The 144,179-nt window shown below is 42.3% G+C and overlaps 4 protein-coding genes across 9 annotated transcripts; 2 read left to right on the forward strand and 2 right to left on the reverse strand.

Moving 5' to 3' along the window:
- The first annotated feature begins 7,585 nt into the window (after positions 1 to 7,585).
- ECA3 (endoplasmic reticulum-type calcium-transporting ATPase 3) lies at positions 7,586 to 101,302 on the forward strand. Of its 6 annotated transcripts, XM_078585795.1 has the most exons (34): positions 7,587 to 7,715; positions 7,802 to 7,852; positions 7,929 to 7,962; positions 8,737 to 8,754; positions 10,295 to 10,431; positions 10,871 to 10,945; positions 11,895 to 11,940; positions 12,812 to 12,871; positions 12,960 to 13,040; positions 14,094 to 14,179; positions 16,578 to 16,679; positions 16,990 to 17,043; positions 31,553 to 31,654; positions 32,703 to 32,761; positions 36,641 to 36,785; positions 38,041 to 38,148; positions 38,225 to 38,377; positions 38,462 to 38,566; positions 52,276 to 52,472; positions 54,086 to 54,197; positions 56,652 to 56,750; positions 56,822 to 56,967; positions 59,034 to 59,091; positions 64,901 to 64,993; positions 65,126 to 65,176; positions 65,284 to 65,415; positions 66,475 to 66,576; positions 67,770 to 67,824; positions 72,683 to 72,768; positions 93,498 to 93,646; positions 100,031 to 100,136; positions 100,213 to 100,266; positions 100,706 to 100,757; positions 101,091 to 101,302. In XM_078585795.1, exons 1-34 carry the CDS (start codon positions 7,683 to 7,685, stop codon positions 101,156 to 101,158), a joined length of 3,009 nt encoding a protein of 1,002 aa, XP_078441921.1. In that variant the 5' UTR covers positions 7,587 to 7,682; the 3' UTR covers positions 101,159 to 101,302. The 6 variants fall into 6 exon arrangements, 2 of the variants coding, with proteins under 2 accessions (XP_078441922.1, XP_078441921.1); XR_013583662.1 differs by lacking the exons at positions 100,031 to 100,136; positions 100,213 to 100,266; positions 100,706 to 100,757; positions 101,091 to 101,302 and adding exons at positions 92,531 to 92,644; positions 92,738 to 92,829 and having other exon boundaries at positions 7,586 to 7,715; positions 93,498 to 93,615; XR_013583663.1 differs by lacking the exons at positions 100,031 to 100,136; positions 100,213 to 100,266; positions 100,706 to 100,757; positions 101,091 to 101,302 and adding exons at positions 92,531 to 92,603; positions 92,687 to 92,829 and having other exon boundaries at positions 7,586 to 7,715; positions 93,498 to 93,615.
- Positions 101,303 to 103,791: 2,489 nt separating this feature from the next.
- Positions 103,792 to 107,033, forward strand: LOC144712021 (alpha/beta-Hydrolases superfamily protein). Its single transcript, XM_078586197.1, has 2 exons — positions 103,792 to 104,262; positions 105,858 to 107,033. Exons 1-2 carry the CDS (start codon positions 103,892 to 103,894, stop codon positions 106,774 to 106,776), a joined length of 1,290 nt encoding a protein of 429 aa, XP_078442323.1. The 5' UTR covers positions 103,792 to 103,891; the 3' UTR covers positions 106,777 to 107,033.
- Positions 107,034 to 121,155: 14,122 nt separating this feature from the next.
- LOC144712154 (thymocyte nuclear-like protein) lies at positions 121,156 to 122,009 on the reverse strand. Its single transcript, XM_078586343.1, has one exon. It carries the CDS (start codon positions 121,783 to 121,785, stop codon positions 121,318 to 121,320), a length of 468 nt encoding a protein of 155 aa, XP_078442469.1. The 5' UTR covers positions 121,786 to 122,009; the 3' UTR covers positions 121,156 to 121,317.
- A 19,023-nt stretch (positions 122,010 to 141,032) lies between these two features.
- Positions 141,033 to 144,032, reverse strand: LOC144712441 (1-aminocyclopropane-1-carboxylate synthase 3-like). Its single transcript, XM_078586713.1, has 5 exons — positions 143,627 to 144,032; positions 143,409 to 143,540; positions 143,038 to 143,198; positions 142,208 to 142,726; positions 141,033 to 141,804 (listed from the first exon to the last, which is right to left on the reverse strand). The coding sequence occupies exons 1-5, from the start codon at positions 143,885 to 143,887 to the stop codon at positions 141,405 to 141,407; spliced, it is 1,473 nt and encodes a 490-aa protein (XP_078442839.1). The 5' UTR covers positions 143,888 to 144,032; the 3' UTR covers positions 141,033 to 141,404.
- Between the last annotated feature and the right edge of the window lie 147 nt (positions 144,033 to 144,179).

Here is a 144,179-nt window from a genome sequence, read left to right on the forward strand (position 1 = left end):
TCTAGTTCCCCATGGACAGCATCATGTTCTGAAATGTCCAATTGCCGGATCTAATGTGTAATGATGCCTACTAGTTCAATATAATGTCCATGCATCAATTATGAGACAGACATGTTCAAGGTTAGTAAATTCATATGCAGACATCATCTTCAGTTGAACATATGATGTATTCAATGTCTACTTTGCTACTCTCTGAAGCTCGTAATATGTATATCAATGAGTGCAAATAAGTTGGATCACTAGACACATTCCTAGATGTTTCTGAGACTCTATAAGAGGTCCTCAACGCATATGAATCCCCCAAGGTCCATTTTATTTATCTCGTATGTAATCATTTCTAAAAGAAACATGCAGCATCAGGTTTATTTCTAATATATTGAGTATTATTTCTAATGTTTGGATCATCATGCAGCAGGTTGGGCACTAATTTTTATTGTCAAATCCCCCTTAATGTGACATGTATTATGTGACGAGACTTTTTGAGATGCTTCTATAAGAAATATGTGCTTTTCTTCTTAGTCAACTTAAAGACGCCATTGCATCATGGGTTGATCTCGTAATGGAACTTACTTTCATACTCATGATGTCTATTCTTAATGAAATTCTCAATGAGCTGGAAATTATATAAAATGTATCTTTTAAGGATTCTGGTGAAAACAAAAATATTTATAATTTTCCTTGTGAGCAAAGAGCAATGGTCCAATCCACAACGACGAAGTATCAAATAAGTAAAATTTGTATTTATTGAAGGAACTAAATCTAATTTAACAAAATACGATTAGTTAAGTAATTCAAACTAATTTTGGGAATGTAATAACATAATAATCCTATTTAACTTAATATATTAAATTGTTTATAGAATATTTAAAGGAATTTAATACGATTATTTGAATACTTTAGCGGAGACTTTGTAGCCTGGGTTGATGATTGACAACAATGGATATGAGTGGAGTGAAGTATATAACACACACAACCATTGATTGTGATGGAGATGACGACATCTATGCCTTGATAAGAGGTGTTGGGTTGAGTAATGATGATTTTTACAATAATGGTGCGACATAGATGGCAACTGACATGTGGCAACAAGTAGCAGAGTTGGAGGTTACTTGTTTGACAGTGAAAACCTAAAATAATAGTGACCACAACCTACTAAAAAGGACACAGAGGTGAATAAAAAAAGATAAAGATCGCACCGAGGTGAATAAAAAAAAGATAAACCTCGTCGTCTCATGCCCAATGGTCTTAATGTCACTGCTTCATGCTTTGCTCTTTGAGGGCAAGAATGGACCTAAACGAGATTTTGAATGAGGAAATTACTTAGACGACTATGATTAGGTTCGGGTACCTCTTTTACAAGGATTGGGGGCTCTATTTATAGACACATACGGTTCATATACAGAGGAGGTAAAACTTAATCTACCCTTAAAATTTTGAGCCCAAAACACCTTCAAGATCTTTAGATGGCATCCTTGAAAGTGGAGCAATCTAAACCATATGATTTTCTCTCTTTTGAGTTTCTCTTCTCTCCTATTTGTGTGGCACAAAATTCTAAGAGTGAGAAAATCAACAAATTCATTTGAATAAATTCATATTTATATTTTTATGACTTATAAAATTGTTTTCTTTACAAATTTAACGTCTGAAAATTCCATAAAAATATTTTCTTAAGAAAAAATTATGCTATAAAATTATTTTAAAATACCATAAAATATAGAAAAAGTTGAACTTCATTGTTAGAATGTAATACATAATTTGAAGACTTAATATCATGGATTTGTTCCACTTTTATTCTTAGAACGAACATATAAAATATATGAAATTACTAAAAAAAATCATGCTATTTGTGGTTATCAATACTCCATCACCTTGAACTTTGGTGCATTGTGCCTACTTCTCATTGTGGAGCCCATATCTCCTTTAGCCGAGACAATGATTTAATTCATCTTCTTCCTTGAGTCAATCTCTTAGCTAAGGCAAAAGATTCCATCTTGATCACTCGACCACTTTCATGTATTTCTTTATCTATCTAAGCCAACACTTGTTGTAATCTCATGATTAGAGACTCAGACATCTTATATACAGCATAATCATCCATCCACAATATCTCCTTGGTGTCTCGCGAACAACTAATACAACCGGGACATGAATCAATCTCATTCAAATTTTGGTATAATACCATTCAGGGATTCATAGCAATTAATTCAACGAATTATTTTTCTAATCAACACCTATTGTTTCCTCTTAATCTCTATATACTAATGTCCATAGGATCAACCATACTTAGCGAATAAGTTGGCTATCTGATAAACTGATTTTTAATAGTGAAAACATTCACATTTTAGAGTTAGCATATGCATGATATTATTAATTTTATTTTTATCTTACTATAAATTTGCCCTCCATGTATTACTTCCTGAAAATCTACAATATGACCATTTATTCTCATTAAAAATATATCTAAATGTTTGAAGGTTGTTTTCTTTATCCCGTTTAGGAAATATTTTGAAATCATTATGGCAATAAGAATACATCAATTTTATATATATATATATATATATATATATATATATATATATATATATATATATATATATATATATATATATATATATATATTTGGGGGTTCGTAAGTGGCCAACTGAAAGGGGGAGATGGCTACCCTCAAGCCAGTCGTAGCCAATGAGCGCTTGGCTCTCAAGCCGGCAAGCAGCTGATGAGCACCAAAGCCAAAAGGAGCCCAATTGTTGGCCCACTACAAAGCACCCAAATTAGGCCCCAAGAGGCCCAAAAATATGCCCATACATGCCCGATGGAGTTCAGTTTGCAAAGAAGGAAGTCATATATTTTTTATATATACTACCATGCAAAATTGTAATAAAATTATGCTTCCTTAAATTTTCCAACATGGGATTTTGGATGCTTTTTATTTCATAAAAATGATCGCAGCCAACGGGCCATGATGTTAAGAAATGAGACGAGAAGTTGCAATCAGGCTTTGAGGCAACTCGATCCGAAACCCATATAATTTTGGGTCATTTTTAAGTTGATGGACATGATCTCAATCGTCTAATTTTTATAAAGAAGATCAGACCATTAAATCTGTTTGAAATATCTAATGATTTTTTTCTTTTTAAGGGCGTCTTATGGAGGTCGCAAGTGACGAGACATGGGGACCACCAAACGGATGAACCAGAGCACAGGCACTTGAGTGGGCAATTGACAGGGCATGCTGATGATGCAACTGACATGGCTGAAAGGGGTATATCAATTATAATTAACCCCTGGCCTCTATTCATAGAACTTTACTATTAATATATCTTATTCAACTCTACTTATTCCATTACTTTTACTAACATTACTCATAACTCTTACTGATAAGCCTAATTTTGGGTAAGAAAATTCTGTTAATACTGTTGTTTAGAATTAGGCTTATGCAATAAAATTCATTCTATTTTCCCTTAATCACAATTATGAAATATAGGATGAGAAAGGGGTCGAGCCACAAGGAGGCACTTCTCAAGATTTTTTAATCCTATTTTTTATGAATTAGATTTGTTCTATGTGAGACCAAATTCTGTTTCGTTTTGTTCTGTAATTACTAAAACGTATTGTGAATCTTTCTATTGATGTTTATACTTTTTGTCATAAAATTTTAGAGATGACGATTTTTATTCACGTGTCAAAATAAATCAAAACACTAAAATGCAAGGCAATGTGATTTATCAAGAGAATTTTTATGTATTTAAATTGGGAGTTAATAAGCAAAGTAATTGATTTAAAAATTGGACTTAAAGATGGATGACTTTTTTGATTGACATTTTGTATTTAGGTATGGTAGACATGAAATTGAATTTTTCAACAATCAATTTTGAGATCTAGACAGATAAAGTAGGTGAGATAACCTAGAGAGAGTGGGAAAATTTAGGGAAAATTAGTTTTAGGCGAAATTCGACTGTGATCTATGGATCTAAGGTGTAAGATGAGATGAAAAACAGTTTAGAACTAGAAATTTAAATTCATATCTTGAATCAAAACCAAAATGCAATGCTAATCACCATTTAATTCACCTCCATGGGCATGTACATTTCACCCATGCCTTGGCGTTTTGCAATCATTCAAGAAGATGTTCAAATAATGATGAAGAAACTTCCGATTGTGATCCTTGAATCAAGAACTGTCAACTTTAGAGGCAGATCCTCTGTCCTTCCCTGCAAAACTCGTTGGGGGAGAGTTTCCTCGGTAGTTTTTACCTTCATCCCGACCTCAATTAAATAATCCAACTATATGGATAATAGAGGGCGAAAGGACAAACTTGCCCTCAAAATTTGCGTGCAATCAAACGATTGAATCTCATGATATCACAGTTTTAAAATTCCTTAATCTCAACCCTTTGATTGCTTTTTTCTATCTTCCACGTTGGCGCCAGCTAAGTGAGGAAGGTTCTTCCTGATTCACCATACACTATTTCCTTGTTTTCTCCGCCCTCGAATCACGTGATGCCACGTCTCTGGGTGTTGAAAAATAAAAAAATCATTACCATTAAGAGAGAGATTGAATGTACCTTTTGAACAGCCAAGAGAGTGCCTCGTCGCTCCGCATCAGCGCTGCCTCATTTTTTTAATAAAAAAGAATGAGACTTTAATTATAATAAATGCACACGTTTATCGATTAACTGTGCACATTTATTGCATGAAAAAGAACAGATAGAGAGAGGAATCCTCTCCTTGAACAACCCGTGCCAAGTAAGAGTGTTAATTCGTGATGATTGCATAGTTATGGCATTGCGACTTGCGATGCCATGTTTCCATATTTTTCAGGCGGGATGATGTGGAATTCACTAAATGTTGCTAAAATAATTTTTAAATGCAAATTGAATCGTAAGAATAAATCATTTTAACTCTAAAAATTATATATTTGCTGAATATTGGTCAAACAATTATAAAAAACGTGGAAAAGTTCCAGAAAAATTAGTAAAGGCCTTAACAGCCTAAAGCCAAATATTTTATGCCCTGAGAGAAATAAATATTCAATGCAGTAAGGTCAAGATTTCATGTAAAAATAATAAAAAAATAAAAAAACAAATCATGAAACCATAGCGCAAGCTATTTATGTCCATTTGGTTATGATATATGTATGTAATATCCATCAATTTTATATTAGAAATTTCAAGTTATCACTTACTCAACCTCTTACTTCTTAATTACTTCTAGTATTTACAAAAATATATAAATATAATCTGATATTGTACCGTTCTCTTATTCACCTAACATTCTATCTACTTACTAATTATTCCTTCTTATATTCACTATCTTAAGTATTATTATTCTTTCTCGTTTAATATAACTCAACTATTAAATTCACGTGTAAAGGCCAGTTCCTGTGGAGATGACCTTGCTCTAACTATAAATCTGAGTGAGTTTTATTTCTTTTATCAAATTTATTTTATTCATGCAAATCAAGAATACCACGACATTAAAAATTAATACACAATTTGCCTTCATAACGATCTGTATAATTTGATGTCCGTCGTGATTATCCATAAAATAGGATAATTGGAAATACACACTTAAATACTACTGATCACCCTATTATGATATAATAAAAAATAATATGTCATTGCATGGATTTCTGTACTTTGTTATAAACATCGCACGAGAATAATAATGAACTTAAACATGACATGATATTTTGATCCGCTCAATGACCACACAATATCCATCATCATTGTCTTCTTCATACAATGGCACATCTAGAGACATACAATATATGATGGATATGGTGTCATAATTGATTCCTTATGATAGATATTAAGTGGCCGTCAAGCCAATCACGCCAACATTTGTTCATACAATGGTAGATCTCAAATACTTATTCATTATTATTCCCATGTGATATTTATGATGAAGTCCATGAATACATGCAAGGACCTAATGAATTATGATAGGGATCATACTACAAAAATAAATAATTTAAAATTTTTATTCTAAATATTTATATGAAATGGATAGTTAAGACGGATATTGAATTATCCAAATAGAATAGCATTGTCTAATCTTACTTATATGATAAGGATGGTTGACCCTATGGCCGTTAATTTTGAGGGACTAAGAACAAATAATTAGTGTTCTTTAGATAAGGAGTTCATTTAATTGATACATATGAATACTTGAATGGTATTGTACCTAAACGCTAATCAGGCTAATTGATATATAAGAAAGCTGGTTTTATCATGGGCTTCAGATGGGTATGGCTCAAAGCTTATTGGTCAATTTGTTTCTTTTAATCTTCACCCAATGGCCCACGAGGCATAGTTTAGCATTTATTTTACTTGCCTTTACCCCCTGCATTTCAGCTGAAACGTCTAGGGTGTAAATCACATTAAAAAATATTAACAATACAAACAATATCTATTCTAAAATTGTTCTCCATTTTGAATATCTGAAGACAGATTTCTTGTGCGTGTGGTCATAGGGCCTAGCAGTGTTTACCTCTCATGTATTGGACCGCATTCACCACATGCACTATTCCAACTCGTGGCATGCAGTTTTGTCTGCGATTTGCGCTACTGGCTTGGTGCTTGTGATTACCGCTACCCTTGTTGTCTGCCGCCTCTACATTGCCTCAAACATTTTTTTTCACAAATCATATATTTTTTTATTCCAATAACCTTTTGTCTTTCCAATAAAAGGTAAACACTATAATGCACTAAAATGTTTAAGGTTACATTCACTGTCTTATTCATGCATAATTCATTCTAAATTCGTGAAACTACTAAACTTTATATAATATGTGAGTTAATAGATGTAATGGGATTTATTCATCACAATTCAGTGTTTTAGACAACATATAATATGTCTCATAATTCAGTGTTTTAGGCAGCATATAACATGCATGGATTTGGATGTGTCAGAAGACGAGGGGGATGGATCCAGTCCTTTCGGTGTGAGCATGACATGCATGGTTCCTATTCGAACATTTGTCTCCTAATGACTCACACGTGGACAATCTAGCTCCGGCCCTTGATGGTCAACCTCAATATTTGCATTTTCTCCTTGGTCTATGGATTCATATCATACATAATAAATATTATCAAAATGCAACAAATTTTATACATAGATATTGGTAAATCCAACATCCACTTCCAATATCCAATATCGTAGATCAGTACTGTTGCAACCGATATTCGATGCCAACAGCCAGTATCAGGATATCGACTTTGGCAGATATCAGTTTTTCCCCTTGATACAACCGACCTGAAATCCATCCCAATGTCTGCACCCACTATCATCGTCAATGATGTGCAATGGTTATGCTTGAAAAAACTTGATCTGATCCATGATCAATTCCCATTTTTTACCCATTAAGATCTCAATAGTACACGGGGATGATGAAGACAAAGATGGCGATGAAGACGATGAGGATGATGACGATGATGATGTTAATGACGACGATGACAACCTCATCCGAGAGCCCTAATTAGCCCCAAGGGGTCTATCGTCATCCATGGACGACGATGACGAATTCCGTCATCCGTCCTAAGTTGGGGTTCAGATCTGGAGGGAAGTCGTGGCTGAAGTCTCTTAAATTAGTTTGCTGTTCTTAATCTTCATTCTGTTAAACTTTCTTCACACTCCGACGAGCTGACAAGCGCATCTTCGATCTTCCTCGGCCGCGGGGCCATGGACGATGCTTTCGCTAGATCGATCCCCGAGGTTTGATTATCACGTCATACCGTCTCGTAACACGATTCCGCCGGTTTACGCGATTCCTTTCGGTTGATTTTTCACTTTTTTTTCAGGTGCTGGGAGCCTTCGGCGTGGATCCAAGCAAAGGACTGAACGATGAGCAGGTAGGAATGTTGGTAATGCGTGATCGAATCGTCGCGGAAGGTCCTGGTTTCTTAATTTGCTGTCACTTTGATGCAGGTTGCTGAAAATGCGCGGATATATGGCGCTAACGGTATATTGTTAGCTTAGTTGCTTTGGTGGATCGTGAAGAATAATTCGATCCTTGTAGAACATGTGTTCGGTTATAGCCATCTTTTTCTCTCCATTAGCAACGAATTCTGTGACATATACGCAAATTAGGCCGACATGTTCCTGGTTTTTTTTGTCTATTAAGTGTTCTAATTATTTTCAGTGATGTTTCATGGTGGCGACATTGCTGTGTTTCGTCATCTCAAACGTTTAAACTTTTACGAGTCCATTTGGTGTGGGAATTTATATGTTGAAAAAAATCAATCTACCATCATCAAGTAGACCTTTGTTTATTATCAAATACCTCTGAAGTATCTAATAGATAAGGGTGTTCTTCTGGGTCTTTTTTTCAGCCTAAAAAAGTAACACCTCATATATAGTGCGATGAGAAAATTTATTGATCTTCCTTCTCTCTTCACGGCTGTATCAAACTCTCAAAGTGGATCAGACGTACTTCTCTTCAATTCTGCGAATCTTTGTCGGCCTATAAATTCTTCCTTTATGGAATCCGTTGTTGCATGCTAATTGTTCAAATCAATGATATTGAAGAATAATGTTTGAAAAAAAAATGATATCGAAGAGGAATATAAATCAAGAGAATCGGTAAGGTTAGATTTTGGTATGTGCAGTACTGTCCTCTTTTCCCAACATTTACCGTTTGACTGTAGTGGAAGCTGTTTTCTCGATGCTTACTTATCAACAAGCTGATTGCTTATCTTTTCTCTTTTTTTTATGCATGTTGGTGTCTCCATTGCAGTTCTACCCCAAGAAGGAAGTAAGTCGATTTTTTTTCTTCTAGTCAGTAATTTCCTTAGTCATTTATTCAAACACCACTTTTCTTCCATGAAATCGCTTTCTTACATTTTCACTTCGAAACTGTCTTTCAAATTTCCTGGGTCATCTATGTTCACACCTAGATCTGGCCACCATCCACTTCCTTGACCAAAGACAAGTCTGCCTTAAAGAGTTTATGTCCTTTCAGCTTTCAAATTATTGTGCGAGCTCTAGTTTAAATATCCATCACCCCGAATTGAAATCCCCTAGAGCGTCAAGGTACAATGTTGTGTGGCACTTTAAAAACCTCTGTTGTTTGCTATTCTCCTTCTTCCACTTCAGCCGCTACGACCTGTCCTGTTTGGGTTAAACAAAAGAACCTTAAACCTGGAATCTCGAATCATCTAGTTAAATATCTTCTTACAGTATGGGCCATAGAACTAAGTCACGTTTTTCTCATGTTAGAAATAGATGACTTAAAGAAGTACTTGAATAGGGTCACTTATTCCTTGTGTCCCGAGTACTTGAATGGGGCATCTCTTGATCTTCTTTTGTATTTCCTTGGTTGGTCCATATTAGATAAATCTTATCTTTTTTGGTTGAAAAAAGGCAAGGAAGTTCACCTGAGATCAGGGATCAACCTGATGCTATTAAAATAGATGAAGAATTGATGCAAACGGTGACCAAAACAGACCCCCTTCACCATCTTCCAAACCAGTTTGCCACAAGAGACTTTATGTCACGAAGAACATTTTCTGTTGAGGCCGTCCTCCCCTTAAACACCACCTCATTGCGATGCAGCCATATCATCCATCTCCGCGAAAAGCCTTCCCCATTTCATCTTTCTCCTGGATCTGCCTTCCTTGACTGAGATTCGGAAGAGCTCGTTAGAAGAAAAATCCACCCTGAGGATCTGGTGCAATGCCCATATCTCCTGCGGAAACTGGCATATAAAGAAGAGATGAGAACAGTCTTCCTTGCCTCTTTTGTGCATAAGGCATTCTTGTGAAGTGTCCAAGAACATTCTTTTCAGAGGGCTTGTGTTACTAGTTGCTGCCGCATCAGCATCCAACCAAAAAGACACACCTTTATGGGAACTCCCTGTTCCCACTGCAGGCCACATGCAGTAAGATTGTTGGATGCTTGAAATATGTGGACCTATTCTGGCCTTCATGACCCTGCCATACTACAGTGGTCTGGGGATGCTTGCACATAGGCCAGCAGGAACCTCTCCAACATTTCCACCAAACATCGGAATGTCCAGGCGAGAGAACATGGTAGCCCCCTCGTGCTGTTCCATGTGTACACACATTCGGTCGGCCCCATTTCCATATATTTGATGTGTACCTAAATTTATAATTTTTTTTCGATTTCTGTCCCCTGAAAGAGTTGCTCACCTCACATTTTTTGGTTTTCCATTGTTACTACCGTATTTTCTGTTGATTATTTGTTTCTTCATATTATTTTTTCCTCAACTAAAGATGCTTATTAGACATTGTTGTCTTTTTTTTCTATCCATCTCAAATGTTATTTTGATGTAGGCACTCCCTTCTGGAAATTAATTCTGAAGCAGTTCGATGATTTGCTTGTCAAGATTTTGATTGCTGCAGCCATAATTTCATTTATTTTGGCATTACTAGATGGGGAAACTGGATTGACAGCGTTTGTAGAACCTTGTGTAAGGACTCTTTGTTCTATCGTTTATCTCCAATGTATCACTTCAATTTGTGGACTTGTTTCTTTCTTTGATCGTCTTAGTTGACACACAGTTTTCATAGTTTTTACATTGGCAACATTTTGTCTGAGTTGAAATGGAGAACTCAGCGACATGTCTGAATATAACCCAAGGTTTATTTATTTTAGAAAAACAAATTATGAATCCTATAAACTCTGTTTTTAACTCACTTATTCAAAAATTTCCGTTGCTTTAGAACGGTTATGATTGTTTTCTGGAGTTCTTTAAACTTGGTTGGGAATTTGTCTTTTATCCCAGTGTTCGTTTGAGATGACGATCTTTGATTTTCTAGTTTTTTTCCTAGCCAAATTTCCAGCTTTTTTTAAGGAATAGCCATTTTTACGTTTTGACCCACGTTCTACCTTATTTTGACATTGGATAGGTTATCCTGATGATACTGGGAGCCAATGCAGCTGTGGGTGTTATTACAGAAACAAATGCTGAAAAAGCAATTGAGGTAATTTGTTTCCAACTTTAATTTTTTCCATTTTATTATACTAGTAAGATTGATTCCTTGTATTAGTCCCTCTTGTAGTTTTACACATGTTTTGATACAATTCCCATCCCTGGTAGGGGTATTTCTGCCATTAATGGAAGGATAGTTCTCCTTTGCATACATGTTATCCCTTCCCTTGCTATAACCCTCTCCTTTTGATGGTGTAGTACGTCTTACCTGTATGTCTTCAGCATCTACCTCTGGTTCATCATGACGATTTTACTGAGGGAACACTCTCTCTCCCTCTCTCCTCTCATTCTCTCTCTCTGGCTTTATCAGACTGTGTCGACAGACATAGAGTTTGGTTGCATTGTCACTTCTAGTCCTTTTTGTTTCTCTTCTGTGTGGAGCATTGGCCCCAGCAGAGTAGTTACAACCCTGAACCCGGAACTAGATTTGCGTTACTGTTGTTGGTGCTGCCTAATGCAGTGTCACTTGTTGTTGGTACCTAGAGGTTAGAAACTTCTATCCAGTGTAAAGATTTTGCTGCCCATGAATCTTCATGTCATCACATTCTGGTCATTCAACATTCAGTTTCCTGGATTTCTTCTTGAACTAGTGGTCCCGTCTGATGAGACATATGGGAAAAATGGTCCAGCTACTCAAATTTATCAATGTAGCTGATAGAGGACCACTACAGAAAATTATGAAGATATTTTCTGGCATGACTTGTCTCTTCCATTTGGTCATTCTCTCATGTTATCTTTCCACTGTTGATTTATTTGTGGTTTTGATCCAAAATACTTTACACATGGATTTATTTTGATTAATTTGTATCAATAACAAGAACGAATGTTGTGCTAAATTATATATCAGCTGCATTTTTGCGTTTTTTATTTTGTTCTAAACTTATTAAGTGTTCCTCAAAAAGCTTTTATTCCTAAACCTACCCTTTTTCTGTGGCATTCAGGAACTCCGGGCATATCAGGCTGATGTTGCAACTGTTCTCAGAAACGGTGAGCAGTTGACACTGATTGGCTTTGTGCTTAACATTTATAATTAACTGAGGAAGACCAAATTACCGTTGGGTAGTGGTCCTCTGTTTTATAATTTATGTGAGCGTCTATCTAACAACATGTATTAAAGAGGTGGTAACATAATTATGCAGTCATTGCTCCTGATCTTGAAGCAGACCAAAAATGCAACCCATTGGAAGGAATATCAAGTTTCAGATCACTAAAGAAATGTAGACTTGGTCTTTTCACCTGATGAACTGTGATTCATGACATAATTCGTTCTTTAGTCTCTACGATTTGATGGTTGTGGCCATTCAGCCATTGGTGCTCTCTTCGAATAATCCAACCATTGTTAGTGGACCACATGCCTGACAAAAGTTTCTTGAGCTGCTCTTTATGAACGGCAGTCCCTAATTGCTTGTATTAAATAAGGGAACACTTGGATACTAATATGTTCATCTTGTTTTAAATCATGGAAGAAAATTTGGTTTTAGTTGTAGCATTACAGTTATATCTCTTTTGGTTATAAGAAAAAAATATGGTCAGACTAAACTTGTCTACATTGGGCTGAATATCATCTAGATTGTCAATCAGGTGTAGAGCAGTCACAGAGGAGATGCAAGGAAAGGGTTACTTTCATCTCACGGTGATGCTGTTTAACACTCTCACATGTGGGTGATATTGGTATTAGTAAACCTGATCGAAGCATAACAATAGGTAAATTAGAATAATCAGAAAGTTACCTAAAGGAATATCTGTCTAGTTGAACTGGAGTTTATGGTAGAGAACTCAAGTGCTCCACCATGGTCGAAATGTTTTTATGGAAATTTTATTCGGATAATAATCAGTATCATTTATGGCAAGTTTGCAGGTTGCTTTTCAATTTTACCTGCTACAGGTCTCGTTCCTGGAGATATTGTAGAGGTTGGAGGTACCTGATTGTGATCCAAAATAAAGACAGTCTTTATCTTAGTATAATTTCAGTTTGGTCTTATGTCTTCACGTGTCATCTCTTTCAGTTGGGGACAAGATCCCTGCCGATATGAGAATGGTAGAGATGCTTAGCAGTCATCTACGTGTTGATCAAGCAATACTTACTGGTATGTATTACATTCATTTTATTTAGAAAAATGCGTAAGACATGGTTCAATAATATGAATGGTTTTGCTTTTTGGCATAGTGGTATAAAGTTTTGTTGGACTTCAGCGTTAAGATATCGCTCCCTACTTTATAATGGAGTCTTATGTAATTGTAATGGTCTACCTACCTGTTTAAGGCAGATAGAACGTGAATGAAAATGAGAGATTCTACTTATTTTCTAGGGTTCATTCCCTTTCTGCCAGGGCAGCGGGATCCTCCCATAGCCCTGGCTCCCCCTCTAACCTGCTCTGATACCATATTAAACTTTTGATGATCACAGAAGAGAGAGGAAGAGACAGAGCGACAGGAGGAGCCTGACAGCCTGGGATTTGGGGAAACCCTAGAAAATAAGTAAAATTGCTTAAATTTGTAGATTTACCATTATAATTTTAAATAAAAACTCCCTTATAAGGGAGACAATGACATGTTAAACCTCCAATCTAACAATCTTCAAAAGTCATACTGAAATAAAGAATGAGGACTATGATGAAGAACGTTCAAGTTAAAAAGAAACATTATAAAGAAAAAAAAGAAACATTATAAAGAGAAACATTATAAAGAGAATTCTCGGACCTCGTTTATATTGTATAGACAAAAAAGATACGCCAAAGTAAAATGTGAAATATGAAAGTATCCAGCAGTAAAAGTATAATATGCAATTTGCAAGGCCTGGAAACAATTCAGGAGCAGCTATTTTACAAAGGGATGCTCATTATTGCTTCAAATTATTTTTCTGTTTTCTATGACCCATGAATAAGAGGCAAGGTAGGAATCCGTGTCCAGATACCCTGAACAGTTTGGTTGTTTGAATACACCTAACTCGACTTACTGGTTAAACTCCGTTCAAAAATATCCTCTACAAAAAATCTAGTCATAATAAACTTGTTTTTTGTATTTATTCTCATAATGTATAGGGTTTAATGTGATCAACTCCATTTGCAAAGTTTTGATATCACTTTTTGATCTCTGAAAGTTGTTTTTTATATCATACATGCATGTGTTTTCGTGAAAAGGTGAAAGCTGCTCCGTTACAAAAGAACTTGAACGCACTCTGACGACCAATGCTGTCTACCAAGACAAAACAAATATCCTCTTCTCTGTAAGATGTCATCCCTTTTCATGTTCCTATCAAACCCTAGGTTGCTCTTATGATATCTGTCAACCAGCATCTGTTATCTCCATGTTTCTTGTATCCCTTTCCCTTTATTTTTTGTTTTAACCCATCGATGCATGTCGGCCACATAATATAGGTGGCCGAAACAGATTTATATTTTTTTATTTTGTTTGAGTGGGCCACACCCTTGTGGCAATATCTGTAAGTAGAATACTCACACCCTTCTGGCAATATTGACACGTGAGAATATGTGACTTAAGACGAGTGTGCCGGGCCCACTTAACTACATAGACCAGTATTGAAACCAGCCATCATTTGGGAATGAAGGGGCTTGTTTTTTGGTAAACTCTAATCATACCGCATGAGTCTGTCAGCGCTTGAGAGAGAAGCTTGTTACACTCAGGAGGGGTGGAGTTTGACAGTACCTCTGTTCTGATTATTCCTTTGAACATGATTTTTTATTTTAAATTCAATTATGGGAACATTAAACTATTCTACAGTTACTGTGAACTGGCCTAATCTCTGATTTCAGCTATTAAAATACTTAGAAAACAAATTAGTGAAGTAAAGCTAAGGTGAAGCTCCATCACATAAGCTAAAACAGTGCTAGAAAATCGTCACCTTTTCGTAATGCACAAGTTTTGAAGTACTTAATTCCATATGTCAGGTTGTACCCCTTCTCGGCCAGTCTTGACTTATAATTTTTTTATCTCACCTGTGATACGATCCTATTCCCCTAAAGGTACCTTTGGGATTTTAGCCTGCCAAGATATAGGGAAGATAGATGCAGACGTAGAGGGCTATCGGGAAGGAGAAAGATTCTTAGGGCAATGAGAAAAAGAAAACCAAAAGGAGTCATTCTATTTCTCTGATTAGGTGAGTATACACAGGTGCCGTTGTAACGGCTAGTTTCACATTTCCGATGATGTATCACGTGCACGTCACGTGATACGCTATAACATAGCCCATTAGAGGCATTTAGTCATTTGATGTTTTGGGATAGATTGCTTCCTTTCTCTTTAAATACATGTTGCCCTCCCTTTAGTAGGGAGTAAAGAATTATGTTTTTTTTGAAATAAAGTAAAGAATCATGGTAAGATTTGGAGATCACAGAAGCTAAGTGGGTGGACGTAACGTCAGACGTGACATGCCGGAGATCACTCAGGGGGAGTGCGGGCAGAGGACATTTGAGATGGGGAAGGTCCTCGCGGTGCTCTGGACGCTATGGCTGCACTGTAATGACGTGGTATTTGAGGGAAAGACTGTTGCTGGACTCGGTGCTATATGACGTGGAGAATTGTATATCCTACTGGCTCAATAAGAAGTAAAGGAGGGAAAAGAGGCAAGGCTGGACAAATATATTATTATTAATTTTGGGTGATCTTTCCTCTTTTCTTTCAATAAAAAAAATAATTATGGTAAGATTGGCCTTTTGGCGCACTGTCTCAGCCGCGTCCCCTTGACTGTCCAGCGATCCCCTACCCTCATGATTGTCTCACCGGGTTTTCTGCTGGCTTCCCTCCAATCAGACCCCTACCGCTGTCGATTGGTTCTCTTTTAGTCTTCGATGATCCTCACCTGCTACCGTTAACTCCTCACCATATCTTTCAGGCAGCTTGTCCCTGTTCGATCTCTGCCTCCTATCGACCCTTCCAATCACTCCCGTTCTACTCTATGACCCTGGGATTATCTACCCTGTATCTCCTCCATTCCCCTTCCTGATACGAGCCTTCTATTTTAGCATGAAACTAATCTGTTGCAAACTATTTATTTTCATGAAGCAGTGTTTTTTTAAAAGAATTTCATGAAGCAACGTTACAAGATCCCTTGTGTCATTTAGCTCAAGAGCAACGGTTTCTTCTTTCATGGTATTTTTAAAGAGGGATTATAAATTTCTTCTGTTGTGTTGGTAGAATGGAATCCTGTTGTACGCTAATTGAGAAATCTGATTTTTTTTTGAGGAAATTGGGAAAATCTGATGTGAGAGAGCCATGCTTAAAATTAAGTTGGTTAACCGTCTCATTTTTAAATTAAAAATTTCTAGAACCCTTGCCTTGGGCAGTGGGTATGTATTGGTCATCTAGATCAGCTATGTCATCATATCCTTGGTGGTTAGGTCTATGTTAGTTGTCATTGAGATCTCAAGTGATCCAATGATGGAAATGATGCTAGATTAACTTCTGTTCACTTTTCGTGGATTTGTTTAATACTCGAATCATGGATAACTCTCATGACTGCTAATTTTCTCAAACTGACTAAGAGGTTAGTATGGGAGACAGAGACCAGTCACATGCTTGGTAAGAACATAAGAAGATAACCTTTGGAAGTCAAAGTGTTTTCTAATTATTGAATTTTATAGAGACATTAATGATTTCATTTTCAGGGAACTACTGTAGTTGCCGGGCGTGCAAGAGCTGTGGTTGTTGGCATTGGCTCTAATACAGCTATGGGTAGCATTCGAGATGCAATGCTGAGAACTGAAGATGTGAGTTACATTTGCTGCTACATCGACATATCATGAATTATTCTTTCTTATCTGCTACATCGTCGGGTGACTGCCTTTTATTTGTTTCAGAAAAAAATTCTTTCTTATCTGCTTAAGAGTTTCTTTTGTCGCTTTGTCTCTTTAAGCTGCTTTTCGTTGTCCTATCACTCCATAACATCATCTTCAGTGCACCACAGTTTATTTGCATAGTATATGTGAAAATTATGTGTTTAAAAAAGTTGTTAATACAGATATGATGTATGCCATAATTTCCTGTGCTTATTCCTTATCTTGTAGCTTTATTTTGCAGGAAATGACACCATTGAAGAAGAAACTTGATGAATTTGGTGCATTTCTGGCAAAGGTGATATTGGTGTCATATCTGTAGATGAGTTTCCCAAGTTCTATGTCTTTTTTTTATAATTATTTTATCCGCATTGCTTGAACTATTTGCGGACTTCTCAGGGCTACAACTTAATCAAGCCAAGTCGGCCTTTGTGGGTTTCGGACTTTCTTCGGAGGAAAAGGCACAGTGTGCAAGAGCTTTAGGCACACCTCAAGGCTCGCTCCCGATGGGCTATTTGGGTCTTCCGTTGACTGGGAGACGGATCCTAGCAGCAGAGTGGCATCCGGTAGTCGACAAAGTGGAAAGGAGGCTCGAAGGTTGGCAGAGCAAGACACTGTCAAAAGGGGGTCGTTTGGTGCTACTACGGTTGGTCCTGTCAGCAATCCAGTTATTCTACTGGTCAGTATTCAAAATGCCAGCAGTAGTGGTAAACAGATTGTAGGGGGCTATGAGAAGGTTCTTTTGGGGAGGCACTGGAGAGGAAGGGGGCAAGGGAGTGCCTCTTGTGGCGTGGGAGATATTGTGTAGACCTATGAAGCAGGGAGGGCTGGGGATCCTTCATCTGGAATCAATGAATCTGACATTGTTGGCCAAATGGGTGGAACGGATTATGAAGTCAACAGAGGGCCTAGTTTTCAATGTCCTGAGAGATAGATATGGCTCTGAGATAGGTTGGGAGAGGCGTTGGGCTCGTGTCAGGGGAGAATCCCCCATTTGGAGCGGTCTACACCAAGCGATACCTCACGTGCAGGAGTTCTTTGAGCCCAAATTGGGGGATGGGGCAAGGTTCCATTTTTGGACTGATAATTGGTCTAACCAAGGCACCATGAAGTTAAAGTTCCCAAGACTATTTGCACTAGCGAGACACCCAGAGGCCAAAGTCAGTGAGTGTTGGGACGAGGCTTGGGTCCCTACATTGACAAGAGCTTTATCAGAGCCACGTTTTGAGGAGTTTTTGGGGATGCAAGAGTCACTTCTACCACTCAGCCCCTCAACTGAAAGTGGAGACGGTTGGACGTGGTGGGGGTCGTCTTTCTCAGTGAAAGAAGCATATTTGAAGATTAGAGGAGAAGCGAGGGACGACGTGACCATCAATGGGGCATGCCACAGGTTGATGAAACTCAAAGTTCCACTGAAAGTGCGACTTTTCAGCTGGTTATTGCGGAGGCGGAGGCTGATCACACGGGCCTATCGGCGGAGATGGGCCCCCATGGATCCCATTGACTGTCCTATATGCGCTAGGGGGGAGGAGGACTGCTCACACCTATTCTTCACGTGTCACTTCGCCCAGAGAGTCTGGACATCGCAACAGGTACCGGAGGTGAATGTCTCCTCGGATGAGGCCTTTTGGACTTCAGTCATAGAAGGAAGACACAGAAGTGGAGTGGAATGGGGGCGGCTACTCCCAGTGCTCTTGGCGTTATGGCTACATCGGAATGAAGTGGTGTTTAAAAGAAAGGTAGCTTCGGTAGTGGACAAAATTCATGCCGTAGAGGCACTTGTGTATTTTTGGGTTGGAAGGGGAGGATAGTCCTTTTTTGGTCGGGTTTGTACATTGTTTGTACAAAACATTTACAATTTAATGATAGCGGATTGGCCACGGTTTCCTGGTGGCCTTCCATATTTTCTTCAAAAAAAAAAATTATTATTTCAAGTGGTGCCAAATATTCTTTTAAAATCTCTCTTTTGACGAGGAATGAAAAATGAGGACGATGACCAATGAGGCCATTGACTATGGAGGATCATCCAGCGTATGGTTTAGCTGGCACGTCAGAGCACCATTCTGGTGGTGGTATCTTTGCTCTTAGATTTGTAGGGTTCAACTTAATGAGCTAAAGTCGATGTGATCGAGCACAGTTTTAATGGTCGCCAATTTAAAGGTCATTCAGTTGAGGATACGCAAAGAACAGAGCTACGATATGCCACCTGGGATAACGATGATGCTTACACATGGCTTCTGAGCAATATGCCTGCTTTTTTCTTCAAAATTTTCGAATTTCATGGCAGGTAAGTATTGGACCACAGACATCAAAGCTATGGCAAAAGAAACAATGCTTTGCCCATCTATGAGCTGACGGCTAGGGGAATAAATTTATATGAAGGAAAGATGACTCTGGTGAAAGGTGCATGCAAACTGGAGAGAATAGTATCATTGCTGACCTCTGGGAGACTCAGACTCCCAGCTATGGAAGTGCAATATGAAAGACAGACTAAATAAGGTTTTTGTGGGCCTTGGTAAGTTGAAACCCTAAGATGTCAAATTCTAAACCAAGGATTAGAATTTAACTTTGGGACCATGTGAAGAGGCTTAGTCCTTGAGAAAAACAGCATTATCCAAGGCTGATTAATAGACTGATTTACTTTAATCATTCACGTCCAGATATTATCTTTGCAGTTGGGTTACTCTTGCTATATATGCTCAGACTCTGATTTTTTTTTTTTTTGAATTAAAAGAGGGATGACCACCCGGAATTCGGTGGTCAACCCAGAGATACTATTAACATATATGATCGTGACATGGTACATGCCCGGCCCACTGGGTCCCTTTTCCCTCCGTTATGTCCTACTGAACCAGAAGGAGATACATTTCACTACGTCATGTAGCATTGATTCCAGCGACGCCGTCTTCCCCTTGAATACCACCTCGTTGCGGTGAAGCCACAACGTCCAAAGCACTGCAAGAGCCTTTCCCCAGCTCGTCCATCCGCTACCCGCTCTCCTCCTAAGGGACTTCCAGCACGCTTCATCTGACGTCACGTCCACCCATCTCAGCTGCTGTGCTCTCCAAATGGCCTGCGCAAAAGGACACTCAAAAAATAGGCGAGAACAATCTTCCTCTCCAAGGCAGCACATGGGACACGCGATTGGCGTGTCTGGGATCATGCGCCTTCGGAGAGTACGTGTCATAACTCGGCGCCTAATAAGCAGCCAACCAAAAATTCTAACTTTAAGCGGTACCTTATGTTCCCATAGGCATTTACATGTGTGTATAAGGTCTGCATCTTCTGTCGTACTCCCCCGGATCTCCTTATACGTCTCTCAAACTGACCACTGAGCTCCCCTCCATACCCAACTGTCCCTTATTCCATACACAGGCCTTAGGTCCACTATTTTGTGTTGCGTGTTCAAGAGTTCTTCCACTCTCTGTTCAAACAGTGGATTCCTCTAGCGTGGATTCCATGTGCCATCTCAACATTCTCTCACCGAGGCTTGTGGGCTCATAACCAGTGTGAATAGTCAGGGGAAAACTTCCTGTATCGGACCTCCTGTGGACCAGTTGTCCAGCCAATAACAAAAATACGTTCCATCCCCTAGTTTGGGTACAAATAACCCTTGGCTTTGCTGGAAAATTTGGCCCAATCCCTGCCAAAAGCCGGAAGCCCCTCTGATTGGCCTCGATCTCAGTTCCCAATTCAAATGCGTGCTGTACATATCTCGTAGCACTTTTGTGACCATGTCATCTTCTGGGCCCATAACCTTGGCCACCCATTTAGTTAGCAGTGCTATATTCATGGATTGCAGATGTGGTACCCCAAGCCCGCCATGTTCAACTGGTCTACACACCACCTCCCATGACACCCTTGCTGATACCTGGCCAACTGCCGATCCAGTCACATTCCAGAAGAACCGCCTCATCAGAGCTTCTACCCGACGACCAATTCCCTTAGGCAAGTTGAAGACTTAAAGGTAAAATATTGGTATTGCTGATAATACCGATCTCACCAAAATCAGACGTCCCGCTGGTGATAATACCCGACTCTACCAACACTCAAGTCGCTTCTCCACCTTCTCGATTGTAGGAGACCAATCCGTAGCAGTTAGACGCCCCCTCTTCAGGAATAACCTAGATAACGCATTGGAAGTGTTCCAATGGGGGTCCCCAGAGCTTTTGAGCACTGGACCTCCTCCTCCGGTCTAAGGCCCAATCCCAAAAAAGCGGATTTGGAATGGTTGATCTGTAGGCCGGAGAAGTCGGCGAAGAGGTCTAATAGCATTGGCAGATTTCGGGCTTCCTCCACTGAGCCTTCTATGAAGAATGTAGTGTCATCTGCATACTGTAGTATAGGTATACCCGTTGGGAAGCTTGTGGATTGAAAGACCTTCAGTTTGCCCCATGCGTATATCTTTACCGTGCAGATGTCCAGGGCATCCACTACAAGGACAAACAAGAGCGGGGCCAAAGAGCAACCTTGTCTAACTCCTCTTTGAGGTCGGATCCAACTTCTCTCTGGTTTACCATTCACGAGAACCGAGAAGGCATTTGATGTCACACACCTTCGCACCCATTGGATCCATTCCCTCGGAAAGTTCCGCTGTCTCAGTGAAGCCCATAAAAACTCCCAATCAAGTGTGTCGTATGCCTTGGCGAAGTCAACTTTCCACATGAAGCCTTTCCTGCCCTCTCTCTGCTAAGCTGTTATGATTTCCCCTGAAACTACCGCGCTGTAGATCAACTGTCACCCTGGGATGAATGCGGATTGTAAAGGTCCGACCAAATCACCGATCACTTGCCAAAGTCAATTCGCCAGTACTTTGGCCAATATGAGATAGGTGGAGTTGGAGAGTGCTATAGGATGATAATCGCCTATGCAAGAAGCCCCTTGGCATTTGGCTAATAGGAAAATATGCGATCTATTTAAGCGCTTCATGCCATAATTGCCATGGCGAAATTCTGTCAACGTACCCGTAACGTCTACTTTGAGCATATCCCAAAATTCAATAAAAAAGAAAACGGGGAATCCATTCGGACCTGGTGCACCTTCTCCATTTAGCCCTTTGACGGCTACTTTCACTTCCTCCGCGGTGAAAGGTCTTGTCAATTCTGCTTGTTGGCTCTCATTCACTATGGTGGCTCCACTTCCACCCCATTTCTATTTGCTAAGAGGTTCCCGTTGGGAAAAAGCTCGAAAGTGTTCGGCAAGTGCGGTCCCTACTGGCCTTGAACCAGAAATTTCTTGGGATCCCTCCAAGCGACGTTTGTTTCTCTCCATCTGAATCCTATTCCGAATGACTAGCAAGTGTGATCAGAGCCCCTCCAATTTCGATGTCAATCTAAATGTGGCTGACCCCGGGATAACCTGAGATGCCCACCATTCTTTTACTTTGTTTTTGAATGCCTCCTCTTGCAAGCATGAGCAATCCATCTTGAAGCATGTAGATCGGCCTTGACCTTCTTGGCTCTGCCACTTAATTGGTGTGTGATCGGACAGAGGACGTGGCAGAGCAATGACAACTGCTAGGGAAAATCGTTCCGACAGTTCCACGGAACAGAGGAGTCTATCTAAACGCGAGCGTGCATTATGGGATTTTGTGCTGCGTCATGTGTAGTTTCAATTTTGAGGCCCCATTTCCTGAAGACCCGCCTCTGATATGAACGTCCGAAACTCATCGGATCCCTGGTCTAGACCACCACGAGCGTTAGGACGGTCCCCTGTCCACAGCATCACGTTGAAATCTCCTCCGATTAATAGTGGGAGTCCTGCAAACGTGTCTACCACCTCGTATAGTTCCCTCCATAGAGAAGCTCTTTGGGCATTGGATACAGGGACATAAACCAAAATTTCCGCCCATTCATAGTCGTCACTGTGTTGTCGTAGCTTCACTCCTGCCGCAAATTGACCCAACCATTTAGCCTCTTTCGATAGAACTGTCTTGTTCCATGCAATTACCTGGCCCCTGGATCGCCCAACAACATTCACTGCTATGAACCCGTCAAGGTATTCCCCCCCACCGTATGCCATTCCCGTTTCTCCCACTCTTCCTTCATGGTTTCTTGTAGGCATACCACTGGCGTTCCATTCACGAAGATATCGTCCCACTATGCTACGCCTACGAGCATCTCAAAGCCCGCATACAGTCCATGAAATGCAATTCATTCTTGGTCTCCGTGTACCCCCCACTGTGTCAGCCTCTTCCTCAACTCTGCATCTGTGGCCAACTCGCATGCCCTCTGGGTCATGACTGGGTCGCTCACCTTCTGCTCTGCATGAATCACTCCCTGTACCGTGTCTCTTCCCTTTGATCCGTCTTCCATGCTCTGCTCTCCACTCGTGTACTGGTGTGTGATCCTCTTCCCCTCCTCCCCAGCCGTAATTCCTGTGGTGGTAGCGGCTGCCCTCTCCTTTTCTGTTTCTTCGAATGAGAGTTTTCCGCTCTTCCCCACCTTAATCCAAGCTCGTCCCCCTGCATCGTCCCGTAAGAGGAGCTTTCCTCTTCTGTAAACCAACCCTTTGTATCGTCTTATATCTCCTATGGAGAGTCTACGCAACCTCTGTGGTGCCCCAAATCGCCATCTAGATTGGATGGGGACCCCATTTTGATCTGCAGGAGACTGGTTATCCTCCGCTGCCTCCGCTGCCTCCGCGTGCATCTTATTCTGTATCATTTGCGACGTCGTGTCCACGCCTTCCCTTATCAATGAACTGATCCCGGATGGTGTCGCCCCTGTCAGCACTGGCTGACTGCTTCCTTCTTCCATTGGAGGGGCATCGCTCGTGACGCCTGGTCACTCCCCTCCTGGGCACTCCGACCCTTGTGGGTGCCACTACAGGATCCATTCCCTGTCTGGGCTGACTTATCTGATCGGCTACCTGTCTTTGCCTAATCCTGCCCTTTGCCTTTGTCTAACTTAATGGTGGACGATTGCTCCCCTGAGTACTCCACCTGTGATACCTTCTCTTGTGCTGCAGGTAGGATTCTTTGTTTGCACGAAGGCGATGAGCTGAATCTCTTCTCCTGCTCCACTTGCTTACCTTTAATAGCAGATGTCCCTTGGTCTCTGTATTGTGCCGATGAGCTACCCTTGATGTTTGGCGCTGTTGGGCGGAGCCGCTCCCTCAAACTGACCATAAAATTGCGGTGTGGGCTTTTGAGCCAGACGTGTCCTGGAAGCTGCTTTGATGTCGTGGTTGCCACCTCCAGTAAAACCATGTTTGGGTCCCCGGAGACTATACCTGTGGAAATGATAGACCGTAGACGTCCAACTGTATGCACAGCAGGTCCCATCCACTCCCATGTTCGGTACCTCATCGGGACTCCATGTGCTTGTAATATGAGGGTTTTATTACCTTCCTCCCAAGCTCCATCTTCGGGAAGGACTCGACGTCACCTCACTGTTGTGCCCCCATTGAGGTGTTGTACCCATACACATATTGCAATATATGTTGCCATGGATGTTCCCCTGATGAATAGAGAGATCTAGATTCCAGATTTGTACGCTCTTTGTTGCAGGAAATCGTTGCCAAAGATCCTGTTTAACCTCCTGTAGTTTTGGAGAACCGCTGACTATTTTCCCTATCAGGCAACACTAAATTGTGTGGAGTCCGGTACACTTCCTCTTCCCACTGCTGGATAGTCTCACTCCTTGACCGTGTCCTGAGCTTGCCTTTCCCTTTGGTCTATTCAACGATTCTTGTCTCCTAATTGCCGTTGGGGGCCACGTTAATTGACGGTGCCCCGCTCCTTGGCATCCTTGACAAATGACCGGCTCACGACACTCCCAAGTGAAATGCCCCTGTGACATACATCGAAAACATCTAAGCTCCCCTTCAAAACGTAGCCTGCCCTCGTCCGTCCTTGTACGTCCATCCGCTGGAGTAACGACCCTCCTTTCAGCTCTCCCAGTGACTGAATTTTGGTTATGTGGTTCACTCGTCAATGTAGTGGTTTTGGATCTAGGACCCCAGTGTTGAGAATCTTCGACAGAGGTAGAAGGAAGAAGGTAGAAGATGAAGGAGAGAAAGAGAGAGAGAAGAAGAACACCAAGAAAAGAGGTGCTAGCATAGGATCGTTGTTATTCCAAAAAATTTAGATTACATCATATTGGTTTTTATAATGCGTATAGATGATAGAAAATAGTGAATTTCTGTTATTGAAATATATCCGTTGTAACGGCTTACAACAGATATATTTCATTTGAATCCAGACTTAATCTTTACCGTCATAATTCAAAGGGGTACACCGATCATGGCCCTCGATCGGTGTCGTGTCCTCTTCCTTAAAATATTGATCAGATTAAATCTGGACCGTTATAACTAAATGGGCGCACCGATCACAACCGTAGATCTGTGTTGTGGACCCAATATAATCCTGACCGTTATAACTCTATCTAGATGTAATCCTATCCATCTATATTTAATCCTATACTATGTTTGAACCTATATTTAATCCTAGCATCTAATCCTCTAACGAGTATAGTATATATGCTGATTCATTACTAACTAATCTTGATTAAGTCCTAGACAGAATTCGCCGCGTGTGTGCTTTGACTCGGCGAGTTGGCGCACTGTCTTCCTGGTGCTGACTCCTTAACACCCAGCTCATTAGGTTTGTTTCCCTGTTAAAGATACTTCCATTGGGACCACTTGATGTCTTGCCCCGTGCCCTTCCCGTGTGAATGCTTTGGTGTCGCGGCTGGAAAAAAATCTTCCTTCCGTCTGGAGTTCTTCAGTCTTCTCCTCTATCCCTGGTGGGGTACTGCACTATTCTCCATTGTGGGGACACGTATCGGCGCTCTAGCTCCTTCGTGTGTCCCCTCATGACTATCTGTGTGGGCCTCAGCCTAGGATTGGGTCGGTCAAAACTCCAGGGGTTCGAAAAAGAACCGGAGTCAACAATCATTTCCACCCGCCCGCTTCAAATCAGGTGTTTACCTACTGCTAACTCCCCGGGCTGGGGAGCGCTGACCAATTGACTTCCTTTTAGTTAGCACCTAGGCCGTCACTGATTGACGACTACTGCCGTTCTGCTTACACTCCTTGCAGTGCAAACCATGTTCTTCACCGGTTGCCCTCGCCGGCCTCCAGGGCGGCTTGGTTCTCCTAACAAGCTATTGACTCCTGTGGTTCAAGTCCCACTGTGAACTGGGCTCTAGCCGACTCTGTTCCCAACTCTGGCCGACTCCATTCCTAAGCCCAACGGATATGGTTACCAATTCTGCCCCCAAACTCCGGCCAAGACTGACTAACACAAATTAACTATAAAATAGTATAAAGGAAAATGTACCTCGGTGTTGATGATCTCTTGTTGAGCCACACGTTAATCAAAAGGCCCCCCCGCTACACTGGCTTGCTTTTCCTGATCTTCCTTTCCCCTTGCTTTTCCTGATCTCTCCCATCTGGCTAGAGCGCCGCCGACTCCACTCCCTCTTCTCTCCCGTCCGGCTAGGGCTCCGGCCGTGCTCTGCCATCCCTGGCCGCCTCTCTGGCTAGGGCTCCCCCCTCCTCTCCCGTCTGGCTAGGGCGCCGTCCGACTCCTCTCCCCCTTCTCTCCCATCTGGTTAGGGTTCCGCCCGTGCTCCCCCGTCCCGTCCGGCTAGGGCTCCCCCTGTCTCTCCCATCCGGCTAGGGCGCCGCCGACTCCTCTCCCCCTTCTCTCCCGTCTGGCTAGGGCTCCGGCCATGCTCTGGCCATGCTCTGGCCGTGCTCCGTCGTCCCTGGCCGCCATCAAGTCCGGCTAGGCTCCCCCTCTTATGCTCAGACCCTGATATCCACATATTTATGCAGCATAGAAAGTTCTTGCTCATCTTAAAGGTTTGGCAGGACATGGCTTACTCCTTATGAAAGGACACCTAATTGCATAGACATTTATACATTTGCAGACTATACGGGTCAGTCATTGATTGCTGATCAACCACAGGATTCTGCCCTTTCTTAGCTGGTAGTGTTAGCACCTGTAGAGCGAGAAATAGAAATTGGTGTCAAGGTTGAGTGCAGAAGCCAAATTTAGAGCAGTGGCAAAGGGAATCTGCTAGGTGATATGGATTAGGGATATACTGAAGGGGTTGAAAATTGTCCTAGATGGACACATTTTGGCGTACTGCAGCAGCAAATCAGCCACTGATATTGCACACGGTCCTGTGCAACATGATCGGGCAAAATGTGTTGAGTTTGATTGTTGCTTCATCAGGAAAAAAGAAATCAAGTGGAGGTAGCATGGGTCCTTGGAGGTTGCTCTCTCCAAATTAGGAAGTGCTTCAATACTGAAGCATATCTGCAGTGTTGTTTTCAATGGTCTTCCAGAGTGTAGCTAAAGGACCCAAATCTTCCTGTCTTGGTAACATGGCTTTAGGTTCTTTGTTCATCAACTGGGATTCATTATTGACTAGGTTGTGTAAGAAACATTTATGTTTTAGTCCCTCCCTCTGTTAGCAATTTTTTTTTGAAAGAAGGATTAAAAGGCAATCACCTAAGAACGTGGTGATCACCTGCCAAGTACATGGAGATCCCTAGCGCATGGTCAACCCCTCCCTTGTATTTACAACTTGAGGAAACCACACCGGCATGAGGCCCTTGGTTTCATGGACAAGCCCGTCCATAGATGCCTTCTTCCCCTGAATACCATCTCCTTCTATGGAGCCATGTTGTCCACAACATTGCCACAGCTCGGCCCCCCTCTTCCTAGAGCCACTTCTCGAGATTGATTCCCAAAACGCCTCCTCTGATGTCGTGTCAATTAACGGTAGTGCTTGGGTGGCCCAGATCATGCGAGCGAAAGGGCATTCGAAAAAATAGATGATTACAGTTCTCCTCTCGGGGGGGGGGGGGAGAGCATAGTGCACATTCCACCGATGTGTCTGCGTATTGTCTCTGACAAAAGGCACATGTCATTAGTTTCTTGCGCAATACAAGCTACCCGAAGACCCTTACCTTCAGCGGAACTTTTTGTTGCCATATAGCCATACATGTTTGTATAGTCATTTGCTCCACTGGGACCTCTTGGATCCTCTCGTATGCCCTTTGGTCCAAGAATGGAGCGCTGGTCCATTCCCACCTATCATGTTCCACGAGTCTTGGGCTCCACTGACTCAGGGCTTGTTGCATGGCCATGAACTCTACCACCCTCTCGTCCGACAAAACTCCACCTCTCCGCGGACCATTTGTCGTCCCAGCAGCCCTCCACTATGCCGTTTGCCCTCCACTAGCCCTCCACTATGCCCTTTTGCTCGCACGATTTGGGGCAGCCAAGAGATATCAATGGTGGACATGAATTCGGAAGAGGCTTTTTGGGGCTCAATGCAGAGTTAGAGCTGTAGAAGAAAGGAAGAAAGCAGGCGGGAACTGGCGGCACTTTGGGCCATATGGTTGCATAGGAAAGAGCTGTTGTTCTGGGGGATGACAGCTTCTACCAATTGGGCTATCCATGAGTTTGAGGGACTAAAGGCGGCCTGTTTGGGCTGTGGATGGCAAGAGGAGGGTTTGAACATGTTTGGATAGACTGAGATTGACATGTAGGGCTCTACTAGGAGGTTCACCAACTCCTCGGGTGATAATCCCTTTTAATGTTTCAAAAAAACCATCCTCCACCATGCTTACTCTAATTGAGGGCTCACCTAATTTGGTAAGCCATTACCTTCTCATCCACCGCCTGGTGATAGTCGTCTCCCTATGGCTCAGGGAAGCTATTCACAGTGCTGGATCAGTCATCTGAAGTTTTTTTTAGTATTCCCATCCTTCTCCCTCTTTGCCTTTATCCGCCATTCATATGAGGGCTCACCTAATTTGGTAGGCCATTACCTTCTCATCCACCGCCTGGTGATAGTCGTCTCCCTATGGCTCAGGGAAGCTATTCACAGTGCTGGATCAGTCATCTGAAGTTTTTTTTAGTATTCCCATCCTTCTCCCTCTTTGCCTTTATCCGCCATTCATATGAGGGCTCACCTAATTTGGTAGGCCATTACCTTCTCATCCACCGCCTGGTGATAGTCGTCTCCCTATGGCTCAGGGAAGCTACCACAGTGCTGGATCAGTCATCTGAAGTTTTTTTTTAGTATTCCCATCCTTCTCCCTAGTTCAAAGAGGGTTTCTCAAACCTATAGCCATTCAGATTCTCATGATGTTGATAACAGATGAGATGCAAAGCCTCAGCCTAAACTCTGGTGACTGGTTCCATGCCTTTCCTCCCAATCAATGGTTGGATGCAATTATGTGTTTACTGTGAAAGTTGGCACTAATGGCTTCATTGATTGTCTTCAGTCGTGAATTTCAGCCTGTGGTATGTTACTGATCTATCGTGAGGTTTACTCCGAGACAGTCTCTCCAGTGATCAAGCTAATCTCAGTCTGGATTTTATTCTTCTGGCTGGTCATTTTTCGTGGCTTCCATACTAGCCAGATATGAAGAAGACATTTTTGCATGCAAGTCTCCAGACATAAACAATCACCTAGGTTCTACTCTTCCGCTGAGCAAACAACAGTATTGATACGAAAAAGCATTATTTGGCATGGAACATTCTTTCTTTTTGAAGAAAAATGGGGGATATCACACAAAATTGGTGACCTTCCTGATGTGACAAATAGATGTGATTGTTAAATACACACATGGCCTAAAGGGCCACCCAGCATCCACGATGCGGCCCTTGAAAACCATGCCGAGGAAAGACATCTCCACTACTTGTGCAACAACTTCTATCAATGCCTCTCATCTGTTAAAAAGGACCTCATTCCTGTATAGCCATATTGCCTAGAGCACCGTGAAGGGTTGACCATACCCCTCTCTCCCCCTAAGTTCACCTCCTTGCACAGAGTCCCAAGAGGCCGCCTCTGAGGAGACATCCACCCTTGTGGTTGGCTGGTGTAAAAGAGCATTCAAAGAAGAGATGGCTGATGTAGTCATCTCTGCCGCTTGTGCACCTAATACCTTCCGCTGAGGTTTCCACATAACACCCCTTCCTGACAACTACCTCTCTAGTCTTTATTGAAGGAACAACAAACAGAAGAACCTCACCTCAAGGGGGACCTTTTGTCTCCATATGTGAGACATTCCTGGATGATCCTTGGTTCTTCCCTGTGTCGGTGGCTGAGCCACACGTAAGCATCTCATTTAGACAAGGGTGTGCCTATCCACCCCAATCCGTCCTGTGTCCCTCTTTGTGGATGTTGGTGAATTAAGGTCAACTGCATCCTCATATATTTCTTGACTTTTTGGTTGGACAGGGAGTTTACCAATGGTGGATTTCTCTGTGCCATCCAGCTCTCGCAGACTAAGGCATGGGGGTTTTGTGCGAGGATGAATAGGCATGGGAACTTTGCCTTAAGTGTGCCCAGAGCTGACCATGCGTCTCGGAAAAACCTGAAGGCTGTGCCATCCCCCAACTTGGCTTTGAAGAATTCTCGGACTTGAGGAAACATCTATCTCAGCCCCTGCCAGAATGCAGAGGACACTCAGACAGGAGTCGAGTGGTCTCCCCGTCCAAACTAGCTCCTTAGTAGTTCTTCAAAACTCATGTAACTAGATCTATCCCCCGTCCCAAAAGTCTGTCCACCCACTTTGCTTGTAATGCTATGTTCAAATCTTGCACTAACAATACTCCGAGGCCCCCCAACAGACTGGTTTGCATACCATGTCCCATGAACAGTTGTTCATGACCGGTTGAGTCAATTTAGTGTCTTGTCCTGAATTTTGGTCTTCACCTACGTAGTTCTACCCTGCCATGTCAGTGGGCTGCACCAAATTGGTGGTTAAGTTGACAAAATTATTCTCATGGGTGAGGTTCAACAGAGTATATCTGAGCTCCAGGCTGTAATCTTTGCAGCAATCCACTGATGGAGGGTGCACTGTCGGATCAGAAATTGGAAGACATGTTGAACCTGCAACATACCATAGTTCTCCTGCAGCCCTCCATTGGAACATGGGATGGCTAGGTATGGAAGGGCCTATCGATTTCAGTTTGAGAGGCTCACAAGAGCATCAGAGGGAGCACGATAGAAGATGCAGACATCCTCCATACATGCAGATGCTTATGGAAGCAGAAAGTCTTGTTTAAAAGTGAGGATTTTTGGCTGTATGCTTATTGGGAGACAAATTAGGGCACGTTTCCTCCAAAAGCGCATGATAAAAGACACATTGATAGCGCATCCCATATACGACCAAGGAGAGGAAGACTGCCTGTTTTTTGAGTGCCGGCCATTTGGAGATTGAAGAAGCTAAGCGGGGTGGATGTGACTTCTTATGAAGCATGGCAGAGATCACTGGGGGGGGTGCATGCCAAGGACATTTGAGATGGGAAGGACCCTCGGGATGCTCAGGGTGCTATGGCTACACCTTAATGAGGTGTTATTAAAGGGAAGGACCGCGTCACTGGACTCGATACTACATGATGTGGAGAATTATATATCTTACTGGTTTAGTAGGAAGTGAAGGAGGAAAAAGAGACCAGGCTGGACGGTCATGTACTTTTGTACATGTTTACTCACAGGGTGGGAGAGTGAGTCCTGAATTGGGCTGCCACTGGAAAACGAATTTTTTGTTCCATTGAGTCAATGTTTTAGTAATTTTTTTTCATAAATCAGTTGGATACTATTTTCAGAAATTATTTTATCTCATGATACTTACATAATCATATTCTCAATTGAATGTTCTTGAACTTGAAAAAAACTTAAGTCAAAGTACTATAGATTTTAGACGTAGCATTTATCCTCTACACCCCTTAGGACTTGTCACATTCATACTGGAGGAAAATTACTAATTTGTCCGCTCGGTTTGTGATTTTAAAACCTCTGTCTGGCAACTACATAGTTTCTTCTTTTCAGGTCATAGCAGGGATTTGCGTACTTGTGTGGCTGGTAAATATCGGACATTTCCGTGATCCATCTCATGGCGGTATCCTGAAGGGTGCCATTTATTACTTCAAGGTGTCCCCTATTACTTCAAGAATTTACTTTATTTTCATTTTGGCCTTTTTCATTGATTTCATGAGGCACATTGTAATTCTTCTCAATGGTCTGATAATCTGTCTTTTTGGTGACGCTGTTTATGTAAAAAATAAGCTGTATTGATTGGAGAAGTTCATTACAAACATAAGAAAGATAATCCATTATCTGTCTAGGATAATGGATTGTCCGAGTGCTAAACCCCATTAAAGTTCAATTAGTAATGTCCATGATAGGCTTGCTTTTGTCTTGACCAGCCTGCACTATATTATCCTGCCATTAACTCCACGAAAGATTCGATTAGATGGTTTGGGAAAAGCTGTTTGGGACATTTTGAATGGAAAAGGTTACTCTGTATGGATGATATTGTTGGGAAATAGGTGGTGTGGCCTATTAGATCCAGTTGACCTTAGCCCACCAAGGGTTCCCTCTCTTAATCCCACATTGATAAATCCCTAATTCTCTCTCTCTCAGCCCTATAGAAGGGCATGTATCCCTTACTTTCTAAACAACAAAGTTTTATCTCTTTTATCTTTTCTACAGATATGGAAGAAGATTAGGTGACCTGGGTGATTTAGTTACTCTGGTTGGATGTTTGGGTTCAGTGGGTTATCACTAGAAGAGATATCTAGTTGAGGGAAATCCATCCTAGTTGGTTCTTGTGGTTCAGCCTGACCGTATGAAATTGTCTGTCCGTCTCCTGTGCTTGGTTCTGTGATGTTGTTATTCTAATCTGGATGGAGGATAGTAATACAGCTAATTTTATATTCTCTTTGGAGCAAATCATTTTCATCGTGAGATCATTGGAGACCATATTGATCCAAATATCATTTGAGCATCATATTCAGACCTTAAAGTCATGCGCATGCTGTTTTTGTTATCCGACTTGAAAAGGAGAACTCCCTGAAATAATGAGTAAATATGTTTCCATAAAGGTTGGTTAGTCGAACCTTCCGGTTCTGCTGTATTCAAATTGATTTTGTTTCCCTAGCTTCTAATTTACAAGATTCAAATTTATTTCACCATGCAGATTGCTGTCGCTTTGGCGGTTGCTGCTATTCCTGAAGGACTTCCTGCTGTTGTGACAACGTACGTTATCTAATGATGGAAGTTTGATAAAATCCTTGAAAATTACCTGGCATTGGACTATATTTTGCGTAATGTTTGAAACCATGGATGGTACCTGTTTTTTTTTGGGAAAGCCACACTTCTTGCTAAGTGTTGCTTTTTTCTGATTTGTGTCTTCTCGTGTTCAATGGGGCCGTTATTCTGGCCCTGTAGTGCTTTCTCTCATTCTCCCCTGTAAATGCCTTGTAGCTAACCCTAGTGGGATCAATAGAGTTTGCGGTTAATTCTACCTTTCATGTTGAACTCTGTCTCCTCTAGAATCTGAGCTTCTACATGGTATCAGAGCAACCTTGGAGTTTCATAGTGGGATCAGCTTCCTCTTCAAGGCCTTCCTTGTCTCTCTTCTTGAGACATCTTGGTGGCATTTGTCTTGGTGGCGCTGGTCTAGGCAAGCTGTCTCTTCTCCTCGTGGGTGGACTTCTGGGGATTGCAAAAAAAACCACCATTGTTACTGTCGCACCTCGTGGCTAGGGCTATGGTCTGTGCTCTACCTCTGCTCTTGTGGGTATAGAGGTCTGTGCTCACGTCTTTGCTCTCAGAGAATGCCACCTGCACTCACAGCTATTACCTCCGCGGTCGGTGCTCGTGGCTACGGCAGCTGTTTGTGCTAGCCAAAATTCTCCTCCTTGCGCCAAGATCTACCACGCGTGCTGACTGCTGGCTACATTACCCGGCTCTGCCTTTAACTTAGCTCCAGCATTTTTTATCCGTTCGTGCATGGCTTGCACATGCATTAGTACTCTGATTGACTCTAGGTACTCAAGTATGTCTCCAGCCATTCCACCCATGACCCCTACTGCACAACCTTATCTTGACCTCAGTAGTTGGCTTTACCCTCTTTCTTGTATACTCTGGAGTTTCGTTGCACCGGACTCAATCTTCTTGAATGGCATCAATATGTTCAAATGACATTGGAAGGGAAGCTCATGAAACATCTGTTGGAAAAGGCACTGGCATTGACAGCCCTGGGCTATGATCATTGTTTAAATGTTGAAGGCGTGATTCACCACCGGCTTGTTAACAGTGTCAGCCCTTCAATTGTTCTTGATGTTTTTACCACTCTAGTCTGCGAAAACTATTTGGGAGACTGCTCGGGAGACTCATCAAAGAAAAGTAACTTAGTCATTATATATGACCTCGTTACTTGGTCTACGTAATTTGGTTCAGGGGCCGAGATCTGTTCTTGTGGGCTGAATTAGATCAATACATGTCATTTCATACAAAGTCAGTTGACTGTGACTATAACTTCAACACAGAGTTTTTGAATTTTCCATGGGCTTTAACCCTGAGTATGAGTCTCTTCGTAGTCAACTTATTCATCAGCAAAAAGTTCCCATTAATAAGGAGGCTCTTGATAGGATTCTGACTGAGGAATAGCGGCTTCAGCTTCTTCAGTCTGAACCTGCCTCTGCTATGGTCATTCAACAATTGGTTGCTTCTCGCCTGGCTCCTACCACTACATCCATTGCTATGAAGCCATTTCTATCTCCTGCACTGAAACCAGCACCACCTCCTCAAGGCCCCGTAGGAGACATCTCTCTTCTGCTACTATTGCAAGAAATGGAGTCACATCACAGAAACATACTACAGTGCGAGACTCTCCACCAAAGTCATCTTGTCATGGCTCTGCCACAACCGTTCATCCTGTCATGACTCCACCTCCTGTGCCTCTTCAGCTTCTAACGTCCTGGTCTCTGGTTCCTCCACCTGATGCCCTGTGGCCTATGGGTGATCACCTTTCATGGGATGAAGTTTATCAACTCCATCGCCTTCTTCAGTCTACTTTGGTTGGGGCTACGTCATTCGCTTACGGTGGTTTGTCTACCAGCTTTCTTTTTGTGTTGTCTCCAATGTCATGGATTCTTGATCCTGGCACCATTGCTTACATGGCTTCTGTCGCCCAATGCTTTTCTACCTATACCCCTTCTCCTTGTAGCCATAAAGTAGGCGCCGGGTTTGGTGCCCTTCTCTCCGTTGCTGGCTTGGGCTGCCTCCCTTTGTCCTCCATCACTCTTACCAATGTTCTCCATGTTCCAAACCTTATTACTCTCCTATCCCTTTGTCATATCGTCCAGGACTTGGGGCAAGATCTACTTTTCACTGTTAGTAATTGTTTTATTGTGACTAGGTGTAGGGACATATGATTATACTTGGCGAGGAGAGATGGGGGCTCTACATTCTTCACCATACATCCTCCCTTTTGATACAACGTCTTCCCTCTCCTTGGTTTTACATGACCATCTTTGGCTTCTCCGCTGTTGATTGCGCCATCCTTCATTTGCTACTCTTGAACTCTTGTTTGTCGTCTTTTCCACTGACATCTTGTGGACAAATTTGTATGTGAACCTTGCTGTTTAGCTAAACATACGAGTGCTACTTATCCTTCCTCGGATCATCTTTATGTTCCTCCATTGGTGTCTTGTCCTTTCCCTCTTTCACTGTGATATTTGGGGCGTCTCGCCTGTTCTCAACCTCTTGGCTGTATTAATGACTGTACTCATTTTACATGGGCCTTTCTCCTGAAAAAATAAGGCTGATTATTTCATGATCTCATCTGCAGCCAATTTGGGATGTCCTTCCAACCCTTCTGCTCTGATAATGCCCACAATTATCTCAATTCCACCTTTTCATCCTTGTTTGTCTCTTTTAGCAGTGTTCATGATATGTCTTGTGCCTTTACACCTCAGCAGAACGGCATCACTGAATGAAAATTTTGCCGTGTCTTGTATACTGCCCGGAGTCTACTTCTTCACATAAACATGCCAAAGTCCTTGGTTGAGGCCGTCCTTACTGCCGCCATTTGATTAATCATCTCCACTCTCAGGTCCTTTCTCTTCTTACCCCCTTTGACATCCTCAATCATCCTACCCGGCTGTTCCCTTGCTAAGCTCACACCTTGAGTCTTTGGGTGTGTCTAATATGTTGCCCTCCATTTTCCTTCTTGTGATAAACTTTATATTAAAGCAATCCATCATGTCTTTGGTACTCCTCTCATCACAAGGGCCATAACTTCTATAATCTGTCTACTCATCAGTTTTTAATCAAGGATGTTAAGTTTGATGAGTTTACTCCTTTCTGTACTCCCATGTCTGCCCTTCCATCCCCCCTGATATTTTAGATATATCCCTTGACTTGCTAGCCTTTTGCCTCCTGTAGACTTCCTTGCCCCCCTTCTGCTTTCTGTTCTCTTTCCCCTCCTCTAGGACTCAACCTCCTTCCCCTCAGAGAGACCAGTGCTCAACCAGACCCTCTTGTTCCTCCCCTCTTGGCCTTCCTCTTCTCTGCGGTTTACAGGTCCCACTTACGTCTGGTGTGCCCCTCCATCTAATGGCCCAGCCTTGTTGCCTCCCAACCCTTTTGCTCCCATTTTTGGCTCAAATGACCCCTCCCTGCCTCCCCTGCCTTCATCTTGCTCTCCCTACTCAGCCAATTACCTATCTTCCCATCATCTTTCTCCTCACCATGCCTTTCTTACGAACCTAACGATATTAGGCTTGTCCTCGGCCTCGGAGGAGGATGGAGGGAAATTGCATCCTGAGTTCGCTTGAACCATCTCTCCCTTACCCTCACTTGGTCGTAATCTCCCCTTCTTGTGTTTTACTGGTCTGACATTGTCTTTCTCTCTTTCTTGACTCTCTATCGTGTTCCAATATCATGATTGAAGGATTTTCAAGGAATCCAAAATCATTCTTCATGGGAACGCATCATAATCCACTAGGAAATGAATGAAACACAAGTGCAAAGAATTAAAAAGAGATAATTTTTGACATTGCAACTGCTGATGCACAATTTTCCTACTGTGATGTAATGAGAATATTCTGTTTTTCCGTCATTGTCTAGCTGCTTAGCTCTTGGGACTAAAAGAATGGCCAGACTTAATGCAATAGTAAGGACGCTGCCATCAGTGGAGACCTTAGGTTGCACCACAGTTATCTGTAGTGACAAGACTGGCACTCTCACGACGAACATGATGTCTGTTTCCAAGGTGATCATGTGAAACTCGATCTTTTTTAAAACTATTCTTTCACTTTTATGCTTTTGATTTTTATCCTGGATCTTTTAGCTCCATCATGAAGAAATTTTAAGCTGTGATTTAGGATTCATTTGTTGAAACTATAAATATATTCTTTTGAATTTGAAGGACGTGTTTTAATACCAAGCGTGTCGGAAGATGCCTGTCACATTCTGTTATCACTATGTATTTGTTGTTGTTTTTATTTTAAGTCCCTGTGATTCCCTTTATTGTACTTATGCTGACATGATATTAAATCTATTTGGATCCATCGTGTAAGATCCTAGAAACTGATACGATCCTGTACCTCAAGGGTATCTTAGGCATTTTAGCCCACTAAGGGCATTTTAGTCATATCATGCTTAGGGTAGATTGCTTTCTTTTCTTATAAATATGTATAGCCCTCCCTTGAGGAGGGCAGCCAAGAATTAAGGTAAGATCGGCCCCTTGGCTCACTATCTCAGTCCTCCTTGTCTCAGTCCCGTCCCCTTGACCGTCCAATGATCCTCTACCCCTGTGATTGTCTCACCGGATCTTCAGCCGGCTCTCCTCCAATCCGATCCCTACCTCTGCTGTTCGGTTCGCTTCTAGACTCCGACGATTCCCATCCCCGCGATGATCAATCCTTCACCACATCATCAGTCGGCACGTCCCTGGTCAATCCCTGCCTCCTCTGTTCGACCTCTCCTATCATTCCCATTTCGACTCTCCTACCCTGGGAATGTCTACCTCGCCTCACTCTCCACTCTCCTCCCTATACAAACCTAGACTGAGGTTTGTATCAGAGACCCAGTCCTATGGTTACCCTATGAGGAAGGAATCTATCAAATTTTATTTTCTGTCCTGGTTCCCTCTGGCGGTTAGCGTTTTAACTGGTAGACCTTGAGCCTGTAGCTTCACAAAATGGCCTCCCAAAATCGTTCGCTGATGAGTGCAAGATTGATTCCTTGCTGCGATATTTCTCTAATATTTATTGGTAAGTCCATTGTTGCCCACAAGATGCAAATGATGTTTGGGGAAATGAAAAAATAATTTGCAGATATTTTCTTGCTAGATCAACCTTATACACGTTCTTCCATGCACAGTGAATTGGGGTGAACATAGACATTTTTTTCTATAATTTGCCTTCCTCATTGAGCATAGAAAATTTTCTTGTAGAATATGGTTTGTGTCATTTGAAAAAAAATTTGGTCGCATAAATATTATGCACCTTTTTTGCCTTTAACAGATTTGTGTGGTTCATTCTGTGCACCGGGGTTCCCTAACTCGTGAGTACACTGTCACTGGAACAACCTACTCCCCAGAAGGTCTTATTTATGACAGTGTTGGAATGCAGGTAACACATTTCTTCTGATTATCATTTTGTTAACTATGTTTCAAACATCCCATGACATGTACACTTCTTTTCCCAGCTTGACTTCCCTGCTCAATTTCCCTGTCTCCTCCACATTGCGATGTGTTCCGCTCTTTGCAATGAATCTATTTTGCAATACAACCCAGAGAAGAAAAACTACGAAAAGATTGGCGAGTCAACTGAGGTTGCCCTCCGTGTTCTGGCAGAAAAGGTCTGTCAAACTACTTGTCCTTTTTTCCTTGAGAATTGCTGTTTAGAATGCATGAGTATTTTTAATTGCATGATTTCATGACAGGTGGGCCTTCCTGGTTTTGACTCAATGCCATCAGCCTTGGACATGCTCTCCAAACATGAGAGAGCATCATTCTGTAATCATTACTGGGAACAACAGTTTAAAAAGGTACGTGTTTAATTTTTCCATGGTGCTCCTAGAAAGTGGGGATTATTAATAAAAACTTCAGTGTTGATTCAATCTCATAGTCTTTTTATATGAACTTCGTAGCTCTGTGTACTGTCCTGTTTATTCTCGTTAACCAGTACTCATGTAATCCTTAAGCAGGAAAAATGACTAGTTCTCAGCAGTAAGACTTGGTTCCTCTGTATTAAGCATTAGGTCTATCTGGTTTCATATCTACATTTATATGGCGTTCAGTCCATACACTAACATCTTTAAATAATGCGAGGATGTATCTTGTTTGCAAGTTTCACCCTACACCATTTTTCTACACATGGTATCATAGATATGGCTAAGATTTCCAGGACGCATGAATGTGTCAACCAGCACTGCCACCGGTAGGCAGTGCATATTTTGACAGCAACACTATCCGACAGTTCCCTGTCTAACTTGGCCAATGTTACGTGGCAATACAGTGCCATGATCTGACAACACCCATACTGGGGTGGCCACTGTAAGGTGGTGCACCGATCTACTCTGCCACTGTCAATGTCATCTGTATTTTGGGGTCTTGCCACTGTCAGGTGAGCTCAGCTGTCAGTGCGTCACCAACTCCCACCTCTAGGGTATTGAAAAATGGGAGGAGCTGAACCTCTAAACTTCTTTCACCTGAACTATGAGTTTAAAGACCAGTCTACATAGTATTGGGCTATTGGCCCATTATCCGAAGTCACTTATGCTTCAACTGAAGAATAAGTGATTGAAATTGGAAAGATCAGGTGTGTCACTTTAGAGATGTGAACCTCTGGCTCATTCAGTGGAGTTCAATTGAAGGAAATAAATGTGGGCCTCTTACCACATGTGGCCCAGTTGCATAAAAACATAAGAATAAAAATCAAGAGGGAAACCATTTAATAATACTGTCACCATTAGGAGGTCCTCTGCCTTGTGCGGCCATGTTACAGAAGCACCTTGCCCCGTGCTTCCATGCTGCCAACAACCACTGTTACACCACCTTGCGCTACCAGATTCTGACAATGCTCTGTGCTGCCTCTGCTGATCATTATGTCCTGAACAAATAGTGGCATCTGTGAACCACCTGCTTGATGATTTGTCAGTTTCTATCGACGACTGTGATATGACAGGGCATTCCTATGCTAAACTATTATTCAATTCTTATGTTTGAACATCAATTTCTTTCCGTTCTCAAGTGGAAAGAATATTTATTTTTTAAAAAATTCATTGTTACTAATCAATTCAGTCATCAGGTTTGAAACATCAACTATTAATATACCCCAGATCATTCACTATTTTTAAAGCTATCCTGATCGGCCAACCAAAAAACTTCTTCACCACTGTCTTCATTGGAATTTAATGCTATATAAGGCCACATGGTTATCCCTTAAGACTCCACTCTTTTCTGTCATTCCACATGAATTTCACATCTCCCAAGTTTGAGGGCATGGAGGGTTTCTATAAACTTATAAACACATTGCTATACAAATTTATTTGCAAGGTATGAAAAAGATGTAAATAAATTCACATCTCATTGACCCATTTGTCAACAGCACAATATGTCAACACTAAGTCGTGCTGGATTACTACAACCACTTCCCATTCCAGATAATGTTTGGGAAGGCTATTTCATGGATTTGATAGAGGGACTTCCTTCATCATATGGATATAACTCTATCATTGAAGTGGTGGACAGATTGACTAAACTTGCACAATTCAACCCAAAATTACATACCCTTTCACAACACATGTCATTGTGGAGGTTTTTTTTTGAAAGAGGAGGGGAGATCATCCGAAATCGGTGATCAACCCAAAATTACATACCCGGCCAGCCTGGCCTCTTTTCCCTCCTTTACTTCCTACTAGACCAGTAGGATATACAATTCTCCACATCATGGAGTACAGAGTCCAGTGACAGTCTTTCCCTTAAATACCCCCTCATTACAGTGCAGCCATAGCGTCCAGAGCATCGCAAGGACCCTTTCCCACCTCATTATGGTGCAACACAAGTCATCACAGAGATTTTTGTCACAGAAATAAGACTGGGATCATGCTATTCCAGGTCGATTGTATCAGACAGGGGAGCTACATTCACCAGCTTCCTCTGGTTCAAGGGACATCTTTCAAACTAAACTCTCATCACCCAGAGAGTGATGGTCAAATGGAAGTAACAAATTGAAGGCTAGAGTGCTATCTGTGGTGTTTTACTTCAGGATGCCCAAGCTGTGGGTAAGATGTATACCATGGGCAGAATTCAGTTATAATAGCTCTCATAGCACGTCAGCCAATATGACACTTTTTTGAACAGCGTATGGAAGAGATTCACCACCGATATCTGTTATGGATATCCAACTTCTCCTATTGACTTGTTTGACAAATCACTGCAAATCTGAGATCAAATACTCATGCAGCTTAAAATGCAATTAGCTAAATCTCAAGCCTATATGAGCAAAAGAGCAAACCAAAATGGCCTTGACATTGAATTTCAGGAAGGGGATTATGTCTACTTGAAGATTCGACCATGCAGGATGAGATCCTTGGCAAAAAGACCTCTTAAGAAGCTAGCTCCTAATTGTTTTTTGCCGATACAAAATCGCACAGAATCAGCCCTGTAGCTTATTATTATAGAGTATCACGAGCACATCACGTGATACATCATCTGAAATATGAAACTAGCCGTTATGACAGCACCTGTATATTTTCACCTACTTTGAGAAAAAGAAATGCTCTTTTTTGCTTTTCTTTCTCCCATTGCGCTAAGAGTCTTTCTCCGTCCTGATACCTCTTTATGTGCATATCTATCTTCTTGATTTCTTGGCAAGGTATCAGAGCAAGGTTTGAGAAGAGCTGGGCAATACTTTCTGGGAGCTGTATCTGCAGTTGTCAACCTACCAGTGACCTACCAATGGACGATCTACCGACGACCTATCGACGGATGACGAGCTATCGATGACTTACCGATGGATGAGCAATATATATATTTTTTGAATAACGAAAAAGGCGGTCACCCGAAAAGGGTCAGTAGCCACCCTACGATTACATGCCTTAAGCTGTGAGGCTCTATTACAGAGGGGTTTATCCTCTCCCCTCTCTTTTCCCGACTCAGGGGAACCAAGTTGCCAGAAGTTCTTCCACCTTGTGGGCTAGCCCATCAGTAGAGGCTAGTGGGATCATGTTCAGAAACACGACTCAATGCGTGAAGATGAATCCCGTATTGCAGATTTAGTCGATCATTCTATGTGACTTATGCAAGAACATCAGACTGCTTTAGCTTATGCTAATGAACTTCAGGGATCGTGGAAGGAGATCGACTTCTATCGGCCTCCTACTAACAACTTGGTGGATCGTGACGTGATCGGATCTATCATGATCTCAACGATCTAAGACTGGAGTTTGAATTCACTCGTGCGTAATTGTTCAACCAAGAAAATTAGCTGAATTTCTTAAGATACCATGATTCAAGTATGCAAAGAAGAAGGTCAACTAGGTATTGGCACAGGGGATATTAATGGGTCTACAGAGAGTACTGCTTGTGCTGTTCAACCACCCCACACCGGATTTAAGACACAACATCAAAGTATACAATATCAAAGAAAAAAAGCGCAATCTGGTGCCAGTAATCAAGGCGGATTCAGCCAAAACCACCATGAGGGGATGACATTGAACACCTACAGTGCAGTCGTTGTGGTCGTTCACGTCACACTAACGAGACATGTTAGAAGATACATGGTCGTCCAGTCTGGGCAACAAATCAAGTGAGGAAAGGCCATAATGTTATCTCGACACTTACGAATTAGATTTACCATCTTCGATTTCTATTTACCCGGCCTTCACATTTCAAATATCTGTAAGAGTCTCGGCGAGAATAATGATATATTCCTCTGCTGACAAACCTTTCTGCTTCATGGGAATAGCAGGTTTATCCCAAAGCAATTCTCTCAAGACGTTTCCCATGTCTGATCAACAAGTTTTCATTAAAATGGAAGAACCTACCAAATCTTGAGGCCACTTGGGAAGGTGAGGCGGCTTTGGAGCAGCACTTTCCCGCTTCGGGAGTTGAGGACAATCTGTCCTCAAGGGAGGGGAGTGTTGATAAGAAACTCCCAAGAACTTATTAGAGAATGAAGAGAGGGAGGAACGTCACTCGTGGAGTCAGTAACTACACTTGTGGATTCAAGAAGCAACTTATTATTTTTCTTGGAGAGAGATTAGCCATATTGGCAGGGCGGCAGTAGAGATCTTCCAAACCAGACGGCAGTGGAGTCAACTCGGCCACTCTGTCCATTTCTTTTCATACAAATCCCTTCTTCTAACCCTACATTGCCAATCTGTCCATCTACTATTTTCATTTGTATGAATTCTTGAAGCAATCGATAAAATTTGGCATATGAATTTCAAATATCATGTGTGATTCACATTATTTCACATGGTTCGCGCGAAGAGGGAATAGAGAGAGGAGTGGTTAAGCATGTATCACACGGGCTCTAGGGCCCATGTACTTCTCGGGTGGTTACCAACTCGTTGGGTGACTGCCTTTTATCTGTTTCAAAAAAAATATTCACATTATTTCGTGTGGAACCTTATCAAAGCACCCCCAGCCCTCGCTCCACCAGTCGCAAACCACCTCCCAACAGACCATTGCTGATCCCCAGCCATTCCCCACTACAAAGCCTTTCCAAAGGAGTCACCTCATAGAGGTTTCCAGTCCCCTTCCAATCCCTGAAGGCAACTTAAAATTGATAGGTAAAGTACAAGAATTTGAGAAAATACTGATCGCATCAATACAAGATGGCCTTTCTGGGCAATGGACTGTCCCCAGAGGTGTTACAATGTGTTGAGATATTAAAAACACAGACTGGGAGGCTTCCAATGAGGTATCTGGGCCTACCGTTGATGAAGGGGAGGATGTCAAAGACAGATTGGCAACCGCTAATCAAGAAGGTCAAAAGACTGTTGGAGGGTTGGCAAACAAAGGTACTATCAAGGGGGGGGGTGGTTGATTAGTGTAGCTGCAGTCAGTATTTTCATCCATTCTGATTTTCTCCTTTTCAGTATTCAAGATGGTTCTTGTGGAGAGGAACCGGCTCGGAACAAAGCAAGGACTCACATTGGTGGCACGGGCTTATGGGCTAATGGGCCCTATTCTATAAGCCCATTAGCCCTCTTATCATTCTCTCCCTCCTAGGGTATATGTATACCCAGCCATGTACTCTATTGAGTTATGTCATTATCTTCTTCCTTCCTCTCTTGACATGGTATCAGAGCTCCAGAGCTCTTCCATCTAGGGTTTGACATCACCCTCTCGCTGTCTAGCGAACCCGGAGCGTGACCGACGGATCAGCCACAGCGCGAGCTGTAGCCAGTCCGCGGAGCTTCCAGAGAACCAGCCGCAGCCAAAACCCTAGCCGCAGACGCAGCCGAGCGCCAGCCGCAGCCGCGCACAGCCGCAGCCGCTCGCCAGCTGCAGCCACGCACAGCCGCGCGCCAGCCACAGCCGCGCCCAGCCGCAGCCGCAACCGCGCGCCAGCTGCAGTTGCGCACAGCCGCAGCGGCGCACAGCCGCAGCCGCAGCCGCGCTCCAGCGACAGCTGCGCACAGCCGCAGCCGCAGCCGCGCGCCAGCCGAAGCCGCGCGCAGCCGCAGCCAGCTGCCTCAGCCGCCGCCGAAGCAGCAGCAGAAGCCGCATCAGCCGCCGAAGCAGCCGCCGCAGCCGCAGCCGCCGCCAAAGCAGCAGCCACAGCCAACAGCCGCAGCTGCCGCCGAAGCAGCAGCCGCAGCCACCGCCGAAGCAGCAGCCGCAGCCACTGCCAGCAACCGCAGCCGCCGCCGCAGCCGCAGCCGCCGCACGGGCCGCAACCTCAGTCACAACAGCCGTCTCCGTAGAGACCACTGCACTGATGTCGGAGGAACTTTACTCCACGGGCCAGACGTGTCAACCGGCCGTCCCAGATGATGGCTTCACCGATGCAGACTTTCAACGAGAACCCTTGTCACACAAGGTTACTCATTCTCTGCTGGCGGTTCCCGACACGACGTGTCTCCAGGGCCCGAATTTGTTACAGTGGCGTCACTTTGTCGAGACTACTCTCAAGGCTCGCCAACTGTTCAAGCATTGCACACAAGCCCCGCTTCCATCGACCCATCCACACTATGCGGCATGGGAAGCCGAGGATCACTTCGTCCTTGGATGGCTCTACACGACCTCCCTGGCACCCTCGTTCCGTGAAAGGTTCCCTCGCTGCTCCACCGTGAATGGTTTTTGGGACCAGGCCAACAAATTTTGCGGCCGCGAAGGGGACAACTGGCGCCTCTTTATGCTCGTTGCTAAAGCCAGCAACTTTCGCCAAGGCGCACTGTCCATCTCAGACTATGCGCTGGAACACAAGAAGCTGTGGGACGAGGTGGACTACTACTTGCCGACGGATGATCCGACGTGCAAGACATTCCAGAACACTCTTCGCCTACGCCTCTTGGGGTTTCTTTATGGCCTAAACAAGGAGTATGACGACACTCGGCGCCGTGCCCTCCATCGCAAGGAAGGCCTTCCTTCCATTGATGACTTGGTGAAGGAACTCCAGGAAGAGGAGAGTCATTTTCATGTCATTGGCACTCTCTTCTTGGAGGCAGCTCGTGACTCGACTGCCCTCCTCGCCCAGCCTCCCTCGCCCGCTCCTGCTCCCCCCGCGGAGGCGGCCCCCTCCGGGCTGATTTGCTCCTACTGCAGCAAGCCTGGACATCTCCGCAAGTGGTGCAAGAAGCGTCAGTACGACAACCGGAAAAAGAAGGAGGCTACTGAAGGGAAAGCTATGGTTGCCTCCTCCTCTACCCCTTCTACCAGCCCGGCGACTATTGAGCAGCTCCAAGCCTACTTGGCCCGTCTCCGTGACCAAGTGGCTACTATGCAGACTCCGACTCAGTCGACGACACATTTTGGTGGATTTGGTGCATTCTCTCTCCCTCAGTCTGACCAATGGTATTGTGGTACGGCTTCTTACTCGCCTCTCGTATCGGATACGAGCTGGGTTCTTGATTCGGGGGCAACCAAACACATGACCCCGTTCAATGACCGGTTTGTATCCTACGAAAGGCATAGTGGGGACCGTACAGTTCTTACAGCCGGTGGTGGACGGTTGCGTGTTGCTGGAATTGGGGCAGTGTTTGTAGACGGCCTCGGAGTGGTCAGCAATGTTCTTCATGTCCCCGCCCTGCGAGCTATACTTATGTCTCCTCAGCGTTTGGTTGACAGTTTGTCCTGTTCTTTTCACCTCCAGCCTGACGGGATGTTTCTATCTGACAAGGTGGGTCGGACTACACCGATTAGGCGGGAGAACGGGTTGCTGTTGTTGGACGATGGGGGGCGCTCTCGGTGCTTCCTGCTTCACCGCCAACTCCGACCGGCGGATGTGCAGCGTATGGGACGTCTCCAGTTGGCTCACCAACGGCTGGGTCACCCGCCATTTTCAGTTTTACAGCGTCTCTTTCCTTCGATGTGTACTGGATTGGACCTTCAGACTATCGTGTGTGATGCCTGTCAACTGGCGAAGCACCGTCGTTCATCTTTCTCTCCGTCCACCTCGCACCTCCACTCCATTATTTCGCATCCATAGTGATGTTTGGGGACCCGCCCGCAGGCTAGCCTAAAGGGCCACCGATACTTTCAGATCTTTGTTGGCGAGGCCACCCGCTACACATGGGTCTACTTGTTGACCGCCAAATCTGAAGTTGCTCCGACGGTCCGTCACTTCTGCACCATGGTTCGTACTCAGTTTGGCGAGGTATTCAGCGCTTCCGCTCGATAACGCCGGGACTTCGTCAACACCGAGCTGGCCACGTGCTTTGCTGACCATGGATTCTCCACGAGTCCTCTTGTGGCCACCCCGGAACAGAACGGTATGGCAGAACGTCGGATCGGGTATGTCACGTCGAACGCCCGTACCCTTCTGCTGAACTATTCTGTTCCGTGGGCGTATTGGGGTGAGGCGGTCTTAACGAGTACCCATCTCGTAAACCGTCTCCCCTCCCAGCCCCTCGGGTTTGTCAGCCCACTGGATCGTCTCTCCACGGCGTTCCCCCATCTCTCACTGCGGACTGGACTCCTCCCTCGCATCTTCGGGTGCACGGCGTACGTCCACGATACGGCTCCCTCTCGCACGAAGCTCGATGCTCGAGCTCTCCGGTACGTCTTCGTCGGGTACGCTTCTCTCCAGAAAGGTTACCGTTGCTACTACCCTCCGTCTTGGAGATTTTTCATCTCGGCAAACGTCACCTTTGCCGAGCATGAGTCTTACTTCGGTGATTCTACCTCGCCACGCCTTCCGCTGGTTGAGGCGTCTTCGACTCCTTCCTTGGAACCCTTTCCGTTTGTGGGACCCATTCCTCCACCGTCGCCGCCCCCAGCCACCTTCTCTCCCTTGCCTCCTACCGTCTCACCTCCCGGTGCACCGTATCCTCCCCCTAGTGCACCTCCTAACCCCAGGAAGTCCATCTCTCACCCCGGGGAGCTACCTCCTACTCTTGGTGCACCGTATCCTTCTCCTAGTGCACCATCTTCCCCCGGGGAGCCTCCCCCTACCCCCGGGGAGCTAACTTCTTCTCCCTCCTTTGCTTCCGCTCCTCCGTCGGACGATGCGTCACCCTCGTCTACTGATGATGCTCAGTTGGGATGGCCTATCGCCCTTCGGAAAGGGGTTCGTCAGTGCACTCGCACACCTCTCTACCCCTTATCTCACTATCTCTCTTTTGATCGGCTAAGCCCTTCCTACCGGTCCTTTCTTTCTCCCATCGAATCGCATCCCCTCCCTCGTCGCCTATCCGATGCTCTTGCTTCTCCTCATTGGAAAGCGGCGATGGATGAGGAGATGCAGTCCTTGCTCAAGAACCACACTTGGGAAGTCGTCCCACTTCCTCCTGGCAAGAGGGCGGTGGATTGCAAGTGGATTCATGCCAAAAAGCATCATGCTGATGGTACTCTCGAGCGCCTCAAGTCTCGACTTGTGGCTCGGGGGTTTACTCAGTCGTATGGCGTGGACTACTTCGAGACCTTCTCTCCTGTGGCGAAGATGGAAACAGTCCGTCTCCTCTTGGCGCTTGTGGCTCATTCCGACTGGCGTCGACAGTTCGATGTGAAGAATGCTTTTCCACGGTGACTTGACGGCGGAGGTGTACATGCAGCCACCTCCCGGTATACCCTTGGCCCCGGGCACCGCTTGCCGGCTGCGGAAGTCTCTCTATGGACTGAAACAGTCACCGCGGATGTGGTTCGGTCGGTTCTCTTCGGTCATGAAGACCGAGGCTACACTCAAAGCAATGGGGATGCCTCCTATTCTTCCGTCACAGTTCATGGTGTCTCCATCTTGGCCGTGTACGTTGACGACATCCTCATCACGGGGTCCGATTCTGCAGAGGCCGGCCGCCTCAGCTCTGCGTTGGCCAAGGAGTTCGAAATCAAGGCCCTCGGGCCTCTTCGCTACTTCCTCGGCCTTGAGGTGGCCTACTCCCCCCGGGGGATCTTTGTGTCACAGCAGAAGTATGCCATTGACCTACTGGCCTTGACCGGAATGACTGAGTGTGCACCGGTTACTACTCCCATCGACCCTAACGTCAAGTTGGGTAAGGGGGAGGACTCAACACCGGTGAACGCATATCAGTACCAGCAGGTGGTGGGGAAACTCCTGTACTTGACCCACACCCGCCCCGACATCAGTTTCGCCGTCTCCTCAGTCAGTTCATGCACTCTCCGCGGGAGATCCATCGTCAGGCGGGCAACCGGGTACTTGCGTATCTAAAGGGCTGCCCCGGGAAGGGCTTGTTCTTTCCTCGGAGTATGGAGTGGACCGTGAAGGTGTACACTGATGCGGACTTTGCCGGCTCAGTTGTGGACTGTCGTTCCACCACGGGGTACTGCACTTTTGTCTTCGGCAGTCTTGTCAGTTGGAAGAGCAGCAAGCAGGACAAAGTGTCCCGCTCCAGTGCTGAAGCCGAATACCGGGCACTTGCCGATGGGGCCTCTGAAGGCCAGTGGATATACGGAATTCTCCATGACCTTCGTGTGGAGTATTCCGGCCCAATCCACTTCTACTGCGACAACAAGTCGGCAATCGCCTTGGCAAAGAACCCTGGCCAACAGGGACGGATCAAGCATATGGAACTCCACCGCTACTTCTTCAAGGAGCGCGTGGACGAGGGCATCTTTGACTTGGAATTTGTTCCATCCGCTGATCAAGCTGCTGATGTCCTTACCAAAGGACTATCTCGACCTCTCCTGCAACGTGCAGTGTCCAAGCTCGGCATGGATGACATCCATACTTCGCTTGCGGGGGGGTGTTAGTGAGATAGTCAGCCTTATGGGCTAATGGGCTCTATTCTATAAGCCCATTAGCCCTCTTATCATTCTCTCCCTCCTAGGGTATATGTATACCCAGCCATGTACTCTATTGAGTTATGTCATTATCTTCTTCCTTCCTCTCTTGACAGGTACTATCAAGGGGGGGGGGGTGGTTGATTAGTGTAGCTGCAGTCAGTATTTTCATCCATTCTGATTTTCTCCTTTTCAGTATTCAAGATGGTTCTTGTGGAGAGGAACCGGCTCGGAACAAAGCAAGGACTCACATTGGTGGCACGGGACAGCATGTGTCGACCCACTAAATGGGAAGGTTGGGGATTTTGCACATGCCAGATATAAATGCGGCATTACTATCCAAATGGGTGGAAATAATTATGAACCTACGGGATGATCTTGTAATCAAGATACTGCGAGATTGTTATGGTAGGGGGTCTCAGTTGGGAGAAAGGCAAAATCAATCCCAGGGGAGTCACCATTCTGGCAAAGGCTTAGACGGATCTTTCCAATAGTAAGAGATTCTTCCCCGTCAGACTAGGCAATGGATCGACATTCCAGTATTGGCTGGATGCACGGTCGTCATGAGGCATCCTGTGCAAGACGTTTCACCGCCTCTATGCGCTGACAGGAAATCAAAACACCCAAGTCCACGACTGCTGGGATGGAGCATGGAACTTGATCTTACGTGGTGCCTTATCAGACTAATGGATGATAGAACTCTTGGACATTCAACAGTCCCTAGTATAATTGAGGCCAAAAGGAGAGAGGGATGAATGGGTATAGAGTAATGGCCATTGTTCTGTCTGGAAGGCCTATGCGAGGATCTGAGAGGGTCGAGAGGAAGATATGGCGCTACTGCGCGCATTCAGATTATGGTGACAAAAAATCCTGCTGAAGGTGAGGATTTTTGGTTGGCTGTTGGCACGGAAAAAGTTAGTGGCAGGAGTCTTCCACAAAAGGCTACACTGAAATACATCAGCACTCTGTATGTGATGGTCAAGCGGGGAAGCAGACTGCATTCTTTGAGTTCTTGTTTGCGCACATGATCTGGGCCACCCAGGAGCTATCAGTGGTGAAGGTGACCTCTGATGTGGCATTTTGTAGCTCAATCCAGAGGCGCGAGGGAGAGGAAATGAAGGCGGTTGGGCAATAATGGTGTTATGGGCAATCTGGCTACACAGAAATGAGGTTTTGTTCTGGGGAAGAACAACCTCCACAGATATATCTATACATGAAGTGGAGGGCCTCAAGTCAGCGTGGTTTCTGTGGGTGGCGAGCGAAGTGGGGAGGGGCTGATTTTGATTGGATTCTCCGAAAAGGGGCTGCTAAGTCCTGGTGGGAAGGTCACCGATTCATCGGGTGACTGTCCCTTTTATTGTTCAAAAGAAAACTTAATACAAGATTCCCCCCCCCCCCCCCACCCCCCCCCCCTTCCACAGCATGCTGCTCTGCGATCTCTTCGGTCTCCTCTCCACCTTCTCGATTACTGGTGTCCGAGATGTGCTCGGAAACCTTCCCCTCGTTTGTGGCGATCCCAAATACTGTATGGATAAAGTCCCAATGGGCATCCCAAAAACCCACAAAGGCTGATTTTACATGATTGATCTGTAAACTCAAAAAATCTGTAAATAAGTCTATTAGCGTGGAAATGTTTCTATCTTCCTCCACATAGTCTTCGATGAAGAAGGTGTCGTATGCATATTAGAATAATGTCATACCCATTAGGTAGCTTACCATCCAAAAGCCGTGCAGCAAGCCATGTGCACTTCGTTGATTGTAAATGCGGCCAGGCCTTCCATTGCTAGGATGAATAGTAACAGTACCAAGGGACATCCCTGCCTAACCCCGCTTTGTGGATGGATTCTCCCTCTCCCTGGTCTTCCATTCATTTATGCAAAAAAAAAGTGTGCTATAACACATCTCCTAACCCATCACACCCACTTGGTTGGGAGTCTCCCTTTCCTTGTTGAGGCCCACAAAAGATCCCAGTCCAGAGAGTTGTATACCTTTGCAAAGTAAACTTTCCACATGAAGCCTTTATTCCCATTTCTCTGCCAAGCCTCTAAAATTTTGCCCTCCACTACTGTACGACCGACCAGCTGCTGGCCTGGGTGAAAGCTGACTCAAAGCATCTGATGAGATCTCTGGGAAGAACAGTGGTCCCTTGGCATTTTAGTAGAAGGAAGTTTTCCCACTGAGTCTCCTCCAACATTTCCGCAATCTCTACTTCAACCAGCTCCTCGAACTCACTGAAGAAGAACAGTGGGAATCCGTTGGGACCCAGAGGTTCTCCTCCATTTAGTCCCTTGATGGCTACCTTCACTTCTTCCACTGTGAAGGGCCTCACCAAAGTGACCTGCTGCTTCTGTGTCACCCTGGCAACCCCACTACCACTCCATTTCCATCGGTTTGGGACCCTAGCCTGGAAAACACTCGAAAGTGATCAGCCAGCTCTACACCTACTTCCTGTGACCCCACAAATTCTTGAATCCATAGGGATGTGGTATTGTTACAAAATTGGATTGTCTTTCACGAGAATGGCTGGCCCTCCCTCACTTATCTTCATGAATGTAAGACTCGGGGTACTATATTGCAGGTGAGGGCCATATAACTGCAGGAGGGAAAATGCGTCAAGGGCTGAATGCGTCCTTTACTTCCCCTGAGTATTATTTTTTAGTTCTCTATATCTCCCCCCTTTCTCTGTATATCTCTCTCTGCATTCTTTCTGTGTTGATCATTAGTGCTGGGTCTCTCCAAAGGAAACCTGTACTAGCCACAAAGTAACTATTAATCGCAAACACATGGATAAGGGTTGGTGAGATGGAAAGTCAGAAGAATGATAAAATAAATCTTGCTTTGGTTTTAGAGCATCTTCACCTCTCCATGGAGTGCTCTGGATCTTCCGTTGATTGGCCTTTGGATTTTCCCTCTGTATTTATCACTTCTGATTTTGATTCTAGATGGATCCCATTTTCTTGGTTACACAGTGCCTGATTCTGAATGAAGGAAAAATCTGTATCTTCATTGAGTACAAAGCCCTTCCTCCATTGTATCATTTTCATGATGTATCAGCCTGACTTCAAGGTGCTATGATAGCTCTTTTTCTTAGAGGTTGTACAATTCCAAACAAGTTTTTACCCCAGTTAAGTAGCTTTCGAGATGTCAGAAGACCAAAGATTGACATTAAAAAGAAAAAAAGACCAAAGATTGACATCATGTTTCAATCTCTGTCAGAAGTAAATGCAATTATAATGAACTAATGTTTATTCTGTTCAACGTTTATGCAACAATTTATTGAGCTAAAGAAAAATCATAATCCTATCTCTTTGCTTGACTTCTGAAGAATTTATCTGTTGAACAGGTTTCAACTCTAGATTTTTCCCGTGACCGTAAAATGATGAGTGTGCTCTGTAGCCGGAAACAACAAGAGATAATGTTTTCAAAGGGTGCCCCGGAGAGCATATTATCAAGATGCACACACATTTTATGCAATGAAGACGGTTCTTCTGTTCCGTTAACTTCTGAAATTCGTTCTGAATTGGAGACCCGATTGCTCAGGTATCTTTTTAAAATATGCTGGCATCTATTCATTTTATCTTTTTGCTCTTGTAGACGTGGGCAACATATTTTATAGGTGGCCCACAGAATCTTGTTTTACTTTGTTTTATTGTGTGAATGGGCCGCATCTTAACATTTTCTATTCCAACGTGGAAATAAGTAATTTATATTAGGTGGGCCCGTGCCCCCCCTAAAGAAACTCGTGTTTTTTATTCCTCTCCAGAACAAGTAACTTAAGCTGAGTGGGTCCACGGCCTGTCTTGTATGAGACTGATATTTAAACTAGTCTTTGATGTTAATCAAGTAGGATGTTCTCTTGCAAGCCCTAATTTTTGGAGATCTGGTCGGCAGCAATTTAGGAGGGCAAAATTCACACTTCCGCCCTCACTATTATCGATGCATGCAAATCCTGTTGTGGTAATGGGCATGATATCAAAGTAAAGCTGAAATGCGATGGGGTGTTCTTCTCATGCCTATGATTTGTCATGGGCTGTATCAAGTGGTATGTGGTCAACCCCTCGTATCGAAGAGTAGAAATCAATGAAAGAGGGAGCACATTCTCAGCATAGTTAACATAATCCTTTGTTTTTGGGGTTTTACTAGCACGCAATGCTTTATTTGTCTTTGAAAGTATGATTCGTTGCGACAAACCTTTTAGAGGCTTTTTCTCATTGTTTCCTACTTTTGGTTGATTTTTGGATCAAAGTGAAGGAGATTTATTGAGCACATAGGTGTCATCTCATAAACAATGGAAAAAGGATACAGATTACAAGATCCTCAATTTTCTCATCTCTTGAACATTTTCTGCTTCATTTCTCTGATCCAAAAACGCAGCAACTTTTTATAAAATTCCTGTTTTGTGATAGATTTTTATTAATATTGAGGTTGAACACAAGTAAGTCTATTAATTCTGTTTTATTTTTTTTTCTTGAATTATATTGTGGATATTATTTTTGATAACATATTGGGAAAGAACTCTTGGGATGGGATAAGGCTGCACCGTAATGAGGTGGTTTTTTAGGGAAGGGTGGCCTCAACGGACAACATTATTCTTGTCATGGAGAGTTTTTCTTTATATTATTTTTGAAGGGAGTGAAGGGGTGTCATGTCAAGAATTTCTTTGAACAGTTCTCTGTGATCCTATTTTCAAAAAAAAAAAAACAGTACTCTGATCTTCACAATTTTCTTTAATTTTTTTTGATAACCTATTTTACCGTATCAATTTTTCGGAATCAGACTCTTCCTGAGGGGAATTTCCAGAAATTAATGAACTTGACGTTACTTTTTAGATGTCACAGGAAGCTCCGCCTCTCTATTTATTGAAATTCGTTAACGATTTGGTTTCTAGAATGATTTTCAGATTTTCTTTGTTGTATTACTTAGCCTTTGGATGATTTTCATGGGATTTTGATCATCCTTCTCTGAATATCATTGTCTTAAATCTGCATTTTGATAATAGTCTTTTTGATGATGAGTTTTAAGATGTATGTTGCTACGGTGCAAGCTATTAATGCATCCACATCATATTGATATTAGCATTGCAAAATCCTCCTTTGGTATTTTATATCCAATTCATTCTGTGATGTGTGCCTCACATTCTAGTCACCAAAAAGTTTGGCAGGGAAGGAAACCCTAAGATGCTTGGCTTTCGCACTAAAACGGATGCCAATGGGGCAACAATCTCTTTACCCTGAAGATGAGTCTGACCTCACATTTATCGGTTTGGTATGCCTTTTTCTTGGATGAACTTTAGACTTGTACTTATCACTGATAGCTCAATGATTTCTCCACATACTTGCATGCTTGGAAAGTTTAGGGATATTTTCAATGTGAGGTTCTAGAAGTTCGAGATATGTGTCTGTGACTGTAGCTAAGGGTTTATCCTCATATTATTTACAATCACCCATGTTTTTGTTAAATGCATGAATTTTAGCTTTTTGCTTGAATAGACATGTCCAGGGTATCTTTTGGGTCAACCTAGCCAGCGTTGTTTTGGAAGTATGTCTGATGTTTGAATACAACTTATCTGATCACTGATAAAACAACTATTCCTGTCCTCGTAAGCATACTTTTTATGATATCTACTAAATCCATTTCCACCTGAGCTTTTCCCATTGAATTGGGCAAAAACAGTCCAGGGTTGTATGCCTTAGGATAGTATTCTGTCTATGGGCAGTTAATGAATTTTCTGTCTAACATATATTTGTAAGAAACCATCGGATTGGCAGACGGCATGCTAATTTCATTGAACTGAGGTAGATGAAATTAGACAAGGAGGACATCGGATTGGCCGACAACATTCGCTGCCAAGAAACCATTGAGAAATCCTCGTCCTATCATCTTCCACTCCCTTACCTTACAACATTCCATCATGGTCTCTCGTAAGCATATCACATTGCTCCCCATTCTCGTAAGTATTGCTCACCACACTACGCCTTCCCTGCATCCTGGAGTCCACATACATTCCAAGAGACACATTTCATTTATGAACTATGTGCCTCTTGCCCTGTAACTGCTTTTTCTGTTACCTGGACCACCACACATGCCCGTTGATTCATGACCAGGTCGCACTCTTCTCTATCCTCTTTGGCGAACAAGGATGTTTTCCCCTTTGGACTCTCCTGTAGTTCCCTTGGTGTACCATTCAGCTCGGCTTCTACAATACTTTTTTTTTGGTCCCTCCTGGCTGTCTCTGCTTCTGCATCCTTAATTTGCTGCGCTCCCATCCTTGACCCCCTTTCGTCCTGGGTTATCCTCTAGGAGCAGCTTTCCCCTTTTGTAGACCATGCTTTTATAGAATATTACATGTCGCGCAAGGCTCCTTGACCCCGTGGTGCCCGTATTATTTAGAGTGTATTGCCTCCATCATTTCTTTTGTCGTCCTTGCCAACTAATTTGCTCCCATTTGCTTCCTCTCGTGGTTGGGTTTGATGTTCATTTATTTCCAACGGCGTTGATGATGGATCCGGTGGTTGCTGCCCCTGTCTTCTCTTGTGATTTTTGACTGTTATTGCTGCCCTCTTTAGACACCGTCTCTAGCTGGCTGGAGTTCACTGTTAGGCTCCCATTTTCGAAGCCTATCCGTTGTTTTCCATTTTCGAAGCCTATCCGTTTTTTTCCATTTTCTCTTTTGGTAGTGGATGATCGACCACAGGACACTTCGGTCACGGATGCCTTCTGGCGTAAGTCTTTCTTGAGCCGTTGTACAACTGGGCGACGTGATGTGGTGCGTATAATCCTGTCCTCTTCCCTCAGCATGATTTCTGTCTTCATCAAGGCTAGCGTTCATCAAGACTTCCCTGAATTCTTCGTCAGTGACTGGGGGGAGGGGATCCCTTCAGGTTGACTACAAAATGACCAGCTGGGCCTTAAAGCCAAGCCAGTCCTGGCTGCTGGAATCCCCAAGTGGCCTCCACCTCCATGCTCACCTCATTGGGGTCCCGGATACCAGTCTTGTCGAGATAATACAGCGGAGTTGGCCAAATGGTTTTGACCATAGCCTCCATCTTCTGCCTTGTTCGATAACCCGAGGGAATTCCTCTGGCTTTTAGTATGACTGGCCATAGGATATTCCATCCCCACTGCATCTCTACTTCCCCTTTGATTCTGTGTCCAGCCACAAAACGCTATGTGTGCCACCATGGCAGCTCTTCATATGAAGAATGTGCCTACATCCAACTCTTCTTGGCCATCCTTGAGCTTTGGGGTTTCTCTGATCACTTCCCTTTCAAGCATCCCCTCAGGAGGATGCAACCTGGCTCCCCGTGGAACCTTGTGAAGGTCCCTATCTTGATGTCTCCTGCTCCCGATTCCTGTTTTCCTTTAACCTGCTTTCCCCTTGAGGGCACAAATACTAGCGATGTCCTGCTCCCCAAACATCTCGGACAAATCACCTGCTCCCTGCATTCCCTGGCATAATGCCCTCTTCGTATACATCTGAAACATCTTCTATCCTCTTCAAAAAAAAAAGGATGCCTTTTTCTTTTGCCCTACGATGAGAATAGTATGTTTCAAATTTTTTTAGTTCACCAACTTGATCTTCTTATTAATTTACCTTTAATCATCATTATATTTTTATATTTTATATCTTTAATGCGAGTCGTTTATAGTTATAGGCTGTGAAATAAGTTTCTACTCACTGTTAAAGCTCATTATCTCTGTTCATCAATCTCTGTGAAGGTTGGGATGCGCGATCCTCCAAGAGATGAAGTAAAAAATGCAATTCTTTCATGCATATCTGCTGGTATCCGGGTTATAGTGGTCACAGGAGACAACAAAGTATGATTAAAGCATATTTTCTGTTAGAAAACAATGTCTAATATTAATTTTGATGTTACCTATTTTTGCAGTCTACGGCAGAATCTATCTGTCGTCAGATTGGAGCGTTTGGGCATTTGGATGATCTCAGTGGGTATTCCTACACTGCATCGGAGTTTGAGGAACTTCCGGCCTTGGAGCGTGCTTCAGCCCTGCAGCGTATCATCCTTCTTACGAGGTAATATGCCAGTTATTTTCTGTGGAGGAATATTTCTCATCTACCATGATATGTGGGGAGTTGGATACAAGAAGAAAATAGGTGGCGGGGAATCTTCAAAGTGAGGCTACAGATATATCTGTTCATAGGGAGAAAACAGGGAGAGAAGAAATGTAGGGAAGGAAGCTAGAGGGATAGAGGAAATGAAGCAGGGAGATTGGGTCCCTCCGGTTGCTCTGGGAGGTGGCAAGGGTCAGTAGAAGAATTTGGTTGAACACAAATTCACTTTACAAGGGAGATTCCCTGAAGAGAAATTGATTATAGATACCTATATCAAACAAAAAGTCTTCAATAGGGACAATGAGGATTTATGTAAATTTTCTTCGGTGCATATTGCCATGTACATATGCGATGATCATTCAATGAGCGGTTCTGTGTAAGACCCATATTTCCTCACTTTCTTCATGGCATCCACTGCTAGACATGAAAGATCTTTAGAGTTTTATTTCCCCTATTTCTTTAGTCATCTGTTTCATAGACAACTATCATTATCAACATTTGATAAAAAAATTCACCTTCTTCACAAAGATCGACCCTAGTATTGGTCACTTATCTGATAAGGTTGGTTGGGAAATAAACTACTGCGGTGAATTATGTAGACTTTGTATTTTTCCTTGATTCTCATAAATTATGCTCAGTTCACATCATATTATCCACATATGCAAAGATGACACTAATTTTGATCAATGAAACCTTGCCTGATATCATATAACATGATATTTATCTCAAAAGGTTAAATATGATTATGTAGACTTTTTGTAAAAAGCCAGAGAGGGAGGCAGAAAAAGGTAGAAAGGAACTTGGTCCCATATATCCCAATGATACAATATCTGATTTAGTCTTTTCTCAGTAATTAAAATTTTTCAACCAAAATTTTCAAAAGATCATGAATCATGGTCAGGTGAAGATGCCTCTCCCTGACTGAATGTGTTGTGGGAAAAATCAGGTAAAATACGTGAAATATTTGTCTCAACTTGTGGGTAGATTTTAATTAATCTTTCATTGATGGCTTTTTATAGGGTAGTGACTTGTCTGTACTTTGCTTGGGACTTCCTATCCTTTTTTATGGAAGGGAACCTAGGCTGCAAGTGAATTTTGGTTTTATCCTCATTGCCAGACCCTTGGCTCCTTCCTACTCCCGCTCACTTCCACGATCTCTTTCTCTTACACTTCTCCTTGTCAAGTTATACAATTATAGCCTAACTGATTAGCTGTTTCTCTTTTATTCATCATTATACAAACCATTAAAAGTAATGAATCTAGTTTTATCCGCAGTGATAAAATTTTGCTCTTTTAATTCAAATATCGATCTCAAGATGAATTAATTGTACAACGGAAGCAATAACTTACCATTGTTCATGCATATCAGCTGACATATACTTTCCATGTGAATTGAGACAGAAGAGCTATGCACAGAGTTATTTTATTGATGTTTATTTATATCAGGTTTCTGACAGATATGGGGGATAATTTCCCCCCGTTTCTTACATACCTTGTCATGTGAAAATGAGTGTATGTGAATACCCATAGTTTTTGGCGAACACAGTGAGTAAAAGTTCATATTGGATAGTTCAGTTATTGCAATAGGAGATATTAAATTTGAGATGTATGAATAATCATGTTCACGTGAAAAAGAAGGTGTTGGAAGACGAAGATGGATAGCTCTTAGTTACTTAGAAAGGAAGGGATACATGCCCTTATATAGGGCTGAGAGAGAGAGTATTAGAGATTTATCCATGTGGGATTAAGAGAGGGAACCCTTAGTGGGCTACGGGTCTAGTTGGCCTAATAGGCCACACTACATATTTCCTAACAGAAGGGTCAAGCTTGACCTGAATCACTTTTTGGATATTATATTCATATCTATTCTTTTGTATGGAGAGTTCTTTTTTATGAATATTGGAAGCTTTGTGCGCATGTTAAAACTATACCAGAACAGAGGGATATTTTTTCTTATCCTCTACAGAATGTTACTTAGCTTCCTTTCAAAAGCGTTATAAATTTATAAAATATTGTTTATGGAATAGGGTTGAACCATCGCACAAGAGGATGTTGGTTGAAGCACTCCAAAACCAGAATGAAGTTGTAAGCTTCTTTCTCAAACTCTTTATTTTAATCCATATATCGAAACCAGAGTACACAGTTTGTTACAAATGTCAATGTTTTTAGTGTTACTCACTATAAGGTTGTAAAATCCTTTCATAAACATTTCCCCTTTTATTGGTATAACTTATTGTTATGAATAGCATGTTTATCTTATGTACTACATCATTACGTAGAAAAAAAGCTGGTAGGCGACCATTACCTTGATGTGTATGTATGTATTGTTGCCCAAATGAAATACAAGGTCTTCTGTTATTCTTTTTCCATCTATCAGTCTCCACCTCTGCCTGTGCCTTAAGAGCTTTAATGCGTTCCTCGTTACCAACTGAACAGATATCAAAGAGGAGAAGGTTTTGCAACAACAAATGGAGAGCAAACTCCCTCGTTCCAAAAGAAGACTGACGGGTTCCAAGTAATAGGGGAGAGAACAAGAGGAGGAGATAGAGGATGAGGAGGGTAAAAAGGGTTGGAAGTCTTCCGAGTGACGAAGAGCAGCTCGCCCTAAGTGGAGTCCTGTTGGGCTGATCACCTGAGAATGCGAGGGAAGGGCCAATTAGGTCACTGAAAGGGGGTGAGGAAATGAGAGGGGAGAGGAGAGATGAGAGGGGATGAACATACCCACAACTTACTGCCTGCCTTCTTTAATTTCTGCTTGGTTACTTATACCTGTCTCCTGATGTTTCCTTTGATACACCCGACATTGGAGCATATCAAGCTTCTTGTCAAACTTCTTTCATTTCAGATTGATCGCAATTCCAAATATTGACATGGTATCTGAGCGTCCTGAATGGTAACCTGTTTTCTGACAATTGAGTAACAGATGGAAGGCTGTTTGTAGAGCTTCTAGTGAGGCTCTCACACTCTTGTCACGACATCTTTGGCCTCCAAGAATTGCTACCATTCAATTTGCTAACGACGGGGAGATAGAGACGAGTTGCCGGATTGCAACGACCATCCTACTGCACGCTCCCAACTGAGTGGGACTGTGTCTGTAACTGATCGACAACAGCTGAGATATGTGTCAGCAGCTGTCTTGTATCATAACTAACTGGGGCGACTTTCTCTGACAGAAGACTCTGTCTGTCAACATTTCTCTCTTTTTATCTTCTGCCAGAAGCTGCCAGCTATTGATTCAGGTGTGATCATTATACCTTGCATTACTTGTATTTTTATTGTAAGATTGTCTTTATTACTCATACACGGCTTAACAACAGGCATTAATAGAGATGAATTCCTGTTTTAGTGCTAGACAACTATATTTGGGGGGAAAAGTGTTATACACATCTCCCTGTTACTGCCTCTCGCACCCTATTTACTGGGCATGATGTGTATCAGTGGATGAAGTATGTGTAAGCAATATTTAGGACATGAGGACAACTCTATTTCTTACTGACCCTCCACCTTCATAATCTCATGTCATATCAGAAATGGTATTGTGAAAAAGACATCCTATTTACTTGTTTATTAGACTATGATTTCAGATCTGAGCCAACATTATAAGGGCTTTCACACAGCCAAATATGTATGAGATACCATTTAGAAGCTGTATCGCAAACTGTGGATCTAATTGACAGATCTATGTGACTTATGCGAACATTGGACCTCACTAGACCTCACTAGCATATGACAATGAACTTCAGGCAATATGGAAAGGGACTGACTTTTATCATCCACCTATTAACAACTCAGTTGATTGTGGATATACTCTTTGTGACATCTACTGCCATCTTGTCAGCCAGGATATTCCTATTCTTTGCTCTTTCTTTCTTTACCTTCTTCTATTTGTGTTATTTCCTACTCCCTCTTTCCTATTTTAGTTATTTCTGCTTTAAGACTAATGGGCCTAGTTATTGGTCCAATACCTGTACCCACGACCTGGTATTTTAACCACGATCCTAAACGAGAGGAGTGTGTTGTTATTGTTCACTACCATTCTTGCTTCCCTTAGGGTTTCTGTCAAATTTGTCGGGTGACGTCTTTCTCCATTAAAGAACATATCTAAAAGGACTTATACCAGTATTCAAACCCACTCAAGTTCAATTCTTCAGCTAGGAAAATAAATTGAATTTGAAGTCATGGTGATCCAAATCTGTAAAGAAGAGATACTGTCAAGTTGTATCGAGAATATCCTTGAGAAATTGCCCGACAAGGACCAGGAATGGTTCAATGCAGATGAAGAATTGGATCTCTGAGTAGTTCAGTACACTTCACCAGACGAAATTGGAAAAGAGTTTTGAAGGGGAGGGACAACGATAGGGGGTTCTTGATAGAGTGCCCCTCCTGGAGCTTTAGGCTCGTCCTGCATCCGCAGCCTTGATGGTGCAGTAACCATCAGTCTTTGAGTCTTTCTAAAAGGTTGTCTCTCATGCATTTCCCCGTTCTAGTAATTTATTGGGATTTCTCGGGCTTACATTGACTCCTCTTTCTTCTGTCTTTTCGTTGGTAGACAACTCAGACAAATCAGGAAGGAAGACAACTCAGACAGATCCCAACAGTGGAAACTCATGAGAGCATATCAAGGGCAGTCAAAACTTCAATTATCGGACCCAAGCCAATAAGCAGCACTCATGCAAACTGCCTCAACCTAGTGGTAGCGCTCAAGTTAGAGCACAACCCAAAGCCCCTTGTGGGGAGGACAAGACTAATCTCCGATGCAGCCACTGTGATAGTTCACACCTCACAAAGGAAAAATGGAGGAAGCCACATGGTTACCCTGCATGGGCCCCAATCCAAGTAAGCGTAAGGCACTGTTTTAGTATGAACACGAATGAATCTCAAGTTCCTACATATATGAAAAATGTTCCTCAAGGAAAGAACTTAATTTCAGCCAATCTTCTGAATTTGTCTACCAATATTATTGGCTCCACCTCAATTGCCGAATCACGTAACCCCTACTGTCTCATAGGTCTACACTATCGATCTTCGACTCTGGGGGCTGAGACCATATGACTCCTTGTAGAGCTTGTACTGAGACCATATGACTCAATGTAGAGCTTGTTCTGAGACCTATGAAATTAGTAATCATCAATTTCAGTCCGCCGAGAGCACCCAACTAACTGTGATTGGCACTGGGAGCATTGAGATAACACCTATGGGCATAGTTACTCCTATTCTCCATTTTACGAAGTTATGCATAAATTGGCTATCCGATCAATATCTTGCTCAACTATCTTTATATAGTTGAAGATTGCCTTGCTCAAGCTATGAAAAGGGTTATTTTTGATGGAGTTGATGCCTTCCTTTGCGATAATGTGGAGAGCTAGAAGCATGTGCCAGCTAGGATCTAAAAAGACTCCATTACCTACTTCAATCCCACAGTAGGAAAGAGTCTCACCAGTCTTCCTCTGCAGCAACCGCTGGAGATGAACAACTTTGGCCACTTCATCGGTGATTGGGGCATCTGTCCTTTTCTGTTATAAAGAACATTAAAGATGAATGTTTTTGTGTGTGACATTTGTCAATTGGCTCAATATAAGCATAATACTTATCCTCTCTCCTTAATTATTCCACTGTGGAGTTGCCGAGAACCAACAATGCTTCCAATGATTCAATATTTAATGTGCGATGGAGTTGATAAATTACGGTAATGAGACTCAGAAGAACAAGAAGATGGAAAGGAAACTCGAACTAGGGCTATTGGATTGATAACCCTCCCTCTGGATTGGGAACCTCCTGCTCTCCAGCCTGTTGCTGCTGCAACTAACTTCAAGAGGACCTCCTTTCTTATCTGCCTTCTGTCTTTCATTGATAGGCTCTTATTCGGTTGACTGTCCCTCCTTGCGTTGGCCTGCGACATTTGGTTCTCTGATATCTACGTGGTAAACTCATATCATTCATGTGTGTCAATTGGCTAAAAATAAGCATATTACTTATCCTCTCTCCTTAAATAGATCAGCACACATATTTTATCTAGTACATTGAGATGTTTGGTGACCGATAACATTTCCTGATCTACTTGGATTTCACTAGTCCTTAGTTCTTATAGATGACATTAGTGGTTTTTGTTGGATCCATCCTATGAAAAAAATCTGAAGTTACTTCTATCATCTGTGGTTTACTGATTATGATTTCCGAACAATTTGAAGTGAAAGTGAAGATATTTGGCATGGATAATGTACGCAAATTTATGAACTCTGAAACGGAGACTCTCGCTATGAACCAAGGTATCATACATGAAAGTTTATGTCCCTATAATCTGATAGGGTCCCAGCAGGGTCTCTATCAGCATGTTGTGATCATGAGTTCAAAAATAATGGAATTCGGATTATGATAAATAGTCCAATGTCTGCAAGCAACAAGGCAGAGAAGAGGGAAAGAAGTGAGAGAGATTAAGGTGCAGGGATGGAAGGATCATTGTCTCCGGGGGAGATAAGGAGCCACTGTCTTAGCAGGGAAAACCATGGACACGAAAAAAAGGGGAGAGAGAGGTCATGGTCGGGTGAAGAAACAGAGAAAAGGAGAGTGCATGGAAACTCCCAAGTTTGTTTTTTTCATGCCTGTTTCCGAATGACTCCCACCCTTACTATCCAATCATACATTGGGGGTGGGTTGATTGAATGGGCCAGCGTCAATCGTTAACTTGACCCTTACTATTCAATCGCGAAGGGGATTGTATCATTTTCCTCAGCAAAACATAGTAGTTCAGCACAAATTGGGACACATTCTGAAGAAAAAGGGTCCTTTTTAAAGCTCTGTTCCAAAAAGATTGCGTACTCCTACTCTTCAAGGCAGGACATCCTAAGAGTTTCACTGCTTCGCATCTTAACGCTTGGGTTCCATCTACCCAAGAACTTAGACTCTTTGGTTGTGACTGCGATACTGGTTCTTTTATTGATGAGCCTAGCACTGTTGATCAGGAGCCACAACACAAAGTTAAGCAAATACACCATTTCAGTGGGTACCACTCTATCAGCATCATTACCCGCGGCCATAAGTTTAGGCGAATACCTACTGAACCTCGAAGACTTCAAAGCTCTGCGTCTACGCCAGAAGATCCAGTCATTGTCCTCGATGTGAATGTGTCTATTATGGGTAGTACTCAGCTTTGTCATTCTAATTGTTTCCCTTGAGTTATAATCTCAAGTATCAGAATGTCACCCCAACTCATAGAGCTTTTCTAATGAATCTCCGACAAGTTTTAATACCCAAGTCTGTAGATGGAGCTATCACTCACCGGAGAACTGCTATGGATGATGATTTTCATGGTATTACTATTTTGAGCCAACAGCTAAAGGTCAACTTTGAGATTTAGAGCTGAGCCCTACTTGCTTATTTCTTAGGCATTGAAGTGGCTAATTCTCCTAGCTGGATTACTTTATCTCAACAGAAATATATTTACTGATGATCCAGTTCAACATGAACGGACCAAACATTTGGGCCTTTGTTGCCACTTCATCAAGCAACAATTGGAGCCACAAATTCCCCAAATTACCAATGTGCCTACCAAGCACCAACTGGCGATCTTCGCCGAGGGATTGACAAAAATTCAGCATGATTATCTTGTGTCCAGGCTGGTCATGGATAATATCCACTCTGGAGCTTGAGGGAAGGTGTTATGATGTAGCACATGTATCTCATGTGCTACATCATTACGTAGAAAACTATCCATTAGGTGGCCATATGTTATCGCCAAAATAAAATACAAGGTCTTGTCTTATTCTTTTTACGCCTATAAGTCTTTGCCTCTGTCCATGTCTTAAGAGCTTCATATCAAGCTTCTTCAGTTCCAGATTGATCACGATCCCAAATATTGACACTTATATATTTGGCCTTTTTTCCTTCTACTCCTCAGGTTGCAATGACAGGTGATGGAGTCAATGATGCCCCTGCACTCAAGAAAGCTGACATTGGAATAGCCATGGGTTCAGGGACTGCAGTGGCAAAGGTATGGGCTCAGGGCGATTTTCTATCAATAATTATTTTACCTTATTCCATTGATGGTATGAACTTGGGTACAATTTAGGGACCTAGTGTTCCCATTTCCTTTTCAATAACTAAATTCTTGGTAATTTTTCAGAGTGCTTCGGATATGGTCTTGGCTGATGACAATTTCGCTACTATTGTGTCGGTGAGTAGTTATTCGATGAAAGCCATCTGCTTTGCTTCTTGTAGGCATGTCGATGTGACATTTTTTTTCCAATCATTTCTTTCTTACATGCTTCCTTTTCATTGTAGGCTGTTGCAGAAGGAAGGGCAATATACAACAATACTAAGCAATTTATCAGATATATGATATCTTCAAATATTGGAGAAGTAGTTTGCATTTTTGTTGCAGCAATACTTGGAATGCCTGAAACACTTATACCTGTAAGTTAGCTAAACGCCTATATTTCTCCAATCAGTCATTATTTTTAGATTGTTTTACATCTAACATGGGGCCTTTGGGATCAAGTATGAGAGGCCAGAGAAGAAATGCAAGAAGGGAATTTCTCTTTGATTCAAATGGCTAAAATATCCTCTGCTTTATTTAACTATCACTGAAACCAAAAGGTATTTGATGTTGCTGTCGCTTTGAGGGATTCTCCAGGAACAGTGAACGAGAGAAGTAGAGAACTTTAGGGAAGAAGAAAGAAGCCTCAAATTTCTAGAACGACCTTACACAACCCATTTAGGCTTCAAAGTTATATAGAAGTGTTATTGGACCAAAGAAAACACAAAAGGCCCAATATCAAGATAACAGTCAGGATTATGGCTAGTGCATGAAACTGTGTGCCAATGGGCTAGACCCATTGATGAGAACCCATTTAACATTTGCAATTCTCATAAAGCTGACAGCTGGTGGGCTTATATCCAGTTTTAGTATGTTGGGAAATATCATTATTGTTGGGCCTCATTCCTAGATTGTATTTTCAGGTGAAAGAGTAACTGAAAAAAAAATTAATGAGACCTTAACTGAATGCTCGCAAGTAAAGGTTGGTCGGGCCTTTTGACCTTCAAGGGGAGGAAGGATATAGAGGGATTATCGTCTTTGTCAAGGCTTAGGATTGCCTAGATTGTATTTTTTTCTCTGTCTCCTTCTCTTGCTGCATTTGGTGTAGGATCTAGCAATGTGACTTTGTGTCCTCCATTAAATCTATTGTTGATGATCAGTGATGTCAAATTTTATGGTCCAGTGCTCTATATAATCTTTTTGGCTCTGAAAATGTCTAGAAGGCTATTGTTATTCATGAATGATAAGTTATGCTAATCTCATTTCTAATGCGTTTCAGATTTCCTTTTTTATTATATGGGCTTGTCTGAAATCTTGTTTGTGTTTTACCTTAATCAGCATTTTTTATGTTTCTTTTTAAGGTTTTGAAGAGCAACGATGCACTGGTTTTAAGCCTTGTTGGTCACTCTAATTATTTTGGTTTGATTTTCTCTAAGGTTCAATTGCTTTGGGTGAATTTGGTCACTGATGGGTTGCCTGCTACAGCAATTGGCTTCAACAAGCCAGATTCCAATATTATGGCTGCTAAGCCTCGCAAGGTACATTGTCAATTCTTTATACACACCAAATATCACATCCGGTGCCATTATGGATGTTGATTATTGTAATCTCAACCTATAATTACTATCAATGTTTTTCGGGTTGATCACTAATTCAGGGCGATCTTCCCCTTTTTCTTCAAAAAAAAGTTACAATCATTTTTTTGTAGATAAACAATTTTATTCATAATAATAGTGGAATTTTTTTTTTGAAAGAAAAGTAGGGCAGACCACCAGAAACCGGTGGTCCACCTATTCCATTAATAATGCAAAGAATATGTACACATCATATACAGATATGGCCACTTAAGGCCTTCACTCTGTCCCCCCAACCCCCAAAAAGATAATAAAACCGCAACGTCCGAGATGACATTTTCAACTGATGCCGTCCTTCCCTTGAACATAAAGGTTCATGATCTGTAAGCATAATAATACTAGAAAATTGTGACATCTAAGAATGAAATCCAATATGTAGAGAAGCTAAGGAGGCTTTTGTAAAGGTCCCCTGCTCACTTGTTATTAGCGATGATACATCATTCATAACATCCCTACAATAAAATCCCTACATTACATTTCCCCAATATAAAAGTCAAGGACGTTTTGAGATGAAAAAGATTCAAACTGTATATGTTTAATACTTTTACACTAGAATTATACTGATACATAGCTAATTAGGAAGGGCAACGGTCTAACAGTTTCCCTAGGTCAAAAAGATATACATAAACATTTAATGTTGGGATTAATTGGGGATTTCCTCAAAAAGGTCGCTCTCTTTTTCTCTCTTTTGTATCTTTCTTTTCAAAACGTCACTGTCTGGGATTGTATGAGATACCCAAACATTTGGCATACTGTACTCCTTCTAGGGGGTGATCTTCCCATTTCCTTCCTGGAAATGTATCGGCTTCATGATCTGTGTTGGTACCTGGGCGGGATGATCATCTCATTTTCCTTAAATGGAGAGCTCTTGATTGAGATTTTATTCTAGCACTACAACTATGCATCCTGTTCATGGATCTCTCTGAGAGGGACAATGAAATATCCTCATTGATGACGGGACATGTCCGAATTTTTTCATTGCATTTCTCATGATATTCGGCTCTATTCCAATGTCACTGTATCTTTATCCTTCACTTATTATTCTATAATATTTTTCTATGTATGATTGGTTGTATGTTTCTTTCATTTACCACCAGATAAACGAAGCAGTTGTCAGTGCCTGGCTCTTTTTCCGTTATTTGGTAATTGGAGGTAAAATTTATAGCAAAATTTTTTACTTCACATTTTTTACAGTGTACTGTTTACGTGAGAATTTTTTAATGCGAGGCAAGTTCTAATGTGGGTTGTTGAATGAATGGAGAAGAGAGAAGAGGCAGGGCGATGGAGGAACCCACAGCCTTGGGAGCTAAAAAAACCTCTAAAATGGCTCCCTTGATGTGAGGGTTTCATATGCTTTTATGGGCAGAGAAACTCTTGTACAACATCATAAAACCCTTATTAAAGTAGGGAATAACTATTATACCCTGTCATCTAACAAGTTCTGGAAATCTTTTAGATTTATCCTTCTAATAAGATTGGGCTGCCAATCTGTCTATATCAGGAGTGCTCTGAGTTTGGATCTCTCGACACAGAAGAACACATTTTAGTGGAATAGCGACATTGAAAAGTGTACGAAAAGAGGAAAATGGATTGGGACAAAGGGCTGTCAGGCAACATACTGTAAGAACTTATTTTTCCATACATCACATGAGGAGGGATAAGAGCTCAGTAAGATACAATAAGATCTGCATTGAAAAAAATTACTTGCACCTGTAGTAATATTTTTTGAATCTCCCTAAAACTCATTGAAAACTTGCGCCTGGAATAATATATATTACGTTTCGTAGAAGGCCTACGGGCCAGATACATAAGTAATACTTAACATGTATTGTAAACCTGGAGCATACATGTCACATGCACCAACCATCCTCTTATTTGAACATTTTTCTCAAAAGTAGAAATGCTGGGGGACTTTAATTACAGCCCTCGGAACTCCCTCGCAATATTTTTATGAATAAAAATCACTTAGTGTGTGGAAGGACATAAGCTACTTTTGTCATTGTAGAATCCTTTCTGGCGATGCCAGGCTCCCTCTAAATCACTTGGGGTTTCAGAAAGAAAAACCTCTTATATTTATAATTAAGAACTGGTGTAAATATATGTTTGCAGTATTAGACTTAGTGCCATTGCTAAAAATTTACAGAAAGTCACATGCCAGAGTAGGTGAAATCCAAGTGATTGAGGCAAATTCTTTCCCCAAAATAGACAGCTGAAAGGCCCTTGATGAACCCCAAATAATGATCTTCTATGAGAACCCAAGAGAGTCCATTTTAAGGGCGGTGATAGAGAGATGAATAGTGCCGAGACAAGGCAGAAGGGAGCGAGAAGAATAGTGGTAAGGACTATCCTGAGATGCCCCGCAGAGGTGTCACCATTAGGGGTGGGGAGAGACCCCATTTTCCTGATTGATCTCCGATTCTTTTTCTCTTGTCGTGAAATGTCTAGTTTGCCATCATGACCGTCCTCTCACTAGGGTTCACGTGAACCCGTTTGGTCAAAAACTGTCAGAGCTGGTTTGATTATGCTGGTACTCAGGTGATGACTCCCAGGGCACCCAAGTGATGCCTCCATCTCCTATGGAAATAAAATCACACTAGAGTGTGCCAGCAGAAGTCCCATTCTCTTTTATTTCTATTTCGTTATGTTGTAAACCTGGGCCTCACACCTGAGAGGCCCATTTAACTTTTCTGACGCATGTGACCTTTAAGTCACACAAGTGGGCAAGCCCATCTTGTATTCTCACTAGTTTAGATCAATGAAAACTCTTATACTTCATTATCATATTTTTCCTCTCCTCATTCATACTGCTGAGAAGTAAAGTTGCTGGATGACTTTGCAAAATCCACCTTCCACGTGAACCTTTTTACCTTCAATCTGTTCTATGCCGTCAAGATTTCTGATGCAGCCACAGTGCCTTCAACCAGTTGTGATCTTAGAATAAATGCAGATTGGAGAGAACTAAGCATGTCACAGATCACCCCCATGAGCTGGTTGGCCAGGACCTTGGCTATGATAAAATATATGGAGCTGGGTAATGCTTTAGGTCAAAAATCTCCCACTCTAATGTCTCCTTGGCGTTTGCAGAGCAACAATAAGTAAGCCTGATTTATTCTTTTCAGTCCAAAATTTCTTTGACAAAACTCTAGTGTGGCCATTTCCTCTATCTTGACCATTTCTCAAAAGACACTATAAAAGAAAACTGGGAGGCCATCCGTTCCCAGGGCGCTTTCATTCAATCCTTTGATGGCGGCTCGAACTTATTCTCTGAGAAGGGACGTGGCAATTCTCCTTGTTGTGTTGCACTTAGACGAGTTGCTCCTCGTCCACTCTGCCTCCATTTATGTCAAGCCTCTCTCTGTGAGAAACTCGTGAAATGATCGGTCAGCGCTCGACCAACAGCTTGGGCACCCACATACTCTTGGTTTCCTGCGTGCACCCTCAGTTTCTGGTTTGTTTGCCTCCTCTGCACCTTCCTATCGTGTTCACAGGCAAGCACCCAATGAGGAAGTTGCCTGCTCGCAATTCTCCAATCTGTGCCTCAAACTTTTTCAACATGGTCTCTTGCAAGCACACCGCATGGCTCCCCTTTGTGTATTTCCCCACTACTCTTCACTGCTCATCACAGAGCCCTTGCACATTTAATGAGCATGCTGGATCAGCCCCTTTGTGGCCCTTCTCCCGCTGGTATCCTGCTCCATCTGCTACTGCTTGGATCCAAGAGTTGGAATGCCTATCTTCTTCCCCTCTCCATCCAACTCCCATCTCATCCACTACTGTATGGTTGTCCACCTCAGTGTTCATCTTGTACGTGGGCTCCTTGCTTGTTCGATCGGAGTCTCTGTGCCTTGAAAATGCCTACTCTTCATGTCCCAACGTTGCTCCCTTCATACTCTTCTCATTCTGCTCCTTCATGTTTTCCTCAGCAACAATGGGCTGCTCTTCTTGGTTTCCACACTGCTATAATAATTGACCTGCCCCTCTTGATTCTGCAAAAATGTAGGCAACCTCCTTTCCCAGCAACCAGCAACACCTTTACACTTATCTCGTCCAGTAAAAACCACCATTTTCTTCTATAACTGATGAATTTGCCAAAAATATCCCCCCTTTATGACCGGTTGCCTTTGTGCAATTTTCTCAGCGCTTTGAGCTTGGTTACTCCCACCATCCTAGCTCCTGAACATTTGTCACGCCAGCAAGATGCTTGTCATCCAAGATGACCATTTCATCTTGTAAATCTATGGCCTTTTGGGGTCTTTGGCTAGGCGTTTTACTCACCATCCTTCAACTGTGTGCTATCTGCTAGTGGGGTTTGAATTGTCTGAGACGTTCAAGATGCCATGGTCTTGTTGTGGTCCTCTCTGTTTGTGGCCGTCGACCAGTTGGGTTCTTCATTTATTGTCTCTCCCATGAGCGGTGCCTCCAACAGTTGTGGGATGGTGGCATACTTCACTAATAATTCAGCATTCCCATGGTGCATCTCAGTCGATATGGTTGCTTTTCCCCTGTATCTCCTTGGCGCTGCCTCTTGCAACTCAGCTGGTGGCATCGATGGGGGGTAGCGCACTAACACCCTAACCTTGAATGTACTTTTCTGCTGTTGAAGCATAAGCCAAGGTGGTAGTTAGAAACCCCTGTCCACATCAACTTCCAACACTGTTACATTTGGGTCCTTGGAGTTCAACCCCTTTGATATAATATGGCACATGAACCTGATATTCCACGAAGCTCCAAGATGATGACTGAGGCTCATTGTAGAAAGTTTTCCCCACTCTTCCCCCCCCCTCTCGTTGTCAACGACCGCCCTTTGATATAATATGGCCAACTCCTCTTCCTCCACCCCCTGCACCAGAAATGAGATCTGCCGGTGGGGACCTGGGGTGGTGGCCAGAGTGGCCACTGGCGGCGCGTTCTTCCTCGCCGTCTTTGTCGGCGCCGTCGTCTGGGCGACCCGGCGGCGCCGCCTTGGCCCCGGGGATCGTTAGCTGTGCAAATTTGTACGATTTGCGGTGCGGATTTCCGCACAAATCCTCACCGCACATTGCACGAAGCTTCTCGTGCAGTCCAAAATTCGCATAGTCGGTGTGAATTTTCGCACCGCACCGCACGCCCTTCCCTAGCCCGCTCTGACCTCTTTGTAATCCCCAGGTCCTCTCACCACTTCGCCGAGTAGACAGTCTTGAAGTGAAGGTTTGTGTGCATCTACCCTATCCTCCATCTCAGTCCCTTCCAGTGGGATCCTTATGTCTCTCCCTTGCACTTTGACTATTAAACTATCCTTTCTTGAAGCATTACAGACAGCCATCAGGCAGGAGGTTTGCCTGTGCCCCTGTCCTTTACAGTTCTTACATGTTAGTGGGTCTCTGCAATCTAAGGCGTAGTGACCTCTAGCGAGACAGTGAAAGGAGTGTAATTCCCAACCTTTGTTTTTGCTTTCTGGAGTTGCTCTGTTGGTCTTTAATGCTATTATCCTCGGGTCGACCTGGGAGGGGTCAAAACGAAACCTCTCATATTGCCAATTACTGCAGCTCCTTCCTTCGACATAGCTTCGACTTGATGCCTACCTCACAGACTTTCGATTGTTGGGTCTTGCATAGGAATTCATCTCCTCGATTTCTCTTCCTCTTGTCTGACTGGCTGTGACATGGGATGCCCGCGTTTGTCTGTCCGTTATGATATGATGCGGCCAGGAGGGAGGTCCCTGAGGGCTCAGTGATTTTGGTTTGGTCATGGGGCAATGAGGGAATTCGGTTCTTCAGTATTTTCATGTTGTGTCCCTCTGTTTCTCGGGCATGGTACAACTCTTGTAATATGGTGCCATGTCTTATGATTGCCCTTTTATCCTGAATGCCTCAAATATGATGAATTCCAAAGATGCTATAAATTACTTTGGGACTAAAAAATATGGCTGATTGAACTATGAAGCTCTTAGTGAGAATACAATCAGAAATTCTTGATTGAATAGTCTTTTATCTTACCAATTGACCTTACAGTTTGGTTCATCTTCTTGCAGCTTATGTTGGTCTTGCAACGATTGCTGGATATTTATGGTGGTTTCTTTATGCTGAAAGTGGTCCAAAGATACCCTATGGTGAACTGGTAAGATTCTTTGATATCATACACAATTTTTTGATCCATTATAATCTAAGTTGGGATAACCTCTCGTTGATATTTTATCTATTGCTTTGTCATAAAGAAAAATGTTTATTAACTGACTTCCTCTGAAGATATTCTGTAAATCATATCATGTATACGTTTCCAATGAAAAATAAAAAGAGTTAGATATGGTACCATAACTGACAGAAGATACATTCTCAGTCTCCGATCAATTTCTTTTATTATTGTGTTTTGTTAATATGTCATTAAGAAACATAAATTTGTTTATGGACCCTTGAGACCAGGCGTAGTCAGTACTGGCTTTCAATTTCAAGGATACAAGTGTAATGAGTCTAGTAAGATATGTTTTTGAGTCCTGGAGTTTGATGGGTGGTGCATCTGGAGGCCTTTGGTACAGAAAGATGAACTTGAAGTTTGAGTTATAATTTTTTTTTGAAAACAAGTTTGAGATATAATTAAATCTCAATATCTCTAATAGGGAGTATTTCTCTCTCTCTCTCTCCACCTTGTACCTCCATCTCAAGAATAAAAAAATCTGTAATCCACTATTAAGCCATATCTCCTACTAAGAGGAAAACAATAGAGGGAACATTCATTGAAAGATCAAGAAAAAATATATCCACCTTGTACCTCCATAGGGAGTATTTCTCTCTCTCTCCACCTTGTACCTTCATCTCAAGCAATAACACAATCTGTAATCCTCTATTAAGCCATATCTCCTACTAAGAGGAAAACAATAGAGGGGACATTCATTGAAAGATCAAGAAAAAATATATCGTGAACATAGACATTAAATATCATCAAACACACCTTCAATGATGAGACAACCAACGCAAAGAGTGGCCTGCGAGAAGTATTGACTGCCCCTATCTCTCATATGATGAACATAATATACCTAAGAAGACTGAATTTAATGAAACCAGTATGTTGTGCTTATCCTAAGAGGGCGAGGTGTGATCCATCACCCTACTTGGGGCCCACTACATCCATCTTAATGTGGGAGGCAGAATAGAAATTTTCTGTTGGTGAATACCGTCAAGGAGCCCTGGGATGAAATCCACAAAGTTGCTTCTATAAAATGATGGATACAATGCATAAAAGTATGTGTTGAATGATCACAAATTGAAATTCAGTTCTGGATTGAATGCAGAGTCTGAGTAGCAAGGAAATCAATGTAGTTGAGAAAACACCACTTTTGACCTTAGTCATTTTGATCTGTTGGGTCTTTTTCGTGTACCCTATAAACTTAGTTATTGCAACTTTGACTTGTTTATTGATTTCCTTGAAAAATACATTCCCAGTTTAACTAGACTCTATGAGTCTTCTGGTATGATGATGCATGCTGGGACTTGCATTCTTCCATGAAGACAATGTTCCACCGTCTTTGGTATCATTGATCAATCCTCCTATCCACAACTCTCAGAAGAATGACATTTACTGAATTCAAGATCTGTCATACTGTTGAGGCGGCCCAAGCTCTCCTTGTTGATCTGAGTATTACATGTCTTTATTTTCTCTCTCTTGTTAGCCCATTAAGGGCCCTCTCTAGTCAGCCCATTAGGGCTTCCTATAAAACCCTCTAATCTCTTTCATTTGCTATTAAGAATTGTTCTTTTCTTGTTTACATGGTATCAGAGCCCTAACCCTAACCCTAATCTGGGTTTCCTGGGCTCGACCTTGCGCTCCGATCTTCGGCGGTTCTCACGACCGCCTGATCTCGCGCTCCGGTCTCGCCGTCTCGCCGGGCCCTCCCAGGCGCTTCGCCGTTCTGGCGTCCGCGTCTTCGCTCCGGCGCCCGCTGCCGTCCGGCCGCGCCGCTCGGCTCGCGCCCTCCCGGCTCGCGCCCTCGCTCGTGCCGCCCGGCTCGCGCCGCCCAGCTGCCGTCCAGCGCCGCCGCCCCAGCGCCACGATATCCCGGCGCCCGGCGTCCCGGCACCCGCCCCGGCTCCCACCGCCCGGCTCCCGCCGTCCAGCGCCGGCGTCGGCGCCTGCAGTCCCGGCTTCGTCGTTCGGCGCCTGACTGTGGTCTACTCTGCTTTCATCATGACGAACCCGGTTGAAGCCCAGACCTCTACTGTCACGCCAGACTCGACGCCGGTATCTACGCCACATGCATCTGCGGTGCCTCTCGAGCCCGGGAATTGGTCGTCCTCCTCTGGACCATCCTTTTTGCCTCGGATGCCTCCGGATGGTATGTTTACTGGATTCAATCTCCTGCAATGGCGCCAGTACGTCCAAATAACTTTAAAAGGGCGTCTCATGCGCCGTCTTCTAGAAGACAGACCTTCCCGGACCGATCCCAAGTATTATGACTGGCTGGACGTTGAGGGGGTAGTTCATCGTTGGCTCTTGGACAGTATTTCACCTAGTGTTAAAGGTGAATTCATGTCTCTAGAATCGGCTCGAGCGGTCTGGGAAGCAGCACTTGAGAGCCACTCCAAGCACAACATTGCGACTCATGCAATTGGTACATCGGGCCGCTAACCTGCGTCAAGGGGACCGGTCTATCATGGAGTATAGTACGGAACTCATTTCGTTGTGGAATGAAATTGACTACTACATGCCGCCCGACCCCCATTCGGTGGACCGCCAATATACTCTTCAACTTCGGGTTTTCCAGTTTCTTATGGGACTGAACCCGGAATATGAAGTTGTACGGGCTCAGCTTATTCATCGGGAGACTGGTCCTACCTTCAAGGATGCGCTCCACAGTGTGCGGGTTGAAGAATCCCGCTTTCAGCAGGCCCAGAACTCGGCTTCGGCACTTGTAGCTCATTCCTCTTCGTCTGCACGCCCATCGTCGACTCCACCACCCGGCTCTTTGCCACGTGGTCCGACGGCTCGGACGGAGGATTCTCCAAAGGGTGATCCTTCGCTGTTTTGCAATTACTGCAAGAAGCGAGGTCACTCTAAGGAGACGTGCTACAAGCTTCAACGGAAACGCGCACAACCGAGCAACCTTGCTGCAGCCGCCTCGTCCGTGCCCCCCCCGGGTCAAGTGCCTATGCTGTACGGTCTTCTCCCGACTAGTGCCTCGCCCGCTAGCTTCACTCCGGAAGAGATGGAGCGTCTACGCCGCTTGCTTGATCCTCCAGTCGTGGGCTCATGCTCCTTGGCCCACGCAGGTATGTCCACCAGTCTTCCCACACCTACATCCCCTCCTGGCCATTCTTTTTCCTCTTCCACTTGGCTTCTTGATTCTGGTGCCACTGCTCACATGACCCCAAATCCTCGAGCCTTTCAAACTTATGCACCCGTTTCTGGCTCCTCCAAAGTTAAAACAGCCTCCGGCGATCTTCTCACCGCGGCGGGTATTGGTCGTGTGGCCCTTTCCTCTTCTATGCATCTATCTAAAGTTCTTCATGTTCCTCGCCTTACTCATCATCTTCTCTCCCTATCTAGCCTTGTTCGCGACTTGAAACAAGACCTTACCTTCTCTCCTAATTCATGTTTTTATCGTGATAAGGTGTCGGGGAGGACGATTTCCATTGCTGAGGAGCATGAGGGGCTCTATCTTGTTCGTCCTTGTTCGAGTTCTCTTGCTTTTGCTGCTGCGGCAGTTTCCCTTTCGGCTTCCCACGAGCGTTTGTGGCTTCTTCATCGACGTCTCGGCCATCCTTCTTTTGCTACTCTTTATCGTCTCTTTCCTAAACTCTTTCAAGGCCATTCTGTGGACCGTTTTGTTTGTACTGCTTGTCGAATTGCCAAACATCATCGTACCACGTATCCTATCTCGTCTTCTCATTCTTCGACCCCATTCTCCCTTATTCACACCGATGTGTGGGGGCCTTCCCCTATTCATAGTACTTCCGGTTCTCGGTGGTTATGCATCTTTATTGACGACGCTACTCGATTCACGTGGGCATATTTCTTGAAGAACAAATCGGAGATATCTCGTGTCATTCCTCAATTTTACTCCTTATCCAACCTCAATGCTCTACATCCCGTCGTCGCTGCCGCTCCGACAACGCTAAAGCCTACGTCAACACCACGTTAAGCACCTTCTCCCAAGACAAAGGCATTATCCATGAAACTCCTTGTCCCTATACACCACAGCAAAATGGCGTTGCGAAGAAAATTCCGTCACATCTTTGAAATGACTCGGAGCCTTCTCTTCCATATGCATGTGCCCAAGTATTTTTGGGGGGAAGCCGTCTCCACCGCCATCCATCTTCTTAATCGCCTTCCATCTCGAGTGCTTGACTACTCCACTCCCATTGACCGTCTTCAGCATTCCTTTCCAACTCTCTCTCTCCGAACTCATCTTACTCCTCGTGTATTTGGATGTGTATGCTATGCGCCCAACCACCAACTTGGTCGTGATAAACTGGATCCCCGTGCTATCAAGTGTGTGTTTGTTGGCTATTCTTCCACCCAAAAAGGCTATTTATGCTATCATCCACCCTCTCGTCGGTTCGTCGTCACCAAAGATGCCACGTTTGATGAATTGCTTCCCTACTATTCCTCCTCCTCTCCTGAACCCTCATCGTCCCCATCTCCCTCCGATCTACTCGAATTCCTCATCCTCGTCCCTCGTCCCTCTTCACCGGCCCCGCCCGACGTGTCTCCGCCTGTTGCTCCTCCAGCAATTGTGCCTCCCGACCCGCCTCCCGCCGCCGTCTCAGTCCCTCCTGTGGAGCCTCCTCCAGTATCTGCTCCTGCGCTCGACCCTTCTGCTGCACCTTCTTCGATTCCTCCGATCCCTATCCATCGCTGCCCGCCTGAAAAACGCTACGGTATTACCCTTGCTCGTCGCAAGCCTCGGCTTCCTTCTTCGTCTCCTGCTGCCCCGTCTCCCTCAACCTCCACCCCTCCTGCCACCTCCTCATTAGCCGTGCTACCCTCTTCCCGTTCCTCTCCCCTCTATCCGGTGGCGGAATCTATCTCCTCTCATCGCCTCTCACCCTCTTATCATGCCCTTCTCACCTCCCTTGATGCCACTTCCCTTCCCAAGACGGTGGACATTGCCCTTTCATTTCCGCATTGGCGTCAGGCCATGGCGGAAGAACTTCAGGCTCTTGCTCACAATGAAACGTGGGATCTGGTTCCTCTACCGGCCGGGAAGCATCTCGTGGGTAGCCGTTGGGTGTATGTTGTGAAGCATAATTCTGACGGTTCTATTGAGCGCCACAAAGCCCGGGTTGTGGCACAAGGGTTCACTCAGAAACATGGCATTGATTATCAGGAGACCTTTGCTCCCGTCGCCAAGCTGAATACTGTGCGGATCTTATTGGCCCTTGCTGCGGATCGGGCTGGATTTTGCAACAATATGATGTGGAGAATGCTTTTCTGCATGGAGAGTTGACTGAGGAGATCTACATGGCATTACCTCCTGGCTACACTTCCTTAGTGCCATCGTCTCCGCAGTCTGTTGTCTGTCGCCTGAAGAAAGCATTATATGGCTTGAAGCAATCTCTTCGTGCCTGGTTTGGTCGTTTCACGACGGCCATGCAGCGTCGTGGATACCGTCAGTGTAATGGTGATCACACCCTTTTCTACCGCCATTCCACGTCAGGGGGAGTCGCTATTCTTCTTGTGTACGTGGATGACATCATTATTACGGGTGATGATACGACGACCATTACTGAGCTGGCTATGTATCTCTCGTCGGAATTTGCTATTCGCCATCTTGGCCCGTTGAGGTACTTTCTTGGCATAGAGGTGGCCTATTCTTCCAGCGAGATCTTTATTTGTCAGAGAAAGTATACGGTGGCCTATTCTTCCAAGCCTATTTCGACACCGATTGATGCGAATCATCGACTTGGTGCCGATGCGGATGATGAGCTTGCTGAGCCTGGACCATATAGAAGACTTGTGGGCAAACTGATTTATCTCACCCACACTCGTCCGGACATTGCATATTCAGTGGGTGTTCTGAGTCAGTTCATGCAGACTCCTCGCAGGAGCCATCTCTATGCTGCTCATCGTCTCCTCCGTTTTCTGAAGGGCACCATTGGCCGTGGACTATTCTTTCGTCGCCATACCGGCCTGCGTCTTGAAGTCTACACCGACGCCGATTATGCCGGTTCTGTGGTTGATCGTCGGTCCACATCTGGGTATTGCACCTTCTTGGGCGGCAATCTGATTACTTGGAGGAGCAAGAAGCAGAAGGTGGTCTCCCGATCGAGTGCTGAAGCGGAGTTCCGTGCCCTTGCGCATGGTCTGTGTGAAGCACTTTGGATTACCCAGCTTCTTCGTGAGCTACGGTGTTCAGTTATCTCCCCTGTCCAGCTGTTCTGCGACAACAAATCGGCGATTAGCATTGCTCATGACCCCGTTCAGCATGATCGTACAAAGCACATTGAGATCGATCGCCATTTCATCAAAGAGAAGCTTGAATCGGGAGATTTTTGCACGCCATATGTTCCGTCCGCTGAACAACTTGCAGATATCTTCACCAAAGGGCTTCGTGCCCCTAGGTTTGAGGAGCTCTGTTCCAAGCTGGGTGTGGAAAACATCCACGCTCCAGCTTGAGGGGGAGTGCTGATATGATTATTATCGTTTCTGTATTTTTCTCTCTCTTGTTAGCCCATTAAGGGCCCTATCGCTAGTCAGCCCATTAGGGCTTCCTATAAAACCCTGTAATCTCTTTCATTTGCTATTAAGAATTGTTCTTTTCTTGTTTACACTCCTCGTAGCCACTCATTCCCCTTTTCAATTTTGGGGCTAGGACATCCTCACGCCCACTTGATCATAAATCTAAGGATCTGGTGAATAATCCAATTCCCTTCCCTTATATATCTTATAAGCCTTTATTTTACCTCCCACAAACTTTTGGCTCCTCCTGCTATTCCCATAAAATCGGGCTGAGTATTGCCAAACTTTTGCCTTTGTTCGTGAAGTGTGTCTTTCTTGTGTACTCCAGTCATCATTATGGGTATCAATGTTTTTCTTCTGTCCCACCACAAGTAATTTACGTTGGATGTTCTCTTGGTTTTTGGGTACCTTCTTCAGATCCTCTTTATAACTAACTCCTAGTCCCATAGGTGTACCTGACGATGTCCCATTATCTTTTTTTTTTTTGAAAACAAACCCATTTATCTTTTTGTATGAGCCATGCAGTCTATTTCTTCCTCATCTTGTCTCCCTTAAGGACCTTAGTTCCTCTGGCTTCCCGGATCTTCTCTCCAATGCTCCTCAGGAGAAGTTTCTGATTACTCTTGTCTATTAGGACTAGCTCTGCTTCCTATTTTGGTGTTCCCTCTAGTTTCCATCTCATCTGTGGTTAGAAAGATGTTACCTCCCTCATCTCCCCATGATAGTGATGATCTTCCCCTTACCGTGCAAAAGGTATTATGTGTATGCATCAGGCATCTTCTTTCTCACTTTTTCACTTTTTCACTTTCTCTCATATTTTTCCTTGTTACTTTTGTCACCTGTTTTATCATTAGGACCTTTTCATGCAATGAGCCATCCTTGTTGGTGGGTCGTGATAGTGCATAAGATTCAGGCCCTCTTCCAGGATGCCACTGATACGATACTGTATCGAATGGTAATATTCTAGTAAGAAGATACTCACAATTTGTCTCCACGCTCCTTGCTTCCGTCGTATAGAATACCCACGGGGCCTCCGATCTCCTCTGCACCCACGATCCTGGAAGAGCCTCTCGCCGAATGCAGCTCCCGCTCCCCCCAGAATAGCCAGCTCCATAAGTCCCAAAAGCCCCCCCTCCCCTTTCCCTTGCCACCTCCTTTATTTATAACCCCTACTTCCTTTATTTCCTTTCTAAGCTAATTCAAGAATCTGTTAGTCAGTTGGCCAGCTCAGTGCCAGCTGGCCCACTAACACCCCCCCCTTTCCTTCTTCTCCTTTCATACATTCTTATAGGAACCGTAACATTTCCCCCCTCGTCGACTACCACCTTGTCCCCAAGGTGGATTTCTGGAAATTGCCTGCGAATGACAGATAGTGGTTCCCACGAAGCATCCGCATCTGGAAGCCCTTGCGATTTGATTAAAACTTCGACCCGTCCATTTCGTTTTCTGGCTGATACTACCTCTGCTGGGTATAAAGGCCATTCCATGTTATCAGCAATTGTTGGAGGAAGAACCTGAGGTATGTCGCCGGGGCCAACAGCTTTCCGTAATTTGGAAATGTGGAAAACTGGATGAAGAGAACAGTGTGCTGGGAGCTCTAACTTGTAGGACAGGTCCAGTCGTTGCATAACCCTGAAGGGACCAAAGTACTTTGGAGATAGTTTCTCATTCACCGGTTTTGCAAGGGATTTCATTCTGTATGGCCTTAGCCGTAAATACACTTGCTCCCCCACATTGAATTCTAAGTCCCTCTTGTGGCTATCTGCTTTACGCTTCATGCTAGATTGTGCTGCCAGTAAATTGTGTCTCAGTAAGTGCAGAATATCGTCTCTTTCTTTTAGCATTGTGTCCACTGACTCGACGGGCGACGATGGGGAACCATAACGCAACAATTTCGGGGGATCTCGCCCATAAACAGCCTTGAACGGAGTCATCTGAATAGACGAATGAAATGATGTGTTGTAGGAGAATTCAGCCCAATGTAGCCACTTAGACCATGACTTGGGTTTTTCGGATGCGAAACAGCGTAAGTATGCTTCCAGGCATCTGTTTACCACTTCTGTTTGACCATCTGTTTGCGGGTGGTATGATGAACTCATGCGTAGCGTGGTCCCTTGGAGGTGAAATAACTCCTTCCAGAAAGTGCTCGTAAAAACTTTATCTCTGTCAGAAACAATGGATGAGGGTATACCATGTAAACGTACAATTTCTCTGACAAAAATATCAGCCACACCAACAGCTGTGAATGGATGCTTCAAGGGTAGAAAATGACTAAATTTGCTCAATCTGTCAACTATTACCATAATGCAATTAAACCCCTGTGAAGAAGGTAATCCCTCTATGAAGTCCATGGATATATCTTCCCAGATTTTCTCAGGGAGAGGTAGAGGTTGTAACAACCCTGCCGGTGTAAGAGAAGATATCTTATTAATTTGACATGTATGACATTGATTCACATATGCTTTGATGTGTTCTTTCATGTGTGGCCAATACAAGTCCTGAGCAATTCTCTTCTATGTTCTTCTACAGCCTGTATGTCCGCTTGATGCTGAATCATGGTACGTCAGTAAAATTTTGGGTAGCAAGGAGGAATTCTCTGTTAGTACCAGTCTGCCCTTGTACAATAGTGTACCATGGTGTAGCTGGAATTTCGGATGTGATAGTGGCCGGAGTTCCAGTTCTTGAATCACCTTTTGAAACTTCGGTTCTTGTGAAATCTCCTTCTGAATGATAGAGTGGTCTAACAGCTGTAAGTGTGATATATGCAATGACTGGAGTTCTGAGAGGATTGGTGCTCTAGATAAAGCATCTGCTACTATATTACTTTTACCCGGTTTGTACTCAATCTCAAAGTTGAAACCCAGTAATTTGTAGGCCCACTTACTATAGGGTTCTGGGATCTGCTTCTGGCATAACAAATATTTGAGACTATACTGGTCAGTTCGGATAATAAAAGGCATATGAGTCAAATAATGTCGCCATTTCTGAACGGACAATACAATCGCCATCAACTCTCTCTCATAGGCTGACTTGATCTGACTTCGTCTGGGAAGAACTTGACTGTAATAAGCGACAGGTCGCCCATTCTGCAAGAGAACAGCCCCCACTCCGATCACGGATGCATCAGTTTCAATGATAAAAGGTATTTCAAAATTTGGTAAGGCAAGCACTGGAGTGGAGCTCATAGCTTTTTTGAGTAATTCAAATGCTTCCTGCGCCTCATCATTCCAAGTGAAAGAATCCTTCTTCAATAATGCTGTTAAGGGTGCTGCTTTTAAGGAATATTCCTTGACGAATCTCCGATAGTAACCAGTTAATCCCAAGAACCCACGCAATTGTTTGAAATTTTGGGCGTTGGCCAGCTCATCATTGCTTGTACCTTGCCTTAATCAGCCATGACACCCTGTTGTGAAATCCAATGCCCCAAAAATTCGAGATGCTCACAAGCCAATTGGCACTTCTTGGAGTTAATATGAAGGTTGTTTTCATTCAGTACATGAAAAACCCTCTGTAGGTGTTCCACATGTTCCTCCTGTGAAGTACTGTAAATCAAGATATCGTCAAAGAATACTAATAAGAATTTTCTGAGAAAAGGGTGGAACAGGTGATTCATAAGTGATTGAAATGTTGCTGGGGCATTCATCAATCCAAACGGCATGACCTTGAACTCATAGTGTCCTTCATGGGTCTTAAACGCAGTTTTAGGAATATCTTCTTCCTTCATCCTGATCTGATGATATCCTGACTTGAGATCTAACTTTGAAAATATTGTCGCACCATGTAGCTCATCAAGTAACTCTTCCACCACCGGTATTGGGTAACGGTTGGGTACTGTTATTTTGTTGAGTGCTCTGTAGTCTACACAGAATCGCCAACCTTCATCTTTTTTCTTGACTAGTAGGACTGGACTTGCGAAGGGACTATGCGATGGTCTGATGAATTCCGCCTTTAGAAGTTCACTGACTATCTTTTCAATCTCGTCCTTTTGTAAGTATGAATATTTGTACGGTCTCTGGTTGGTTGGTTGAGCTTGGGGTATAAGTTTTATGGCGTGATCGATCGGCCTGGCAGGTGGTAATTCTGACAGTGGCTCAAAGACCTTAGAAAATTGCTTCCTGAGCTTCTCTTCTAGAACACGACCTTGTGATGTTTGAGGCAGCTTGATACTAGTGTCTAGTTTATACAATTCGATCATCAATAATTGGCTTCTCATCAGCTCCTTGTCAACAGAGTGGTTTTTAATATCGGTTCTGGATAAGCTCTGGTCCCCATTCAAAGTCACCACCTTGTCGCCTCTTCTGAATTTTAGAATATGCCTTTCCCAGTGGATATGGGTCCATCCCAAGGATGCTAACCATGCCATGCCTAGGATCATGTCAATTCCCCCCAACTTGAATGGCAAGAAGTCGCTAGTCATTTCAATGCCTTGAAGGTTATACTGGACTCCCACACATAATCCCTGACCTTTGCTAGACTCCCCATTTCCCAATGTCACTTCAAATAGCACTGACGTATCACTCCGGAAATGGAATTCCTCCACAATGGCTGTACTAAGGAAATTATGGGAAGCTCCACTGTCGATTAATACAGTGATTTCCCTGCCTCGTAGTTCCCCTTTCAGCTTGATGGACCTTGGGTTGGTCCACCCCAACATAGAGTTCAATGAGACGTGTGCGGATAGCAGTTGGGCCTCTGGTGGTATGTCGTTATCCTCTATATCCACAATGGCATCCGTATCTGGATCCGATTTATCCCGATCTTCTTCACTCACAATCAAGATTTGTAGAGTTTTCTTGCATCGATGTCCCGGGCCGAATTTCTCGTTGCAGTTATAACAGAGGCCCTTCTCTCTGCGTTTTTGAAATTCTTCTCCTGTTAACATCAGTTTCCTTCTATACGCTGGTGTCCCTTGAGTGTTCTCTTGTATTTTAGTCTTGTTCTGATGATAACTTCCTCCTCCTGCTCCTGTAGACTGAACCGAGTGAATGTGATTCTCCTGGTAGCGTACTCCCGCATTTGGTGGTCTCCCCCCTTTTTGACTATGGTTCTCCCAGGCTTGCCAAAGGGCCTTGAGTCGTTTCTCTGTTTTAAGCGCTAAATCCATAAGTCTTCTTAGTCCCACAAATTCTTCGATATCCATCTCTGTTTGTATCTCTGTCTTCAATCCATTCAAAAATATGTCGTACATTATGTCTTCTGGCATCGGAGGTAGATATACAAATAGCCTTTCAAACTCCTTCCGGTACTCCTTCACTGTCCCCGTCTGCTTGATATCCATAAACTGATGTTTGATGTTATCTGCTAGCGTTTCATCGAACCGTTTCCCGATCTGGATCTTGAAATCGTTCCAACCGAGAAAGGTGTACCTGTCAGTGGTCCAGAGGTACCACTGCAGAGCTTCGCCTTCCAAATTTGCCATTGCCACATCGATCCGGTCTTCCGATACTACTTCTTGGACTTGGAAAAACCTCTCCATACCCCTCACCCAGCCTTCTACATCGTCTCCTCGAAACTTGGGCGCTTCCATCTTGCTTCTAACTTGTTGGATATGCTCCATATTTCGATTGTCAGATCGTGTGTCGTTCCTCGTCTCGACTTCCCCCGGTACTTGGTTCTTGTTCTTGCCATGGCTTCTCGGGATCTCCTCTTCCGGACCTCGTTCTTCAGATGTGCTACCCTGATTCAATGTCGCCAGGGTACGCAGCACTTGTCTTAGCAGTTCACCGTTTTCTCTGGCCTCTTCGCGGATCAGTTTCATTTCATCTGCTATCCTCTTCTGCTCCACCTTCAGCTCGCCCAACTCTGCCTCATTCTCTTCCAATCTCGCTTCCACTTCTTTCAACGTCATTGTGACCAGGATCGTAGCTCTGATACCAATGATACGATACTGTATCGAATGGTAATATTCTAGTAAGAAGATACTCACAATTTGTCTCCACGCTCCTTGCTTCCGTCGTATAGAATACCCACGGGGCCTCCGATCTCCTCTGCACCCACGATCCTGGAAGAGCCTCTCGCCGAATGCAGCTCCCGCTCCCCCCAGAATAGCCAGCTCCAGAAGTCCCAAAAGCCCCCCCTCCCCTTTCCCTTGCCACCTCCTTTATTTATAACCCCTACTTCCTTTATTTCCTTTCTAAGCTAATTCAAGAATCTGTTAGTCAGTTGGCCAGCTCAGTGCCAGCTGGCCCACTAACACCCCCCCCTTTCCTTCTTCTCCTTTCATACATTCTTATAGGAACCGTAACAGCCACCTGCAAATGATCATTAAACCTCCTCCAAAATGGTTGCCAGTTCCAAATTGGAGTTTACTGTGAAGATCACTTTTGAAAGTTACGAGGACCAGCTCAATGTTTGTCTGGAGCTCATGGATTTACACAGAACTATGGAGAAGATTACTCTACGACTTTTCTTTCTCCTAGCCAAGATCACATCTGTTTGAAGCGCTCTCATCTTTGCGGATTGGTTCTCTTAAAAACTCTATCGGCTGGATGCGAAAAATGCCTTCTAGCATGGCAATATTCAAGAGTTATACGCAGAACGGCCTCTCGAGTTTGTCTCCAGTTCACTTAAAGATGTGGTCTATCTTAGCCAGAAGTCCACCTACAGTAGGAAAGAGTTTCCTTGTGCCTGCTTTAAGCAGTTTATCTAACTTGTCTCAATTTTTTTCTCCACCAAGATGGATCTAATCATTATTGTTAGTGAGAGGCCTCTCCTAGTGAGTCATGTTCTATAAACCCACTAGGCTCCCTCACTTATCACTAACTCATATTCTCCTCTCTCTCTCTCCTAGGGTATATATACCCCTCCTCATGTATATTCTAGTTAAGGAATTCATTCCTCTCCTTCCTCAAAGCCCTAGCATGGAGTTCAACATGGTATCAGAGCCAAGCTCTTGATCCCCATCTCTAGCCCTAAGCCTTTGTGCGGGCTTCTTCTTCTTCTTCTTCTTCTTCTTCCCTTCTTCTTCACCATCACCCTCTCAATCTGTTCTTTGCTCGCGGATCTCCTCTCCCTGCTTCCTTGATTTGGGAAAAGGGGGGGGGCATTTTTCGCTGCTGCCCGCGAGCAGCCGCCCGCGAACCGCCGCCCGCAAGCAGCCGCCCGCGAACCGCCGCCCGCACGGAGCGCCCGCGCGACGCGCGCCGCCAGCAGCCCGCAAGCAGCTGCTCGCGCGCAGCGCCGCGCGCCGCCGCCGCGCAGCAGCCGCCGCGCGCGCGCCGCCAGCAACTACTGTCCGCCAGCAGTGTCGGACCGTGTTCGGTTCTTCGTTCGCTGCCGCTGCTGCTGTTTGCCGTCATGTCGACTACCTCCAGCATGGGCAGTGATCCGTCTGCATCCACCGCCCCGACGTCAACCCAAGCAGATTTCACCGCGGCTGACTTTGCCCGGGAACTCCCGTCGCCGAAAATCGGTGTTCCTCTCCCTCCGGCTCCGGATAACTGCCGTCTCAGTGCTCCGAACTTGATGTCGTGGCTGAAGTTCGTCGAGTACACTCTGCGCGGCCGTCTGCTCCAGAAACATCTCACCTGCCAGCCCCTCCCCGTCACGGACCCGCATTTCCCGGCCTGGAGTGCCGAGCAGTACTTCGTCCACTCCTGGCTCTTGACTCACACTCTCTCTCGGGAGGTCTATGACAAGTTCCTCCACCTGACGACTCCGCGGGAGATCTGGGAGCACGCCCGTCGCTACTGCGGGCATGATGCTGATGACTGGAAGATCTTTACTTTGGCCGAGCGGGCGAGTGCACTCCGACATGGCACCATGTCCATTATGGACTATAGCCTTGCCCACCAAGCCCTGTGGCGCGAGGTGGACTATTACATGCCGGTGGGGGATCCGAATTGCGTCGACCGCCGCCATGCTCTCAAGCTCCGCTACATGTCATCTCTCGACAAGCTGAATACGGAATATGCGGATGTCCGGCGCCGGGCTCTTCACTCCCAGACTCCTCTTCCGGACTTCGATGGTCTGGTTAAGGAGTTGACGGAGGTTGAAAGCAGCCTTCGTCGTCAACGTCCGCTGCTGGACCTGCCTGCCGAGTCCCCCGGCGAGAGTGCTGCCCTCTGTCCGCCTCACGGAGCAACCTCCCTTGCTGCCCAAGCCTTCTTCGGGCTCTCGGGCACCGGTGGTTTGCTCCTACTGCGGCAAGCCGAATCATCTTGAGGCCCGGTGCATCAAGAAATTTTTGGACAGTACCCGGGATCCGGAGGCCGCCCCCTCGTCGTCATCAGCTCCTGCCTCGTCGTCTCGCCGGTCCCGCAAAGCCAGAGCCCATCTTGCCCAGGCACCGGCCCCGTCGCCCTCTAGCTCCAGCCATCCAGCCATGACTAATGACCAGCTGACTGCCGAACTTGCCCGTATCAGCTCCCAGCTGGCTGCCCTGCAGACCGCGTCTTCTTCGCAGCTTACCGTGGCTCACTTCGGTGACTTCGGTGCGTTCTTCCTTCCCAAGTCAGATCAGTGGTATTGTGGACACTCGGCCCTCCAAGCTCCCGCTTTGGATACCACCTGGGTGCTTGATACCGGGCCACAGAGCATATGACCCCGTTCAACCACCGGTTTCTGTCCTACGAGCGGCACCTTGGTGGTCGAGCTGTCCACACGGCGGGTGGGGGACGACTTCGCGTGACTGGTATCGGGTCGATCCATGTGGATGGCCTTGGTATCATTCACAACGTCCTTCATGTTCCGTCCCTTCAGACCTTACTTATGTCACCGCAGCGACTCGTCGATGCGGTCCATTGCTCGTTCCACATTCAGTCTGATAGGATCTTTTTGACTGACAAGGTGGGGAAGACTTTGCGAATTAGGCGCTCGGATGGCCTACTGCTGTTGGACGAGAGGGGGCGGTCGGGGACCCCGGTGCAGCGGTGCTTGTTGACGGTCGAGGACCAACGCCGGCAGCGGCTTCTACTCACTCACCAGCGGCTCGGGCATCCGTCTTTCCATGTTTTGAAAAGACTTTTTCCGACATTGTGTACTGGCTTGGACCTCTATTCTGTTGTTTTGTGATGCATGCAAACAACAGAAGCATCGCCGGGCCTCCTTCCCTCCGTCGACTTCTCACAGTGATGTTCCCTTATATCGCATTCATAGCGATGTATGGGGTCCGTCGCGACAGGCCAGCCTGAAGGGACACCGGTGGTTCTTGATCTTTGTTGATGAGGCCACCCGTTACACGTGGACCTACTTGTTGCTGTCCAAGAGCGCCGTCTCCTCGACTGTTCAAGCCTTCTGCACCATGCTTCAGACTCAGTTTGGCCGGACTATTCAGCGGTTCCGGTCCGACAATGCGCGGGACTACGTCAACCAGGAGTTGACCTCGTATTTCACCGCCCATGGGATTCTCCACGAGGCGTCTTGCGTGGCGGCGCCCGAGCAGAATGGCCTTGCCGGCGGCGTATTGGGTATGTCACGTCGACTGCCCGCACTCTCTGCTGGACTACCATGTCCCGTGGACTTATTGGGGAAGCCGTTCGGCAGTACTCATCTCATCAACCGGCTGCCCACCCCGACCCTCCAGTTCAGCCCTCCGATTGACCGGTTGTTGGCTGCCTTTCCCGCCGCGCAGCTCCGCACTCACCTTCTTCCCCGCGTCTTTGGCTGCACGGCATATGTCCATGACACGACGCCTCCTCCTGTCGAAGCTGGATGCCCGGCGCTCAAATGCGTCTTTGTTGGCTACTCTTCGCTTCAGAAAGGGTATAAATGCTTTCATCCCTCTTCTCGTCGGTTTTTCGTCTCCGCCAATGTCACCTTCTCTGAATTTCAACCCTTCTTCTCTCCCTCATCTCCTCCGGCCCCCCACTTGGAGCCGGATCTGGTTCTGGAGCCCGCTGCTCCCTTTCCTCCCACCGTCGTCTCTCCTCCCACAGTCGTTCCACCCTCCTCTTCTTCTCCTCCACCGGTCGGCCTTCCTTCCTCACCCATTGCGCCTACTCCATTATCTTCCTCCCCCGAATCCTCGCCTCCTGCTTCCGCTCCCTCCCCGTCTGCTGAGTTCTCACCTTCCTCTCTTCCGCCAGCCATTTCCGAGTCGTCTTCTTCTCCTGCTGACGATGACTCCCCTGACTTGCCTATCGCTTTGCGTAAAGGGGTCCGCCAGTGCACCCGCACTCCCCTTTACCCCCTCTCTCACTATCGCTCCTTCGCCAGGTTGAGTACTCCCTACCGCCTGTTTTTGACCCGCATCGACTCTGTCTTCGTTCCACGCCGCTTAACCGATGCTATCGCTTGTCCTCATTGGAAAGCGGCGATGGATGAGGAGATGCGCGCCTTGCTCAAAAACCACACGTGGGATGTGGTTCCTCTCCCGCCCGGGAAGACGGCCGTCTCGTGCAAGTGGGTTCACACCCCCAAGCACAACGCCGATGGCTCCCTGGAACGCCGCAAATCGCGGCTCGTGGCTCGTGGCTTCACTCAGTCCTACGGCGTCGAAGATGGACACCGTCCGCCTCCTCCTGGCGCTGGCCGCTCATCATGGGTGGTTGATTCGCCAGTTCGACGTTAAGAACGCCTTCCTTCATGGCGATCTTACCGAGGAGGTCTACATGCATCATCCTCCGGTACCTCTCGGGCCTCCGGGACCGTCTCACGACTGCGAAGTCCTTGTATGGACTGAAGCAGTCACCGCGATGTGGTTCGCCGCTTCAGCTCCGTCATGCGCGCGAAGGGTACACCAGAGCAATGGGGAAGCCACTCTCTTCTTCCGTCACGGCCCGCCGGGTCGCTATCCTGGTCGTTTATGTGGGCGAGATCCTGATCACCGGGTCGGACATCGCCGGCTTCACGCCTCGGCCGCTCCCTTGCCCGCGAGTTCGAGATCAAGGCCCTTGGTCAGCTCGGTACTTCTTGGGGCTCGAGGTGGCCTACTCGGCTCGTGGTATCTTCATCAGCCAGCAGAAATATACGGTGGACCTGCTGACTTTGTGGGTATGACCGAATGTGCTCTGTGAAGACCCCATCGACCCCAACGCTCAAGTTGGGCGCGGGTGACTCTCCGCCGGTCAGCACCCATCAATATCAGCAGTTGGTGGGAAACTTCTCTATCTGACCCACACGCGTCCCGACATCAGCTATGCAGTTAGCCTTCTCAGTCAGTTCATGCATGCTCCGCATGAGATTCATCGTCAGGCAGCTCACCGGGTGCTCGCGTACCTGAAGGGCTGTCCCGGGAAGGGTTTACTCTTCCCCCGGAGCTCAGAGCCGACTGTAAAGGTATATACAGACGCTGACTATGCAGGCTCGACTGTGGACTACCGGTCTACCACCGGTCTTTGCATCTTTGTCTTCGGGGGCCTTGTGAGCTGGAAAAGCAGCAAGCAGGATCGTGTCTCCCGTTCGAGTGCAGAGGCAGAATACCGGGCACTTGCGGATGGGGCCTCTGAGGCTCAGTGGATTCACGGGGTGCTCCGCGAACTTCGCGTCGAGTACACCCGTCCGATCCACTTTTATTGTGACAACAAATCGGCTATTGCCTTGGCTCAATATCCGGGCCAGACGGGTCGCATCAAGCACATGGAGATCAACCGCTACTTCTTCAAGGAGCGGATGGACGAGGGCTTGTTCGACTTGTCTTTCGTGCCGTCATCCGACCAGGCGGCCGATGTTCTCACGAAGGGATTATCAAATCCTCTCCTTGTTCGTGCTACCTCCAAGCTTGGCATGGATGACATCCATACCTCGCTTGCGGGGGGCTGTTAGTGAGAGGCCTCTCCTAGTGGGTCATGTTCTATAAACCCACTAGGCTCCCTCACTTATCACTAACTCATATTCTCCTCTCTCTCTCTCCTAGGGTATATATACCCCTCCTCATGTATATTCTAGTTAAGGAATTCATTCCTCTCCTTCCTCAAAGCCCTAGCATGGAGTTCAACAATTATTGTTGTACTGCCAAATATCCTTGGAGTAACTCTTCTCAGTGCTATATGTAGATGACATCATTCTCACTGAAGTCAACTAATGGTGTTCCAGAGCCCAAAGCTTTTTTACAAAGTAAGGTGGCTAACAAAAAATTGGTTCATCTTTGGCACTTACTGGGGTTTGGAATTCTTCATTTCACGGATGACTTGGCCATCAAATGATGAAAATATGCTTGATCTGCTCTGTGATGCTGAGATGCTTGGAATGAGGTATGCTCCTACAGAGAGGGACCCCTGGTGAAATTGCATTCTGAAACTGGTGAGGCAATGGAAAATCCCAGTTCATCACAACGTCAGGTCAGGCGATTGATTTGTCTTAGGTTTACTCATTTGGCTGCTGTCATGAGTATACTTTGGTACTTGAAGGGAAATCGTCAGGCAGAATAACTTGATGTATCTCAGAGCATATTTGTGTTCTGATGTGGTTTGGGATGAGGCTCACAGATTGGGCAAGGTAACTGCAGACTATTGTATTTTCTTGAAAGCTAACGTTTTCTACTGGGAGAGGAAGAAGCTGGAAGTGGTTGTTTGACCCAGTGCCAAAGCCAAGTACTATGTTCTGGTTCATGCCTCTTATAAACTCCTGTGGATTGGTCACGTATGGAACTAAGTCTCTTTTCTCTGCATCTGATGCCACTCTATCATGAAAATTATGATATCATCCATCATGAGTCCAACCTAATGTTTAATGAGTAGGCCAAGCATGTTGAGATTGATTGTCTCTTCATCCGTGACAGTATTTTGGCCAAAAACTTAATCTTCCCATATACCATCCTTTGAAAGTCCACCGTGCAGATATGGTCACAAAGACACTCCCCAGCATACCCATAACATTATTATCTGGCAAGCCTGGTATGCACGGACCTATACATTCCTACATGAGGGAAGCACTTGAGTTATCTCATATTTTTTAAGCTTTTGCCTGATCTCTCTATCCTCTGATCTTTTATGCATTGGAGTATCTCTGTTGTGAAGGTTGAGGCAATTCATGGATATCATAATATGGCAACGCGCCTCTATCTTCTGAAATTTGATGACAAGTCAGCGACTGAGATAGCGCATAGTCTAAGTTTTTTGGAAGAAACTGTGCATAACCTAAAACAGAATGACTGTATAAGTATTTACAATTAGACAGATATGTAATTGTAGAAACGATGAATGGTGGGTTTATCTGTATGGTGTTTGTGGACTCGTGAGAGCATTTGTAGTTTTTCTCCGAAAACTTTCTGGCAGCAATCTTCATAGCAGGATCTGTAAGCTGAGTATGCAGCTTCTGTGTGTGCCAGCTTTATGGGGAACGTCAAAAGAAGATATCTTCCAACATCTTGTTGAAGAATAACACAGTGCCTATGAGGAAAAGTAGGCGCCCGTGCTATCAGCAATAGCTTTTATCACAATTGGTACACCCTTGAATCTTAACATGGTATCTGAGTCGGCCGCAGGTTAAAATCCCAGAGATTACACACTGAATACTTGAGTAAAAAGTATTCCAGCTGCAGGTGATGTGGGCAAGTTTTGAAGAACAACACACTGCCTAAGAGGAAAAGTAGTGCCCTGTCTATCAGCTATAGCTCTAACTCAATTAGTACGTGCTTGAATCTTTGCACATCTTTATTCCATGCTTAGTTTTTTATTCTTTGATTCTCTCTCAAGATTTTGTATTTTTTCAATATATTCATATGATATCTAAGCCATGTCAATGAATATTTGATTCCATTATGATATCTGATCGTATGGTAGACTGATCAGGACGGTGCATCTTCCATTATCCTATGGACACTTAATTTTTTATGCTCTGCGTACCTATGTAGGACACTGGCATACCTGGTTTAATTAAATGGCTTACTAATTTGTACTGTTGTATTAAATATTTCATTGTGTTAAATCTCATACATCCATGGCTTTTGAAATTTTCATCTTTCTTTTCCCATTGTTGTCCAATAGTGTTATTCATCAATCTAGGATTGCCATCCTAAGCATCTGGAGACGTTTACCTGATTATAGCATTCTCTTGCATCATAAGCTATGGAAAAATAGTATGGTCAATTTGGGTCAACGATGTCTCACAGTTTTACATTTTAAGGTTCTCATCTTTAATTTATTTACGCCCCTGATCAGGCACTTTTCTGAACACTGCAACATATGCACATCTTTACTGTTTATTAGCAGTGTGAGCTGGTTTAGACCAAATTTTATGTTTATTACTATCTATTTTCCACAAAATATTCATTCTCCATCATTCATGACTGTCAGGTTAGTTTTGACTCGTGTTCAACAAGGAAAACAAGTTACCCATGCAGTATATTTGATGACCGTCATCCATCTACCCTGTCCATGACTGTTCTCGTGGTCGTCGAAATGTTTAACGCTCTGAATAACTTGAGCGAAAATCAGTCTCTACTGTAAGTTCGAATCATGACCTGCCATTTTATTTCTGTAATCCTGTAATTGATGTACTCTCCTTGTACTTGTGTGACTTTAGCGAATAAACTTATCTTTTTTAGGTCATAAGTATCAACTCCGTATTATTATTTTGTACTGCTTCCAGTAGGGTTCAGAAGTCATCGTCAATGTCATCAATGTTCATTTGCATGGACGAAGTTGTTGACATTGACGAATGTTAGGTTGGTTGATGGTTGGCATGTAAATTTTCTTTAAGTGTGAACGATGGTGGTGACTGCTGCGTTGATGCCTGTTGAATTTGATGCCATCGTCAAACCATCGATCAACATTAATGTCATTGTCGCACGTCCATTAATTTTAATTTTTTAGTTTGAGGCCATAGATTTGTCATTTATGAACATTAGAAGGTCATATAGGGATCTACGCTTTTTTGAAACTTCGCTGGACTCCAGGAAGAGATACAACACAATGTGAACCATAGACCTCACGATTGAAGAACCCTAAACCTAAATCCTAAGCCGTAAACCTAAAATTTGCACCCAATGCCTCACACCCTAAATCAATTTTTGGACGCTTATTAATCACTGCTGACCAGGTAGAATATTCATGCCTTTTTCCCGCCTTATAAAAAAATGATGGAACTGGAGAATGGAGAGAGAAATTTATTTTTTTGGAAAAAAGAGAATATCTTGGGAACAGTTATCAGCTCTCAATAGAATGCCGGAGTAAGCCAGCCTTCTGTCATTTCGGAAGAAGGCAGCGAGACTCGAGGACAGATGATGGAAGACAGAGGAAAAGTCAAATCAGTCAGTCATCTGTCGTAGAGTCTGAAGTTTTGTTCTGTTTTTGTCAAAGGAATGAATGGAGGATGGCTGTAAACTTAGAGTAAATCACAGGCATCTGATGATGAGACAGAACTAAATAGGACTGGAGGCAACGGAAGGCGCAAAGGCTTTCATTCTATTTACTTTCTGAGGTGAGGATGATTAATTAATGATTGTAAGGAATGGAACAGATGATATATCGTCATCCCCGTCCCTGAACCTTAGAAGGAGTTGGCTACTTGGACCCTATCCACCCCAAAAAAGGATAAATATGAACTTTTTTCGATGAGCATTACTTATTGTGAACAAGAAAACACTACTTCTTGATAAAGAAATGAAAGAGATTACAGGGTTTTATAGGAAGCCCTAATGGGCTGACTAGCGATAGGGCCCTTAATGGGCTAACAAGAGAGAGAAAAATACAGAAACGATAATAATCATATCAGCACTCCCCCTCAAGCTGGAGCGTGGATGTTTTCCACACCCAGCTTGGAACAGAGCTCCTCAAACCTAGGGGCACGAAGCCCTTTGGTGAAGATATCTGCAAGTTGTTCAGCGGACGGAACATATGGCGTGCAAAAATCTCCCGATTCAAGCTTCTCTTTGATGAAATGGCGATCGATCTCAATGTGCTTTGTACGATCATGCTGAACGGGGTCATGAGCAATGCTAATCGCCGATTTGTTGTCGCAGAACAGCTGGACAGGGGAGATAACTGAACACCGTAGCTCACGAAGAAGCTGGGTAATCCAAAGTGCTTCACACAGACCATGCGCAAGGGCACGGAACTCCGCTTCAGCACTCGATCGGGAGACCACCTTCTGCTTCTTGCTCCTCCAAGTAATCAGATTGCCGCCAAGAAGGTGCAATACCCAGATGTGGACCGACGATCAACCACAGAACCGGCATAATCGGCGTCGGTGTAGACTTCAAGACGCAGGCCGGTATGGCGACGAAAGAATAGTCCACGGCCAATGGTGCCCTTCAGAAAACGGAGGAGACGATGAGCAGCATAGAGATGGCTCCTGCGAGGAGTCTGCATGAACTGACTCAGAACACCCACTGAATATGCAATGTCCGGACGAGTGTGGGTGAGATAAATCAGTTTGCCCACAAGTCTTCTATATGGTCCAGGCTCAGCAAGCTCATCATCCGCATCGGCACCAAGTCGATGATTCGCATCAATCGGTGTCGAAATAGGCTTGGAGTCCTCCTTTCCAAGCTCACAGAGAAGGTCCACCGTATACTTTCTCTGACAAATAAAGATCCCGTCTGAAGAATAGGCCACCTCTATGCCAAGAAAGTACCTCAACGGGCCAAGATGGCGAATAGCAAATTCCGACGAGAGATACATAGCCAGCTCAGTAATGGTCGTCGTATCATCACCCGTAATAATGATGTCATCCACGTACACAAGAAGAATAGCGACTCCCCCTGACGTGGAATGGCGGTATAAGAGGGTATGATCTCCATTACACTGGCGGTAGCCCCGGTGCTTCATGGCCATTGTGAAACGGTCAAACCACGCACGAGGAGATTGCTTCAAGCCATATAAAGCTTTCTTCAGGCGACAGACAACTGACTTTGGAGTCGACGGCACTAAGGAAGTATAGCCAGGAGGTAGTGCCATGTAGATCTCCTCAGTCAAATCACCATGCAGAAAAGCATTTTTAACATCATATTGCTGCAAAAGCCAGCTACGATCTGCAGCAAGAGCCAAGAGAATCCGGACAGTATTCATCTTGGTGACAGGAGCAAACGTTTCCTGATAATCAATGCCATGCTTCTGTGTGAACCCTTGCGCCACAACACGTGCTTTGTGTCTCTCAATAGAGCCGTCGGAATTGTGCTTCACAGCATAAACCCAACGACTACCCACCAAATGCTTGCCCGGCGGTAGTGGAACAAGATCCCATGTCTCATTTAGAGCAAGGGCGTGGAGCTCCTCCTCCATAGCCTGACGCCAATGCGGAAATGAGAGGGCAATGTCCACCGTCTTCGGAAGGGAGATGGCATCAAGGGAGGTAAGAAGGGCATGATAGGATGAGGAGAGACGATGAGAGGAGGTAGAGGCTTCTAAGGGATAGAGGGGAGAAGGAAGAGGGGAAGACAACATGGCTAATGAGGAGTTTTCTGGAGGTGTGGAGGAGGGAGGAGGGACGACTGGAGAAGGGGCAACCCGAGGCTTGCGACGAGCAAGGGTGATACCGTAACGCTTTTCAGGCGGGCAGCGGCGTATAGGAAGCGGTGGGACCGAAGAAGGTTCGGCAGGAGTGGAGAAATCAGCAGTAGGAGCAGGAGGAATCTCCATAGAAGGTTCGGACACGGGGGCTGGTGGAGAACTGGGGAACACAGTCTCTATAGGAACCACGAGAGGAGACGCGGTTGGAGGAGTAAACGAGGAAGGGCTAGGGACTGGTGACGAGGTAGAGGGTGGAGGAAGAATGAGAAATTCAAGTGGATCGGGTTGAGGTGAAGAAGGTGGTAGAATTGGAGGAGAAGGAGAGTAATATGGAAGAAGTTCATCAAAGGTGGCATCCTTGGTGACGATAAAACGACGAGAGAGTGGATGATAACAGATATAACCTTTTTGGGTGGAAGAGTATCCAACGAACACACACTTGAGGGCACGAGGGTCGAGCTTATCACGACCAAGTTGATGGTTAGGCGCATAACAGACACATCCGAAAACACGAGGGGTGAGATTGGTTCGGAGAGAGAGGTTTGGAAAATAATGCTGAAGACGATCAATTGGAGTGGAATAGTCAAGCATTCGAGATGGGAGGCGATTGAGGAGATGGATTGCAGTGGAGACGGCTTCACCCCAGAAATATTTAGGCACATGCATGTGGAAGAGAAGGCTCCGGGTCATGTCAAAGATGTGACGGAATTTTCTTTCTGCAACACCATTTTGTTGGGGGGTATATGGGCAAGAGGTTTCATGGATAACGCCTTATTCTTGGAAGAAGGTGCTCAACGTGGAGTTGACGTAGTCTTTAGCATTGTCGGAGCGGAAGCGACTAATGGATGTAGAAAATTGGGTTTGAATAAGAGAATAGAATTGGGGAATAACACGAGATATCTCCGATTTATTCTTTAAGAAATACGCCCAAGTGAATCGAGTAGCGTCATCAATGAAAATGCATAACCATCGAGTGCCGGAAATGCTATGAACTGGGGATGGTCCCCACACGTCGGTGTGAATAAGAGAGAAGGGAGTCGATGAATGAGAGGACGAGAGAGGATACGTAGTACGATGATGTTTTGCCATTCGACAAGTGTCACAAACAAACCGGTCCACAGAATGACCTTGAAAGAGTTTGGGAAATAGACGATAAAGAGTGACGAAGGAAGGATGGCCGAGACGTCGATGGAGAAGCCACAAACGCTCGTGAGAGGCCGAAAGGGAAACAGCGACAGCAACAACAGCAAGAGAGGTCGAAGGAGGCCGAAGAAGATAGAGCCCCTCATGCTCCTCAGCAATGGAAATCGGCTTCCCGGACACCTTATCACGATAAAAACATGAAGTAGAAGACAATGTAAGATCTTGGTTCAAATCGCGAACAAGGCGAGATAAGGAGAGAAGATGATGGGTAAGACGGGGAACATGAAGGACTTTAGGTAGAGTTATTGAAGAGGAGAGGGCCACACGACCAATTCCTGCCACGGTGAGAAGATCTCCGGAAGCAGTCTTGACTTTGGAAGATCCAGAGACGGGTTCATAAGTCACAAAGGCTCGGGGATTAGGTGTCATGTGAGCGGTAGCACCGGAATCAAGAAGCCAAGCGGAAGATGAAGAAGGGTTTCCGGAAGGGAATGGAGATGTAGGAAGAACGGTGGACATACGTGCGTGGGCCAAGGAGCATGAGCCCACGACTGGAGGATCAAGCAATCGGCGTAGACGTTCCATTTCCACCGGAGTAAAACTGGCGGGCGAGGCACTTGTCGGGAGAAGACCATATGGCAGCGGTACTTGACCCGGAGTAGGCACGTGACTCACAGACGGTGCGACAGTAGCAAGATTGCTCTGTTGCATGCGTTTTCGTTGAAGCTTGTAGCACGTCTCTTTGGAGTGACCTCGCTTCTTGCAGTAGTTGCAAAAGAGCGAAGGATCACCCTTAGGAGACTCCTCGGTCCGAGCAGTCAGACTACCCGGCAAAGTGCCGGGTGGTGTCGTCGTCGATGGGCGCGCAGACGAAGAGGACTGTGCTACAAGTGCCGAAGCCGAGTTCTGGGTCTGCTGAAAGCGAGATTCTTCAACCCTCACACTGCGGAGTGCATCCTTGAAGGTAAGACCAGTCTCCCGATGTATAAGCTGAGCCCGTACCGCTTCATATTCCGGGTTCAGTCCCATAAGAAACTGGAAAACCCGAAGTTGAAGAGTATATTTGCGGTCCACCGAATGAGGGTCTGGCGGCATGTAGTGGTCAATCTCATTCCACAACGAAATGAGCTCCGTAATGTACTCCATGATAGACCGGTCCACTTGACGCAGGTTGGCGGCCCGATGCACCAATTCGTACAGAGTCGCAATGTTGTGCTTCTTGGAGTGGCTCTCGAGTGCCGCTTCCCAGACCGCCCGAGCCGACTCTAGAGACAGGAATTCACCCTTAACATTGGGTGAAATACTGTCCAAGAGCCAGCGATGAACCACCCCCTCAATGTCCAGCCAGTCATAATACTTGAGATCGGTCCGGGGAGGTCCGTCTTCTAGAAGATGGCGCATGAGACCCCCCTTTAAAGTGATCTGGACGTACTGGCGCCATTGCAGAAGATTAAATCCAGTAAACATGCCATCCGGAGGCATCCTAGGCAGAGAGAATGGTCCAGGGGAGGACGACCAATTCCCGGACTCAAGAGGCACCGCAGATGCATGTGGCGTCGATACCGGCGTCGAGTCTGGCGTAACAGTAGAGGTCTGGACTTCTGGCGAATCAGCAGCAACCGGATTCGTCATTGTAGGATCCGGAGACTCAATCAGAGTAGACCACGGTCAGAAGGTGCTGCACCGAGCAGTAGGATCGGCAAGAGCTGATGGCTCGACTGAGGCAGATACACGGCGGCCGATACATGGTGCGGCTGACTGCTGCGCGCAGCACGCGGCTGCGCGTGGCTGGCTGCTGCGCGCGCCGGGCGGCTGCGCGCGGCTGGTGGCTGCGCACGGCTGGCGGCTGCTTGCGGCGGGCGGCTGCTTGCGGCGAGCGACAGAAGATGGCGCGCAGCGAACTGCTGCACGCGACCCCAGATGCAGGATACGGCGGACGGCGATGGACCGGAGCGCGAGATCAGGGGGACGTGAGAATCACCAGAGATCGGAGCGCAAGGTCAAGCCCAGGAAACCCAGATTAGGGTTAGGGTTATGGCTCTGATACCATGTGAACAAGAAAACTCTACTTCTTGATAAAGAAATGAAAGAGATTACAGGGTTTTATAGGAAGCCCTAATGGGCTGACTAGCGATAGGGCCCTTAATGGGCTAACAAGAGAGAGAAAAATACAGAAACAATAATAATCATATCAACACTTATAACTAATATTAGTATTCCCATCTGCTTTTCAGGGTTATACCGCCGTGGAGTAATCCGTGGCTTGTTGGCTCAATTATTGTCACAATGGTTCTTCACGTATTCATTCTATACATCAAGCCTCTTTCTGTTCTTTTCTCCGTAAGTCTTTATATACTACCCTTCTCTCTCTCTTCTCCAATATAACCTTAGTTGTTCTCTCTCTTCGCTCATGCAGGTGACTCCACTCTCTTCTGCAGACTGGGCTGTTGTTCTCTATCTTTCTTTCCCTGTGAGAACAGCTTTTTATCATTAATAATTTTAATTCCCTATTAGTGTGTTTTATTTGTTTTGCAAGCCTTTTAGGGTCCATGAAATGTCCATCTGGAGGTCCTCTAGAGTCAATTGAGACATTAAAAAAATCTCTAAATTTCATTAAAATACCTTTGAATTGGAGCTTATGAAAAAACCCATCGATCGTATATATTTTTAGTTTTTGTGTATTTGAATGACGTGCATTGTTGGTTCATGAAATTACTATCCTAGGGCCCTTGATTGTAGACTGAGGCATTAATAAATCTCTGAATTTTATAAAATTTCCTCTGAAGTTGAGCTTATGAAGAAACCAGTTGTTTAAATTCAAGATTTAGGATATTAATCTTTTGGCGGGACATTAATTCTTTATTTTTTTCTTTTAGATATTCGGGGATGTTAATTCTCTGGTCTTGCAGGTGGTAATCATTGATGAGATACTGAAATTCATCTCAAGAAATCACATCAGAGGTAATACAGTCAAAATATTATTTCAATCCCCCGTTTTAAAATACTTTAGAAATTTCTGAATCTACTTTGCAAGAATTATCGTTTTTGGATAAATATCATCTGCTAATCTTTAAAACTATGTGAAAAACAGATAGACTTATCTTTATACCAATAGTTTTATTAAGTTTCAGATAACATAGAAATATGGTCTTAAGGGTCGGATTTATTGCAAGAAAGACAGATTTCCCCTTCCCATGTAAATTTAACTTCCCATCTGTCGTTCATGTCATGTAAATTTACTCTTGTATTTCGGCATCCATTCCACTGACCAATCCCATTTCTCTCCGAATGCAGGCAGAAGGTTTTACTTGCGATTTGGACGGCGTGATCTCCTCCCAAAGAGAGAAGAACGCGATAAATAAGGTCTCTCTCTCTCTCTCTCCCTCTCTGTTTCGTCGGCTATCTCTCTCTCTCTTTCCATATGGATGGGTAATTTCTTACCATAGTTTTCTTTGTGGAAAAATTTTCCTCTTTAGAGAAGTTAAGATATTAATTATTAGCAAAAACTGATTTATATCATAATAACTTAATTTTCGCACACTTGGACTTCAAACTTAGAAGTCAGGGTGTCCTGTATTTTCCTAGTGACCCAGAAACGTTTAGAAAATAGACTGTAAAAAAATCCAGTCAAAAAAGGAGAAGAACTATATTTGCAGATACCGGTCAATCATATCCAGAGAGGATGATGAATATGAGAAAAGTTGGCTGTGAAAGAAAATATAAATAAAACCTCAATTGAAAATGCTTCAATAAAGCAGCCTGAACTCAATATTGTCCAGAGAAGCAAGTGCAATGAGTTAAAAATCATTCACTTGACCTTATACATGGATGTAAACAAACACAGTGGAAGGTAGGATGCAAGGTTTTTGGACCAAGAAAAACACCAAGGTTATGTTACTTGTGTAGTTTGATCCAGGCTTTGTAAGTGCAACATATCTGATGAGTAATTTAGTGAGGTCTCCAGGGTTTATGTTCTTTTATCTATAACACGAGACCGCTGAAAGACAGCCCGACAGACGACGCTATTCATGACGTGGATAATCTAGCTTCATGTTGGTTTGGAAGGGAGTGAAGGGAGGCATTTTGTTCATCCGGCGTAGTTAACTGCCATAATTTTAATAGCATCTGGTTGATCACGTATTCGCGTGATCTTCCCTATTTTCTTCGAGAAATGACATGAGAAAGCTGAATAGATAGAAAGATGGAGATATATTTGATGCTAGAGAAAATGAAGAGGACAAATAGGCCTCAATTCCTTCCAATGCTGATATCTGCCTTTAATAGATGACAGATCTAAATGTAAAATTATAGAAATTCCCATGGAATTTCGAACACGTCTGATGAATGCTGCTGGGCCCTCCAGTTCCTCTTTCTCTGCGTGAAAACTAGCATCCGTGTTGTATACATTATTTTAAATCATTTTGATAATCTTTAAACAATTATGATAATTAACTTTGAACTCATAACAGTTATATTTCAAGAAAATGAGAGGAACTAGTTACTGAACTAAGGAAATGAGTAAAACTTAGTTAAATTACGTGTAGAGACAATTATTAAGAAATTAGTTCAATAATGTAATTCACAATTTAATTAGTAATATTTATATATTTGAATGAGGTTATTTAACACTTTTATCAAAAGTAAAAGTGATATCACTAACAAACTTATTAACATGCTGCATACATTATTTTTTAATTACTAAAATAAGATATTATATTAACATAAATTTATACCAACTGGTTTAAACAATGCAAATTACTCTTTAAAAGTGATGTCACTTGAATACTTTCAATACAAAGTATTAAATATCATATTTATTCATAAAATGTTCTACGATGTTATTCTTATTTAACCTACACTGTAAACCTATTATAATAAAGATAAGCTACTATAATTATAGAACCAAAAGATTAAATGTTATTAACAAAATATATATAATGGCAAGTAGAATGTACAAAACTTGTGTAACTTAACTTGTGAAGTTAATGAAGACCGATACTGTTCTTCAGATATTATCACAAGTTTATACATTAATCCAAATAATGCAACTTATTCTTGAAATAATGTAATATTTTTATGTATGTAATGTTAAATCAATCCACTCACTTTATAATTGAATTATATTTCACATTTTGTAGTTTAATGTTTGATTTAACTGCATTTCAACTAAAATGATATAATGAAATTAAAATTCATGTTATGTTTTGGCAAATTTCAAAGAATTGTTTCATGAGTTAACTACTCGTAAGGTAAAACTGAAGAAAAGTAAGAACTTAATGAAGATAAAAATAATTATTTACCCTTCAAATATGCATCGAATTGGGACAACCAACATATAATTCACATTTTTTAAATTATTATGAATGGATATTTTGGCCTAAATTTTAACTTTTATTAGAAAATTTGCAATATGGTGAATATAAAGAAATCGACTTTGAAAGGATGTGATTCGAAAACATGTTATGTGTCATAAAAAGATTAATTAATAAAGTGATGTAATTGAAAATGTGTACTTCTTTATACATTCTTTCATATAAATGAATAGTGCATATTTTATTATAAACCAGTATGTTGAGTAATTATGAATAATACTGGACTTTAGAAAAAAATTGTGCTAGGTTACATAATTGACTGATATATTACCTAGTTCTTTAAACAATAAAATCTAGTTATGGTACGGATATTATGAACACAATTACTATCCTCCAGAGAATAAATATGCACGAATCGATGTAAAAATAGGTGATGAAATGAATTGTTTAAAATGTCAATCGATTTCAGATGAATGGTCTTTGTTTATAATGGAAAGTATGTCTTATGTTCTATGTAAAAATACATGATTAAAAAAATAAAAAAGTGTAGCTCCTTCTATATCTTAAAAATGTTATCCTTGAAATTAACTGGGCATCTGTCCATGCAAACCATGTCCATTCTCAGCCGCACAATTTCTTCCGAAGTTAAAAACTTACTCGGCCAGCTTTTTCTCTTCAACCATTCAACCAGTAAGCGGCGGCAATTAATCCACGCGGCCTAGATTATCCTCCAAAGGCAGCCCCCATTCTGGGAAGTGGAAACCCATCGCAGATGATCATAGCATGGGAAGAATTCCACTAATCCTAGCCATGGTGGCGCTTCTACAGGCCTGCGCTGCAGCGAAGCTCCACCCAATTGTACTTATCCCCGGTAATGGAGGCAACCAGCTTGAAGCCCGGCTAAGCAAAGATTACAAGCCTTCAAGCTTCTTCTGTAGACTTTGGGGCAACCGCAGGAATAATGGCGATGGCTGGTTCAGGCTCTGGTTCGATCCAATTATTCTGCTTCGGCCATTCACGCAGTGTTTTGCAGACAGAATGGCACTTCGCTACGTCGAAGAACTCGACGACTTTCGCAACGTTGCCGGGGTGGAGACGCGCGTTCCTCACTTTGGATCCACCCGCGGGCTCCGGTACCTCGACCCTGGTTTCCAGTAAGTAAAGTCTCTGCTTTTCTTTAGTTTTGTGAGGTTTCTGAGCTGGGCGATGGTGGGTTTTATTTATTTCGATCCGATTCTAGGTGGGTCTTTTCAGAATAGACGAGCGTAGAAGTGAATCAAAATTGGCTTCCAAGTTTCAACTGTTTATGTTCTTCCTCTCACTCTCTATGTCATGGTTAAATCCTGAGCTTGGTGATCGTGGGTTTTCTTGATTTAGATCTAATTCAAGGTGGGTCTTTTCGGAAAAGATGAGCGTCGAAATGAATCCAAATTTGCCTCCAAGTTTCAACTGTTCATGTTCTTCCTCTCTGTCTCCAACTTGTGGTTAAATCCTGAGCTAGGCGATCGTTGGTTTTCTTGATTTCGATCTAATTGAAGGTAGATCATTTCAGAATAGATGATCGTAGAAATAAATCGAAATTTGCCTCCAAGTTTCAACTGTTCATGTTCTCCCTCTCTCTCTCCAACTTGTGGTCAAATCCTGAACCATGGGTTTTCTTGATTTAGATCTAATTCAAGGTGGGTCTTTTCGGAAAAGATGAGCGTCGAAATGAATCCAAATTTGCCTCCAAGTTTCAACTGTTCATGTTCTTCCTCTCTGTCTCCAACTTGTGGTTAAATCCTGAGCTTGGTGATCGTAGGTTTTCTTGATTTCGATCCAATTGTTGGTGGATCATTTCAGAATAGATGATCGTAGAAATAAATCCAAATTTGCATCCAAGTTTCAACTGTTCATGTTCTTCCTCGCTCTCTCCAACTTGTGGTCAAATCCTGAACTATGGGTTTTCTTGATTTCGATCCCGATTGAAGTGGGTCTTTTCGGAATAGATGAGCGTCGAAATAAATCAAAATTGGCTTCCCAGTTTCAACTGTCCATGCTCTCTCTCTCTCTCTCTCTCTCTCTCTCTCTCTCTCTCTCTCTCTCTCTCTCTCTCTCTCTCTCTCTCTCTCTCTCTCTCTCTCTCTCTCTCTCTCTCTCTCTCTCTAACTAACTTTTGGTTAAATCTTGAGCTCGGCGATCGTGGGTTTTCTTAATTTCGATCTAATTGAAGGTAGAACTTTTCAGAATAGATGAGCGTAGAAATAAACCAGAATTTGCCTCCAAGTTTCTACTGTTCATGTTTTCTCTCACGGTTAAATCTTCAGCTACACTATCGCGGGTTCTCTTGATTTCGGTCTAATTCAAGAGGGTCTTTTCTGAAATTAATCAAAATCTCCCACCAAGTTTCAATTGTTCTTGTTATCTCTCTCTCTCTGTCTCTCTAACTAGCGGTTAAATACTGATTTCATGATGCATCTGGTGCTGCACGTCTACAATGTTTGCGGGTTTCGCGCTTTTCAGAAATTTGTGTGTTCGAGATATCTTGGTTTGTACTTTCTAACGATAATTTTTCAGCACAACCCGCACGGCGAAACTATTTTTAAAGGAAATCATCGTGTTTAGATGCACAATTCATCCCCTTTTCCATATTCAAAAGTATTATTCATCTTACAGCGATAATAGATTCACACAGTTCCATGCAGCCGAACGAGGCCATGCAAAGTTCGATACCAGTACTTACTATTCACGTAAACGCGGTCTTTTCCAGGAGTATCAGCGAGTACATGGAAACCCTAGTCGAGTCGCTGGAGGGTATCGGCTACCGCGACGGCGATAACCTCTACGGAGCCCCCTACGACTTCCGCTACGGACTCTCCGGCGGAGGCCGCCCCTGCTCCGTCGGCGACCGCTATCTCGCCGACCTTAAACAGCTCGTCGAAAACGCCACCGCCGCGGCTTCCAAACCCGTCGTTCTCATCGCCCACAGCCTAGGCAATCTCTTCGCCATGAACCTCCTCCTTCGCAGCTCCCCAGACTGGCGACGCCGCCACGTCAAGCATCTCGTCGCGCTCTCTCCGCCGTGGGGCGGCTCCGTCGTTCTCATGCTGACCTTCGCCTCCGGCTCCACGCTCGGCGTGCCCGTCGTCGACCCGCTCGTCCTCCGCGACGAGCAGCGGAGCTCCGAGAGCAACTTGTGGCTGCTTCCTTCGCCGGCAGTGTTCAAAGACCGCCCTCTGGTTATCTCCCCCGGGAAGAACTACACCGCCGTGGGCATGTCTTCGTTCTTAGAGGATATTGGGTACAGGGAGGGAGTCGGTCCTTACGAGAACCGCGTTCTGCCGCTGGTTGAGAGGGAAGTGGTGGCTCCGCCGGAGGTGCCGGTGACTTGCGTGGTGGGCACGGGGGTGAAGACGCCGGAGAGGCTGGTCTATGGGAAGGAGGGGTTCGATCGGCAGCCGGAGATGGTGTATGGCGATGGCGATGGAACGGTGAACCTGGCGAGTTTATTGTCTCTACAGTCGAGCGATGATGGCCAGGCGGTGAAGTTTGTGAAGGTGAATGGTGTCTCCCACACGGATGTGCTCAAGAACAAGGCCGCCATTGCTGAGATTTTGCGTGAGATGGAGGCCATCAACGCAGATCAGACCTCTCTCTCTTCACAAGTCTACCAGACCTTGTCTCTTTAGAAACGGTGGGGATTTTGGCTCATGGGCAGGCTCGTTTGCTTGCATGAAAGAAATGTTGGAAGAGGTTTTTTGCAATCACATCAAACCACAAAAAAAGGATTTTTAAGACAAAAGAAACGAGGCCTCTCTTCTCCATGACGTCTGCTGAAGTAGTAACAGAAGTCTGAGAATGTTCTTCTGTTCACTCTAAAAGTTGAACTGTACATGTATTTATAGGGCTAGACGTGCCCAAATTAATGAGGTGAATTGAACAATAATGATGTCTATGGCAGTCTTCGAGATAATCAGACGTCATGGAGACTATGGCAGTCCTCGTGCCAGGTTAAGGTCAGCGACTCTTAGTGTCAGACGCTGGCATGTCAGGCTCTGCCCTTATGGTCAGAGGAACACGTGTCTTTAACACTCTAAAAAAGTGAAAACACCTATCAGCTATGGCAAAGTATTTACATACTTTGGCATCACTTTCTCCTCCACGCCTAGCAAAACAAAATGCCACCGTGTATCTATATGTTTTGATTGGCAATGGGTCATACAGTTCTTGCTCAAAGAAATTGATGACTCGTTATGAACCAAAATCTTCACTGGCCAAAAGTATTTACCCTCAATTCACTTTAATTATCTAACCAGCCAAATTTCTTTGTATTTTACTCCTGTGACAGTAGTGTAATCTGATTCACAGGTTGATGGTTCTGAAACACGAGGAATCGCCAGAGAGAAGAGACGAGGAGTTAGAAGAAACTAAGACATTAGAAGAAAGTCCCATAACTTTAAAAGAGAAGGTCGACCCATCGTTTGATAATGTACAACGGAAATCTATAAGACATAGATGTACTTAAGACAGTCTGACGTTGCTAGGGATCGCCCGTCCCGATACTGTAATCCGATACCGGTATCAGCTTACGGTATTGGGACGGAGGCTGTACTGGATACTGAAAATCAAATTTTCAGTATCTGTTTTTTCCGATATCTGGATATCGGATATCGGTTGCTACAGTACAGATATCCGATATTGGTATCCGTCTCGATGTTGTCATTCGCCTCTGTCTCTTGGGAGGATGACGATATCGGATATCAGACATGGATATCGGATTTCGATATCCAACTTACAAAGGTCGTTTGAGAATATAAATTAACTATCATTATGCAGCAGTTAGAAAGGATTAACATGGGCAAAAGGATAATTGGAGAGTTGTTTTATTTATTGAGTGGCTCATTTAATATATACAACTGAATCTTTTTTCCTTCCATATGGGATAACAGGATTCGGAGTTTAACATCAAACTCCGAGTCCTTTTATCCCATAGGAAAGACAATAGAAATTTTCAGCTGTATTTGTTGGACAAGGTATTAATATATTAAACATATTATATATATAACAGACTTAAAATATAGTGCATGTTTATTAAATTATTATTATATGATTTAATGTATATTCCACCTTATTTAATATTTACAACTCAAGATTTCTATTTTCTTCCAAATGGGATAACAGTATTCCGAGTTTACATTAAACTTCAAATATTGTTATCCCACATGGAAGAAAATAGAAATCTTGAGCTGTATATATTAATCGAGATTGAATATATATCAAAAGCATACGGCATTCATGTTAGGGATCGGCAATCGTCATCCATCACGTCACGCGTCACCGTGATGATCACGTGACAGATGACGTGACGGTGATGGTGACGAATCAGAGGGCCCGTGACGGTGACGGTGACGGTGACGGATCGCCCGTGACGGTGATGGGGTGGTCCGGATGAGTGAGATGACGAATAATCCATCACGGATGACGTCCGTGACGGAATTTTAATACAATTATAATTTATTATTAAATAGGTGGTAATGATCAACTAGTTGATTTTTTTCTGTTCTCGTTTTAGTAAAAAAATAAGAGGGGTACTTCTGTCGAACGACCACAGGGTGTTCGACAGAATGCCCGAAAGAGATTTGATAATTAGTTATGCGTATGTTTTTATAACGTGGAACTTAGGCAAATCACATGTGTTTATCGAACCGCGATAAGAGAAAAGATAGAGAGATGAATAGAATGATAAAACGAGCCATGTATGGTGTTCAGGATTCCTTCATGGAGAATGGAACCGACAAGAATAATCCTCAACAAACAATAGTGAGAGATGAGAGAGACAGATCAAGCGATAAAACACGAGTGGGTCAGTCCAAAAATGACCGGCCCACGAGTTTCTTTGTCACGAATAGTTTAATATATGGAAGAGGCGCCAATCAATCCGTCTTCCCTTCCTGAGCGCCGATTTCTTGCAGGTAATGCTCCGCATCCAACGCTACCATGCATCCTGCCGAGCGGATTCAATTGAAAACTATAATTATCTCAATTCGGAAATTTTAGAATAATTCAAATAGGATGAAAAAATCTAGAGAGATGTGCAGAACCGGAAATTCTGATGGGTCCAAGGCTCACCAGAAAACTGCAAACAGAAAAATTCCCTTCCTATTCGCGATTATATCAACCTATCAATCTCTCTATGTTTACAAATTTATCAACACGCTGCAGAAAAAAGATTCAACGGGGGAAGTTGAAGTAATGAACATGCGTAGCGTAGCCTTTAGAGAAAACAATGAATGACCGAGCTGTCTGGGCCAGACCAGGCAGCTTGAATCCCGCCATGGAGGAGGGCAGCAAAACCCTAAGATCGCGCCTCTTCATCGGCAGCGGCCCGGCGGCAATCGTCACCATGCTGATCACTAGCAAGGGGAGATCGTAAGGGGAGAAGGAGAGGGAGCGATTGTAAGGGGAGAAGGAGTTGAGAGAGAGAGGGAGAGGGCCGGTGACATAACACAATAACAATAAGAATAAAAATACATAAGATATAAAAATGAAAATATGTTCCGTCACGGTGAAGGTGACGCCATCACCGTGACGGTGCAGTGACGGTGACGAGGATTTGCAGACGAGTGACGGGTCGGTGATGATTTTTTTGAAAATCCTTCGACGAGTGACGTAACGGTGACGTGAAGAACATTTCGTCACGTCACCATCCGTCACAGCTCGCCATCCATCTCGTCACGTCCGGGGCATCACGTCCCGGACATGCCGTTCCCTAGTTCATGTACATAAATCTTTGAATGTGATGATAAATATTATTTTTTTCCTGTCAATATAAGATATCTATATTCGGATACCAGTTTCGATATCTCGATATCAAAATCCGGTATCTGATACCCATTTTGTCCTTATTCCTCCGATATCCGTCTTCGATATACATTTAGACCTAAAGGACGGATATCGACCGATATCCGATATCAGACACCGTCACGGTTTTTTTTGGATATCGGATATCAGTTGTCCGATACCGGATATCGGACGGATTTTGGTTGGACAATCCCTAGCCGCCACCCTGAGCTTGATCATTAATACCGCCATATTGCCCAAGTATGAAATAACGTGTATAAGGGCGGCAGACATCCGCACGTGGCCCAAGGCATAATGATGATGCTTTAACATCTGCACATGACTCAAGGCATAGTGATGATGCTTTAACATTCTCTCGCAAAACCAATGTGGGAGATGCATTGAGTTTTTAGCAAAGCCACTGAAAATGTTGCTTGGGTAGAGGTTTGGTTAAAATATCTGCAAGTTGAGTAGAAATAAAAGAGACATGAAGCAGACCAATAGAGACACGTTCACGAACAAAGTGATGTGCAATCTCAATGTGTTTAGTGCGAGTTATGAAACACATGATTCTTAGTAAGATATGTGGCATCAAGTTTACCACACCACAGAGTGGCAGGAGTACGTGTGTGAAGTTGTAGTTGGTTAAGCAAAGACTCGATCCATACTTGATCCAAGAGTTTTAAACAATATTTGACACAAAAAATATGAGATAACCATGCATGGAATGGCAATCAGTCGAATTGCTGGCCCAATCCGAATCACTAAAAACATTAAGATGCATGTGTGAAGAACGAGAAAAATAAAGACGGTGATCTGGATACCATTAAGGTACCATAAAAAAGTAAATGCATAACAACAGCCCAATGAGTTTGTTGGGGATCATCCATAGTTTGACATGCCCGATTAACAACCGATGCAATATCAGGTTGCGTATTGGTCAAATACTACAAGCTCAGGACAATTCGCCGATAAAGATTTTGATCAGGCTTGTCCAAGTTTTTACAAGGCAAAGTTGACGATAAACTACATGCCATACTATTGGGCTTGCAGTTACCCATCTTTGCCACTTGAAGAATCTAAGATAAATGTTTTGATTGAGGAAGTGCAATACCTTATTGTGTAGGAAGGATATCAATTCCAAGAAAGTAGTTTGCATCACTCAGATCTCGCAAGGCAAAGACACTCTGGAGAGAGTGAATTAATCCTAAAACAACAGAAGCATGAGAAGCAAGACCTAAAATTTCATGAACATAAACAAGAAGGAATGGACGAAATAAGAAGTGTTCTTAAAGAAAAGAGAAGTTTCAGTTTTATAACTTTGAAATCCTAATTTAGATAGAAAAGTAGATAGTTTTTTGTCCCAGATATGAGGCACTTGTTTTAAGCCATAAATATATTTTTTGAGTAAACATACATGTTTAAGATTTTGAGGGTTCTCAAAGCCTGGAGGTTGCTGCATATAGATAGTTTCATGGAGATCTCCATGGAGAAAAGCATTGGAGATATGTAATTGTTTGATATGCCAATTATTTGAAATAATGATAGATAACAAAAGCCTTATAGTGGTTACTTTAACTGGGATAAATGTATCATGATAATCAATACCAGATGCGTGACTAAAACCTTAAGCAACAACTCTTGCCTTAAAGCAATCAAGGGAACCATCAGCATTGAGTATGCATTTAAATACCCATTTTGAACCCACAATATTGGATCTTGGTGGAGGAATTGTGAGTACCCAAATTCCATTGCGATGGAGAGCAGAAATCTCATCCTTCATGGATTTTCTTCAAACCAGACTTCATAGAACCTGTAAAAACTTTCTGGTTCATAAGGAGATACATTGTGTATGTAGTGTACCTCATTATGAAGAGCACCGACGGAGTGAAGAATATGTGTTTGCTCTTGAGTTAAATTAGGCACATTCAGCAGATTGTATATATGACGGCTGCATAAAGGTGGTGTAGATAAGTCTGCATATGTAGAACAAGCTGGTACTGAAGGAGGCTAAGGGGAAGCAGGTGACATTGCGAAACGTGAAACTGGAGTTGAAGAGGAAGATATATTGCTGTCAAAAGCAGGCAATGAATCTGTTGGCGTGAAGTGACTATTAACATATGGCATTGAAATAAGTTTTAGATGAAGATACCCAAGTGGAGCAGCTCCAACTAACTCAGCAGAGGAAGGTGATGGGGAAGAGATTTTTGAGAAGGGATAATTAGATTCATTAAAGATTACATATGTAGAAATATAAAGGCGATAAATAGCCAAACAAAGGCAGTAGAAGCCTTTGTGCAAGGAACTATATCCAACAAAGACACAACGGCCACTTCTAGGTGAAATTTTATTTTTACCAGAAGACCGAAGGTTAGGGAAGCAAAGACAGCCAAAGACTTTAAGAAAATTATAATCTAGTAACTTAGAGTGTAGAAGCTTAAAAGGAGATATATTACCAAGTAGAGGAGAAATGCTGCAATAGCAACCATTTCACCCCAGAACTTCATTGGCATTGAAGCTTGATGTGGAATACTCATAGCCATTTCTACAATATGTCGATGTTTCCGTTCAGCAGTCCCATTTTGCTCCAGCGTATGTGGGCACGCGAGCTGTTTTTTATACCACAATTTTGAAAATGTTTATGGAGAGATTGAAACTCGCCCCCCCAGTTGGATTAAAAAATCTTAATTTTGGTTGAAAATTGTCCTTCAACAAGCTGTTGAAATCAAAGATAGGTGGGTAAAACGTAGCTCTTGGACTTGAGAGGATAAATCCAGGTATACATGTTGAATTCATCAATAAATGTGACATGATAAGAGAAACCATGGTGCGACTTAACAGGTGCTGGACCCCAAACATCTGAGTAAAAAATCTGAAGTGGTCTAACCGATGATCACTTGTTAGAATTAAAAGGGAGTTTCTGAGTTTTAGCCAAGAAACATGCAGAACAGAAAAAAGATTTTAAATTTTGAGATACAAGAAGGCCAAAACATGAAACTATCTATTTAAGAACACAAAAAGCAGGGTGTTTTAGATGAAGATGCCTCAAGCTCGATGCTTGTCGTTTGCCCAAAAATGCCTTCATTTGTGATGGTTCAATGAAATAGAGACCGTCACGGGTTGTTCTCCTTAGTAGGGGGGCTCCCGTCGTTCGATCCTTAACAAAGAAAGAATTAGGGTGAAATTCTACGTAGACATTATAAAAGTAAGTTTGTGAATGGAAAGTATATTTTTGGAGATTTTTGGAACGTACAACACATTACGCAAAAAGAGTGCGAGTATGATATGGAAGTGTGGAAGAGCCACATGCCTTAATGGGCAAACCTGAATCATCTCCCATGAAGATCTGCTTGGAACCTTCATATGGAACATCACCATAAAGACTATAAATATCAGAGGTAACATGGTGGAGATTGCACAACGAGCCAACCCACGTTTGTGGCCGTTGGAGTAGCCACTGCCGCCACCTTCTTTCCCCACGTTTCCCACCTTCTTCTTCCACTCCATGGATCTATAAGATCCCAAAACTTCATTGTTTTCAAGGGAAATTTTAATTTGAAGAAAAGATTACTTCAGGAAATCTCGTCCATTGGTTTCTCCTCAGCCACCGCTGTCGCCGCCGGAAGTGCCGCCGCCGTCGTCGCTGAGGGGAGGCCCTCCTGCTGCCATCTCCATTGTTTGTTATCTCTATCGGGCCGTTCTTTCTCCTCCAACGGACTGTTTCTCCCTCTCAATCGCTCTCTCTTTCCCTGTTAACTCTCTCAATCCTCCCTCTTTCTAGGTCCCCCTCTCATTCACACTCTTATTTCCCGTCTCTCAAAATCGTCTCTCTTCCTAGTTATTTCTCCTTCGCCCTCTCTTTTCCCATTATCTCCCACATCCCGCTCGTTATAATCACATCCCACTACTCTTCCTTTAACTCTCCCTCTCTTCCTCTCCTTTTTTTAAACCCCTCACTCTCTCTCCGAGCGACGTCTGCAATCCGTCCTGCATCATAACATAGCATCACTTTCAGGATGCCACACAACGTTGTAGTATGGATGAGCATGAATAGCATATTACTGCTTGGAAACCTCATCTCCCAAGGTAGACGCGTAGGCTTGTGGAGGAGGTTGCCTAGTAGAACCAAGAGCAAATTAAAGGTAATCGGATGATTGTTAGGAACAGACTTGTAATCTAAAGCTCGATGGCCTTGTTTGAGACAAAGTTGGCAACGTGGGATAAAATGTCCACCATGACCTCCCCTGCCTCGACCATCTCCACCCCGACCACCATTGCGACCGCCTTGTCCTCAGGAGGTCTGAACTTGAGCATGTGTTGAGTCTGATTAGAAACTAAAACTTGAACCTGGTTCACCATGGGAGCAGATGGTGTTTTCGTCGTTCCATTGTGGCTTCCGAAGTTGTCAAGAGAAACTTGGAAGTGAAGTGCAGTTAATAAGTTATCAAATAAAATATTTTCATTGTGAGTTGTAATACCAATATGAAAGGAGAAAAACTTTGAACCAAGTCCTCAAAGGAAGACAAACTTGACTGTATGCTCAGCAACGTAGTCATCGGCATTAGCAAGTTCTGCTAGGACCTATCAAAACTCAGAAGATGTAGTCATCAAGGGATCGATTCCCTTTCTTAATGGAGTGGAACCGTGAGGTTAACTCCATTATATGAGATTCAGATGCAGAAGGTAATTATGCAGCGAGCTTGTCCCAGGCATCTCTTGTAGTAAGACAACTTGAGATCATAGGTAGAAGTTCATCAGTCATAGAAGAAATAATCGTTGATAATACTTTATGGTCGATTCTTTCCTAAGGGGTGTTTTCATCATAGGTGTCGCATTGTTCATGCGGAGGTGGGTGCATGAGATGTCGACCCAAACCTTGATATTGTCCCAATACATCCATTTATATTTATTATTAAATCACGAGATACATTTATCAAGATTACCAATGAATTTAACGTAATAATATTGGAGAAAAACCATATCATAATGATGACGTGAATATGAAAAAAACAACAAGAAGGGAAAAATAATGATACTTTTTATATTACTATCATATTAATATAATAATGATGATTTAATAGAAAATTAGTATCATGATGTTACCTTTTTATTGTGGTTAGTATTATGATATATTAGTATTTATTGATTATACCTTATAATGCCAGTTTCTGTTTCAATACATCAACAAATGACTTGTCCCAATTTGATGATGAACATGATCATTTAAAAGAAACCCACAAAAATATATTATAGAATTTCTATCTTTCTAATACTACTTCTTTTGGCAATGCCATTGAATAAATTATTCTTGCATGAAACTGAATGAGATATTAGTACCATAATGATAACATTTAAACATCTAAAGGGTATAAATGAAAATTGTGTAGTTTCTAGTTAGAAAATATCTCCGGTTGACACTCCCATCTGGTTTCTTCATACAATTGGCGCTTTTGTGTTGGGTTAGAGTTCTTTGATTGAAGGTTATAAAACATTTTTTATGCAACTTAGCCTATAACCAATTCCAAATCAATCACTTAAGTAAATCAAAGCAGTTGGATCTCCACTTTCTCTTCTCTAAGCCTTCTTGAAGCTCTTGGAAAATTTCTCACCATGAATACACTCTTCTTGGCTGATGGAGAATATGAAGAAGAAGAAAGGCAGGGGTGAGGGAAGCTCTGGCTGGCCTGAGTGCCTTAAGTGGGTGCCCCTACTCTAATTATACTTAATATTTTGTTACAAAATTTATGAAGTAAAATTAAATACACAAATGCCCCTCTAGTCTACTTCGTGTGAACCTCTAGGCTTATGTATCCTTTTAGTTAATAACTCTATTGAGTCAATAACAATTATTAGCCAAACTGATTAATTAACTATATCAACATATAGATTTTTTTAACTAAGGATTTATTTACCCTAATTAATAGGTTAATTTTCTGGCATGTGGGGTTTCAAGCTGCATCCCATGCTCTAGAAGCTACATAATAGTGTTCAAACTCTATCATGGAACCTTTACCATTATCAGTTACAATATATGTATAATCCTTCATCCTTGTGAAACTCCCAAATGACATAGGGTGAGGTTAATCGTCAAACCCTAGTCCATTATTTGATTAGTAATGATGCTAATGGGGATCAATGGAAAATACCTTCAATATCCTCACAACCTTGCCAAGGGATTTAGCTGCGTCATCTTCCTTAAGTCAATATCCTTTCATATGAATGGTGAATGATCCCCTTTCCACCACTTAACCACATATGTGTGCTTCTTAATATATCCTAGCTAAGACTTATTTGAATGCCATGGTCAGAGACTTGTAAGCCATAGTTAACTTATTCGTCCATCCTGAAGATGTCTTTGGTGTCTCAGCTCAATGGATCACACATACAACTGTGACATGAATCAACCTTATTGAAGTTTAAGTATATTACCAAGCAGGCATTCATAAAAATCAATTCAATGAAAAGTTTCTCCAAAGAGCACCCACCATCTATCCTTAGAATCTCTATGCTAACAACCATAGGATCAGGCATACTTATCGTATAATAGTGCTATTCTAACCAAATAATTTGATCTCCATCTGGACTATTCGTCAAATATGAAATAATTAAAATAATGTTTAAAGACTAGTGATCATTTTATTATGATGTCATCACAATTCATTAGTTCATTGCATGTATTCATGAAACTTCACTATAAACATCACATGGAAATACTTCTTTGTTTCAATGAACATAAATAAAAATGGTTCCCCTATGACCTCACTAACAAAGTGGGCATGCCGTTTGGGCGTGTTTTCAGGTGTTATTCTCAACTACACAACATATTTTATCCGTTTTAATTTTATTTTAATCATGTCCTAAGTAATTCATATTACTTTCCTTCAAAACATTTTAAAAATTATAAAGACCCTCAACGGCTTAAGCATATTAGTAATTAAATATCAACAAAGTTAAGCTTTTTTATCTGTCAAATAAGATTTTTTTAAAACCAATTATCCGATTATTTTTTAATTAATTTGGATAAAATATCTAAGAAAATTATTTTTAATGTATTCAAGGTATACTCATAATTTCTAAAATGATTAAATAACACGTGTCAAAGTATTCTATATAAAAATAATTCATATTTGAGAATATTATTAGGACGTCTAGGAATATGATTTAGAATTTTACTCGTACTAATGTTTTATCTCTAGTATCTTAGTGAAGTTAATTAAGATATAAGAACCATATAAAGAGCCTAGGATTTGATTTTTATTTGCATGAAATATTTAAAGTGTAATTTTTCATACACCAGACATTTGCATCTATAAATGTATGTTATGATATGATAAGGGGAAACCCACTACTAGTAGATCCTTCATTATAGCATAATGGAGTTGCATGAGAGCTAAGATGCTGGTGATGGAACTATATAGCCTACAAGAAAATTATATATGTATCTTTTGTAATTTTGTTGAAATAAATCACATTCATAATTATTTACATCCAATGACTATAATGAACTCCTAAAACTTTCTGATGAGATCATAAAGTGGTGAACACTTATCTTTAAGCATATTCAAAAAAAACCCTGCACATACAATATTTGACTGAGGACGTAAAATCATATGGATAGAATCACACTTTTAGCTCCCTTTCAAATGAGGAATATGGCTTACCTCGTAAAAATAAGTTTGGATACATCAAGGTGAGATAGTAGCTGTTCTTTTATAAAAAAAGAGTTACTCTGATTTGATATTTATCAATTCCTTAATAGGTTTTTAAGAAGCCACTTCATACTTTCTAGATCACGATACACTGCTTCATTCCTCACAGATTAGCCAGTTGACCTATAGATTTGGTTAACTCAAATAATATAATTTATTTATAGGATATACTCAATTAATGGGTGCTCTAATTCATGTGTTATAAGACCTTTTATTGTTATTAAATAGTCTAGTTTACAGCCACAATGGCATACACATATGGATTATTGGATTTTAAACGATTTACTTATATTTAAGGGGATTTATGAAAAAATCATGTTTAATTATTAAAATAAAAATCCTATTTTTAGAAAACAGCCATACCAATTTTGACGGCTGCTTCTCCTTTCACATTATCTTTTTGAGTACCCTCATTGTCTCTGAATGATGATGTCGTTACATCTCTTATAAAACCATAAATTAGGTTACAATATTTCATTTTAAGGCCTGATGTATGCAACAATATTTATTAAACTGTATGTATGTAGTAGAGGGTAAGTATGGATCAAATCTAAAGGGAGCATGTAATGAACACGTAAATTTCAGTTAAAATATAATTTATAATATTTTTAGATATGTTTTATATTTTTTAATTTTTAAGATATTTCTGGGTAGAAAATTCAATAAAAAGAATGAAAACTAGTTTTATTATTTTAAATAAAAATTTGGTTTATTTTTAATATTTACACTAATGTTAATTAATTGAAAATAAAATTTAGGATTTTTAGAGTAGAAAATAAATTTAATAATTCAGATACCCTTTGTCTGCACACTAGACGCAGAATTGGTTGACAGTTGTCCTGGTTGGGCAGAAAACTCTTTAACGTTTGCTGCATGAATAATTTTGAGCAGGAATGCACCGGAAAGTGTATCACCTAGGGTACCCACTAGGGTTTTTACTTAGAGAAATGTGAGAAAATTAAAAATAAAATCAGAGATCACACAAACCTTGTTGTCACTTTTCCTAAGGGTCGAGTAGTGGTTTATCGTCAAGATTTTTTATCAAACTTGAACTATCTCTCCCACACTATTGCTGAAAAAAATGGATCTAAGAAATTTGAAGAAATAGGCCACCAACAATGACTTGGGAGCAGAAATCCAAGATGGGATTCAACAAGCAGGAATAATAGTTTAAATGAAAATTTTCCAACTCTCTCAACCTTTTGATTTAATTCAAAGTGGTGTTCGCCCGTCCCGATACTGGTATCGGATTACGGTATCAGGACGGATGCCATACTGGATAGCTAAAATCAATTTTTTGGTATCCGTTTTTTCCGATATCCGGATATCGGATAACGATATCGGATATTGGTTGCTACAGTGCCGATATCCGATATCGGTATCCGTCCCAATGTCGTCATCCACCTCCGTCTCACGAGGAGGATGACGATATCGGATATCAGTGTTGGATATCGGATTCCGATACCCAACTTCGAAGGGTTGTAAAAATATTATTTAATCATTATTAAGCAGGAGTTAGACGGATCATCATGCGGAAGAGGTTAGTTGGGAGCTTTTTATATATTAAGTGGCATGTTTAATATATATTTTTTCTCCCATATGGGATAACAGCATGATTCTGAATTTAACATCAAACTCCGAATCCTTTATTCCATATGGAAGAAAATAGAAATTTTGGGCTCTATTAATTGGATGAGTTACTAATATCTTAAATATATGACATATATAATCGGCTTTAAATATATTGAATTTTTATTAAAATATTACTAAATTGTTTAACAAATATTATACCTTGTTTAATATATACAGCACACAATTTATACTTTCTTCCATATGGGATAACAGGATTCGAAGTTTAATGTAATCTCCGAATCCCATATGGAAGAAAATAACAGTCTTGCATTGTATATGTTAACCGAGGTTGAATATATATCAAAAGTATATGGCGTTGGATGTAAAAAAATCATCATATTTGATGAGTAATATTATTTTTTCTGTCGAATTCCGATATCCGGCTCCGATATCCAGATATCGAAATCCGATATCCGGATCATCCTTACCCGTCTTCGATATCTGTCCACACTTTAAAGACGGATATCAACCAATATCCGATATCATGCACCGTCCCGGTTATATTGCCGATATCGGATATCGGTTGTCCGATACCGGATATCTGACTGATATTGGTTGGGCGAACACTAATTCCAAGTTTTTGGAGGTCTAGGATTACGTGATTTCTAGCTTGGATCCACGCCCTTTCCCATTTCTGAAAAGTCCTTCCCAATTCAAATTGTGGGATAGTTTCGTAATCATTGCCTTTATTTGACCCTATTTTTAAAATGGGCTTGAAACATCAACTTCTTGTGTATTAGGCCCCTTTTATGACCATAGCTTGGCTTTCATGTATCGTCCAGGAGGTGGTTTGGGCTTCTCTTTTTCTCCCATTTGTGTCTAAGATTCACCCAACCACTTGCTTGCATAATAAATAGTCATTTGCATTTTTGAATTATTTATTCAAAACAAGGTCCAATGCATAGTTTAAAGCGTCGCTTGCAATCTCGTGATAATTTCCAGTTCGACCCCTCTAGAATTGCTACCTCTCTAAATAAAGTATTAGTGTTTAAAATGGTTATGATAGAATCAAATTGGTGATGGATTTTTTATTATTCAGGATCAACTCATTTTAGAGTTGAATAATGTCATTTCTAACTATTTATATGATTTAATATCACTATTATAAATTAAAAGGTAAAGAAAGAGTATTCCACACAAGGAACTATGTCTTGAGATTATGAATCTGTATAGGAATGATAGTAAAATCAATTATCAGATGAAATGATGTGGAAGGTGAGAAAATATTACTTTCGAGAAATCTAGGGTTGAGAATTAGCCCCTTGTTTATAAATGAGAAGATGAAGAAAATCAATGAGGTAGGTTCAACACTGAGAAGTTGAGTAGAGGATCAATTAGGAAAATGGTGACCAAGTTAGGCCGTGTCTGTTCTGTTAAACTCGTAATAACTGAAGCAGAATAAGTGCGTGATTGAGATGATCCGGAAAAAACTAATGAACTAGAAAAGGTAAAATACTTCACCATAACATAATACCATGCTAGATTAGCCCCCACCATAATAGCTATGATCCATGAGTTCTCTCTCTTCTTCAACCATAGCTATGTTGATAATCAAGGACAGACAAAATCTAGAGAAAAAATACAAGAGAAAGAAAGGAACAGCCACACGCCAGTGTACTTCTCTAATATTCAAAGAAGCACACATTATAACTGATTTCAGAGTCCATTTATAAACCAAACCAATACCATGCACAAAAAGAGGTTAAACAGTCTCACCTACGCTCCAGAAGGCCTGGTGAGAAGAGAGATGTGCCTTACTAAGCCAGCCAAGAAATAAAATTGCATCACAAAGTTTCCAAAATGTCGTGGGTCAAAGCCTAACCCAGATCTTTACAAAGGACTCTGTAGCCTTTGCTGAAAGGAGAGAAGCTTCCGCTGGCATAGATGATCAGATTCAATAAACGGAAAAATTGAATAAGAACGTGAAATCCGACAAAACAGTGCAAAAAAAGCAATCTTGGATAGCTGCGATGCTTCAAAAACTTCATTCAGAAACATCCGCTGAAAGCCCAAGTGACAAAAAAGAGATTTTTCCCAAGTAATCCGAGTTCAGCATCCCTCGGCGCTTCCTCTGTTCTCATCATCTTCTTCCTCAGAGTCATCTCCAAACCCACCTCCCATGTCACATAACTTTCTCCAGACTATCTCCGGCACAGAGACGACAGATAGTCTAGGCTGCCTGACGAGAGCGAAATTACCCATCGAAGGGTCTTCCTTGACGTCCTTCAGGCGCACAGTTCTTCGCATCTCTCCTCTTGATCTGACGTCGACTGCTCCGTCGCCTTGGCCACCAGTCTCGTACCATGGCTTGATGACCTCCACCACGCCCACTATCCGACGCTCGGCAGGCCGAGGGCCGGAGTGGTAGAAGAAGCAGAGATCGCCCTCCTTCATGGCTTTCATGTTCTTCTGCGCCTGCTTGTTCTTGACGCCGTCCCACTGCGATACTCCTCCGTTCGCCTTCTGGTCCTCCCATGACCACTCCCCTGGCTCCGTCTTCAGCAGCCAGTACGCCATGCACTCCTCTCTCTCTCTCTCTCTCTCTCTCTCTCTCTCTCTCTCTCTCTCTCTCTCTCTCTCTCTCTCTCTCTCTCTCTCTCTCTCTCTCTCTCTCTCTCTCTCTCTCTCTCTCTCTCTCTCTCTCTCTCTCTCTCTCTCTCTCTCTCTCTCTCTCTCTCTCTCTCTCTCTCTCTCTCTCTCTCTCTCTCTCTCTCTCTCTCTCTCTCTCTCTCTGTGTGTGTGTCGCCCCCCTCTCCTCTGTCGGTGTGGCTGTATTTTATGGGAATCACAGTGGCGGCAAGCTATTTTTGGCGGGAGACTTGGGGGAGAAAAAGAATGAGTGGAAATGGTATTTAACATTAACTAAGAAGAGGAAAGTGTTGGGATTTGGAGAGCCACTCAGAGGAAGACCTTAGTTGGAGTGGCGTGGCTTTGCTCCCTTGTATCATACTGTATGGAGATTAATCACAGAATTTAGTTTTCATCATTGAACTGATTATTTCTTTGTAATGATGAGATATGGAGATATAAGTTTTCAGCAACTGTCAGTTTCATTTATGTTCATAAAATTCAACAACTTTGTGGCAAGACTTGAAGCAGTTAACTGTAACTTTTACTTAAATTTTCAAATACTTGAACACACCTTCAGCTAGATATCATGTCCATCTTTTGGATTTTGATGGAGATTATTGGATCCCTATTGAGTCCAGATTTATTGGATCTATTGGTTTATGAGACTAGCTCCACTTGGTTCTCTTGAATCAAGTTGGTTATTCTTACTAATCGCATTTATTTTGATTGAAATGCAAGATTTAGATATTTTTATTGAAATTCAATATTCTGGATGTAAATTTAAGATAAGGAGAAGTCTAAGCCATAATCTGGATCAGAGTAGGAACCCAACTGAACCCTTTTCATAAACGAACTCAAAATGACTCATGATTAGTGAAAATTATTCCATAAATTCAAATTTGGCAGTTGATCTCCCATTGGAGGAGAGATTTCAAGCTATGAAGCCGCTTAATTTTCTAGAATGTCATCCAAGAGTCAAGAACATTAGGGTTCATCTATTTAAACTTATCCCCCCCTCTTTGTATACAATCCTTGATTTCAAGAAAAGGATGAGTGAATATAATACATGTTGGAGTTTGAGTAATTTCAGATATAAAATTATTCAAATGAAATACATACCACTTCCTAAACGTATATGAGAAAGAGGTATGTAAAATCTTATATGCAACCAAATTATGCTAAAAATAAAATATAGACTGGAACACATAACCTATAAAATTAAATTAATTTAATTTTATGTATCGTTATTAAGTTTGGAGGGATAATGTGTTTTTAATTGGATTTGGATATTATTAGGTGTGGTATTAACATAGTACTTAATAAGCTTAAATATTATTTCAGATTAATACTAAGTCATATAAGGCACCTATCCAATGAGATAAATCATCGATGAAATAATAATGTCTCTTAACGTTTATGCTTATCAATGTGGTTTATTATCTATTCTTAGGATTAATTCTCCCTTCCCCCTTTTTCTTTTATGAATGACTAATAGTGTGACTCTTTTAATTTAATAATGCACGGCAACATGCTTACTCTAAGGGGAATGGTGATTATTCCCTTAACAAAGATTACACAACTGCTCAAAGTTTGGCGACCTTAGTAAATATTCAAAGAGAACCTTACAACTTCAAATATTACTCCATATTCATATTGCCTATCTGAGAGTATGATAATATTTTTTTCATTAGGATAACTTTGTTTGATTTGAGTAAACATTCAATTGTTTTATGTCATAATTCAGCTCTACCTCTTGATAAGCTCAAAATTGAGGTTTTTGATACATCGTTGACATTTTTTATTTTAATCAATAAATAAAATAAAATTTTAATCACTAAAGCAAATTTAGCCAATGATGAATATTTATCGTTTCCTTAGGGAAGGAGGATAAAGGATTTAATATTATTAAAATAAATGGTTAGTATAATGAGATGAGATGCATATAAAGTACAAACTTGAGTGGTAAGAAAATGTGAGACGAGACAGTGATAATTAGTGCTATAATTAAGATGATTATAGTAAATTGTAGATAGTGATAATTAAGATTTGAGAAGATTCAGCAAGAGGGAGGATGAAGTAACGATAATGAAAAGAATGCACAGGAGCAATGTAAAGAGTGAGTCATATAAGGTAAATGATGAGTAAGATAATTACAAGATGGTGACGTGAAGATGCTAAGATGTAATCAAAGAGAATATGAATGTGGCATTATGGTGGGATGTGACGGTGATATCAAACTAAACTAATGATGATGTCGAGAAGATACGACATAAGGTGAGGATACATACCATAGATTCTTACATTCTTCTAGGATCACGGTAATTTGTGAGTGCAGGTGAGGATACATACCACAGATTCTCAGATTCTTAAGGTAAGTTCCCCTCTTCTTTTTCACCTCACCCTTTTCACCCGCAGTATCGTGAATACTACCATGACTCCACTGCCCCTTGTTGTCTGCACAGCCACATCCCCACCTCGTGATTGAGCCGCGACACACCCTCTGGCTGCACCATAAACGGCACCCTTCTCCAGCCCGTTTCAGTGCCTGGCCACCGCCGGACCTGCCTATTGCGTCTACCACGTGTGAATCCCAGCAATGTCCATAAGCAGTTCCACTCTACAAGCACTGCATCAATAGCTTCCGCCCGTCGGTCGCTTGTGTGCACCACTTGCTGCCCAAGCCCTGATCTGACATTGCCTATCTCTGCATCAATACCATCCAGCTAGTATCCCGTTGATGTGTTCACTACGGTTCTCCCGGTTGTGAAGCGTTGTACTGACTCCATGTCTTAAAATCGAGTGGATCCAACAGGTCCTCGTGTGCTCTGATATTTTCTTGGCTCCAAACTTCTTCGTCACACAGCTACAATTTCACTAGGCTGAGTGGCCCGAGTTTGAGCCTGCAGGTACGTACTCCCTCCCTTTATTTTACCGTATTATTACGTCTTTCAATGATGATCTTTGGCTGTTTCATCGCCCGAAAGAATTTAAAAGCGTAATAAGACTAGCCATCATCACTTATGAGGACTTTCTTTCATTGGTGTTGGAATGGTGTTGCTCGCCGCGACGGGTGTGGATGCTCACGGAAGGTGAACATTTCCCACACCGTCGGCCTTGGAGCCGAACACCCGGGTCATTGGGAGCCCGTCCGTGCCCTGACCCCTCGTGTCGTCATTTGGGCTTACACCTCGGAACACCCAGATTTCCTCGTATTCTCATTGAATTTACTAAGCAAACACATCATTTGATCTCGTTGCATCATACAGTTTCGTATGTCGCCTGTAGTGTGACATGAGCCATTCTATCCCGGCACGTCGTGTTACATCAAATGTGCAATGGCATAATTGTGCATTTTTGCAATGATGGGTGCAGCCAATCATTACCAGAACTTTTAATTGCTCGTCATTCAATCAAATGATATGGCGATACATGGTATATCACAATTTTAAGGCATATTTATATAGATAGAATCCTTATAAAAAATATAATATATATATATATGTGAGAAAAAAAATATAATTAATATCTACATGAATATAATGCCAAAAAATTCATCAAAAATATATTTTTGATCAGAAATTTAATTTCTTTAAGAATATGATGTCATAAAATTCCTTAATAATTCCCCCAAAAATTAGAATATCAATCTAAAAATAGATTTAATCATTTAAATCTTGATAGCATGCATTTATAATTATTTTATGGCATAAAGATATGTAAATATGACTGAAATCTAAATTTGTTTGTTATCAGCTCATCAATGGGAGTGATACACTTGATATGGATATGCACTATGCTCCCTGGACTTTCATCTTCAGGTTGGAGAAATGATCCAGGTAGGAATTTAGGTCACTTGGTAGAAATTTGAAAGATAATTAGTTTACATTTGCCTCAGATTATTTCTACAACTACATAGGTATTATAAATGTTTTCAAGATATAAGATATAAATTAGTCCTATTAGATACATCAAATTTACATTATTATTTATTTAGTATACAATTTTATTTTCTCATAGCTTAATGCAATATTTTTATAGTTAGATTTGTTAAAAAGTAATACAAATTTATGAAAAAAAACATGGTTATTTATTTTTCTATAAAAATCATGAAAATTCCCCATGGTGATCAAAATTGAAAATAACTAATAATAATTAATCTTCAATATACTGAATCATTTGTACACAAATCTTACCTAAGTTTTCTCTCCTTCCCTCTTTATATTTTTTTCTTCTTATAAGTTAATACACGTGAAAGATTATTTAAAATCCTTGAAATGGGGAATTTTAATACAGAGTATTCAATTCTAAGTTTTACTCTTTTACTTCTCCTCATGAAAGAGTAATCTTGTGCTTGTTATTTTGGATGGTTAACTATTTGTTTCTATTACCTAAGATCTAGTGACTTATGGGGAGAGTGAAATTGAATCTTAAAATTTGGAGTCGTATGCTTTTTATCAAAGGCTTAGTTTTTTTTATTTTCTTCAGTAATTGGACTTCAACTTAAGGCATTAGATTTAATATATTATTATTTTTATTCTCATAGAATATTTTATAGTATCTTCTTGGAATTGTATTTCAATAAATTCTTAAATTTCACATATATTCAGTGATGTAGTTTTTAAAAATATTAATTAAAATTATCTAATGAACTATAAAAAAAAGTTTGACTTTTTTTTAGAATTTTTTAATGATCTACGAAATTTGCAACATAAAATCTCCTTTTCTTGTTAAAATTATGGCAAACTATATAATGTAAATTAAAAAAAAGTTCTTAGAACGCAATGGATGATCACATAATTATCATGGTTATGCATACCTGTCAGATTTAAAAAACAAGAGAACAAAAATTGGATAACATATATCAGCAACTGCTATAATGACAACCCAGTTTTCTACGAGCCAATTTTAGGAATGTGAAATGTTAAAACTACCGTAAGAGATTAATATTAAATAAAAATATTAGGTCGTTTAGCTTTAATTATGTAATCTTTTTTTCATCCAATAGTTTCATGGTGCGAAAATAATATAGACTAATTAGTAGATATGATTGTGTTGATTTTAATAAGTACCCATCATTTAAAAATTGATATTTGTCGTGATCAGTTCAAATTTTTAACAGGAAAAATAATTGAACATAAAAATTCCAACTCAGGTCGTATTCTTTTCACTTAAATATAAATACTGACCTCAATTTCAACTATATCAATAAACATCCATTCAACTCATCCCGTTTGATTTTCAAACTGAATTCAAATTTAGGCCCTCATCAAACTGAGGTCAAAGGAAATAATAATTTTTCTGCTTAATTCCAAATTAATATTGAGGATTACACTCACATTCTAACATTCGAAATTTGAAATTCATATGATGTCTGAGTTTTAACTATCTGACTTCTACTTAAATTAAAACGTAACAATCCCCAAAAATAAAATTCTTAACTTTCATACCAAATATTGTCCGCATCATACTCAGATATTCCCATATAATTTTAGTTTTAATTAACAATTATCTAAGAGAACCCAGTGATGGATTGGATGGTAAAGGGTGTTTTTGATGGAATTTTATGGCCTAAAAGTAACTCATTATTGAATGTCTCATTCAATTTTATTTAAATAAATAATGTTCATTATTTTTAACATATACTCAAGTCCAAGAGTATTTTTAGTGATGAGTTAATTGTGATGACAGTGATCACTTATATTTAAATGTGATTTCTAAATATTCATATTTCTTGGATATATGAGGACGTATAAAATATCCCTTTAGAGTAAAAGTATCTACCCATGGTAGTGTGATGAGAATAATAACCATTTTTGCGGAGATACCATGGATACATGGTTTTCTCTTGGGAAAGAGTTTTCAGAATTAGACCTGTGAATTCTTGGATGGTTTTACATTTCAATATTAACCAAGTTGATTCATGTCATGGTTGTGGAAGCCGTCCTTTGACTTAGAGACATCTTGGGGATTGTTGATTGTGTTTTTACTGTGACTAACAAGTCTGTGATCATGTAATTCCAAATGATATTAGCTAAAATGTGGCAGAAAGCCCATAATGATGACTGAGTGTTCAAGTCAAACTTTCTTATTAGGAGACGCAGACTCAAAGAAGAAAACGAAAAAAAATATATATAGGAGTTTTTAATGTTGTGTAATGTATTTATCCTACTAGAATTACCAAATTAGGTTTAGGAGTTCCCATACCTTAAGTCATCCAAGGATGATACATAGTTATTGATGACAGTAAGTTACAATGAAAGATTTGGTAAATTCCTTTTACATTCTAGAGCATGCAGAGTATTTGCACCTCGCACATTGGCAACTTGACCAATCATTTTTGGGTCAAATCCAGCCATAATAAATTAATCTATATACTTGAAATAATTAATTATATTGGTAAATTAATAATTATCTAGTTTTATGGTTAATATATATACAATGACATGGGCCTTGATTTATCTGGTTTACATGTGTAATATCTATTGGGTAATGGAGGATATGTTTAAAGTGAAGGGGTTTTTGCGAAAGTACATGTTCAGGTATAAAAGGACTAAGGCCCTTAGATGGAACACACCCAAGAGACTTTCCCTGCCCAAACCCTCATGTTCTTCTTGAGTGCTCCCCCATCTTCAAGTGATTGAAATGGTGAGAAGATCTTTACCGAACTCTTGTGGAGCTGTTCAAGAAGACAAACCATATATACAATCTACTGAGAACTGCATAAAGACATCTAGATGTCAGAAAACATTACAACTTGAAGAGACTCATTCAAGGAATATTTGATTACAGATTCAACTATGCTTGAGGTGATTTGTTCATCTGTCCAATAGTTTTTGAAAAAAAATTATAATTTTTATTTACTTTTATTCCTCTATGCCGATCACAAATATAACCCAATAGTGGGAGGGGAGACAATTGGGTATAGTGGGTAAAGCTATGGGATTGGAGGGGAGACAATTGGGGATAGTGGGTAAAGGTATGGGGTTGGAGGGGAGACAATTGGGGATAGTGGGTAAAGGTATGGGGTTGCGATCGAGTTAGAGGGCATGGTGGTGAGGTGGGATAGGGTGGGGGTGAGACGGTAACTATTAGATGGGGTGGTTGAGGAGATGGTGGGATGCAGGTGGTATGGTGAGAATGAAATATGGAATGGGTGATGGTATATTAGATGGGTATTGGGAGTAAATAAGTGGGTGAGGTGGGTGAGGGTAAGTGAAGAGTGGGTGCAGGTGGATGAAGAGTGAGTGAGAAGGTTAAAGGATGTGTGAGATGGTTGAGTGTGGGTGATATGGGTGAGATGGGCCTGTTGCATCAGGGTGGGTGATATAAGAGAGAGAGAAAGGGAGAGAGAGAGAGGGTGAGATGGGCCTGTTGCATCAGGGTGGGTGATAAGAGAGAGAGAGAGAGAGTAGTTTTCTTAGAGCCTGTCATTGATTAAAAAAATAGAAATGGAGGGCCTCTCCGATTGTGGCGATTCCCCTTGATGCTTGCAGAATATAAGGGTCTATGGTGAGTTTCCTTGTACTTATATCATCAACATCTTCTCAATATCATCCAGGCATCTTCATTATTCCATGCATAATTATATTCCCTTATCATCTTTCTCATGATTATATTATTAATTCATACATATCTCCTCCCATTTTTTGATCACCACATAAATGGTGTTTTAAATCCTAATTTGTGATACAGGGGGAGACAACCCTTATCACTATCTAGTCAAACTCTCTTATGAGTCCAGGTTTATAATTTTTTATTGATTAACTCAAATAAAAATGACATATTATTTCCCCAAATTTGAGGTGATTAGAATGAGAGATGGGTGAGAGTGGATAAAATGGGTAAGGATAAATGAGGATAGATGAGATGGGTGAGGGTGGGTGAGATTGGTGAAGGATGAATAATAGGGTGGTGGGAGATGGGTTAGAGGTGATTGAGGTGGTGGGATAGGTGAAGGATGAGTAAACGATGAAAAGATGGTGTGAGAAAGGTGAAGGGTAGATGGTGAAGTCCATCCATTGCTTACTTTTTTTATTTAGTTCCTTATAATTTCTCATCTTTTTTTCTAATATGTCATGAAAGGGAGATCGTGATGATTTCCATGAAGGGCTGAATTCACCAGAGCCATATAACAATGTAGACATTGACTCCAGTGATGAAAGTGATGATGCAGAACCATCATGATAAAACATGTTAAAAGCTTTATAATTGGGTAGGGCCTATATCCATATATTATCTTCCAAAGACTCACTAGAATACATGGTTTTTATTTTCAGAAACAAATAATACATTCGAGTATGTTTATAAGGTACCTGGACAAATTTTACTGAAAACTTCATGAATCTTTAGAGGTGGAGGGGGAGAAATAAACTTCATTGTCTGAATTTAATACCATTAATTGTCATAAAATTATGAATATACTATCTTTCATCCTCATAAGACAACATGAACTGATATGCTCTAATACCATTAAAACTATATGAATCATTGTGACGAATAAATGGATACAGTTTCTGGAATATTATTAAATGAGGAGATGTTGACATTCACACCATCAGAGCTGTGAAATAAAATTTAATAAGCTTCAGATGGATAAAAAGGAATCATTATGAAGTTATTGGCGCGTAGACCTTGGAGAATGATATGTTATTCATTAGTATCATTATGCATTGATTGGATGCAACTGGTTGCCCTGTACTTTGTTGAGTAATGGGTCCTAACAATGGGACTATCATATAGGTAACTTTGGCCAAGACTCAAAGGTATGTATAGTTTTCTATCAATGGTTTTTTAATGATTTCTGAAGAGACTAACTTTGAGTATGGTCGACTTTATTGTATTATGTGTACCAAAAATATAAAGATGGTCAGACCTATATAATGTTCATAATGCATTTTCCAACACTCCAAATTGATGTCGGACGTTGTTCACGACTTCGTCCGATGGTTAATTCACTAAGTGAATATAACTACGGGGATGCAAATGACCTAGGTGGAATGTACGTGCAGGCACTGACTCAAGGAGATTCGCTGAGCTCTGAGTTCCGGGCGGGCAACCGATGACGATGACAGTGACCTTCTGACCCTCACCAGAGTGACGAAAGTGACTACTGCGCCGAATGGAATAATTCCGCTGGGCCTCGCACGTAACGGACGGACTCAACCCGTACCTAGGAATTTGCTCAAATCATAGTTTTCTCGATAATTTTCTCACACCTAAACTAACACGAGCACGGTGGAGTGCAGTCAAAAATATACTGAAGAAAGTAATGTAACAGGCGAGCAAGGAAATGGTGTACCTCGTCGGTGTCATCATTCGCTGTTGAAATCTTCATCGGTGCACGGACCGGGATGAGAAAGAATAGTGGATGATTGCCAAAGAGAGACTTGGAGTAGCTCGAAAGTCAGCAATGGCGCAGTGCTGGAGCGAGGTGTCAGAAGGGCATAGGCAATGATGAAGACCAATGACGAAGCAGCAGGAATGGTCGGTCGAAACTTGAGGGGTGGTTCGACACAATTGGAAACTCGTCGGCCATGTTGTTCATCGCGGACAAGGGCAGACATGCGTGCGGCGGTACATTCTGGCGACAGCTCGGGGTAGAAATCGATCGTCACCATCCAAGCAGCAGTTGCAGAAACAGAGGTGTCGAGTGATTGCTCAACAGCACAACAAGGTATTTGAGCCATGCCAATGATGCCTAAATGGTCGGGACAATCAACACGCAAGGCTTCACAGGAGTTTCCTGTTTCAGCAAACAGCCGGGTGCACATTTACCGCCGACAGAAAATTGTTCAAGGCACTTCCAGGACCTACATAGTAGCGTTCGCGGGAAGGATGGAAGCGTTGACCCCTTCCAAGGAGAGCGTTGCTTAGGCAATGCTAGCCTCGTTCGAGCGACAACTTGACATCGCATAGGTGTCGGTAGAAACAGGGGAGGGGTTTAGACCTGCGAGGGGCCGCTCGTGTAGTTGGACTGGCGTGCTAGAAGGAGAAATTTGACCGATGTTCACCGCTGACCGTAGAGCGTGAATGCGTGACTTAGCCGTGTAGTGGAGCAGGTGTATCGTGAAGGGTTGACAGCTCGGTGAGTCACAACAGGCCGCATAGTGATCAATGGGTGACTCGACAGATGCGGTAAATCATGCAATGGCGACTAGCCAATCGCATCACTCCATGATGGGGTGCCGCCGGCAGAGATGATCGAGACTTGAGATGTGTAGCAGAGGGCAGAATACTGCCGCATGGGCAGGTTCTGAGTGGCTATTGTGATGTCGTTGGGGTACTGATGCACGTCGGGATGGACCAGCGTATTCGTCGAACACTATCAACTACCCAATTTGTGCGAGAGTGGACGCATCACAACGCCGATGGGAAAGTTCGGCAACCTGACTCCGGATGCGTTGTAGTCAAACGAACGATGCGTAGGCATACTGGGTGGTGCAACCACCTCTTTCAACTGCTCTCCTCATCAATCTCTTCTTCCTTCTCAGCTCTTCTTCGTCCTCTCTTTCTTCCTCCTTTTCTCCTTCTCGTTCACCCTCTTTCTCTTCTATTCTCTCCTCCTGGTGAGATCTGAATTACGTGGGTAACTGCAACAATTGAAAATCCAAATCTAGAATGAACGTGGTCCCATCATGGCCTTATAATGGCCATGATGGGCCCCTTACAATGAGTCCAACAAGAGGGAGTCCAATAAGACAACCCCCCATTTACAACATAAATAAAGAGATTAAGAGATTAAACTATGTGAAAATAAAACGACAGGAACGGATACAAAAACACGATGATATGGCCACGTCACAACGAGTAGGATGCATTCATCCTGACAAACACAAAACAGAAATTAAACGAATGAAAACAGATAATGAAAACGCTAACACTTGCGTGAATGTGCTCTACCCTGGGTATTTTAACCCGGGCATATTCACAAATGTTTTGGCGTGCCGGTCAGGTGGACAAGGACCGGCGGTGATGCAGATGACGATGATGACGGCTCTGATGACGTTTCGTCAACGTCGTTTAGGCACGCTCCCTCAATCAAAATATGTGAAGTACACAGTTTAGGGTAGGAAGAGCATCCTTGTGGCTCAAGATATCATCATGAGTATGAATATCTCAATTATACTACTTGTGAACACTATTATAGATAATAAAGATGTCAATGAGACTGATACTAATTAGGATGCCTAGATTGATGAAGATACCAGTACAACTTTTGTTGGGTACCATATTCCGCAAAAGGGATTTAATCATCTGGAAATTTGTATCAACCCAACCCTAATATTGTAAAACAGATTTGTTGATGGGTTTCAGAATGTTCATTGCGAATAAGGTGCCCTTGGATTTCCTAGACAATGAAACTTGACATATGACATCTTTTCGGACACCATAAAAGGGATGTCTATATCATAAGATCCATTACCATGGTTAGATAAGAAAGGAGTGGAACATGATCAAAGTTTTTATTTAATTTTCATGAGGTTAGCCAATATACATGCCGATAAAAGGTTACACTGGTGAAAATTTCTTGTAGTTTCTGGAAAGTAATAAGAAGAAACCTAGATAGTGTAGCTCATAGGAATATGGCGTGAATAGCTTTTTTATTGGGTAAAACATAACAACAGACCATCAGTCCTATACAATATTTGGACTTCAATCAAGATCAAGCAATGAAAAATTCATAGCATTCCTCACTTTTAGAAAGCCCCTATTTGTCCTCACCTTGAAGCTTCGTTTGATTGATCTCGCATATGGAGAAATATAGTGTCATATGTTTGCCTTATGTTTGATGAATAAGGTGCTTTCAACAACAACAAAAAAACCAAAAAGTAACACTATGGACAATGATACCATCACTTAGTTGGCAGGTGCATTTCTCCTACGAGCGATTGGCCATTTTTTATTAGGTCAAAACATACACACATTTTGCCTGAAATCTTAGAGGGAAATGGTTTTATTAATTTTATGGGTAAATGAAGAGACAACAGCCCTATCTGGGTCTTTCCAGGATCCATTTGAAATTTATCACCATATGCCACCAGTGCATGTTTAGAAAAAATCTCCTGTACCGTTAATGGTGTCATCACATACATGAGTTGCAGAGTTTAAAGAAAATAGCTTTTGCTTGTTATAGAGGAGCATGTTGTTGATCAAGATGATGTCATGGAAAAAATTAAAAATGATGTTACTTATGGTGCTATATGAAAACATATTATATGATACTTTATTTATTTTTCAAATGTGTTTATTGAATTAAATACATCAATTTTTATTTGTAATATCCTTTGTGATCAGAAGATCAAATTACTAGACCCCAAATTACATATAACAATTTTTTGATTCACTTATGAAGACACATTTTTATGAACTACATTATACTATCTAAGCTACCTATTATTTGACTAAATAATAGGGCTAATTTACTTCACTAATTATAAGTTTTAATAATCAATATTTAGAAATAATCAATCTAACTTTTTTTATCCACCGCATTTTCTTATATAGTGTGACCCACCAAGGAGGATCAAATATATAACATTTTTTTTAGTTATAATTTATTTAATTAACAAGCACATATAGTTTTAGTTATTTATCAAATTATCAAATAGTAAAACCATTAGGTAACAGGGAAAAAAGATTGCCTACAATTGCATCGTGGGGGGGGGTGTGGGGGGGTGTGGGGGGGTGTGAATTTCTACTTTATCTTGAGCTATATAACTGGAAAAGACATTCAAGATTAGTCAGATTGTAATATGCAGATTCAAAATTGAACTTAAGTGCCTTCAAATGTATTATTATGAATATTTTCAATATAAATTTTGATACATTTTTCTTTAACTTATATTTAAATAATAATTCTATAAATATAGGTATTTATAAATAAAATTTTATATATTTTTATAATTACAGGTAGAAATGGAGAAACAATACACAAGGTTATAATTAGAGATAGTTTAATATTTTTGAAAAAAATAAGAGATTAGTATGCATAGAAATATGCCTGAAAAATATATGAAAAAACTATAGAAAGATATTGAATAATATATTAAGAGATAAGTTGATAAATATTTTAAAAACTTGTGACATAAATATAAGTTTACTAACTAGAGAAATAAATCTTAAAAATATAACAATATTTGATTTTTATGTGCTAATTATTTTTAAAAAATTGAATAAGGATTCGACTGAAAATATTATAATGTGAGCATATCTAAATTAGGCTAGGTGGCTGAAGGAGAAAGGGTAGGAGTCAATGCCTTTTTTGGCAGCCAATGTGGCCATATCTAGGAGGCGGTTTTTAAAATTTATATATTTCTCTTATTCATTTGGTCGATGTCTCAGTTACCCAGAAACGTTGATAGGGATTATGAGTGTTAGATTATTGGAGGCATATAGTACCTTAAAATTATCATAGACCAGAAGGAACCCATTAAAAAGATGATGTCTACATACTATTTTCCATTTTAAAATTTATAGTTTATTTATGAGAACTTAATTAGTACGTACCCACCGCCTGAGATTATTTAAACACCTGATTCACACCTCAATGTTTTTCTATAGCATATGAATACCAAGATAAAGTATAATTTTAAGCATTTTATTTTAAATATTTTAACTATGTTTAAATGTTAATATATTTAACATGATCAGAATTACTATGTGAATTATTCTGTATAAAATTTTATTATATTATATTCAGCATTTATTTTTATTTCTTAATGAAAAATCAGGAATTAAAAGTCTTAATTTATCCCCCATATTTTTCACCATTTATAAATGGCAGGTGATATTTTCATTAGTAATAATTTTTTGAATTATACTCAATAAATATAGGCACATTATCATGAATATTTTGGACTTTTATTTTTATTTCTTAATGAAAAATCAGGAATTAAAAGTCTTAATTTATCTCCCATATTTTTCACCACTTATAAATGGCAGGTGATATTTTCATTAGTAATAATTTTTTGAATTATACTCAATAAATATAGGCACATTATCATGAATATTTTGGACTTTTAACTCTATGAATACAATTAAATGGTGACCCTATTGCAAGTCCATTCCCATAAAAGTCTGACTTTATACTTTATTTGTTATTGAGTGTTTCATATAGAGGTACAACTTCGAACTAGATAAGAAATTAAAAATGAACAAAAGGAGAAGACTAGAACAATGTAACGATATGTCTAATCTGGTGCAGGATGACTGGGACTGATACCGGTGGGGATGACTAAGGTCACCTAAGGATGGTTAAAACAGACTACAAATCAACACAATCAATTTGAACATTTAAATGTGGAGAAGATGATGATGGTGCAGGCCCTTACATCAGTTGAGGGTGGAGGACTGTCTGACAACCACCATGATGAAAACAAAAGCTCAAAATCCAAGATCCCAAATGGTCAACCATGAGATGATGTGAACCTATTTTGCTATCCTATTCAGTAAGTGTGACGGTATAGGGAAAACATGCTGGATACACTAGATGATATAATGTGGACCACCAAAGTGTGGTAGGGTGTCGTGGAGCATCGGAGAAGCATTCAGTGGCAGGAGCAGATGACATACGCTTCAACCAGGCTGAGACGGATCCAACTAAAGGCATAGCAATATCGCATGACAAGTCATGGTGCAGAGGGGGCACGAGGCAACAACGACAGAGTGGGTTCAGGTTATTTCTTGAGAAGAAATTCTCACTTCAAAAAATAAAAAATCATTTGGTTCAATACAACAATGACCTATCTATAGGCCTTCATCAAGAGAGAAAATAATCATGATCTTAGAAAATTTGGAGTTCAAGAATAAATAAAATTAGGATCCTTGGGCCGGGGTTGACGATGATGACATGTCATAACTTGGGCCATCCCCTACTAAAGTGGCGCGGTTGCATGAGATGGTGGAGCATGTTCTCATGCTTCCCCATAATCTTAATTTTTTTTCTTATGATTCTTATCAAACTTAGATGAATTATAAATGTAGAAGAGGGACATAAAACTACTATGAGTCATTCATAATGCAACATCAATAAATATTAATCAATAATCCAATATGGCACAAAGTTCCATTTTTTGGATAAATATAATTAGATAAAATATTTTTCCAAGTATAAATGTAGATCATGAAAATAATGAAAAATAATATATTTTAACAATGATCCTTGTGGTGATTGAAAGGTGAAATTTTGTTCAAACTAATATGTTGGAGTAAGTTTCTCAATGTTCCATTTTTAATTTTTCTGGAAAAAGGGACCCTCCTTATCAGAAATAACACTCATTTTCAATGTCTTAAAGGTAAGGGAAATCCAGGGGAATATGTCAAAATTGATAATGACAGGATGAACAGGTGTGATCAACATATTCCTAACCATCAAAGGGGAAGATTGGGATGAACTGTGGAGTGAGTAAGTTGGTTTGTTTCTGACAGGAGTATGATAACTTGCAAATTAACATGATTAATTGATGAATTTTACATTATATTTATGTGTTTTAATGACCATATTTGCATGTTATCATATTAAAGTGGAGATAAATGACTTACACTTTGATTTTACTATTATTTTTAATTTTTATCATTTTTTATATGATATTTAACCTAATTTCATTGAAGAAATATTTTTTACAGGGTTTTAAATGCTTGGCTAAAGGTTGGTAAGGGGACATCCACGTCATTCGCCCGAAATTCGGGCAAATACGTGGATGCATTTTTATATTTATATAAAAAGAAAGAGCATTATTAGCTCATCATGGCATCGCAAATCGCAATGCCATAATGAGAATATTATTAGGTGGAAAAGTCAGAAAAATCGGCGTGTCGGCGAAAAAGAAAAAAAGGTATGTTTTGATTTTGTTTTTTATATATATCTGCCACGTCAGTTAGTCGCGTGCATTAAATGCACGCGGCAACCGACGCACGTGCTTTAATTTGCATGTGAATCAGTTAGCCGCGTGCATTAAATGCACGCGCTAACCGACACACGTGAATACGTGCATGCGGCGTCGATTTTCCGCATGCATTAAATGCACACCGAATCGACGACGCATGTGGGTCAAAAATTGCAGTTGAAAAAATAAAAAATATATTAAAAAAGCCTTTTGTCCTTTTCTCGTTTTCTATTATTTCAGGGTGACGTAGAGCGTTTCTAGCCATTCAAACGACAGAATCATTTGCCAATGGTTGCACGCTGTGGACACGCACAACGACATGTCAGAGCGTGATTCGAGAAGGCGGAAAACGAAAAAAAAATATGCCGACCAATAGAAAAATGCCAATTCCTACCTTCTTGGAGGAGAGGTAAATAAATCCAACGGCCTAGATTAATCCTCACTAAAACCTTGATGTCTTGAGATCTAGACGTCCGATTGGGCTGAAATTTTGAGGGTAGGTTCGCCTTTTCTCCCTCTACAATCCAGACGTTGGATCTTTAAATAGAGGTATGTAAAAGGGTAAAAATCACTTTTGGAAGCTCTCTCCAAGGATTTGGCTAGGAAGGATACAAGGGATGCTTTGGAAGTCAACAGTTCTTGATTCTGCACTCAAAGTTGTAAGTTTCTGGTTTGTATTTCAATCTTCTTCTTGAACTTCTAAAACGCCAAGGCATGGGCGAAATGTACATGCCCTAGAAGTTGGTTTTGAATGAAATTAGCACTGCATTTTGATTCTGATTCAAGACTGATTTTTTATCTTTAATTCTACATCAATTTAGAACATTTCTGGATCATTAGATTTTTAATTTAGGGTCAGATTTCATTTTTTCCCCAAATTCTTCACTTTCTCTCTCTAGATTAATTTGTCTAGTTTATCTCTTTATATTTTTATTTTTATTGTTTAGTAATTTAAATTAATATATAAAAAACCTAAAAATAAAATTTGATTTGAAAATTCATCCATCTTGAAGTCCAATTAAAAAATCCCTTTCTTGATTATTTGATTCCCAATTTTAATTCATAAAAATTGTCTTAAAATTTTATAATAATTGGGAAATTGATAATCCGAATTAATTTGATCTTATAATTGAAATATTTATATCTTGAGCTTTCTGACCGAAATATTTAAAATCAATATTAAGTTTTACTTGATTTTGATTAATTAAAAACACTATTAAGCATAATTAAAATTTGTTAAGTGCATAATTAATTCTTCTTTGAATTAATTCATTGAAATTTGATAAAAATTCTTATTTGCTTCCTCCCTGTGGTTCGACCCCTTGCTCGCTCTATATTCTATATTTAGTGATTAAGGGTATTTATAAATTTTATTGTATAAGTCTAAACATCAAATCAACGACATATTTACACTCATTTTTTAGGCTTATCAGAGTACCTCCGAGAAAAAATAAGAACCCCTTGGGAAAGTACTAAGAATAAAATTCCAAAAATATTATTTGTCTTTGTCTTGTTCTTTCATCTCTACGAACGAAATCAAAATTCTTTCATACTAAATAATTAATTTTTTCAGGATCTCAACGTTTCCATAACAAACTGAAGTTTTAGTAATTTTATTACCTTTTCTCATTAAAATGTTACAATTTTATTATAAAATAATTTTCATGAAGAAAACTAACATCTGATGTGGCATGAAGTGGTATGCAAGTGAATACACAGAATTGGCATCTTCAATTTACATTAAAAAACACATGTCACTCTAACATAATGCATTTACACGATTTGTCACTTATGGGTAGCTTGTTTCTAGGGGTTTAAACCATGAACCTGGATCTCATATTAGTTTTGGCCCAAGGCCTAAATTTTGGGCCTAAAAGTAATACGTGATAGGAAGAGTGAAACTAAATTTTTCTCAAAATTTTATTTTGATGTCCATTTGATGTGGATCGGACATTTGGAGAGTGCTTACCGTCATAGAGGAAATGTGATGAAATAAAATGGTAAAAGAAATAGACCATGATGTAATATATTTTGTGTTTGTGTATTCAAAAAGGATAGGTCATCTTTGGAGGAAGAAATTGGAAGGAGAGAAAGAGAATAAATTATTGGGGACCTTGATAGATATAGTGAGAGAGTGAGAGATAATAACTAACCACATTTTTTTATCCACTTGAAGAATGTTTTATCTACAAAACAAATATCTTGAAGGAGAACAGAAAGAACAAAAGATGAGAGAAGTGTTGAGGAGTGCCAACTCGGAGTCAGCACAGGCGACCGCACGACAGTCAATAGGGATTTTTAATCTGATTAGATAGTAAAATCTTGCATATTATTCTCGTTATGAGAAATAGACGGCTAGGATTAAATATAGGATTACACATAGAATAGGATCCAATCTAGCAGTCAGGATTAAACATAGAATAGGAAATACAGCCGTTGATCTAATGGCTCCCATTTTTTTTAATATAGCCGTTACACCATTATAACGGCTATGATTAAAACCGAGACATTACTATATTTAGTATCAGTCTACAACTGTAAATACAAACAAATCAATTAAAAATGTCGAGGATTAATAGACAATCTAATTCAAGATTGTTGGCATTCCACTCTTCTTATCTTTCTTCTTCTTCTTCTTCAATATTCCTTCTTCCTTCCCCCTTGTCTCAGCTTAAGATTCTCAACAAGAAGAAAAGACGAACAAAGTGCAATTTTATTTTTAGTAATCGATTCAATGGTTACAAATTTGTAAGGTGAGACGAGGATGGATCAATCTGGTCCAATCGCTTTATAGAAGATCAATCGTGGTCGTGGCATTATTTTATTTCTTTCCATCTAAAGGGACTGCGTGTCAATTCTTAATTGAGTGATTTTTTCATTTCTATTCGTTTCCTATGGGAACGTGGTTTGCTTCTGTCTGTTACTTAGTCTGGGAACCAGTTATTTATGTTATCCCCGGTTCACGACGTCACCACCTAATTATCTTCATTTGGAATTCACCAGTTTTAATATTACTATCTTCAATATTTTATTCGTATTGACAAGTTTGTGTACTCATGAAGTTCCGTGGTTATTGTTGCCGTAGTAAAATCGACCGTCTTCCATCCTAGCTCGCGAGTACATACAAATGAAAATGCGCTCGATGCGTGCAGGAGTAGTTTTTTAATATAAAAAATTGCCACTGATACCAGAGAATATATTAACTTGCGTCAGAGATAAGGCCATTTCGTACCGACAAACAACCGGTAACCAAGTAAGACCCTGACCGTCCAAGAGAAACAAGAGAGAGAGTGAGAAATAAATAATCAAACAGAATATTTGTTTATCCTCTGAAAATAATATTTTATCTTATCGTCCTTGTTTCTGATTTGTATAATACTCTATTGTGGCCGGTGAACGTGTTTACACGCTGGTTCTGTATAAAATATTGCACATAATAACCTGAAGAGATGCCAATAATATCAGAGAATACATCATTCTGATGTCAGGACACGTTTGAAAATAAGACCATTTTATTTCAACAAACGACACAACCCAAGCAAGACCCGGTAGATCCAAAGTCGTCCTCCAAACAAAACAAAGAGTTCTCGCGAACCCTCGGAGAGCGGAAGACGACAAAAAACGCAAACGAAAAAATTACAAATAAAGAGATAGAAGAAAAATCGCCGCGACTTCCACGGCCTAGTTGACATAAATTCTTCTTCCCTCTATTTGAGGTCGTTTGCTGGGTGGGAGCGGGTCTTCAAGCAGTGCAATTCGTCGTCTTCCGACCATTTTTTCTATTCTACTTATCGCCAGGTTAAGGGTCTCCAGGGACATATTTGCAAAACAGATGCGAAACCAACCGGGCTCTCCGCAGTGACACGATGAGCCAGGAGAAACATTCAATCCCACTTCATGGAGTATGACTGTCCATAGCTCCATCTCTCCTTCGAAGGTATTGGAGTAGAGTAAGTGTCTCATGTCTACCCAACAGTAGAGAGCAGCGTTGCTCTCTAGACAGTGGATACCGGCGCAGCGCAGGCCAGCGACAAGGGCGTCGTGCCTCTCTCTTATCCTCTTCTTATTCTCCGCGAGGTAGCTGGAAAAAGAGAAGCTGTTAGAACCCTGAGCCAATGAATCTATAAGTGTATCCGAAGTTTGAAGCTTTTGGAGAGTTTGAATCAATCAATATTCAAATACTTTACTGGATTAACAACTTTACCATTATTGCATTATACGATATGTTACAGATCAAGATTGAAATCCTATTCTTCGAAATATTTATTTATATTTCGTTTTCGTTTCTAAGAATTCGTATAATTTCACTCTCAAATCAAACGTATCGATGATAGTAATATTTTTTTTACTAATTGGGTTGTTTAATCAGATAAAAACAAACTCCAGAGTTAGAAAAAGAGCTGAAGATGGACTATATCTAATTTAACTCTAAAATTTGAAATTAACTTGACTAATTCAAGAATATTGAAGAATTGGGATGTTACCTTCTGGTAAATTCCTCGTCGGACAGCATCTTCGAAAGGAGATGCTGTGTGTGGGAGGAAACCAGCCCGAAGCTGGACATCTTCGTCGCCGCCGCCACAACGACCTCGTTTGGTGAATAGATGGCACCAACGCGGAATCCAGGAAGGCCAAGATCTTTAGAGAGGCTGTATACAATATGTACACGCCCAGAGACATTGTCTCTTCCCTTGGCGACTTCTAGCGCGCTGACAAAGTCAGGAGAGTTAAAGACGCTGCCGGAGTAGATCTCGTCGCTCACTAAGTGAATGCCTTCTTTGGCCACGTAGTCCATTAGGGTTTCGAGCTCCTCCGCGCTTATCGTTCTTCCCAGGGGGTTTGATGGGTTAGTGATCAGAATCCCCTTCACCGCTATCTCTTGCTCTTTGGCTCGCCGTAGAGCGTCGTCCAGAGCATCTCTTGTGATCTTGAAGTCATTCGAGCTGGTGCAATGAATGGGGATGATCTCTACGCCTGTTCGCCACTGGAGATCCCTGTCGAACCTGATAAATGCCCACGTCAGTAAGATTTCTAGTAAATTATCATTTTTAGATGAGTTCGGCGAGACTTGTGAAGTTTACTTTCTATAGCGGACTATGATAAGAATTATTGTCGGCTACCGTGTAAATCCCTGTAGAGCGATTCTATTATGTTAATATGGGATTTAGTTAATCCCGAATGTAATACGAGAATTAGACTTTCCCATTACATCCGGGGTTTAATTCATGCGTAGAGGCTACGTCTTGTCCGCCAAGGTCAATGTACTTCAATGGACTCTGGTAAATTCTCTGTCATTAATTAATTGAAAACTTACCCTGGGTAGTAAGGCGTGGGAAGAAGAAAGCCTTCCCCCGGCTCGGCAAGGCAGAACATCAAAATCTCGTTCGCCGAAGTTGCGCCGGCGGCAAGAACGAGCTGGCTTGCATCGAAGCTCACCTTGTTCTGGCGTATTTGGCTCATGAATTTGGCCAATGCCTGGAAACCGATGAAAAATAAAGTCAGCACGATTAGATGATACTGATCATATACGTTATTTTAATGTGAACTCCTTGTCTGCGACCACATATGTTTGTGGGTTAATTTTGCAAAGACAAGAACTTAGATCTCCTTCTTCCTATTACTTCTTCTACAAGTCTACCTTGCCCTCTGTCTTTAAAAAGTTTAAGAAGTAAAAAATATACTTACATTTTTTAGTGCGGGAAGACCGTTGTAGTCCTGAAACAGGGCGAGCTCCCGGAAATTGGAAACGCCATTCTCCTTGAACGTGGCCGCTTCTGGGTTTCTGGCTAGCCATGATTCCAGCAAGTCAAATGAGAGCTGCAGGGAATAATAATAAAGTTTTTATTAAACCATTATCGCAAAAGCATGATCCACATAATATGAGAGCGGCATATCAAGTTAACCTGATTCTCCGCGAGACCCATCTGAATGATCCCATTAGGGTTGGTAAACTCGTGATAGGCGTTCCTTTCATACTCTTGCCATCCAATGAAGTAGGAGGAGTCCTGGCCGTGAGACTCGCAAGTGGCCTTCTTCTGCTGCTTCCTCTGCCTCATTCTTGAGAACCAAAGCCCAGCAGAAGACAAAAGATGGAGAAGGGTTGTCTGTTGTACGATATGAGAGCGGAGAGCATGCCTCGAATTTATACATATCTGCCTCCCCATGTTTAGATTTTTTAGCAATACGCAGAGAAGCAACTAGGCTCGAGGGTTGTTCGAGTTGACTTTGGTGCGCCATAAAGGAGCAGCGTTAAAATTGACGTCGTTTATTGTTGTCGAGATGCCATCTGAAATGGTGATTGAGACGCCATTTATTATTTGTTCCCCCCACAATTTCTCTTCACTCGAAACTAATATCGATAATCTGAACTTCCAACCGCCGTATTTTATTCTCTCGCAATACTTCCAACGGTAAAATCAGCTAAGAGGCGGCGAGAAGTTTGTCCTTCAATTCTGA

This window comes from Wolffia australiana, chromosome 14 (assembly GCF_029677425.1).
Source record: "Wolffia australiana isolate 7733 chromosome 14, ASM2967742v1".
Lineage (NCBI taxonomy): Eukaryota > Viridiplantae > Streptophyta > Magnoliopsida > Alismatales > Araceae > Wolffia > Wolffia australiana.

Coding starts and splice junctions, on each gene's coding strand:
- ECA3 (XM_078585795.1), top strand. CDS start 7,683: ATGGACGATGCTTTCGCTAGATCGATCCCCGAG. Junction 56,751..56,821: donor TGGTCACAGGAGACAACAAA/GTATGATTAAAG, acceptor CTATTTTTGCAG/TCTACGGCAGAATCTATCTG. Junction 65,416..66,474: donor TGCCTGAAACACTTATACCT/GTAAGTTAGCTA, acceptor ATTTTCTCTAAG/GTTCAATTGCTTTGGGTGAA.
- LOC144712021 (XM_078586197.1), top strand. CDS start 103,892: ATGGGAAGAATTCCACTAATCCTAGCCATGGTGGCGCTTCTACAGGCC. Junction 104,263..105,857: donor TACCTCGACCCTGGTTTCCA/GTAAGTAAAGTC, acceptor GGTCTTTTCCAG/GAGTATCAGCGAGTACATGG.
- LOC144712154 (XM_078586343.1), bottom strand. CDS start 121,785: ATGGCGTACTGGCTGCTGAAGACGGAGCCAGGGGAGTGGTCATGGGAG.
- LOC144712441 (XM_078586713.1), bottom strand. CDS start 143,887: ATGGGGAGGCAGATATGTATAAATTCGAGGCATGCTCTCCGCTCTCAT. Junction 143,541..143,626: donor TGGGTCTCGCGGAGAATCAG/GTTAACTTGATA, acceptor TATTCCCTGCAG/CTCTCATTTGACTTGCTGGA. Junction 141,805..142,207: donor GACGAGGAATTTACCAGAAG/GTAACATCCCAA, acceptor CTCTTTTTCCAG/CTACCTCGCGGAGAATAAGA.